This window comes from Microcaecilia unicolor, chromosome 12 (assembly GCF_901765095.1).
Source record: "Microcaecilia unicolor chromosome 12, aMicUni1.1, whole genome shotgun sequence".
In the NCBI taxonomy this organism is placed as follows: domain Eukaryota; kingdom Metazoa; phylum Chordata; class Amphibia; order Gymnophiona; family Siphonopidae; genus Microcaecilia; species Microcaecilia unicolor.
Genome location: NC_044042.1, coordinates 70,019,770 through 70,143,207, shown reverse-complemented (window position 1 = coordinate 70,143,207; position 123,438 = coordinate 70,019,770). Strand labels below are relative to the sequence as shown.

The 123,438-nt window shown below is 45.3% G+C and overlaps 7 protein-coding genes and 1 pseudogene across 9 annotated transcripts; 4 read left to right on the top strand and 4 right to left on the bottom strand.

Annotated features, from left to right (window-relative positions):
• Nucleotides 1-7,929: 7,929 nt before the first annotated feature.
• Nucleotides 7,930-16,122, top strand: PGAP3 (post-GPI attachment to proteins 3). Its single transcript, XM_030221330.1, has 8 exons — nt 7,930-8,295; nt 9,529-9,626; nt 12,591-12,743; nt 13,249-13,311; nt 14,186-14,247; nt 14,378-14,514; nt 15,083-15,287; nt 15,838-16,122. The coding sequence occupies exons 1-8, from the start codon at nt 8,133-8,135 to the stop codon at nt 15,899-15,901; spliced, it is 945 nt and encodes a 314-aa protein (XP_030077190.1). The 5' UTR covers nt 7,930-8,132; the 3' UTR covers nt 15,902-16,122.
• A 2,648-nt stretch (nt 16,123-18,770) lies between these two features.
• On the bottom strand, nt 18,771-24,081 carry PNMT (phenylethanolamine N-methyltransferase). Its single transcript, XM_030221331.1, has 3 exons — nt 23,892-24,081; nt 21,814-22,021; nt 18,771-19,435 (listed from the first exon to the last, which is right to left on the bottom strand). Exons 1-3 carry the CDS (start codon nt 24,043-24,045, stop codon nt 19,000-19,002), a joined length of 798 nt encoding a protein of 265 aa, XP_030077191.1. The 5' UTR covers nt 24,046-24,081; the 3' UTR covers nt 18,771-18,999.
• Nucleotides 24,082-40,438: 16,357 nt separating this feature from the next.
• LOC115481383 (telethonin-like) lies at nt 40,439-41,449 on the top strand. Its single transcript, XM_030220472.1, is given in 3 exon segments — nt 40,439-40,476; nt 41,032-41,087; nt 41,090-41,449. Coding segments are annotated over 3 exon segments (453 nt in total). The 3' UTR covers nt 41,449.
• Nucleotides 41,450-54,631: 13,182 nt separating this feature from the next.
• Nucleotides 54,632-57,576, bottom strand: TCAP (titin-cap). The gene is made up of 2 exons (XM_030221783.1): nt 57,284-57,576; nt 54,632-56,631 (listed from the first exon to the last, which is right to left on the bottom strand). Exons 1-2 carry the CDS (start codon nt 57,436-57,438, stop codon nt 56,214-56,216), a joined length of 573 nt encoding a protein of 190 aa, XP_030077643.1. The 5' UTR covers nt 57,439-57,576; the 3' UTR covers nt 54,632-56,213.
• Nucleotides 57,577-59,399: 1,823 nt separating this feature from the next.
• On the bottom strand, nt 59,400-70,259 carry LOC115481510 (annotated as a pseudogene).
• A 5,451-nt stretch (nt 70,260-75,710) lies between these two features.
• STARD3 (StAR related lipid transfer domain containing 3) lies at nt 75,711-92,964 on the bottom strand. The gene is made up of 14 exons (XM_030221700.1): nt 92,659-92,964; nt 89,057-89,134; nt 88,886-88,963; nt 88,583-88,636; nt 88,137-88,254; nt 85,781-85,879; nt 85,635-85,690; nt 85,078-85,170; nt 84,843-84,905; nt 84,135-84,230; nt 79,467-79,546; nt 79,100-79,204; nt 78,085-78,178; nt 75,711-77,448 (listed from the first exon to the last, which is right to left on the bottom strand). The coding sequence occupies exons 1-14, from the start codon at nt 92,860-92,862 to the stop codon at nt 77,338-77,340; spliced, it is 1,329 nt and encodes a 442-aa protein (XP_030077560.1). The 5' UTR covers nt 92,863-92,964; the 3' UTR covers nt 75,711-77,337.
• Nucleotides 92,965-93,070: 106 nt separating this feature from the next.
• On the top strand, nt 93,071-108,270 carry LOC115481382 (LIM domain-containing protein ajuba-like). Its single transcript, XM_030220470.1, is given in 10 exon segments — nt 93,071-93,089; nt 93,247-93,348; nt 95,738-95,826; nt 95,911-95,973; nt 97,932-97,995; nt 97,998-98,049; nt 98,151-98,202; nt 98,698-98,766; nt 99,863-99,991; nt 108,202-108,270. Coding segments are annotated over 9 exon segments (636 nt in total). The 3' UTR covers nt 99,989-99,991; nt 108,202-108,270.
• On the top strand, nt 106,017-118,326 carry LOC115482131 (HAUS augmin-like complex subunit 4). 3 transcript variants are annotated; one of them, XM_030221702.1, is made up of 11 exons: nt 106,017-106,149; nt 108,202-108,270; nt 112,391-112,459; nt 114,245-114,384; nt 114,494-114,625; nt 115,359-115,502; nt 115,650-115,746; nt 115,829-115,974; nt 116,179-116,309; nt 116,430-116,498; nt 117,674-118,326. In XM_030221702.1, exons 3-11 carry the CDS (start codon nt 112,402-112,404, stop codon nt 117,855-117,857), a joined length of 1,101 nt encoding a protein of 366 aa, XP_030077562.1. In that variant the 5' UTR covers nt 106,017-106,149; nt 108,202-108,270; nt 112,391-112,401; the 3' UTR covers nt 117,858-118,326. The 3 variants fall into 3 exon arrangements, with proteins under 3 accessions (XP_030077562.1, XP_030077563.1, XP_030077561.1); XM_030221701.1 differs by lacking the exon at nt 106,017-106,149 and adding an exon at nt 109,046-109,113 and having other exon boundaries at nt 108,249-108,270; XM_030221703.1 differs by lacking the exon at nt 108,202-108,270.
• Nucleotides 118,327-123,438: the final 5,112 nt, after the last annotated feature.

The following is a 123,438-nucleotide window of genomic DNA, read 5'->3' as shown; positions in this document are numbered from 1 at the left end:
GCGCAGTCCAACGCTTCAGGGTGCTGCTAGTGGGAGCAGCAGGTTTCAGTCGGGTCCAATGTATCCACACTGGGCTTCCTGCAATTTTAACAGCGGTTGAGGTCGTTAGGAGAACAAGGGAGGGCCCCTTCCATTTGGGCTTTAGGCAGTCAGATTCATCCCACTCTTTTACCCAGACCTCATCTCCTACCCTGAACCGATGTGTGGGACTGGTGAGAACCAAGGGAGCTACTCTTTCAGTGTATTGCTGGATGTCTTGCACTACCTCATGTAGTGCTTTCATCTGTTTCACTAAGGAACTCTCGCCCTGTATCTGCAAGGAGTCGGGAAAAGAGGGTAGTGGTGGTGGCCTAGCATACATCATCTCGTAAGGAGTAAGGCCGGTAGCCTTGGGGGTACACCTAAGATGCAGCAAGGCTAGTGGGAGCAGGTCGGGCCATTTGGCTTTTGCTTCTTGGCATAGCTTGGCTAGCTGGTTCTTCAGGGATCGGTTAGCCCTCTCCACTACTCCACTGCTTTGGGGTCTCCAGGCACAATGCAACTTCCAATCGAGGCCCAGTCTGGTACTGAGCTGTTGTGTTACTTCGCTGGCGAAGGCGGGACCGTTGTCAGAGTTTATTTGCTTGGGGAGACCGTATCTGGGTAGGATTTGATGAAGCAGTAGGGAGGTGACTTCTTTAGCCATTTCCGTTCTAGTGGGCTGGGCTTCAATCCATCCGGTGTAGGTACACACGGCGACGAGGATAGCTTTGTAGCCTCGTGCCGGGGGCATGTGTGTGAAGTCAATCTGGCATACGTGGAAAGGGCTGGTGCCTCGGAGAACATGTCCTGGCACAGGACCGGGCCCCGTTCGAGGGTTGTTCCGGGCACAAGTTGCGCATCGGCTGGAAGCGTTTTTGGTCCACAGGGATAGTTTGTTGATGTAGTAGGTCTTCTCAAGTAAGCGCCCCAGGGCGTCCCTGCCCAGGTGGGTGCGGTCGTGAGCCTCCTTGGCCACCGTCCAGGCCAAGGCTTCGGGTATCCATATGCGCCCATCCTGTAGTATCCACCAGCCATTGCGTGACTCCAGACCCTCTTGTTGGGCCCACTCCGTTTCTTGGGGGGTGTAGATAGGGGTCTCCGTAGGGAGCTGGACGACGAGTACGGGGTCAGAAGGGTGAGAGGAGTGGGGGAGCTGACTTGCCCTTTTTGCAGCGTCGTCTGCCCGCTGATTTCCCCGGGCGATAGGGTCCGTTCTCCCGGTGTGGGCCCTACAGTGCATCACAGCCACCTTCTTCGGTTTCCATACTGACTCGAGTAACTGGCAGATCTCAGCGGCATTTGCAAGTCCTTTCCCCTCAGCTGTCAGAAATCCCCTCTCCTTGTACAAGGCTCCGTGCACTTGGAGGGTGAGGAAAGCGTATTTGGAGTCGGTGTAAATGTTAACAACTTTTCCTTCAGCCCACAGGAGGGCTTTGGTGAGGGCGATCAGCTCCGCTTTCTGGGCTGACGTTCCGGGCGGCAGGGCCATAGCCTCGATCACATGGTCCTCAGACACGACAGCATAGCCAGCTCTTCGGATTCCCTCTATCACCTGGCTGCTTCCATCGGTAAAAAGGGTGATGCCCCCTTGCCAGGGTTGGTCCTTCAGGTCAGGTCTGCTCGAGTGCACAGTGGCCATTACCTCCTCACAGTCGTGGAGTGGTGATTCAGGGGCCGGAAGGAGGGTAGCAGGATTAAGGTTGGTTGTGTCCAGGATCCGCACCTCCGGATTTTCGCACAGGAGGGCTTGGTATTTGACCAATCGGGAGTTGGTCATCCATCTGGGTCCGTGGCTCTCGAGTAGGCCGCGGATGGTGTGGGGTGTGGTCACAAAGAGTGTCTGGCCAAACGTGAGTTTATTGGCCTCGTGTATCAGCAGGCAGGCCGCCGCAATGCTTCGGAGGCAGCCCGGCCATCCTCGTGCCACATTGTCCATCCCCTTGGAGAGGTATGCTACAGGGCGTTGCCAGGTGCCGACCAGTTGGGTGAGGACTCCAAGTGCCAATCCCTTCTTTTCGTCGATGAACAAGTGGAACGGCTTAGTCACATCTGGTAGTCCGAGCGCTGGTGGGGCCGCAAGGGCATCCTTGAGGTCCTGAAGGGCTTTCAGTTCGTGTTTCTCCCACTGGAGATTTTGGCCCTCGAGTTCAGGCCCTTTCAGTTTGGCGTACAAACTGTGGGTCAGGATGGCAAAGTTGATGATCCAAATGCGGCAATATCCAGCGGCTCCGAGGAGTGCCCGTAGTTCCTTCTTATTTGCAGGAGTGGGTTGGTTGTGGATAGCTTGGGTTCGGGGGGTACCGAGCCTTCGGGTTCCTTCTCGGAGGCGGAAACCCAGGTATTCGACTTCGATCTCGCATATCTGGGCCTTTTTGCGGCTGGCCCGGTACCCCTGGGCTTCCAGGGTTTTCAAGAGGTAAAGGGTAGCTTCTGCACAGTCCGTGTACGTTTCACGGGCCACCAACAGGTCATCCACGTATTGGACGACCGGCCCGTACTCGTCTTGGTACGTTTTCAGGTCCTGGGCAAGCTGGTCACCAAAGAGGGTGGGGGAGTTCTTGAACCCCTGAGGAAGCCGGGTCCATGTATATTGCTGCTTGGTTCCCGTCTGTAAGTCTTCCCACGTGAAGGCAAACAACTTCTGGCTGTCGGCAGCAAGGGGGATGGAGAAGAAGGCGTCCTTCAGATCAATGACACTATACCACTTGGTCTGGGATGGCACTTGGGCTAAGATGGAGTAGGGGTTTGGTACGAGGGCGACTATGTCGGCTACCTGGTTGTTGACTTTCCTCAAGTCCTGGACGGGTCTGTATTCGGATGTTCCTGGCTTCTTAACGGGCAACAATGGGGTATTCCATGCGGATCTGATTGGTTTAAGAACCCCCTGTTGAAGAAGTTTCTGTAGATGAGTGTGCATACTATGCCGGGCTGCATAGGGGACGTGGTATTGTCCTTGGTTGACAACTTGAGCATTCGGTTTGAGCTCAATCCAGATGGGGATAGCGTTAACGGCCAGTCCTCCAGGGTTCACTTCTGCCCATACATCAGGCACTTCATCCATTATGGCTCGCCTCTGCTGGGCAAAAGGGGTATTCTGGTCGTAACGGCAGTCGCCAGGTCCTACAGTTGAGGGAGCGTGTAGTCTCCATTCTTCTCTTACTGGACAGATAAGTGTTACTGGCCGATCTTCAAAGCGAGCTTCCACTTCACCCGTGGTCTTGAACTTCAAGGTGGCCTGGAGCTTACAGAGCAGGTCTCGACCAATCAAGGGGACTGGGCATCCAGGGATGTGTATGAACTGATGAGACACCATCGTCCCTCCGATCTGGACTTGGCGCTCCTTGAGGAGGGGGGCCGCAAGGGATTTCCCGGAGGCTCCCACAATTGGTATAGTTTCTTTCGTGGCTGGGGCTATGGCGGTGGTGATAACAGATCGCTGGGCCCCCGTGTCTAGTAAGGCCTTCATAGACTCTGTCCCCACCCGAATTTCCACCAGAGGGTCAGTGGGGACTCTGCCCTCCCGGTTTCTTCATGCTGTGCTGTCTCAGGTAGCGTCCACTGCCATCTGCCATTCCCTCCGGTCATCCCGTCCTCTATCTCTTCGGCCCCTTCCCCGGCCTCGTCTGGGGGCCCCTGTACGGTCGCCCGTCTCCTCCTCTCTCTGCCGGTCCCATGGTTCCTCTTCTCTCGGGCTGTCCCGTATCTCCTCTGGACAATCAGCCCACCAGTGTCCTTCTTGTCGACAATTTGCACACTGGTTACGTCCTATGGGGGACCGCGTTCCTCTTGTTCTTCTGCCCCTCCCCTTTGGTCTAGACCTCATCCGTTCTTCCAGCACCGTGGCCAACACATCTGCCTTCTCCCGCATCCGCCTGGTCGATTCCTTTCGGGCCTCCGTCTTCTCTTCCTGGTCGCGATATCCGAATACGCGATCCGCTATAGCTTTCAGTTGGCTGAGGCTCATCCCTTCGAACCCCTCCGTTCTCTGTAGCTTTCTTCGTATATCCGGTGCTGACTGGCTAACAAAACTCATAACCACGGTTGGGAGGTTCTTAGGGTCTTCGGGATTTATCGGGCTGTGCCTTCTGAATGCCTCCATAAGTCGTTCAAGGAAGTCCCCTGGACTCTCGTCCTTTTGTTGGACTACACTGTGGATTTTCCCCATGTTGGTAACCTTCTGCTTCCCTTTCTTTAAGGCGGCCAGGTACGCCTGCTGGTATCGGCGGATAAGGGTTTGGCCTTCAGCGGTTCGGTAGTCCCACGCAGGGGCAGCGATGGGCGCCTCCGTCTCTATTAGGTTCTGTAAGTTGGCATGGGTAGGGTTCGCATCCCGGACGGCTTGCTCCATATTTTGTTGTAAAAGGCGGCGTTCTTCAGTGGTCAGGATGTGGGCGCTCAACTGCCTAAGGTCTCCCCAAGTCGGATTATAACTGTATATAATGCCTTCCACCAGCTCTACCAACTGCTCGGGTTTCTGGTCGTAGGACGGCCCATGCAATTTCCAGTTATACAAGTCGGCACTTGAGAAGGGAACGTGGCTATAAACTGTTGATTCAATGGGCTGGCCCCCCCCTTCCACCGGGTTAGGGGTATAGGTGGTAGATTGTCGAACTGGAAATAAGTGGGTGTCTCCCCCTTTCCTGCTCGAAGGGAGGGCATTGCGCGGACTCGATTGAGGGAATCGAGTAATGTTCTTCACAACCCGTTTACTCTTCCGTATGGTTGCGGGGCCAGGTGACTCAGGTGAGTCTGGACGGGACATCTCTCCGGCATCCGACTCTGACCCGGAAGCCTCAGCGTTATCCGGGCCCTCCTCCAGGCTCGCGATGTCGGGGTATATCGGGGCATATGGCGGTGGCGCGATGTCATCTTCGTATGCTTCCGCCGTAGCAAGTATCGGGGCTTTTGGAGGCTTCTTTTCGGGCAAACCCTGAACTTTCCCTGGGGTTTTCTTTGGGGGTTTCATTCTAGAAAGTGTGTTGGTCGTACTGGGCGTAGCTCCTGCCTTACCAATGGTAGCAGGGGGCGTGGTCTCAGTGGCTTCAGCGCTAGGGGCGGTAGGCCGTATGGGGGCGGTCCCTGCGGCCTTCGGGACGGCAGCGGTTGCCGAGCTTTGGAGAGCGAAGGCATGGGTCGGCAGGGTTTTAAGTTTAGTTTTCCGGCCTTTTCTCTGCTTTACCAACATGAGGGCGGCCTTTTCTACCTTTCGTTGGGCCCAAGCCGGCGGATCCCGGACTACATCCAACCACGCTTCTATGTATGGAATGTCCTCGGGACAGCCTGGGTTCCCCTCGACTATAACAATATTCATGACCGCCGCCACTTTTTCATACTCGAATGACCCTCCCGGGGGCCATCCAGCAATTCCTAGCCCTGGCCACATAAATTGACATCTCTGTATCATCCCGGCCCTGCTACATTTATCTAGGTCGAACACTTCGCTAAAGTGTTCCGTCATTAAATCTAACGGTGAAGACCCACCCCCGCCCATCCTAACCTGAGTGCCAAAGGACAGGTGACGGACAAAGGGGAAAAGGGGCGGTGGAGGAGTAAGGGGTCTCGTTCCACCAGACACAGAAGGGTCAACACTCGGCCTGACCAGGACGCGGTCGCCCGGCCTGGAACTGCAAGCCCATTCACACACTTTCATACGCCACAAGAAACCCTCCCGTTCGCCGCTCGGTTTCGTCGTCGGAGCCTAGTGAGTTTCGGGACCTAGTCGTATACCAATAGTCCGTATTAGTCACTGGCTAAAAGAGGGTGATCACGCCTCTTCTTCGGTCCTTACTGGGCCGGTCACTACGTAGAGTATACTCGCCTGTCCGCCGGGGTCGCAGGCCGCGCCGTCGTACGCTTCTCTCTGAAAAGGAAAAAGGTGCCTTGTCGGAACCACACAGCCCCCTCTACAGTCAGGCGGAGTTGATCGGCCCTCCTCCGGGAGATGGACGCTGAAATCAGCGGTGGCCACTCACCACCTTCTCGGGTGGGGGTCGATGACCCGATCCGACCGCAGTGGGGGAGGGGAAGAATATAATCCGATTCCCCTTTCTACTTCTGTCCCATCTGGGTCGCCAATGAAACAGGTGGGGAATCAGGAGACGAAAGGCAAATTTTGGTTCCAAACAAGGCAACTTTATTGCTAGCAAGTGAACAGCACCGAGTAGTCTCGGGACACTGTGTGTCATAAATCATCTGACACTTACATTTATACTCCCCTACTGGGCCTGCGCATTTGGCCCCTTACACGTCACAACCGACATGCGCAGTAAACATTTGTAGTTCTTACAGTACAAAATTGTAGTCCCAGTACGTACACACGTCATAACACTGAAATGATACTGGCAAGAAAAACGAAACTTAGCAGCTTATTCTTCACACACACAATGCTCCTTTCTAGCACAGGAGATAAGGTTCGTTCGGCTCAGGAATGCAGGGCGGGGTGTCAGCACCCACCAAGGTCGTCTATTCAGATGGCGTTGCTACATGCAAGCTGGTCTTGTATAGGCCTTGCAAACTACTGTTACAAGCTATATGTCTAATAGCCCTGCATTCTGTCTTTACATTAGTAAACAGCAAACTTCTCTCGTTAGTAAACAGTAAAACTGGATAAGGCACAAATGTCCAGTGCAGTGATAAGGTGTGGCTAAACAGCCAAAAGCAGAGGTAGAGTGCATAAGTATAAGTCCATCAGTAGGCACAGAAAAACATGAGGTTGTCCTGTTGCTCAGTAGTATTCATAGTATTCGAGCAGTATCCGGCGTTCCACTCCTTCATACCCACGCGTGAGCCCTACCGTTGGCTAAGTAAAAGGGCCCCAGTATGCAGCAACCGATAATTTTGAGGCCACATTTATGTATAAAATTATTTATAGACCACCAAATGCATTGCACATACAGACTGTTTGTTTAATTTGTAGGGACATGGTAGACCTTCAGCTCAACCAAGACTAAAAGGTCCCACCCTTCCTTTCCATCTTAGCTTCCACTACCACTGATGAAAAGCGTGAGAGGAGGAGGCCTTAGGATATGAGATGGAGAAAGGTGCTGGTAGTGTGCATTAGGCAGGACTAGGCAGTTGCCTAAGCAAGGTGCAGCTTCTAGGGGCACCAGGTCCAAAGAAGCACACCTGAAGACAAAGTAAAACACAGATCCTGACAACCACACAAACTCAAAGAAACAACAGGAGGTACTTTTGCCAGCAGAGAGGGTGGGCAGTTTTCAAATAGCCTATTCATCCAGATTATTATGGGAGGGGTGGTAATGGAGTGATCATGATTGTTGGGGGAGGGGTGGACAATGGGTGCAAAAGTTAATTTAGGGGTGAGATATAATACTGAAGGGTTGCTTAAATCAACTAATACCAATGCACTAGCCTTGTCTTTTGGAGGACCACACTCGGCATTGGGGTTGCCAATTACAAGGTTGATCTAGTCCTGGGTTTACCCCATTGCACACAGGGAATCGTTCTGTTGTCCCTAAGAAAAGCAAGACTACAAATCCCTGCATTCAAGGGGATAACCAGCAACCATCTTGGCATCATTCTGGGAAGGGTTATATTCAAAAGTATTTGTCAGTGCTCCAGAGCTTACTTTGTTATTTTTTTTGCAATGCTGTATTGTGGATTTCAGTACTGCGCTACTCCCCCCCGCCCCCCCCCCCCCCCCCAACAGAGAGAATGCAAAACCTAGGAGGGAGGTTTGATATACCTCATAACATTGTTATTGTTTTCAATAGCGATAGCAATTGTTTTGTTCCGACCAATATGGCCACCATATTGCTTCAGTCCGGATAATGAGCGAGATAGGCTCATGCCGTCTCCTGTCATTAACCTTCTTGGGCGTGACATTGTTAGTGACGGAAAGAGGGGAAAGGTGTGAGTGTGACACTGGAAGTGCCGGAACTCGACGGCGCGGCTGTGGGAGGTGGACGGAGAGCTGTGGATGTGACACCCGAAGTTCAGACCTCCTTCTGTTGCCGATGTGAACCAAGGAGGATGGTTTATTTTTGTATATTTGTTTGTAATAAATTTTGTGTAACAAAACATTGAGCTCGGGTGTCTTGTCCCCTCTCGTTTCCGGTCGGTGCTCTGCTCATTCCTGTCCCCGGTTCCGGATGGTGTTGCTGCTGCTGTTGCTCATGGGGGAGGCGGCTGCCTCCCAGGGGGATCGGGAGCCCGTGTACCGGGGCTGCCTTACCCGCTGTGAGCAGCACAACTGCACTGGGGCTCGGCTCTGGACCTTCCGAGCCCAGCAGCCCGCATACATGCGCCTGACAGGTGAGAGATGCTTAAGGGCTGGAGGCTAAAGCTGAGAGCATAGGAGGACCACTTTACAGGACTAGAATATGCGAGGGGCACGGAGGTTACCTCGGGAGCCAGGCTGGGACATTTCATACAGAGCTGGGTATGGCTCAGAAGTTCTGTCGGTATCTGGTGGGGGACAAAGAGAAGGGAAATATAGCCAAGAAGTAGTGTGGGTATCTAGAGAGGTGTATGGTGAGATCTATTCAGGGAGCAAAAAGAAGGGACTTAGAACGATCTATCCCGGGACAAACTTTAGTGGTGCTTAGATGGTAACTCCAGTAATGGTTAAATAAGGCCAATGCTGCACAGCCTTTTATGGTCTGGGCCCCGATGGGCTGCACTGGGCTTCGATGGCAACACCAGTAGTTGTGGAGTATGTCCAGTGCTGGGCAGACAACTATGGTCTGTACCCTGAAAATGGCAAGGACAGATCAAGATTAAGAATACGTATATTATATTGCATCATATACTGTTGAGTTTATCTTATTGGGCAGACTGAATGGACTGCGAAGGTCTTTATCTGCCGTTGTTTACTGTGTTACCCCCCATTTACCAAGACACACTAGCGGCTGCTGGCACAGTTGGCATTGCCGCATGGCTTAGCAAACGGGTTAGTATGTTACTGTGCAGATGAAGTAGTGCGGGTATTGGTAAGAGATATGAGATCAACTCGGAATAAAAAGAAGAGATATATAGTGATCTATCCCAGTTTACTTGCAATATTTAGGTTACAGTATTGCTTCATAGAGAATTCAAATATGTTCAGGGGCCAATGTCATAAGGGGATTATGCTGTTGGTTGCAAAGTTTTATGTGTGATGCTGTGTCTTATTAGAAAGGACCTTTATATTAAGAATGGTGCTGTCTCTCAGTCCTTTCACATGTACACTGTCGTACCGGGAGTTTGAAGGAATGTGTTGAACTTTCTGCAATACTGTCTAGTTGCTTTTCAGCACAGACACATACCGCATACCTGCAAAAAGCAAAGCGATAACTTTTTTTTATTGGAGTAAATGTATTGTTAGTCCACTACCACCTTATTTTCCTTTTGTTTTGTTTTATTTCTCTGTATTACCGTTAAGTATTACCGTTAAAGTAGGCTAACACTACAACTTTGCAAGAGTCAGGCTTTCTGGTAACATAGCACAGTTGTGCTGTTTTATTCATTTGAAGTTTGCTTCTGAATAATTCTGTCTTTCCTCGCCAGGTTGGACTTGTAAAGATGATTGCAGCTATGAGTGCATGTGGTACACAGTAGCACTGTATGTCAAAGAAGGTCATAAAGTTCCTCAGTTCCATGGCAAGGTGAGTGACTGTCAAAAAGAATAAAGACACCGATGGACAAGTTCATAAATGTATAAAATGTTTCTCGAATAACATCCAAACACATGCACTGTATTGTGTATCTCAGGAGGGTCATCTTATTAGCATGGGCAAACTTTTTATGCTATTAGTTTTGCTAGAAACATGTTAACATGAAATTCTACAGCCCATAAGTAGTAAATCTAAGACTTGCTATAGTGGGTCAGGTCAAAGGTCCTTAAAGCCCAGTGTCCTGTTTCTGCAAATCCAGATTACAAGTACCTGGCATGGAAAAGAAAATAAGATGATACCTTTTTTATTGGATATAACTTAATACATTTCTTGATTAGCTTTCGAAGGTTGCCCTTCTTCCTCAGATCGGAAATAAGCAAATGTGCTAGCTGACAGTGTATATAAGTGAAAACATTCAAGCATTACTATGACAGTCTGACAGGATGGGGGTGGGTCGGAGGTATGCATGGGGACATCAAAGCATATCATTGATATTCTAACAGGATGGGTGTGGATAATTGAGGGGTGGGGTGATCAACAGAGAAATACAGCTTTATGGTTTATAATGGGCTAGGAACCCCAGATCCTTGTTAAGTCCTTTCTGTTGGGTGTTAAAATATTCAATCATTCTGACTTCAAAGGTCTTACGTTCTTGTATGGTTTTAAAGTTACCTTTCAGGATTCTCACTGTGAAGTCACTGGGATCTGGGGTTCCTAGCCCATTATAAACCATAAAGCTGTATGTCTCTGTTGATCACCCCACCCCTCACCTATCCACACTCATCCTGTTAGAATATCAATGATATGCTTTGATGTCCCCATGCATACCTCCTACCCACCCCCACCCTGTCAGACTGTCATAGTAATGCTTGAATGTTTTCACTTATATACACTGTCAGCTAGCACATTTGCTTATTTCCGATCTGAGGAAGAAGGGCAACCTTCGAAAGCTAATCAAGAAATGTATTAAGTTATGTCCAATAAAAAAAGGTATCATCTTATTTTCTTTTCCATGTTTTATTTTGTTTGATTTCTATTGATAACCTTAAGAGTGGACTAACATGGCTACCACACTCCTCTACTTAAGTACCTGGCAGAATCCCAAACACTAGCGAGATTCTGTGCTGCTTACCCCCAGGGATAAGCACTGGCTTTCCCCAGGTCTCCCTTAGACTTCTAGGAATTTGTCCAACCCTTTTTAAAGCACAGCTAAATTAACTGCTTTTCTCACATTATGCAGTAATGAAGTATGGCTTGAGTAAAAGAATATTTTCTCCTATTTGTTTAATGTGCTACTATGTAACCTCATGGTGTGTCCCCTAGAGTTAGCACTTTTTGAAAGAGTAAACAATCAGGTTGTGTTTGCCAACTGCTTTGTGTCCTGTTGAATTTGTTATGCCTATCATTTCAAACAGAAGAAGAAACCTCTGAGATGCAGAGGGTGCTATCCCTTCTTCTCTGCCAAATAGGCAAATGAATCTGCTTACAGCAAATGTGTACCAAGCTGTCTGATCACTGTTCATTGTAGGATCTCCTGCATGAGACGTTTGAAATTGCTGTTGAAGGACAGTTTCCTGCTTATCCCTTATTTTAAGCCAGTGAAGGGGTCATGAAAGTTTGAAGGATGACTGTTTATCCTTGGAGTGGAGGAGTAGCCTAGTGGTTTGTGCAGTGGACTTTGATCCTGAGGAACTGGGTTCGATTCCCACTGCAGCTCCTTGTGACTGTGGGCTAGTCACTTAACTCTCCATTGCCCCAGGTACAAATAAGCACCTGTATATATGTAAACTGCTTTGAATGTAGTTGCAAAAACCACGGAAAGGTGGTATATCAAAACTGCATGCTAATCGCGATTAACCTGTAAATCACAATTGGAAAATGTAATCGCGATTAATGGTTAACTGCCCTCCCTCCCCTGCCCGTTTCCTGTTTTCAGAAGGGGGTGGGACAGATCAGAAGGAAAGGCCCGATGCAGGCCGAGGTAGTGTTTGATACCATACCTCTGCAGGGTGAAGATTTACTGGAGGGAAAAAAAAAGATGTGGGGGGAGGATAGAGAGCGAGAACCACTGGCGGTTGGGGAGGGAGAGATGCCAGACCGATTGCGTACAGGCAGGGGAGGGCATCGAGAGAGAACCACTGGAAGGGACAGGAATGTGTGAAGGCACGAGGGGGGGGCACATGAGACAGAGCATGGTTGATGACATGGGGAGGCACATGAGAGAGAGAATGGGCCAAGGCATAAGGGGGCACGAGAGAGAGAGAGAGATTATGGGTGAAGGCACAAGGGACTAAGAGAGAATGGGTGAATGCACGGGGGGGGGGGGGGGTACAAAGAGAATGGGTGAATGCACAGGGGGCACGAGAGAGAGAAGGGTGAAGGCACAAGAGAGAGAGAGAATGGTTGAAGGCACAGGGGGGCACATGAGAGAGAATGGGTGAAGGCACAGGAGGGGTACAAAGAGAATGGGTGAAGGCACAGGGGGGCTGCCTCAGGAGTGAGGAAGTCGGCAGAGTGCCTCCAGTTGCCGATGCTCGCACTCCCTGAGCATGGTCAGTTCACGTGCAAACCGAGCATGCTTGGGCAGTGCAAGTGTTGGTGGCTGGAGGTACTCCGCTGACTTCCTCGCTCCTGAGACAGCACAAGGAGGAAGAGGGCTGCTTTGGCAGTTGATTTCTTCAACTGGTGGGACTTCGGCAACCCCACCAGCAAAGATATGATATCTAAGGTGGGGAGGGAGGGGAAATGTTTGCCCCCCCCCCCCCCCCCCCCCCCCCATGGACTGCTGGCTATGTTCTGCCTTTAGTCGCGATTAATTGCATGATTGAAATTTTGTATTGTGCAATTAATTACAATTTTAATTGAAATGCAGTCCTAATTGGGACCAGAGATTAGTGTGTTGAATGTTATATCTCCTAATAACTAACTCTTTCTTTTTCTTTTCTTTCCCTTTAGTGGCCCTTCTCCCGCTTTCTTTTCTTCCAGGAGCCCGCATCTGCTTTTGCCTCGCTTCTTAATGGACTGGCCAACTTCATCATGCTGAATCGGTACCGGACTAGTGTGCCCCCTTCCTCGCCCATGTACCACACCTGTGTTGCTTTTGCCTGTGTAGGTGGCTTCAGAATTCCTGCTGAATGTGATATGTGCGGGCAGAACCTGATGCTCCCCTGAAGTGGTGGAGGCTAGTGAGGTTGCTGCACTTTTTGAGGGCTGATGTGATTTCCTAGTTTGGGCACATCAGATGCCTGTTCGGTGCGTGATCTGCACAGTGGAGATAACCTTCCCTCTCCCCAGTTCAGCTATAATCTGAGAATAGAATGGAGTGAAACCCACTCTGCGGTCTCTGTAATTTTGCTTCTCCTCTCCAAGAAATAACAGGAGGGGAAAGGGCACCACCTTCATTTCCCTTCCATGGTTTGGGACAAGGCAGACAGAAAAGAACAGAGACAACGAGTCGCACATATCATGTGCTCAGGTCTGCAGAATAGGTCATATCCCCAACTTGACTGAGCCTCTCAGCCTTTTCTGCTCTCTTCCCTTCTCGTTCCATGCTATGAAAGACTATGCTGTTAGTGTGAGTTGTCTTACTCATTTCTCTTTCTTCCTCTTGTAGGTTTCTTTAAATGCTTGGGTTTGGTCAACTGTCTTCCACACCAGAGACACAGATGTGACTGAGGTAACGGGGAGGGCTTTCTCCATGCACAAGCAGGATATAATCAGGCACACTGCAGACTGGATCCTCTCTCCCAGAGCCCCAGCGAGACCATGAAATCTCTCTGGACATGCATGACAGCACCCCTTCCCCTGCTCTTTCATCCACCTGGCAAGGCAGCAATGGATTTTTCTTTCTCTCAAAACTTCCTCAGTTAGAATGGACCTGGAGTCCCGCAGTTAGGGGGGGATGGGCCAGGCTGGGACCTGCAGTCCTGCAGCATTAGACTGGACCAATCAGATAGTGGTTAATTTTATGACAGGGTGCCTATAACAAATTTTTAAGAATGTGCCTAAATGATGCCTGTTCTATGAACATAATCATGTATTTTCCCTTTATAAAATGGGCTTCTAGAATAATCCCCAGTAGTGTATAAATGCTCTGAGACAGCAGCAACTTCCTGTGTGTATTCTGGTCAGGGATATGCAACTCCAACGCCCGCAATCGGTACACATGAAAGTGTACATATGCATATATGTTGGCAAACTTTTATAACAGCCATTTTCCTCCTGAAAAAAATATTCTTTATATACAAAAATGCATTATACAGTAAGACCTCCACAGTGGTTTGGGTGGTGGCCCCTCAAATTGATTTAACTGTAGGAAGCCGCAGTATATCATATTTTCTTATTGGAGTGTTGCAGTGTATTGGGATATTCTCTTAGGTGTAATGGAGCCAGTGGAGTAAGGCATCTTCACTGTGTATGTCCCAATAGGTAGGAAAATGATTTCTAGAAATCATATACGAGGGGTGTGTACTTTCCAGGTACCCACAGCATCACTTCCTCATGTCGTGTTGCAGAATTCCCACTAATGTCTCAAATCTTGCTTCCCACAGAAACTGGACTACTTTTGTGCCTCAGCTGTTATCTTGCACTCCATCTACTTGTGTGGTGTGAGGTGAGCCTTCCCCCTATTGCTGAGCATCTTGGATCTTTCAGTGTGCACAGTGAAGCCCTCTTTTTATCCATTAGAGGCTTCCGGACCGTGTTTCAGGCCTGGCTCAATTGTTCCATATTGTTTTCTGCAGGACTCTTGGCTTGAAGCGTCCTGCCTTTGCATTGTTCTTTGCCTCCTTCCTGATCCTGCTCTTTGCCTGCCACGTCTCTTACCTGTCACTGGGTCGCTTCGACTATGGCTACAACATGGCAGCGAATGTGGCCTTTGGTAAGGAGGAGGGCACCTGTGTCACCCATGCCTAACACCTCAGGACTCTCCTTTAACTTTTGAGAAGCTTCTTGGATGTTATTGGCGGGTTTTGGGTTGTGGTATTGTCTCTGGAGTTTTGTTCTTCCCTGTTAGAATGGACAGTAATTGGCCCTTAGGCCACAGCCTTGGCCCCACCCTTCACCAGGAAAATAAAGCCACAGAAAGAATGAAGAGCTGGTGAAGGCTGTTTGTTTAGACTTCTATCTTCACTCTGCAACTTGGCTGTCTGCCATGGGGGAGGGGTCAGAAAAAGAGCATTGCCTTTTTCTGTGGCTTTTGCTGCTGGGCAGTGTGTCAAAAGGCAGCACTTTGGTTGGTTGCCCAACAGTGCTGCAGTTGGCTCAGTGCTTAGACACCCATGTGCCACTGTTGCTTGAGAAATTACTTTTGATCCTAATTATGTAATGTGGGATATGCAAATCAGAAACTTGTGGCAAAGGTTTTGTGACTATCACAGGGAGTTGGATCTGAACCCTTCATGCTTGTCGTTATGGATCAGGCTAAGCTCCTAGTTCTTGGTTTGCAGGTCTGGTTAATCTGCTGTGGTGGCTGGGCTGGTGCCTGCGGAACCAAGCGTACCTGCCGTATGTCTGGAAGTGTGAGGTGGTTGTACTGCTTCTGCAGGCCCTGGCACTGCTGGAGCTCCTGGACTTCCCCCCTCTTTTGTGGGTCTTTGATGCCCATGCTCTCTGGCACCTGAGCACTGTCCCTGTGCACGTCCTCTTTTACAGGTGAGCTTCGTGATGGTGAGGATAAGAATTGTTTCAGTATTTGTGTCAGTACCTTGACTTGTGATTGTCAGAAATGCCCTGCTCCTCTTTTCTCTCTATCGCTGTCTGTACTGGTGAGGATTTTATTTTTATGGGGTTTGCTGAGAGGGATTTTGGGGGTGTGGGGTGTGCTGGGGGGCTGGAAGGGACTCTGGGAGTTTGGGGTTTGCTGGGGGGGGGGGGGGGGGAGGTGGCGGCTGGAAGGGATTCTGGTGGTGTGGGATTTTGCAGTAGGGCTGGAAGAGATCCTGCGTGTATGAGGGTAGAAGAGATTCTGGGGGTGTGGGGCTGTAGAAGGAATTCTAGGGGTGTAGGATTTTGCTGGGGCGGGGGGTGAGGGGGCTGTGAAGGATTCTGAGAGGAGTGTGGGGCTGGGAAGGATTCTGGGGGTGTGAAGTTGTAGAGGGGAGCTGGGAAGGATTCTGAGGGTGTGGGGTTTGCTGGTGACGGAGGGATTCTGTGTGATGCTGCCTGAATTCCTATACCTGTTCCCTTTTGTTTCCTGCTGTAGTTTCCTGGTGGATGACAGTCATCACCTCCTGAAGGAGAATCCCTCAGATGTAAAGATAGACTGAATGGAACACATGTTCAGTCAAGTGCATTACCTGAGCCAGGAACATGTCCTTGGAATCTGAACATGGAGCCTGGGACAGTGGAGCCAGTTGTTGTGCAGCTTGGGCTCCCCCTACGTGGCATGTAGCCCCTCCATTACCTACTAGGGATGCTGTGCATTTACATGTATGATTTGATCTTTTTTTTTTCTGCCTTTGGAGTATAAAAAATTATTTGATCTTCATAGAGACAGAATCCCTCTTCTCCTGCCTCTTTCCTGATTGCTGAAAATTCAGCAGCAGTCAGCACTGCATATAACCAGCACAGGCATGGCTATAAAAGTGCACACACATTTCTGGGGGTATAAGGTGCCTTCCCCCACCCCCACACCCGGATGTGCCTTGTGTCACATTAATTGACATGTTTAGGATTTATTAGGTAACTAGAAATCGTATTTGACTAGTAGAGTTTCCTTTCCCATCTTTAGTGGGCTGTTAAACACTTTGAGAAGGGGACTTGGGGGGAGAAAACAAAAATGCATTGAACCGGGGACAGTTAAGAGGAAGGTGCAGTAATATCTTGGCGTCTGGACTCTGCAGCTGAGGTGGTCTCGAGTTGGGAAATGTGAAATGTTTGGGCTAAAACTTGTGGCACAGAGGAAGAGTAAGGCAGTGTCAGTACCAGAAGGGGTGGTAGGAGAAGATCTATAGCCAGAAGCATGATCTGAATCAGCATTTGAAGCTGTGTATAACCTGGGAGCAGATGTCTCAAGGCCCTGCTTGTAGGATGGTTAGGGTACTGCCAGGTGGCGCTCTTAGCTAACATGTACATGGATGCTCCAAAGCTGAGACTGTGTCTGTCAGAGTGCAAGAGTCAGATCACTGTAGGTCTGGTGTATAAATCAGATCCTCACTTTCTGTCCATTCTCTTTTTAAAAGCTTCCTGAGAGTTCTTGTAGGTGCTGTTACTGACAATGATGGGACTATCTTCCATAGAGAGGGAAGGAGGATGCAGAGGATTGTCAGAGCTGGTACCAGAAGTTGGCAGTTAGATACCTTGACCTGTGCAGGAGTTTCCACAACTCTGCTTATCAGGGACTCTTTACAGTTGAAGGCTGGACAGCTCAGTTGAGCTCTTCTGGGGTGTGGGCAGTACTTATTATTCTTATTTGTGACATTTATATCTCACATTATCCCAAACAAGTTTGAGTTCAGTGTGGCTTATAATAAAAATCAGATTAATGGCTGGTTTGGCCAAGGATGGAAGGAACTTCTGCCTGCCTGTCTTGCCAAATTTCATGTTTTAATGTTTTGACTGAAAATATTCAGGGCTGTGACTCTTCTTTGTGGTGAATAAGTTCTCTGTTCTATCTGTGTTATTTTACTTTCCTGTTTACTGGTTATGAGTGGCACTTACACCACCAAGCTGTAACGTTAAAACTGTTTTTATTTAAAAAGTGTATTGTCTCTATTTGTTTTTGATGTCTCGGTGGTGGTTTCTCTGTGTCAGTCCAGTCTGGACATTGCTTCAGCCTAGGAGCATCCAAAGCTGTGATAAACAGCCTCAAGTAGCACTGGAGACCTGCTTGTGTACACACAGTCACTCCATGCTGCGTCTTTTCCATCCTTCACCTGGTGGATCAGTTCAACCCTTATGATCTTATTGGAAAAAAATCTATTTCAACAGATTCCACCCAGCAGGATTCTAGAAATGACTTTAAATTATGTTTGGAATTAAATCTTTTTAGCTTGTTAATATACTATATATTTAAATTCAGACTTAAACCTCAAGGGGTCGATTTTCAGCTGGCGGCGCTCAGCGTTTTGCTTGGAAGTTCAGTTTTGGGCCACATCAATTTCTGAGTTTCAGGAGCTGGCTGAACTATAGCCAGTAAGTGCGATATTCAGCACTAAACCCGCTCTGGGGCACCACATAAAGATAGGACTAACTTTGATGCGGTCCTTCATATGGGGTGAGATTGGCGGGTTAAGTGCTGACTCCACCCCTGGAATGCCCCCAACATCGCCGGTTTGCTTTAGGTGTTAACCAGTTAAGTGCCACTGAAAATGACTGGTTAGCCCTGAGCAAGTGATTTTAATTGTCCAGGAGCCATTTCTGGCTGGTTATATCGCTTTGAATATTGACTCTCTCATGTGCAGTGGTGTCTGCCCATTTTCACTTTTATTCACTGTTATTCCTGGAAAAATCCACAGTTCCGGGAATAACATGTATAGAATGTTTGTACATTTGGGAAGCTTGCCAGGTGTCCTTGGCCTGGATTGGCCGCTGTCGTGGACAGGATGCTGGGCTCGATGGACCCTTGGTCTTTTCCCAGTGTGGCATTACTTATGTACTTTCTGCTGTAGTAGTTGGGAAGGAACAGGTTGCTCACTGATGTCTGGTATGCATTTTCTGGACTGTTTAAGCACATAAGCGTTGCCATACTAGGACAGACCAAAGGTCCATCAAGCCCAGCATCCTGTTTCCAACAGTGGACAATCCAGGTCACAAGTCTTTGGCAAGATCCCAAAACACTACAATACATTTTATGTTGCTTATTTTATGCGGTGGATTTTCCCCAAGTCTATCTTAATAATAGCTTGTGGACTTTTCTTTTTGGAAGTTATACAAACCTTTTTTTTTAAACCCCGCTAAGCTAACTGCTTTTACCACATTCTCTGGCATCAAATTCCAGAATTTAATTACACGTGTGAAGAAATATTTTCTCTTATTTGTTTTATATTTACTACTTAGTGCGTGCCCCTAGTATTTTTGAAAAGACTAAGCAAGCTTATGATGTGACATTCTTGCAAGAGAGCACTGTAGTTTTTAAAAGCGCTTAATCCATATCCCCTTCCCCCATTCCTGCCAATCACCTTGATTTAGAAACACAGACTGCAGGGTGAAATACCCTTTAATTTTATTTCAAACAGAAATGAATTGGGAATGGTTCTGAGCAAAGAGGAAAACATCAAGGCAGTGAGAGAGCAAAGTTGTGTTTCAGTCTGCAGACTAATATTAGCTCTAGACAGGTTAGCAGTTATGTCAATGGCTGGGCTGTTCCAGTGGGGACTGGGCTACAGTGATTGCCTAGTCTAGTATGGTGTGATGTTGACTGTGCTCATGCTTGCGTTTTCTTCTGTGCATGCACAAAAAATATACCTCTCACATCATCCACACCGATCTTCAGACTGGAAGGCATGACATAAGTGCGGAAATCACAAATTTTGTAGCCACACCTAGTGAATGCTTCTTTCACATCCTCTTCTGTCACCGGCACCACCAAGAGTTTGGCTTCTCCAGCAAGGTAGAAGGACTCTTCCAAGGCTCCGATCATCAGGAAGTGGCCCCCAGGCTTCAATAGGGTGGTGACGTTCTCCAGTGCTTTCTGGAAGCTCTCATAGTTGGGGCTGGCAGCCTCGAGGCAGAAGGTGGATACCAGAGCATCAGCAGGTTCTGTCAGGGCAGAGCCTAGTGGCTTCAGCTGGTGGATGTCTATTGGGAGGACATGCTTCACCTTGTCCCTCAACTTCCTCTCCTTATCCTTCCAGTGTTCACTGAGGAGAAAGCCAGACAGGAATGAGTGGTGGGATATGTCCCATGTGTTGTATCTCCTGTGCGAAGGAGGAGAGAAACATGCTTGGTCTCAGAAGGAGATGCCAATCTGAACCATTGGGTTGGGGGGGGGGGATAGTTGGGAGATCATGCTTCAAAAAACAGAAGGCCTGATATTTAAAATGATTTAAACTTCCAGAAAAGGCTCCTGGCTGTTTAAATCACTTCTCTGGGGCTAACGGGCATATTCAGCAGCACTTAACCAGATAGCGCCACTGAAAATGTCTGGTTAGCGCCAAGCTGAAACTGGTTATGTTGTGGGCATTCCAGGAGTGGAGTTAGTACTTGGTCAGTTAAGTGTTAATATTCAGCCCTTAACCAGCTAGAATAACTACATAAATGGGATTGACTTTATGCAGTTCACAATATCTGGTTACTTGCTGAATATCGTACTTAACTGGCTATGTTTTGCCACCCCAATATACCTGGAAATTCAGTGCCAGAGCCCAGACACGGTCCAGCATTGAATTTCTGGGGATAACGCTGCCGCAATCAGCAAAATGCTGCTCACTGCCAGGTGAATATCAGGCCCAGACAATTTAGTGGGAGGAATCGTAAAACCGTTTATACACTGTCCCCCCAGTTGCTGGCTCAGATCATCAAAAAAAGCAGATAGTGCAGTGACATTGCCAGGGCTGCCTAGCCGTTTCTATGAAGGGTGAAAGAAAGGGCTAGCAAGAAGCTTCAGCGCCTTAAAGTATGTGACTTGCCAGTTTCATGAGCTGAAAGTAAAAATCATTACAATTTCAGTTCTGTGGGAAAGCTCAGCTTGGGTTTTTTTTTTCCACCAGACATAATGCTATTCTGATGCCAGCTCCTGCAATAATCCTTGGGGTGGCATGAAGCAATGTGCGTGTGGACTTGGGTGGGAGTTTGGATCGTGCTGGATGGGACACATTCTCCTGTGTGTGTGACATAGCTTTTTCAGATAATACAGTACAGTCTCGATTTATCCAACGTAAACGGGACTGAGCCTTTTTTTGGATAAGTGAAAAGTCGGATAATACAGAAAACAATGGTAATCCCTTTAAAAAAAATGTACAGAAAACATACTTTATATATAAAGAACAGGCATTGGGTAGCTATTTAAAATACAGTATTGTTTAACACGACCAGCAACAAAAAAAAAGAAAATTGTATAGGGCATGATTGTACTGCTTGGACAGCAGGCTATTTGAGCACAAATACAGAGCTATGTATTTTACAGCAAGCAAAAACCAGAGGAAGGATCTAAGAGTGCTGGGCCAATTTATTGATACAAATACCAATGTGAGCACATTTTGCCCTACGACTGTGTCAGGGGTTAGAAATTGATAAACATAAAATATACAATTAGTTAAAATGATAAAATCAGCAAACATTAATAAAAATTAGCCAAATTAAAAAATGTAAGCAAGTTAAAACAATTAAAATATATTAATTGATTTACAATAAAAGCATCAATAACATTGAATAAAAAACCTAACTAGAAATATCTCCAAATTAAAACAATTATAAAATGAGAAACAATAAGAACAATACCCAATTAAATATATATGATTTTATCATTTTAACTAATTGAATATTTTATCTGTTTATCAGTTTCTATCCCTGGATGCGGCCGTAGGGTGAAACGTGGCCACGTCGGTATTTGTATCAATAAGTTTCCCCAGCACTCCTATAGCCTTGGTCTGCTTTTTGCTTGGTATCACATTGGTGTGCAGATCATCGCCTCTCTTATTGGTTGGTGTTTCACAATACAGTACAGTACTGTACAAAACAGCAATTATGAACACAAATACAGGGAAGCATATGCTATGTAGTATGTTCAGCCTCACTTGAGTTTTCTTCTACATCAGGCAATGAGAACATAAATACAGAACTGAGCAGAGCATGATGGGAGCCCCATTTCTCAAGCTCACTGCTTTGTCTTCTCCAGTCAATAACAGTACTGTATGAAGCAGACATCAAGACAGCAGAACTGAAAGTGGAAACTCTCCACACTCCAAATTTCACGGCGATGAGGGAAGTATGAAGGAGTACCAGCAACTGCAAAGCATGGTTCCTTTGGAAGCACAGTCTCAGATCAAACATGGCTTCCTTGCAGTGCGTGGAGCCGGAAAACAAGAACAGACCCTGCAAACAATGTAATGATGTCAAGGGGGGGGGGGGGGGGGGGGGGTGGGGGAGGGATGTCGGCTATGCTGGATTAGCAAAGGTTGGATAATCAAGACTGTACTGTACTGATTTTCTCAGTATAATAAGGCACAATAAACATTCAGACTATTCAGAGAAGGAAATTGTAATGCCAAAATACCTATTTTCTACCAGTTCTACTCACCCTTTGCCCTCTAGGATGCAGGCATGTTTGATGTATGGGCTCCAGTCAAAGCTACCGGGCTCAGCCTGCAGCCACCTCCTCAGCACCTCCCGGTTCACTTCCAGGAAATCTGTCATTATGATCTCCTCAAAGTGGTCAGGGCTGCTCAAAATCTGATAGATGGTGGGTCCAGAGCCAATGTCTATTACAGTGTGACCATGAATCTCACCTGGCAAAACACAGAAACAGACAGATAAGACCTCCAGGCCCATTCAGTCTGCCCTTGATGGACACTGAATTACTCAGGATGCTTTGGGGTTTATTGCTCCCCCACATCTGAGGATTCCAGGCTTTATGCCTCACAGCTTACAATCCTCTGCTTATTCCAGGCTTTACCCCTCTCAAGCATCCTCTGGGTATATCCCAGGCTTTACTCATCATTTTGGACCATCTAAGGATCCTCTGTGCTTATCTTGGGCTTTACCTCTCGCTCCCCTACAGCTGACAAGCCTCCCTGTTTATCCCAGGTTTACCCCTTGTAACTAAGTATTCTCTGGATATATCCCAGGATTTCTCTCTCTTACTCCCTTGCACATCCCAGCTTTTTGAAATTCTGTTACACTTTTTGCATTCATCACCCTCACTGGGATACTGTTTCATGCATTTATTTTTGTGTGTGTATAGAAATATTTCCTTCTGTTATTCATGAGTTCTCCTCCCACCCCCATTCAGCCTCATAGTTTGACTCTTTATTTCAGAACTTTTCGAGATAGCTGAAACCTGGTTTTTCTTAGGAAATCCAATGGGGAAATCAGAACCACAAGTCCCTGCATGCAAGTGGGTAAGGCCAGGACTGGATCAACCCTGTTGACTGAATCTGGATCTAGTTGGCAACCCTAACAAGTCTATTTTCAGGCCTTTTTGGTGCAGTCCAATTTTTAGCTATCCTCAGGTTCCCCTGTTTATCTTGTTGGGCAGACTAGATGGACCGTACAGCTCTTTATCTGCCATCATCTACTATGTTACCCTATAGGTAAATGAATTGGGTGGGATGAAGAGAACAGGAAACCTTCCTGCAGTCATTACATTAGGTACTGAGACCTGCTCAGGCCGGGATCATGCAGTCACCTTTCTGAATGTGTCCTTTTGTCTCCTAATGGGGGGCTTCCCTTTCTGTTTCAGGTTAACATTTTAAGAATGCTTTTGGGCCTTGAGCCCCTCAACAAATCTGTTTTTTTTTTTTTTTTTAGATTATCCAGTAAATATTAATGATAGATTTACTTACATTTGGTCACATTGCACATTTTGGTATCCCTGAAAACAGAACTGGCATGAAGTGCCAAACATGGTTTGGGAAGTGCTCATCTCTCTTACTCAAGGTACTGTGGCAGCACAGAGCACACCATAGATCTGTTGGCCAGGAATGCGTTTGGATAGCAGTCTAGCACAAGAGACTGATTAAAACAAACACATCTACACACACCCTACCCATGTACCTGCATCCTGGCTCTCTCTCTCTATGTAATGGCGCTGTGAGATTCAGCCATGTACTTGCACCCTGACATACCACCACACACAGACTCATAATGATACCCTGGCTTAGGAGCGAGGTTCATTCCTGTCATAGTATGCACAAAACTAACCGATTTGAATTGCCCTGGGAGGTACCATGAAGGCTGACACATCCTGATGTATATATACCTGCATCCTCCTCTCTTCCTCCCCCCCCCCCCCACCATTTCCCCCCTCCCCATACACACTCTGTTCCCAGAATAGTTAGAGTAGTAGGGTGAGAACCAGGGAAGCCAGGGTTCATATCCCACTGCTGATCCTTATGATTTTGGGTAAGATACAACCCCCACCACCTCAGATACAAACTTTGAGTGCAAACCTTAGGGAACAAAGCAATACCTACTATACCTCAATGTAACACCTCAAACTACAGAGGTGGGCATGAAATTAATCCAAATCCCTTTATAATGCACATCTATACATTCTGATACATGCACGCTGTTACCCTATAACAGCACCTTTACACACACTGTACTTGCCCCACACTCACCCTCACAAGTCTGCAGCCTGACATATACACCACTCACCTGTCCCAAAAGCCTCCGCCAAACAACGTAGCTTCCAAGGCACCACAAAGTCATCAGAGCTAAAGTCTGCCCGCGGAGGCATATAATTATTCTGTAGGTAGGCTCGAGGGTTAAATTTCTGGTAGTTCTCCCCCACTGCAGCTATACTACTCATGTTGGGAGGGAGCTGTGTGCAGTCTTGCAGGGCACAGTGCTCCTGCCCCGCTATATAAAGGCTGCTTATCATGCTCTGGGCATTTCTCTTCACTAATTGTTCAATTCAGTTAGTGCTTCTGTGGCTGGCCCCTCCACTTAACTCCGGAAAATCAGATAGAACGTCCAACTACCTGCAGGGAGTAGGCAAATTAATGCCATTTCTCTGCCCTCCGCCCTCGAAACACACGCTTACACACTACCTCCCCTTCCACTGGTTTTGCAGAAGTTTTTGAGTAATTGGAACATAGCTTTTTCAAAGAAGGAAGGGGATTGGTGGTGACCTTTAGCCATGCTCAGAAAAGGCTTTAACTACAACTCCTCAGTTATCAGAAAGTGTTTAAAAGGAAATGTAGTAATGGCCGCACATACATCTGCTCTCTACCTGCCACATCTCATCAGAAGAAAAGATGCAGAGCCACTCCTGAGCAGGGAATCTAGCTGAAAGTGCGGCCTGTGAACTTTGAGATGCCACCATGGAAGAGAAGACTGACAACCTGGCTGTACACTACAGACAGGGCCGGTCTTAGGCAGGGGCCACAGTGGCGGTCGCACAGGGTCTCATGCTCCTAGGAGCCCCGTATCCCTGGCACACCTCCCTGCTCCGTACCTTAATGTGCATCCACATTTCAGTAGAGAGCATCAGGCAGCGGCAGCGATTTTCATATCCTGTTAGCTGCCGAGCCCAGAGCCACCTCGCTGCTGTATCCCGCCCCCTTTTGATGTAAATTCCTGCTTCTACAAGGGCGAGATGCAGCAGAATGTATGCATATCAAGGTATGGGGTGAGGTGGGGTTCCCAGAGTTCTAAACCTCCTTTTAAACTGATCAATTATGGCTTATGGTGGCGGGTGCAGGGGGGAGCGGGCAGGGGATTGGGTTGGCGCAGGCAGGTGGGGCACTGAACTGGTCTGCACAGGGCCCCGCAATTGCTAAGACCAGCCCTGACTACAGAGAAGGGATGCATGATGATATCCTTCTGTTTACACTGGGCAGAACATTGTATAAATGCTGCAAAATAGTGGGACAGCCAGTGTCAAGAGGCATAGGAAGACAGGAATTTTGGTGGCTTCAGATTGTGACTAATAGCTCTTGTTGACTCTTCCTAAAATACACATTACTGAAGCCAGGCGTTGTGGCCACATTTGAGAAATGTGCTTTGAGTGCACAGGAAGAGGGACAACCTGTAGAAATAAGTCTAGAATTATGAGTAACGTAGAAGAGCCAGTTTTATGGGTGCTGCAGGAAGAGAGGGTTTCATGTGACATGGCCACATCATTCCAGATTTATTTGCTTCTTCCTCTTCCCCGACCAGTCTTCCGTCTCATCCCTTCCCCACTCGTGCTTTTCTGCTCCCTCTTTTCCCATCACTGATCAGACGAAAGACGGAGTTGGAAGCAACCTTCAGTGTATTGGGCTTCATAATCCTTTGTTGCTTGGGGCCCAGTTGGTTCTTCCAACCATGTAGGGACACCATACTGCCAAATCAGGGCCTAGGAGGCAGAAGTGATAACATGGTAACCACGCCTTTAAAACTGACCTGAGGAAGTACCGTATTTTCATACATATAGCATGCATTATATGCGTTTTTACAAACTGCGCCATCCTGTAGATACTAGGGGGTGGTGTGATTCTTGGTGTGACAAATGAGAGGAAGCCCATTCAATTCCTATGGGCTTTCTCTCATTTGCCACGTGGGAGTGGCTAATGCGGTTTGTAAAAAAGCCCCATATGCAGGATATAATACCGGTATATTTTTACTAAGACATGTTAATTGCAAAATTAGCACGTTTGTTTATAAGGCTTTTCCTTTTATTTATTTATTTTAGTACCTTTATACCCCGTATTTTCCCACAAAAGCGGGCACAATGCGGCTTACAAAATTACAAAAGTTACATATCAAGAAGGGAAATAACTGTTTGAAACAGGTTCAGTCAAGAGGAAGAAGGTGTGGGCTGAGTGATGTAGTGGGAATATGCCTTCTCAAACAAGAATGTTTTTAAGGATTTTTTGAAAATTTGATGATCGTATATCTCCTTTAAGGACTTTGGTAGACTGTTCCAAAACTTAGGACTGACATAGGTGAAGGATGAGGAAAGGAGCAATTTATATCGAACAGATTTATAGCTTGGAAAGCGTAAGTTGAGGTACGATCGAGCGGTCAAGGAAGCATTTCTGGATGGCAGATCAATCAAGTCTTCCATGCAGGCAGGGGCCTCCCCATAGATGATCTTGTGAGTTAACGTGCAGATTTTGAAGGTGAGACGAGCTGAAATGGGGAGCCAATGTAGGTTAAAATGAAGAGGTTCTGCATGTTCATATCATGGTTTGCCAAAAATAAGTCTAGCAGCTGTGTTTTGGGCAGTCTGCAATTTTGTCAGGAGACATTTTCGACTAACAGCATAAATACCACTGCAGTAATCTATATGGGAGAGGACTAACCAATGAGTAAGAGTACGGAAGAGGTCTCTCGAGAGGAATTTCCGGATATGTCGCAATCTCCACATTGAATAGAACATTCGTTTCGTTTTTAAGTTTTTTTTTGCAGGTTTTATGCAATAATAATGCCTGCAGGAACCTAAAAAGAAATGCCTTTAAAATAAAATGTGTTAGCATGTCTTAGAAAAATAAACTGGTATAGAAAGCTTTGAGATGCCCTTATACAAAGGCACACGAAAAGGTGACCTGCGATAGTGTGGGCGCTTGTAATGGATGCACGCTTGACCATTTCTCCAGCGCATCTGGAAAAAAGGGGTTTATTGGGCCGGGAAATGGACGTGTGGCAAAACAAAAACCAGCGTGCATCTATTTATGGCCTCGGCCCTTAATGCCACCCATTCACTTAGCAGTAAGGGCTCCCATGTTACCTGCACGATAACCATCCAGCATGTGCCATCTGCTGATTACTGCCAGGAACGCCCCTGCGGTAGAAAATTCTTTTCTACCATGTGTTTCTGGTGCATGCCAAGCTCGGAATTATCGCCAGGTGCCCACGCTAGCCAGGTGGTAATGCTGATTTGACGTACGCTGCACACGCATAGGCCTTACATGCCTTTGTAAAAAGACCTCTATATGCATGGACACGTTATACCAGTTTTATTTTCACATAGACTCACAATTTGCTTGTGTTATATGTGTGGGTGCGTCATGTGCATAAAAATATGGTATTTGTACACTCAGTGTACAATTTGTGGTATTTGTTGCCGGAGGATGTGATGGAAGCAGGTGGCACAGCTGGGTTTTAAAAGAGATAAGTTCCTGGAGGAAAATCCATAAACCATTATTAGCCAGGCACACTTGGGATAGCTACTGCTTATTCCTAGGTATAAGCAAGAAGCGGATCTTTGGAATTTGTGGGGCACTTGTAATCTGGATTGGCCATTGTTGGAAACAGGATGCTAGGCTTGTTGGACCTTTGATCTGACCTGGAATGGCAGTTCCTATGTTCTTATGGGGACATGTCTGTTCTCCAATGGTGTGCTACAGGGACTGGTTCTTTTTAACATTTTTGGCGGAAGGGCTGTCTGGTAAGGCTTCATTTTAATTTTATTTATGTTCTGTACCGCCTTTACTGACTGGCAGACCAAGGTGGTGTACAATGTAAAACTACAATAAGAATAGAGAATGGAAAGGCATTTACCTCTTTGCAGATGATACCAAAATCAGCCATAGGGTAGACACCCTGGAAGGTGCCTCACCTTTATTAAGTTGCGCTGGCTCCCCATCAAATCTAGGGTCACCTTCAAGCTCTGTGTTTTCATCTTCCAAATTTTACATAGCTTGACCCCATTGCGCAACGCTTTCCTTGGCACCAGGGGTTACCTAAGACTCCGCTTTCCAAACTGTAAAAATGTTGCCTACAAATCAGTTCTTTCAGCAGACTTCACTTTTCAGGGCACTAAATGTTGGAACTCTCTCCCAAAATCTACTAAAAATCAACATAATTACATACAGTTTTGTAAGATGTTAAAACTCCCATTTCTTTTCACAGTTTCTTATCAATGGTTTATGAATTCCAGGATTAACTATCATGTTATCTTGCATATCACTTATGAACTTATCCGAATACTGCACGCTAAATCTTCTCTTATTTGTTAATGGTACAGTGCTTGTAGTCCGCCGACTCCCAACCATAGATTCAAACCTCCAGTGGGCATGGGGCCTGCCACCCTAAGTTCAGTGGCTCTGCACCGCCTGTACCATGGGAGAATCTGATCAGATAAAGCTTGTATCTGCCCTCCCCCTAAATATTCTCCCTCCTCTCCACTAAAAAAAAAAAAAAAAAGACTCAGGCTTCAATGTTGGCTTTGCTTTATCCAGTATATCTGTCATATCTCCACATCATGTCTCAGCATCTCCAGCTTCTAATCCAAAGTCAACATGGGCTTTGCTTCCCACCCTGCTTGTGCACCCAGGGCCTTTTAATTCTATTACTCTCAGCCTAATGCATTTATAACCCCCTCCCTGGGACTGGGGGCCTGGTATACTTCGGAAGTGGCATGAGCAGCAGGCAAGGCTGGATATCTGGCAAATGGGGCAGCAGAACGGTGGGGGTGGGGGGCAGCAGTGTTGATAGCAGGGATTAATGTGCACACCAGTAGACGTTTATCTCCCTCAGATGCTTTCAGCTCCCTCTCCTAATGATAAATTATGTCAGTGAAATATCATTAAGTATGAAAAATCTACAGATGCTGGGCGTGTGCGTGTTTTTGCTTGCATCTGTATGTCTGTATATCAGCTTCCCTCTGCAAATCCTTGTATGTTTGTTTGTTTGCTGCTTTCACTCTGTGAATCTCTGTATGTGTATGTATGTGTATCTGTATGCATGTCTTGCTTTGTGTTTTGATGGGAGCAGCAGTAGAAAACAGTGGGGTTTTGGACTCCACAGTGCTTGCTTCCACTTTCAGCGATGGGGAATGAGCCCCAGAATCTCGTCCTGCTTTTTACTGGAGTTTCTGAAGGTGAGCTTTAGATGCAGACATCCAATGACCTGGGGTGGACTGACAGTGATCTAGGCCCCCAGGCACTAAGGGTGATGAGCCCATAACCATCTATCACAATGATTAGCTGTGGGCCTTTGGGCATTGCCCTGTTGTCCCGATAATCCGCCCTTGCACTGACCCTCAGGACCCCCAAAGCTGTACCGTGACTGGGTTCATGGTACTTTAAAGCCAGGTTTGTACCTTTCCTTCTTCCTTCAGATGTCTGCATAGAAGTAATAATTAGTCTGATTCCATACAGTGCTGGTAATGCAAACACTGCAGTGCTTTTCATACAAACTGTACTTAAGAGCAGTTTACAGGCATAGAAAGCTAAAAAATACAACCACCACATGGGTGGAAATGAGGGCACAATTTATATGTTAGTGAATTGCTAGATGAAAAGGAAGAAAAAAAGAAAGCAGATGAGAATTTATATGACCTATTAAGGTTCTAGAGTGAGCGATGATGGTGGGACTAGAACCCAGGTCTCTGGGCATCATTGGTCAATGATACCTGGTGTTGTGTGGGTGCATTTAGGTTTCCAGAACGTTCCTCCTTCCATGAGAGAGATGGATTTAGGAGAAGGCGGGATGGATGGGATGCTGTCAGTCTGTGAGTTATGCTCCAATCAGATCTTGCCTTAATCTGGTTAGAACTGATGGTTCTCGTAAACTTTCCAATCCAATTTGGATTGAAAGAGCCCAACAGCACAGAGCGGCCATAAGGCAGGGAGAGAAATAGAGAGAGCAAGCAAGCAACAGTTGTGCACTGAAATACTGAGCAGTCTGACAAGTATCTGTGCTGTGTGAAGCCGTCTGTGTACACTGCACTGTCTGAGACAATCAGGTTAGCTGGGGTGAAAGGTTTTTTTTTTTTTCATTATTCTAAGCAGCTCAGGCGTGGGGTGGGCTCCAGCAAAACAGGATTCTGCCACTTTTTCATACTCCTGAAAAAAAGGTAACATCTAGTGAAAGCAGAAGGAAGTGCCCTGACTTTAAAATACCTTCTGAGTTAACATTCATCTGCACCATTAATCCTTCTGCATTTGTGAAATAACTTTCTTACAATCAATACACCACCCAGCTGGAGTACATGAGATAGAAAGATAGCAGCCAACTCAAGGATGACTGCAGGAGGAGACATCACAATTTCACTCAGAATTTGGAGATATAGATAAGATATAGAGTTATTTATATCCTTCAAAGGCTCTGCCCTAGGAGCACAGTGTGGCATGTGTGGAGAGAGAAGCCAGGTGACCAGTCCGCTAGCAGTTGTGATGTGTTGGAAGTAGGAGACTACTGAGGAATTGTGGGTCTACTCACTGTGAGAAAGACTTGGGCTTCTGGTTTGAAAAATTACAGCAGTAAATCCAGTGAGTGCTGTCTGGTGAATTAAAGAGTCCCTGCAGCACACACAGAAAAGAGGAGAGGCAATGTCAGATTCTTGTGGACAACCGAGCATACAGTGACTGTCCCATCAGGTCAATGCTTGAGAAGGCCTTACACCTTAGAATCTACTGCAGAGCCTGTGGCTTGCACTGGCCACCTCACTGCAAATAAACCCCATGTCACACCCTCAAGTAAAACACCTTAAAGCTATCCCCAAGACTCACATCTGCAAAGGTGCGTCTACGCTGGGAACCACCCGCCAACTGGGCAAATGACCCACCCCACAACCTGTTCCCTAGTGGCTTCTAGAAATACAGAAGCCCCGATGCTCAAAAGTAAACACAGGCGCTAGAGGCCGTAAGCTCCATACTAGCACCTGCATTTACCTGTGCAGAATGTTCAGATGCCCAGAGCACGGGAACGAACAAGCACGCAGATGAACAATGCAAATAGCATGCTAATGTAGTCAAGCTCATGTTAATAAGGTCATTTTGTATTCCTCCCCAATGCTAGGAAAACAGCGCCCGAAACAAAACTGTTTTACCGCTGCAAAAAATAACGCCAGGTCAGAGCAGGCGTTAGGGTGTTGGAAGAGAGGATTTCTCATGGTTCTCATGCTTCTCTCCTGATTCTGCAAAATCTGCTGATTGCTTTTGGAAGCAGAAGGAAACCTGTCCCTTAAGCACTGGTCATGAGAAACAGCAGACCCAAGCAAAAGCACTCGGCGTCTGTTCCATGCGTCTAAATTTAAAACGTCCGTGCTAAAAGAAATGTAAAACACCCAAAGTGAAAACACACATTGGCATCTGGTTCCTTCATCTAAATATAAGCGTCCAAGCTAAAAAATAAAAACACATATTTAGACCGCAGAAAACAGACGCCAATGTGTGTTTCGCATTCAGGTTTTACCAGGTGCGTGTGCACAGGGGCCGAACTTACCATTGAACTGTTCTATGCAGGTGCCAAGCACAATCCTCCCGCTGGACTCCCTAATGCTTAGTGCTACAAGCGCGCCTATATTTGCATCTCATTATGGCATTCTGCGCTGTTCCAGCAGTATTTTTACGGCACTATTCAGAACAGCACTGGAGTTTTGAGTATCGGGGTCGGAGATTCCATAAAACTCAGGAGTCATGTAGTTCCTAAATATTCAACTACAGACCAAATACAAAACGTTGTTCTGGATCAGTAACTGGGACTAGTAAACAGTAAAGTATATTGCGGGATGTAAAGAACAAATCATAAACTCCAAACTGCTCAAAACACAGCAGCCAGGCTCATCTTTGGAAAAACGAGATTCAAAAGTGCAAAACTCCTACGAGAAAAACTACATTGGCTCCCAATCAAAAAACGTATTGCATTCAAAATCTGCACCCTGGTTCATAAAATCATCTACGGAGAAGCCCCGGGATACATGAGAGACCTCATAGACCTACCAACCAGAAACACATCAAGATCAACACGAACATACCTAAATCTCCATCACCCAAGCTGCAAAGGACTCAAATACAAATCAACCTATGCATCCAGCTTCTCCTATATAAGCACACAATTATGGAATGCACTACCAAGCGCCGTGAAAACAACATATGACCACCTAAATCTCCGGAAACTACTAAAAACTAACCTCTTCAAAAAGGCATACCCTAACGATCCAACCTAAATGCCTTAACCCAGCAACTCAACAAAACCAAAGCTTGTCTGGACATAACTCTTCCTCCTTATGATTCCCCAATGTGTCTGTCACACATGAACTTTACTCTACCATAACCTCACCCTGTATTTGTTCATACCAGTATTGGCAATCGCCTCTACGGGACTATGTAAGCCACATTGAGCCTGCAAATAGGTGGGAAAATGTGGGATACAAATGTAACAAATAAACAAACAAACAAACAGTTGGAAACAGTGAGCAGGACAAATAAGTTTTAAGTTTTGCAAACAACCAGTAGCAGAGATGTCAAGTCTCACTCATTAGGAGTGTGTCACACTCATTTGAAGCTTTCTCACTCTCACACTTTTTGATCCCTATTTCTCACTCATCAGAGCTTCAGTACCAGTCAGCAGCGTACCGGGGGCGGGGCAGTGGGGGCGGTCCACCCCGGGTGCATGCTGCAGGGGGGGGGGGGGTGCAGGGAGCAGCCATGCGGCTGTCGGCTCCGCCGGTTCCCTGCTCCCTTTGCTGTTACTTCCTGTTCAGGGGCAGAGGGAGCAGGGAACCAGCAGAGTCGACAGCTGTGCGGCTGCTCCCAGCACTCCAGCAGGTAAGAAGAATGCACCTGTGGGGGGAGGTTTGGAGGTGATGTGCTGGGGGGGGGGGGATGATGTTGCAACCAGGGGGTGTCATGCTGCACCTGGGGGGGGGGGGGTGTGCAGTGGCGGTCCACCCCAGATGGCAGCCGACCAAGGAACACCACTGGTACCAGTGCATTGATCTTTCATGAGAGGGAAACCTTACAGAAGTAAACCAAGTAGTCCAACCAGTAAGAAATCTGAGCACATCTTCCTGCCTGCTGCTTCCCTTTGCCCTGTCCTTTTTCCCTTTACTTCAAGTACATGTGCTCTGAATCCGATGTACATACTTTTAACTACTAGGTCAAAAACAATTTTTAGCTCAAATAATTTCCCAAATCGCTCCCCACTTTGTATTCTTTCAGAGGCTCCAAAGAAAAGCCAGTATCATTTAATGCTGCCTTGATTCATTTGCAAAGCAATACTACACTTAAATCATTCTAGATGTACCATCTGAAAAATCTCTCTCTTTGGCCTAGTTCAATCTCACCCCTTGGCGTGGTAAATCTCACTCTTTGGGATGGTTCATCCTTGGCATCTTTGCAGTAGGTACTATGCCAGTTCTTGGGGAGGTTCAGGATAGGCCTGCCCTCAGTAGGATATGTCAAACCGGGATAGATTTTCAACTCAAGATTGTGAGATAACGTCTGGACTAGTTGCAGGTACAGTACAACCAATGATAGCCCAGGACATTGGCTTCTGACTAATGGCATTACAGAATATTACAACATCACACCTCCTTTTACAGACTGGGGGCATAGGCAGCCCAAACCTGAGTGGGGTCAAGCAGCAGGTTGCAAAGTTTAAGTCCAAGGACTACAAGGAAAGGGAGGTCTCATTGGGAATGCAAAAGGTCTTAGGGCAAAACGAGGGCTCACAGTGCACAAAAAAACCCTCTCTTTCACCACATATCCCACTGCAGTCCACCCCATTTCACAGCAATACACCTTACCTTGCACTGCAGTAGTGTACATTCAACTGTGAAGCATCTCATCTCAACCTTGCATTCCAGTGTATCCCACCTCATACTGGAGCAGTGTACATTCAGTCTCACACTGCAAAGCACCCCATTTCCACCTTGTACTTCAATGCATCCCATCTCACACTGCAATACACTCACCTAACAGCAACACATCTCACTTCACACACAGCAATACTAACATGCAACCTCACACTACAATGTATCCCACTCCTACCTTACATTGCAAAGCATCCCACCTCACACTGCAATACACCTTACCCCATACTGCAATACAGATAGCTCATAAGCACATAAGTGTTGCCATACTGAGACAGACCTAAGGTCCATCAAGCCTAGTATCCTGTTTCCAACAATGGTCAATTCAGGTCACAAGTACCTGGCAAGATCCCAGAACAGTAAAACAGATTTTATGCTGCTTATCCTAGAAATAAGCAGTGGATTTTCCCAAGTTCATCAGAATAATGGCTTATGAACTTTTCTTTTAGGAAAGTATCCAAACCCTTTTTATACCTTGCTAAGCTAATTGCTCTTATCACATTCTCTGGCAATGAATTCCAGAGTTTAATTACTCGTTGAGTGAAGAAATATTTTCTTCAGTTTATTTTAAATTTACTACTTAGTAGCTTCATGCATGCCTCCTAGTCCTAGTGTTTTTGCAAAAAGTAAACACGTGATTCACATCTACCCATTCCATTCCACTCAGTATTTTATAGACCTCTGTCCTATCTTCCCTCTGCTGTCTCTTCTCCAAGCCTTTCCTCATAGGGAAGTCAACCCATCTCCTTTATCATTTTCATTGCCCTTCTCTGTACCATTTTTGAGATACGGTGACCAGAATGGAATACAGTATTTGAAGTGCGGTCACACCATGGAGTGATACAAAGGTTTTATTCTTTAGTTTCCATTTCCTTCTTAATTCCTACTTGCTTTCTTAGTTGCTGCTGCACACTGATCAGAGGTTTTCAATGTATTATCAATGATGACACCTAGATCCTTTTCCTGGGTGGTGACATCTAATGTGGAACCTTGCATCAAGTAGCTGTGGTTTGGATTCCTCTTTCCCACAAGCATCACTTTGCACTTGCTCACGTTAAACATCACCTGCCATTTGGATGCCGAGTCTTCCAGTCTCATAAGGCCCTCTTGCAATTGTTCACAATCCTCTCACGATTTAACAACTTTGAATAACTTTGTGTCATCAGCATACTAGTTATTCCCATCTCTAGATCATTCATAAATAAGTTTAAAAAAGCAGCGGTCCCAGCACAGACCCCTGGGGAACCCCACTAACTACCCTTCTCCATTGAGAATACTGACCATTTAACCCTACTTTCTGTTTTCTATCTTTTAACCATTTTTTAATCCACAATGGGACATTACCTCCTATCCCATGACTTTCTAATTTCCTCAGGAATCTTTCATGAGGTAGTTTGGTTTGTCAGATGCCTTTTGAAAATCCAGATCCACAGTATCGACCAACAATACTTATACTGCAATACTGTACGTCAGCCTCACACTGCAATGTATCCTATTCACATCTTGCACAGGAATGCATCCCACCTCACAATTAATATGCACATCTCACATTGCAATACTGTACATCCAATTTAACACTGCAAAATATCCCATTCCCATCTTGCACTGCAATTCACCCCTGCAATGTGTGAGGTGAGATGTATTGCTGTGAGGATGGAGGGTTGGTGGTCTAGGGGTTGAAGAAAGTTTATGGAAGGGGGGGCTGGGCAGGAAATAGAAAAACTGATGACGAGGTGGGGCACTGGACAGAGGAAAGTAGAGTTGAGTAAGGACAGGGTGAGTACGGACTGGAAATGGAAGAGACTAGTGAAATGGTGAGCGAGAATAAGCAATTGTGGACGGAGTGGAAAGGTGGTAGGTAAGTAAGTCACAAGTGAGATGTGAAAGAGAGACAAAACTGAAGGTAAAGAGACTCACAAGAGAGATGTGAAGAAGACTGAAGAGTAAAGAAAGATGAGAATCAAGACATAGAAAAATCAGTATCACTGATGTAGGGAAGGAAGTGAAGACTGGAGGAATCAAGAAATGATACCCTGCAGAAGAAGGTAGAAAATAGAGGACAGCAGGACCAACCTTGTGTTTTGGTAATGGTCTCCCATGATTTTGTAAACTAATTCTGTTTTCTTTCAATAGTCTTTTATTGAATTTGAAAAAATGTATAAATAATAATTAAAACATGTTCAGACAAGAAGAATAGATACAAAGCCTTTTTTTTTGTTTGATTTTTCTGGTTGTAAATGGAATATGTCATCTTTGGGAATGCGCTTCTCTCATAGGCGGTCGGTGGCCCAACTGTTTGGGGAGGCTAAAGGGAGCGGGGTTAGGGGTGGGGCCAGGGGGTGGAGCTTAAATCCATAATTGTCTGATAACACACAAAAAATAAATAAAAATAAAAATTTAGATATTAGATATGTTTCATATGTCAAAGAATAAAGTGGTTGCTGTTGCATTCTTGAGGGCCTTGGCATTCTGTCAGGTCCTCGAGGCAGGACTGGAGTTCGTGAGCCCTTGGGCCACTGCCGAGGAGTGGAAGCGGCAGGCAAGACCACCTGGGGACTGGAAACACAGAAGAGCAGTACTGGAACTCTGGACTGGAGTAGTACAAGGCAGGCAACTAGAACAGATGAGACAGGAACAGCTTCACCTGCGCCTAGCCACCGTTCCTCCGGAGTTGAGCTCCGAAGTGCAGGCGGCCGGCAGGACTTGCAGGATAAGGCAGGAACTGAAGATCCAGAGGACCCACCCTGGGTCTGGGATACACGAGGGCGACAGGGCATGGAACTAGACTCAGAGAGTGTGCTGCTGCACAGCCACTAGCAAGACCCAGAAGACAGACCAAGGAACACAAGGCGTACAGAAGCTAGCAGGAGCAAGGACTAGGGCAACAACACACTAGGCAGAACAGGGATCCGGGAATACCCACAGGTAAACCCTCTAGCTAGGTGGAGACAGGAGACAGGATACAGGAATAATCACCCAGGAAAACACACTAGCCAGACAGATACAGGATACAGGATATACCCTCAGGATATACAAGCAGGGTAGGCACACAGGCTAGGCAAGGCAGGGTTCAGGGTAAAGAGAGCAAACCAGGAATAACAGGCCAAGGGTCTTGGGCAGGCAGCACAGCAAACAGAGTAACCAGGAAGAACAGACCAAGGGTCTGAAGCCACAGCCGTTCTACACACTGACTGGGGAACTCACAAAGGCTGAGGCTTCGCATACAGACAGAGAACAAACCCGGACAAAGGCCTCACCCCAACCCAGGGTAAGCCAGGAACAGAGGCTTCACCCCAACACAGGGTAAGCCAGGAAGGACCCGCAGTCCACAGACAGACAGTGGCAGGGAAGACCCCCACAGAAGGACAACAGAGACACAGACACAGAAAGAAACTGGGCTGGAACCCAGAGAGAGGCTAAGCAGTAGTGCAGCAGACACTTACTAACCTGACCTGGCCTAAGAGCATAACAATTATGCAAAAGGCCCTGACTGCAAGCACAGCCCTTCCTTATGAAGGCTCTCACTGATGAGTCACCAGCAGCAGGACAGAAGCAGGAAGTACACTGACCCCAAAGAGAGGCTTGACACACATAGGAAGTGAGCCCACAGGAAAGACAGGCAGGAGCCATCTTGGAAGCTGGCACAGACCCGGTGGCAGCCATCTTAGATGCTGGCTCCCCAGAGAGGCATAGCACACACAGGTGAGGTCTAGTGAAGTAATCAGCACACAGAGCCAGAGACAAGACTAACACAAAGACAGACAGAAGCCAGCAGAGCTGCTGGCCCCCAGAAATGAGGTAAGTCTGAGGGTGGTCACGGCCACAGACATGACAGTTGCTCAAAGCACTCAAACACACTCAGAACCTTACTGTACCATAAATATTACACTGGGCAGAACCTAATATACCAATATACCACCCATACGGAAAATGCAGACCGTCAACAATATGAAACAGGGATCATAATATCACAATTCTCATGTAGAGCCACAAAACACCCTAATTCATGTTTAATATGGATAAAATGCCATAAATAAGTAAATAAATATAAACTTTAATGTTGAGCACCTGATTCTCAAAGTGGACATATTCCACACTATAATGAAAATAAAATGATCTTTTCTACCTTTGTTGTCTGGTGACTTTGTTTTTCTGATCATGCTGGCCCAGTATCTGATTCTGCTGCTATCTGTCCTCTTAACTCTGTTTCCAGGACTTCCTTTCCATTTATTTCTTTACTTTCCGCCTTTCTTCTTCATTTCTTGACCTACATCCGTAAGTAAAAGCTGGGTCCTCCGCAGACTTGACTGTCCAGTGGATCCAGCTTCTGCCTATTTTCTTCATCCATGTTGCAGTTTTTTCTACTCTCTTCCTTGTCCTTCATCTCATCTCCGTCCTCCTTCCTTCCTCCCCCTCCCACTTCCATCTCCAGCAGTTCTTCTCTCGCCCTTCCCTCTCTTCCATTCATGCCAGCAACCCTCCTCTCCATCCACCCACCCATGTCCAGCAACCCTTCTCTCCCCCCTGGCCCGCACCCTCCATCCACCACCCATGTCCAACAACCCTCTCCTCCCCACCTGCCCTCCCCTCCACCCATGTCCAGCAACCCTCCTCTCCCCCTGGTCCTCCCCTCCATCCACCCATGTCCAACAACCCTGCTCTCCCCTCCATCCAACCATGTCCAGCAGCCCTCCTCTTCCCCTGCCCTCCCTGCCACCAGCGACTCTTCTCTCCCCTGCACCCCTGCAGCCATCCGAGATTTCGCTTCCCCCCCAGCCATCCATAGCTTTTGCTTTCTCTCCCCCCCCCCCCCCGGTCCTGTCTCTTCCGCCCCGCTCTCACCCATCCGCGTGGTCGCTGTTTTTTTAAAGCCGGAGGCGTTCTCCCTCCGACGCTGCGCGATCACATAGCCAGCCTTAATCTGCCTGCGTCGGAGCCCTCTCCATCAGATGCGTCCCTGCCTCCTCTAATGCAACTTCCTATCTTACGCAGAGGTGGACGCGTCTCAGGGAGAGGCTCTGACACAGCAGATAAGGTGGCTATGGGAATTGCGGCGTCGGAGGGAGAACGCCTCAGGCCGGAGTGACCACGCGGCTGGGTGAGGGCAGGGGGAGGTGCAAGACTCGTGCGGGAGGGGGGAGGAGGCAGAGACCGTCACTGCAGCATTTGGCGCTTAGGTGCCATCTTCTCAAGATCGGTTTGGCAGCGCGACCGTTCCCCATGCGCCCCACCTAGCTACGCTTCTGCCCCTTTGGCCAGCAGCCAAGGGAAGTCCACGATTGGGCTGGGAAGCTTAGCCTCCCCAAGCCTCTTATACGGGACGCCTATGGCTTCTCTCATATTTTGCACAGTACAGGAGGAATACATTTCTGTTTCTATTTGTCCAGTGTTCTACTACATAGAAGGTTTGTCTTTTGATAATCTATGTTCTGTGTGTGGCCGAGGTGCTGTATTCAACTAACATGTAGTTTTGGTAGCAAAGCAGCTTATTCTATTTTCCCCATATGAGGAGGTTTATTGGTGTTCTAGAGCTCGTGTGACAATTGACGTGTGGCGCCTTCATAGACAGAGGTTGCTGTTTGAGCTCTTTCCAGTGCTGTAATAGCATGACAAGTTTGATTTATAAGTGTGTGTTTTGCCAGGATTTTTGGGCAAGTTGGATGAGAGAAAGAGAGAGGGGGCGAGGGGGGGCAGACTGTGGGCAAGTGGGGATGTATGTGAGAGAGAGGCAGACTGGCTGCAGGCCTGGCATTATCTACAAACACTTTTTTCAATGCACTTTAATTGCTGTCCAAGACACATACATATATACACTGAAGTTTCACTGTTTAATGTTCTTGCCACTTTATTCTTTGACATATGATACACATTTAATATCTAAATTAATAAAAGGTACTACTTTCAACTATGGAGGAGTAGCCTAGTGGTTTAGTGCAGTGGGCTTAGGTCCTGGGGAACTGAGTTCAATTCCCACTGCCGCTCCTTGTGAATCTAGGCAAGTCACTTCACCCTCCATTGCCCCAGGTAGGAAATACGTCCCTGTATACAATATGTAAACTGCTTTGAGTGTACCCACTGAAAGGCAGTAGTCAAGTCCCATCCACTTACTTTGTTTCTTTTTCCTGCATGGATATAGGCCCCTCACCCTGACCCCACTTCCTTTAGTCTCCCCAAAGAGCTGGGCCACTGACTACCAATGCCTGCACTATCCCCTCTGATCCCTCAAGGACAAAACAGCCCTAAGCTTCCAACCCAGAGCCTTAGCGTGCAAGGAATACAACTTACTGGTGATGTCATAAATGTCATTGGTCACAAACTTCCCAGCACAGTGTTATATGATGTACAGGAACCCTGGCACACAGAGAGCACATACTGAAACAGCTTTCTAAATAGAAGCAGCATGGGTCTGTATAAATAACCCCCATAGGGGAAAGAGAGAGCTCAGAGCACCAGGCAGGAGAAAGAGAATTAGGTGGAGGGAGACGAGAAGGTGAGATTCAGAGCAGGAGAAGGCAGTGGACAGAGACCTCAGAGGGAGAGGAGACGAGACAGCTCAGAGCAAGAAGGGAGACATACATACCCTGGGTAATGAAGAATAAGGGACTGTGAGTGAACCCGAGTTCAGTTGTCATGGAAGGAGGACAATTAACCAGGAAGGGAGCATTTCTCGAGCAGAATGGAAGGATTACCCCTCTCCTCCAGACCTGAGCAAGGGTGAGTACATCAAGAGCTAAACTACAAATCAGTTTAGTTTTCCTTGACGCTGTCCATACAGATCTATCATTTCCCCTCCGTCACACTGCTGTATTGGTCTTCCTGGACTAAGGTATTGGTACTGGTTCTATCTGGGCACACAGCTCTCCAGAGAGATCATACGTTCTTCCCTTTGCATCTCTGCTGCTGGTAGAGGACTGCAGAAAGGGGGTTCATTGGGCCAGAAATAAAGCTATCAACTGGCTTCTGATTTGCTAGAAAGGGGTTGAGCAATCCCTCAGCTTACCTCATTGCATGGGTTTCTCTAATAAAACAGGACTACAAGACCCTGCATTCATTGGGTTAAAGCCAAATTGAATTAACTGTTGGACAAACCTGGAATCAGTTAGCCAGCTTATATGGAGTGGACTCCCACATTGCAATGCCTAGTGCTGGTTGTTAAACGTTTCCCTGCAGGCTCGATGGGTTGGAAGATGGGTTTGATGTTGAGCATCTGCTGCCTTTTCCAACCTCTGCCAGATTCTCTAATGCTTACTGCTCTGTGATCTCCCACAGCTGCTCTCTCAGGGAAGCCAATGATCGCCAGCATGAGACATTCAGCCAGCAGCGCCAACCCAGTTCATGGTACAGAGAACCCCCTGGAACATCATGAGGATGGGCCCGTCTGGGAGCAGAACAACTGAGTACCAGCTGCCCTACCAGAGATCTCTGCCTGTGCCCATCTTCAAACCTGTGGACCTCAGCACCAAGGTCGAGTGGGTGGCTCCTCCACCAGAGCTGCCTAGCAGAATAGAGTTTAACAGGGCGCTGAGCAACTTGAGTGTTAATGGACTGTGCCAAGACAAGAAGATGATCTCTGAAATCAAGAGGGAGCTGCCCCTAGTCATTCAGCCAGTCCGAATGGAGTTAGGAAAAACAGGACTAGTGAGGTCCTTCTCCAGATCTATGTCTCAGGAGATACAGAGAGGCTGAGCTGGGACAGGTTTTGGGGATGCCTCAGCCTTAATAGGGACCTTACTAGAGATTTTGGGATTTATGTTAATTACATCTATGCATGTAACTAGAGCTGTTCAAAGTTCTGATCCTGCTGCTCTCTGGCTACCAGGGAGGGTGTGGCTTTAAGATTCATACAACCAGGATTGTACCATCTCTCTCAGGGCTTACTGAGCCCAGAGTGAGAATTTTATGATTCCTGACAGAAGAGACTAGGGGGCATGCAATGAAGCTACTAAGTAGTACATTTAAAACAACTGGAGAAAATATTTCTTCACTCACATGTAATTAACTCTGGAATTAATTGCCCGAAGTGTGGGTAAAAGCATTAGCTTAGCAGGGTTTTAAAAAGGTACTAAGCCATTATTGAAGATGGACATGGGAAAATCCACTGCTTATTTCTACAATAAGCAGCATAGATCTGTTTGCTCTTTTGGGATTTTGCCAGGTTCTTGTGACCTGGATTGGCCACTGTTGGAAACAGGATACTGGGCTTGAGGGACCTTCGGTCTGTCCCATTATGGCAATGCTTATGTTCTTATGTCTGTTAGAACTTAGAAAAGAAATCTTCACATTGTACAACAGGGAAATACCTGGTTTGGCATTAAGGTCTTTGAGATAGATGGAGCAATGCCTGTAAAGTTATGCTAAAAAATTAAAGATGTTTTTATTCATTAAAATAACATGAATCTCATGAGCTGCTGGAGTCTATGAGTAAGAAAGAAAAACTTTGACTCATATATAGGAACTACAAATCCCAGAATATTTAGAGAGTAAATTGAAAGATCAGGATTGGCTCCACAGCCTGTGAACTGGTACTTGGTCATCCTCATTCTTGCATTTGGTCAGCCTGTGACTCAGACAAAAAGGTGGGATTTCATTATTTAAACATTATGTTTCTAATTTTAACTCTGTGGGAAGTTGAAACACTAATGTCTGATCTCCATTAAAAACAAATAAAAGTCAGCAGTTCTTGTGCTTAGTGTCTGGTTGTCCATTCAGACTCAGATGTGGGCTTTGGTTAGGTTGATCTCAGGATTGCTGCCAATGACTACAACAACAACAACAAAACATCCTGGTGTGTCATAGTGGAGCTGTTAGCAAAGGGATTACCACTGAGAATCATCCTTCTGCCAGGACACAAATCCCTGGGGGCCCCCAAATCTTCCAAGTATTCCTGCCCTGAGCTGTCTGTCTTTCCAAGGTTGTCAGGGTATGAGCAGTCTCAGTATGCCCTTGTAATATCCTTGTGTGAGCGCACACGCACACACATATAGATACACACGCTTATACAGACACACATGCATGCAGAGACACACACATGCACACAGAGACACATACACACATGTGCACACACACACGCAGATACACATGTCCATACACACATGCACATACACACACAGATACACATGTGCACATACCCTACAGACACACACATACACATGCACATACACACAGAGACACATGTGTGCACACACATGCAGACACACACAGAGATACACACATGCACGCAGAGACACATACACACATGTGCACACACATCAGAGACACACACACAGCACATGGCCCCTCTCAGGCTAACTTACAAATACCAAAGGAAGGAGACTCAGGTTTCATGCATGTAAGCTTTTTAATAATAAAACTGGCAGGACTGGCATTAGACACACTGGGGCCCAGGGAGGGAAGTCAGGAAGAGGATCCAGCCAGCGTCCAGTGCCCTGAAGCAGTAAAGAAACAAGCAGGAAAGATAACCAGTGTACTGTACACCATACCACTCCCAGCATGACACACTTCTCCTTAATTAGCCAGTATATTTTTCCTATAACATGTCCCTGGATCTTACATTGGGAAAAAGGGATGCTGAGGGTCACCCCACTGATGCCTGGGTTCTGCAATTACTGAGAGGCGCCACTGTTTAACGCTCCTGCCCTCCATATCAGCTGTAAGCTCCCTGCTGAAGCTCATTTGTATTTCTTCTAAAAGGTGATTGGATCTTGCTAATCTTTCGCCTTTTCCCCAACCTTCTTCCATATGTCCAGCCTCAGTCCAAGAGTAGGTTACCATATTTGTGGAGACAACAAACAGAACACACACAAAAAAAATAGTTGCTATCTTTGCTAAAGAAATATTTAATCATAGCAATGTGTAAATGGCTTTGAGTTAATAGACACTCATCAAAAAGTGACTGACTCACAGTACAATAATCTACTTTTCAAAAACTTCCAGATTTGAATTTGACTGAGTCCATGTGTACTTATCAGAAGAGCGGATATCCTTTCAAACAACTTTGGCTTCCGAGATATGTGTGAAAATCATATGCGTAAAGGTGTGCCTGCATAAACAAAATTTCTTTGACAGATTCAACCAGCAGGGAAACAGAGACGAGATCAGCAATGCCTTTCTCTCTCTTTAGCAGCCTCATGTGTCCAGACTCACTAATAGGCCAGAGATGGTTTCTCTGGTTCTAGGTCAGTTCCCACCTAGGACAATTGCACTGAACCAATTCCCACCCATAACCCCTAAAATACAAAACACACTAGGACCAGTAATCTCCCTCCCTTTCTCTTCCAGGTCATTTAGGGGGCCAGTACCCCCTCACACCCCCTCCAACATTATCTATTACACATCCCTTTCCCCTTCCACCATGCAGTTTGTAAATGGAGGGACAATGCCCCCCAACTAGGTTTCAACCTAATTCATGTTTAATTCAGGATCTAAATGTCATAAATAAGTAAATAAAACATTTATTTATTACATTTGTATCCCACATTTTCCCACCTATTTGCAGGCTCATGTGCTTACATGTTACCGTACAGGCGATCGCCAATATCGGTATGAACAAATACAGAGTGATGTTGTGGCAGAGTAGAGTTCATGTGTGACAGACACATGGGTAATCGTAAGGAGGAAGAGTTAATGCACGAGCTTTGGTTATGTTATATTGCAGAGTTAGGACATTTAAGTTGAATTGTTAGGGTATGCCTTTTTGAACAGGTTAGTTTTTAGTAGTTTCCGGAAGTTTAGGGTGGTCAAATGTTGCTTTCACGGCGTTTGGTAGTGCATTCCATAGTTGTGTGCTTATATAGGAGAAGCTGGATGCATAGGTTGATTTGTATTTGAGTCCTTTGCAGCTTGGGTAGTGGAGATTTAGATTTGTTCGTTTTGATCTTGATGTGTTTCTGGTTGGTAGGTCTATGAGGTCTGTCATGTATCCCGGGGCTTCGCCATAGTTGATTTTATGAACCAGGGTGCGATTTTGGAATGCAATACGTTCTTTGATTGGGAGCCAGTGCAGTTTTTCTCAAACGGGTTTGGCGCTTTTGAATCTCGCTTTTCAATATAAGCCTGGCTGCTGTGTTTGAGCAGTTTGGAGTTTTTTTTATAACTTGTTCTTTGCATCCCGCAAAGATTCCGTTGCAGTAGTCTAGGTGACTTAGTACCATGGATTGCACCAAGTTGTGAAATATTTCCCTGGGGAGAAAAGGTTTCAAATCGTTTGAGCTTCCACATTGAATGGAACATTTTCTTTGTTGTAGCTTTCACTTGGCTCTCTAGCGGAGGTTTCGTCGATTATGACTCCGAGTATTTTCAGGCTGTCTGAGATCGGGAGGGTGTAGTCTGGGGTGATTATGTTGGTGGGTTTATTTGTGTTGTATTGAGATGAGAGGATGAGACAATGTGTTTTTTCTGAGTTAAGTTTTAGTTGGAAAGCATTCGTCCATGATTCTTGATGTTCAAGCTGAGTTTGATGTCATTGATGATTCTGTTGGATCATGTTTGTAGGGGATGCATATTGTGATGTTGTCTGCGTAAATGAAAGGGTTAAGGCCTTGATTGGGTAAGGACTTGGCTAGTGGGGTCATCATTAGGTTGAAAAGGAGTGGTGATAGTGGTGATCCTTGAGGTACTCCACACTCTGCTTTCCATGGTGATGATATGTTCGAGTTTGATTTCACTTGATAAGTACTAGTAGTTAGGAAACCCTTGATCCAGCTAAGTACACTTCCACCAATCCCGAAGTATTCTAGGATGTTTAGTAGAATCTTATGGTTGACCATGTCGAACGCGCTAGACATGTCGAATTGGAGGAGAAGTACACTTTTGCCTGTTGCAATTTCTTGTTTGAATTTGACTAAGAGAGTAATTAGTACTGTAATTTGACTAAGAGAGTAATTAGTACTGTTTCGGTGCTATGGTTGGAGTGAAATCCTGATTGAGATTCATGTAATATTGAGAATTTGTTAATGTAGTCAGTGAGTTGCTTGGTTACCATACTTTCCATCAGTTTGACTAGCAGTGGGATGGATGCTACTGGGCGGTAGTTGGTGATATCGTTTGTTTTTTTTTCTTGGTATCTTTTGGTATTGGGGTGAGTAGGATGTTACCATTTTCCTTAGGGAAGAGACCATGTTGGAGCATGTAGTTTAAGTGGGATGTGAGGTCTGTATGAAGCGGTGGGGGGCGGATTTTAGTAGGTAACGTGGGGCAAGTGTCCATTTACATTGAGTCCTTGGAGAACCTGTTGATCGCTTGTTTGACTGTTTCAGTGGTGAGGAGAGCGAAGCTTGTCCAGAATCTGCCACTGGTTATTCACCAAGGGTTGGGTCCATACACTCGATGAAGTTTTCGATGTCGGTGATGTTCTGAGTAGTGTGTTGCGTAGGTTTATATTTTTTCATTGAAGTATGTGGCAAGTTTGTCTGCAGATGGGATGTCTGTGTTGGTTGTGGTGACCAAGGTGGTATCTAGTAGTTTTTTCACAGCGTTGGTATAGTTTTTCATGTCTTTGTAGTCAGGCCCGATTTTGGTTTGTAGTATAATCTTTTGGCTTGTCTTATTGCGTATTTGTATTTCCTTTGCGTTAGTTTCCATGCATTGAGTGTTTGCATATCTTTTATTTTATTCCAAGCTCGTTCGAGTTTCCTGGTTTGTGTTTTTAGTTTTTTCAGTTCTTCGTTGTACCAAGGTATCGAGTTATGCCTTTGTGAGGTTCTTGTTTGTAATGGTGCTATTTCGTCTAATATGTTTTTAACATCTTTTGTCCCAGTCTGAGAGGTAGTGTGTAGAGTCGGATTGTGCTGTCCATTCATCTGTGTACATCCGTTGCCAGAATGTTTCGAGTCTATTTGGCCTCTTGTGCTGTAGGTTTTGTGTTCTTGTGTGCGGTGTGAACCCCTTTCCCGCCAGAGTAGGGATAGGTTTAGCTTGTAATGGTCTGACCATGGTGTGGGTGTCCATTTAATATCTGATATTGTTAGGTTCTGCTCTGTGGGCAGTTTGTATGAGATAAGATCGAGTGTGTGCCCTTTGTCATGGGTTGCTTGAGTGTGTGTCCATTTAAGGTCCTATAAATGGAGAAATTCATTGCATTCACGTGCGTTGGTAGAGTTTGGATCTTCTAGGTGAAGATTGATATCTCCAATATGAGTACATTGGGGTTAGTTACACAGGTGTTAGATCTGAAGTCCATGAAGTGTGATTGGCATTCGTTCCAGTTGCCTGGTGGTCTATAAAACAGGACACAATTTAGGTGATCAAGCAGGGTTGGTGGTGGATTCTGATTGAGGGCGATTTCAATTTGGGATGTTATGGACTCGGCAGTGGTTACGGTAGTGAAGTGGGATCGATGGATCAGTGCTATACCTCCGCCTCTCTTTTCCTTTCTGGTCCATTGAGTGATTTTGTATCCTGGGGGGCATAGGTCTAGGATTATGGGGTCCTTTTGATCGTGGACCCAGGTTTCATTGATGAAAAGCAGGTTCAGGTTTTCTGACGTGATCCAGTCTGTTATTATTGCTGCTTTAGAAAAATACAAACTGGCAGTTCATGGGGGGGGGGGGGGGGGGGGGGGGGGGGGGGGGGGGGGGGGGGGGTGGCTATACCCCCCTGCCCACCCCCCTCAACTAGGTTTCAACCTAATTCAGCCCCTCAAAATGACACATTGATTATGATTTATAACAAATTACTACTCTACCTATGAAAAGTTATTCTGTTATATATGTCCTCTGTGTACATCCATATGCTGCTCTAACCTCCTTGTCCCAGACGCCATAAAAAAAGCACCGCCAAGACTTCTGAGACCTACAAGTTATGGTTGGTAAAAAAGGCTAGGGAGGGTGGGTAAATGACTGAGGGGTGGGGGTGGGGGGGTGGGGAAGTCCTTGATGGGAATTGTCCCGAGGGGAATTGTCCTAGGTAGGAATTGTCTTGGGGGGGGGGGGGGCAGTGGCATAGCCAAGGGTGGGCTCAGGTGGCTCAGGCCCACCCAGTAGCAGCACATCTATGCTGTGGCTGGCAGGGATTCCCAAGCCCCACCAGCCAAAAACTCCCAACAACTGTCCCTCCTGCATACATTGTAAATACCAGATCTTCGCTCTGCAGTGAGCAGCGACTGATACATACTGCTTGCACCAGCCCCACAGCCTTCCCTCTGATGTATTCCAGCCTATGCGGAAACAGGAAGTTACATCAGAGGGAAGGCTGTGGGGCCAACATAGTAACATAGTAACATAGTAGATGACGGCAGAAAAGACCTGCACGGTCCATCCAATCTGCCCAACAAGATAAACTCATATGTGCTACTTTTTGTGTATAACTGACCTTGATTTGTTTCTGCCATTCTCAGGTCACAGACCGTAGAAGTTTGCCCAGCACTAGCCCCACCTCCCACCACCGCTCTGCAACCCAATCTCGGCTAAGCTTCCCCTACAGTGTTAGTATAACATGAAGAAAGAAATCCCTAAAACCTTCAAAGTAATGAATCCATACAATTCAACATACTATAAACCATTGTAAAGCAATAATCGGTCAATAGAACCATCCAGTTCAACATGGACCATAGATCATGAAAATGTGTGCTGGAACCAAGCAGAAACAGGTCGCCGCAACTTCTCAATTTCATCAGCTTACCACGTTTTGAGCAGTCAGCTAACACAAATAATAAGCTTCCGCAAAGGGCATTTCTTACTTGGGAAGAGGTAGGAAACACCTTTGTACACTAACATTTAGCCACCTCACGGCAGAGGACCACAATACAAGGCAATAGCAATTTAAACAATCTCTGGTGGCACTGATGTGTGTGGCAAATGCAAAAGAAAAAGACTAGGATTAGCCATTATGGAACACACATTACATAGTAACATAGTAGATGACGGCAGAAAACGACCTGCACGGTCCATCCATCTGCCCAACAAATAAACTCATATATGCTACTTTTGCGTATAACTGAACTTGATTTGTTTCTGCCATTTTCCAGGGCACAGACCATAGAAGTCTGCCCAGCACCAGCCCTGCCTCATTAGAAAACATTCTCACCCACTCCTTCCAAAAGTGGTAAACAAAAGCATATTCCCACCACATATGCACGTAGGTGCCCTTCTGCCACAGTCTCTCCATCACTGACTCCTCCGAGATGGGAAAATTCGAGCCAATCGTGATGGGGACATATATCACCCATAAAGAGATTTATCCCATTCTCCACCAAGCTCACAGAGATGAAGAGTCGAAAAGTATTCTGGGAGATATGTGGACCAGTCCTGATTATAAAGTGAAAGGCCCAAATCTCTACCCCATATCTCTACAAATTTGGGTATACAAGGCCCCGAGTTCTTCATTAAAGTATACAGATAGGATATTATTTACCATGAGCAGTGTGTATTAGTTGCTGCTCGCTGTCGGTGAAAATCTGCTATTTAAAAGGTATGCAGTGGAGGGGGTGATGTTTGAGAGACCATATGGCATGCAGGTGAGAAAGGGAGAAACCAAATCACTTGCGGAGTACTTCTGCCCACCCATCTTGGGCCCAGGCCCACCCAAAATTGGGTGTCTGGCTACACTCCTGGGGGGGGGGGGGATTGGTGGGTGGGAACTTGCCTGATACTGGCTTCTCTCATTATGTGGGAAGGAATGTTGGTCATAGGCACATAAAAGAAAAAGAGGATATTTTCCTAAAAAAAATTTAAAAACCTGGAGGACATGTCGGATGAACTCCAAAAGAAGGACATGTCCTTTTAAAAGAGGACATATGGTTACCCTAAAGAGCAGCAAAGGAATGAGACTTGTCCATGCCAGGCCAAAGCTTGAAGGAGCTTTGATTTCTACAGCAAATGTCTGGCAGCGAAGAAGAGAGATTTCCTGGAACAGTTCAGCCCCCCAGGGTTACTGGGATGGGCTGCAGAAAGGTAATCCTGTTTTGCTGAAATGACACGTGATGGCTGGGAGGGGGCTGTCTCTGGATTTACTGTTACTCTGCCTGATTCCCTGGCGTGTTTAATTCTCCAATTTAGAATGACCAAACTCTGCAATGGAATATGTGAACATGGCATTCGGGAGGGGAGAAGGGCAAGCAAGGGCAAAGGCGAGGGAAGGGGAAACAGCAGCCTGGTACTGCAGTCACGTTGTGACTTTATTCAGTAGGTGAAAAGCCCTGCCACATACCACTAGATAGCCTAGGATTAGGTGGTCCAGTTCCCTGTGTATTGTTTTAACAGCAGCTGAATACCTTCCTCAATATTCCTTTCATCTCAGTCCTGCTGCCTGACAGCATAATCAAGACAGAGCTGGGGGATAAATACACAGCTGTTACCTCTATATTAGCAGGAGTGAGGTGCATTGACAGTGCTTGGTGTGTGTGTGTGTGTGTGTGTGTGTGTGTGTGTGTGTGTGTGTGTGTGTGTGTGTGTGTGTGTGTGTGTTGGGGGGGGGATCAATCATGGAATAGCAGGGGTGCCACAGGGCATGCAAGGGTTCATTGGCAGTAGTGTTATGTGTAGAGGGGGGGGTTTGGTTGCATCTCAGTAGTGAAAAACAGGGGGTGCTGAAGGGGAAGAATTTAGAATATTGCTCTTCTGCAGTAGTAGGTCAAGACAAGATACATTCAGGTACAGTACATATTTTCCTGTGCTGAAAGGGCTTACAAGTTTGTACCTGAGGCAGCGGAGCAGAGGGTTAGGTGGGACGTGAACCCTGGCTTTGCCTGGTCTCAGCCCATTGCTCTAACCCAGTGATGGCAAACCTTTCAGAGACCGAGTGCCCAAACATCAACCCCAAATCTAATTATTTATCGCGAAGTGCTGGTACTCATTATGGGTGGGGTCACCACATATGACTCCACCCCTATGATAGCCACACCCCCTTACACCAGCCATGGCGGCATATAAACAGACATCATTGAAATATTATACTAGTATAGGAGAAAAAAAATAACATGATTTTCTTTCATTATAAATCATTTCTGTAAGTTATTACAGCTCCAGTATACCCAGTGCAAAATAAGACAGCAGATGTAAATTCTCAAATTGGACATATTCCAAACACTAAAATGAAAATAAAATGATTTTTCTACCTTTGTTGTCTGGTGATTTTGTTTTCTATCCATATTGGTCCTAGTCGCTGATTCTGCTGCTCTCTATCTGTTCTCTTAACTCCATTTCCAGGGCTTCCTTTCCATTTATTTCTTTACTTTCCTCCTTTTTTTCATTTCTGCCCTCTATCCATGTCCAGCAACCATCCTCTCCCCTCCTGCCACAAATGTCCAGCCACCCATGTCCAGCCACCCTCCTCTCCCCTCCAGCCACAAATGTCCAGCCACCCTCCTCTCCCCTCCAGCCACCCTCCTCTCCAGCCACCCATGTCCAGCCACTCTCCTCTCCCCCTTGCCCAGCCCGCCCCTCCCTCCCACCCAGCACCCAGCATTAGGCCGCCAGCCTTCCACCCAGCACTAGGCCTCCCCCCCACCCAGCACCAGGCCTCCCCCCTCCCACCCACTCAGCACCCAGCATCAGGCCTCCCTCTCAACCACCCAGCACCCAGCAGCACCCAGCATCAAGCCTCCCTCCCTCCCACCCAGCGGCACCCAACACCAGACCTCCCTCCCAGCACTAAGCATTAGGCCTCCCACCACGCAGCAGCACCCATCGTCAGGCCTACCGCCCTCCCACCCAGCATCAGGCCTCCCTCCCTCCCACCACGCAGCAGCACCCAGCATCAGGCCTCCCTCGCACCCAGCGTCAGGCCTACCTCCCTCCCACCCAGCACCAGGCCGACCTCCCTCCCTTCCACCAAGCACCACGCCGCTTGCCCTCGCTCCCTCCCTCTTCCAAACAAGCATCAGTCCGCCCGTCCTTCCACCCTCCCTCCCTCCCAGCACCACGGCCCCCTCCTCCTCTGCAATTGAAAAAACGTACCGGGTTAAGGCAGCGTCAGCAGCGGCAACGAAAAGCGTAGTCTTCACTGGCGCGCTTCCCTTCTGTCTCGCTCTCAAGATGACGGCGGGACCAGAGCTTGAGAGCGAGACAGAAGGGAAGTGCGCCAGTGAAGACTACGCTTTTCGTTGCCGCTGCTGACGCTGCCTTAACCCGTACGTTTTTTCAATTTCAGAGGAGGAGGAGGAGGGGGGTGGTGCTGGGAGCGAGGGAGGACGGGCGGGTTGAAGCTTGTCTGGAAGAGGGAAGGAGCGAGGGCAAGCAGCGTGGTGTTTGGTGGGAGGGAGGGAGGCAGGTCTGGTACTCGGAGGGAGGGAGGGAGAGTGGCGGAGCGGACCAGCGACTGGCGCGCGTGCCAAGGGAGAGGGCTCTGCGTGCCCTCTCTGGCACGCGTGCCATAGGTTCGCCATCACTGCTCTAACCAATAGGCTACTCTTTCACTCGTAACTGAAGGGCAGCAGTGAGGTGCACTGATAGAGCTACAGGCAGGCCTCAGTGTTCCAACAGCAGGATTTGTTGCCAGGCAGGAATGAGGTACATTAGCATAGCTGTGTGTGAGGATCTCAGTACTGGGTGCTGCAGGGCAGGAGTGATGTGCACTAATAGAACCATGTGTGTGTTTGCTGGAATAACAGGAGGCACTACAGGGCAGGAGTGAGGTGCATTAGCAGAAACTTTTGTATGGGAGTCTCAGTACTGGAATAGCAGGCAGTGCTGCTGAGCAGGAGTGAGGTGCATGGGCAGAGCTGGGCAGAAGGGCCTTAATGCTCAAACCTCAATATAAAAGGTATGAATTGAGGCACAGATGTTTTGAAATAATTTGAGTCCATGACACATACAGTCATTATTGAAATCCTGCACTGTAAATTTAGACATATTGTAATGTGTGAAACATCCATGCAAGATGCCTCTGAGATCTGGTATGTGTTGACATGGCCAGTCCCTGCTGTTTGTTTTTATTCACTCCCCAGGGTGCTTGAAATCTAATCTTCTGCTGTGATCTATATTAAGTCCTAGTTATGGCTGTATTTTCCCCTCTAACATGGGAATTTCAAAGGCAGATTTTGGGGGAGTACCAGCAAAGGAAGAAGGTAAAGACTCCCCTAAAAGGACCAGTCTCCTAATGGGGAGGACTCCCCTCACCCTCCATTAAGTCTCTGTCAGATACATTCTTAGTACGGTTACCTGAATTTTGGTTTTGCTAATCTGGGACAGTTGGGTGGGGCCCCTGTTGGGCAACTTTAAACTTAAAAATTATAGTTTACTAAAAATATTCAGTTCATAAACAGAGAAAATGGCGGCATATAAAGCCACACAGAGTTCCTTAACCATCCTATCACCCCTTGCCCAAATTCAGTTGTACCTCCTCTCTCCTCCATCCTGTCACTCAGCAGTGGTTTTGTCACTCTGTGTCCTCAGTTCCAATGTCCAGTCCTTAATTCAAATACCAATTCTTTATTCTCTCTCAGATTTATCTGCCTATCCCCCAATCTCCTGTCCCCTTCCTTAGTTCAACTACCCCTCCCTCTCTCCTTCCATTGCCCCTTCCATTCAGTCTCTCACTCTCCCCTCCTTCAGAGCCAGGTAAAATGGCACTCAGACTTCACACAGTCAACACTGTCCACCACCCATTGTGGTTCAAATCCTTGCAGATTTCTTCTTACTTAGCCTGACAATGTTGCTCCTCTCTGCCATAGACCACCTCCCCTCCTGCAGACGTTCTCTTGGACTGCTGCTTCCCTCCCAGTTGCTCTCCATCTCCCAGTTGCATGCCGGCCCCAAAGTGTTGCACTGTTGGCTGTGCCTTACCACAGAGGGGCAGCATAGCATTTCATCTTTGTCTCCTCAACACTGCAGATCCATACTGTGGCTCCAGGCAGGAATTTTTGGCCTAATGCTTGTGGATTGTTGAAGGGCTGGGTCAATTTTTGCATTATCAGCAATGACCCCTTTTACCAGGTTGTAATTGTCATGCTCTCCTCTCATCTCACCACCTCCTCACATTTTACCAAAGGGTGAAGGATGTGTAAACCTTTTTAGGCTGAGACCAAAGCCAGGCCAGAACTGGTGGGTGCTCTGCCACAACCTTTTGACTCCACTCATACCCGCACAGGGCCTGGCCACACCACACCAACCTGACATAGCACAGTTCTTCCTAGTCAAGTTCACTCCCCTTTTTCTCCTCTGGCTGTGGCAGGCGGCAGCATATAGATTTTGTGCCGGAGAGCCTTCTCCTGCTGCTGCAGAGAGAGAAGGAAGAGAAGGTGCATGCACAGGGTGAATTTTTTCCAATTGGGGACAATGGCTTACTGAAGAAAGACCAATCAAGGACTAGTATGTAAATTGGGGAAAATCCCCTAAAACTGGGGACATCTGGAAACTTTATTAGTCCACTATCACCTACCATTTCTTTTTGTCCCTTGTTTCCAGGTAGACTAATATGGCAACCAGAAATATTTACTCAGGCCTTATAGTAAACTGAGAGAGCTCATTTGCCAGGAAATGTGAAACCTTTTAGAAAAGAATGAAGTGAGGCCCAGAAGGTAGCCATCTTGGTTGTTAGGACCCCGGGTTCCCAGGATGTGCCTGAAGTGAGATGTCACAGTGCACAGAAGCAGCACTCTCTTCTACTCCCTCCTGCTGAAGTCCAGTTCAACTTTGTAGAGATGCCAAGTTACCCAGTTCCAGGCTGGAGACTTTTTGGCCAGTCCTGGTTTTGAACTTACATCCCAAAGCAGCATGGAATTTGTGGTGTCCGATCCTGCCTATTGAAATCAGTGCTGCAAGTCCCATAACACACCAGAATGGTGTCGTCAAAAATCCAAGACTATCCTAAAATCTCCAGCCTGAAACTGGGTAACTTGGCATCTCTGATTTTCAAAGCCTTTGTAGCAGGAGTTTCAAGCCCCAACTTGTCCCCAGCCAGCCTCCAGCTCCTCAGCACTAAGTACCAGCCATACTCTGAGTCTTTTAATATTTTATTATCATACAAATATAAAGATGACTTTTTATTTGTGCAAAATAAAAAAAAACCCAAAACTTTCTTTCTAGCCATAAGTGCAGTCCCTGGTCAGTGCACACTGGACAGCTTCAACGCACAATAATCCAGAGAGTGGAAGAGCTGGAGTGGGGGGGAGGGGGGCACTGCCGGTCTCTCCCTTGAAGCGGCACATTTGGAAAGTCCTTCTTGCTCATCTTCATGCATAACATTCCCAATCTGATCTGGGTGGGGTGAGGGTCTTTCTAAGGGCAGCTCCCCTTTCTCCAGCATAAGATGAGGGAGGAAGACGTTCAGGTCAGCACTTTACTGCGGCAAAGCTGCCAAATAATCCAGTTCCAGGAGGGACAATTGGCCAGTCCTGATTTTTAGAACCAGCATCCCACTATACTGTAGTATGTATAAATCCTGCACTGCTTCTGCTATGTGAAATAAGCAGGACAGGCACCAGAATATAGAGTCTAAACAAATCCAGCACTTCCAGCCACGTCAGCATCCACATACCCCAGCAACTATGGAGGAAGACCTCTCCCTCCCCTCATTCCCAGTTCCACTTCATCCTACAGTCGCTCACTTTCTCGTAACTCTCTTGCACGCTTCCCAAAGGGCTCCTTGCTTGCCATCCCAGAAATCACACAATCCTCTGCAACTTTCCTGTAAGAAACACCTGGAACAAGGACCCTTGCTCCTGCTTAGTATCTTTCTGTGAGTCCAAGTTGGGTGTTATCTACACATTGTCTATTCCTTAGATCCAACCCAAAGGTTCCACCTGCTAACTAACCTCCCTCAGGTGTGCTGTTAGAGGACAGGCTTTTGCTTATCTGACAACAATAATAACAAAAAAAACCTTCCTCAAAAGGAAATGTGTCAGCTGCCCCACTGAACTAGGTTTCATTTGAGCACCCCCACGTTTCCAGGGGAGAGAAGGGAATTTGACATTTTAACCTGCCTTTCCATGAAATGCTCAAGGCAACAATTTCAGATGATACAGTTCCTTCCTCAGAGAGTTTACAATCTAAGTGGTTTCTTGAGGCACCATGGAACAAGGTCACATGTAGTATCATCGGGGGGAGGGGGAGAGGATGTATTTGAACCCTAGTTTCCCTAGCTCTCACTACTTTTCAGCTCACACTGAAAGGTGCACACATATCCGACACCCTTTGGTAACAATTTGGGTGGGACCTTTATAAATTAATATATCCCCACTTTACAGGTCTCCTTCTCTCAGTGATAGGAAGGGGCCACACTGTGCCACATGGCACTTAGGGGGGAGATAGAGTTCTCTCTTTCAGACACATGCATAATCTTAGCTCCTCTACCATGCAGCATTTTGATGGCCAAAAGCTCCCTACCTGACAGGCATTCACAGCTACCAGTCCACTGATTGCCATAACTGGCCACATAAGAGGCCAGTCCTAACACATTACATACACAAAGACCTTACTGTCAAAGATAGCTGGATGTTTAGGCAGACTAGCTGCAGCAGTGCATTATTTACTAACTGGAAAAGAATGTGCAAAGGCATCAGAAGATGCTTAGCTTCCTCAGCCTCTCTGGGCTTCCTGAGACATTGACCTGGAAAAAGACCTCGGAAGTCCTGGCTTCTCAAACTCTATTCGGATTGGCTGCAAGACTGGGGGTAGCTCCTTCTTGATCTCAGAGATCATCTTCTTGTCCTGGCACAACCCGTTGGTCTCTGGATTGCTCAGGGCCCTCTCAAATGCTATCATATCATGCACCTCTGGTGGGGTGGCTACCCTCTCCACCTTGGTGCTGAGGTCCACAGGTTTGAAGATGGGCACAGGCAGGGATCGCTGGTAGGGCAGGTGGTACTCGGTTGTTCTGTCTCCCAGGCGGCCCATTCTCATGATATTCAGGGGGGATCTCTGCACTATGAACTGGATCTGGCCCTGCTGGCTGTATGTCTCATGATGGAGTTCATTAACTTCTCTGAGAAAGCAGCTGTAGGGAGATCATAGAGCAGTGAGCATTAGATAATCTGGCAGAGGTTGAAAAAGGCAGCAGAAGATACAATCTTAAATCCATCTTCCAACTTCACTGTACCTATATATAATATCTAAACCACTTTGGCTTTACCACAGGAAGGCAGTATATCAAATGCATGACCCATACCAATATCTATGCCCCTTGTCAAGCCTGCAGGAAAACGTTTAACAGCCAGCACGAGGACAAGGCAATGAGGGAACAAGGCACATACAGACACCGTACTTTGCTTTGTATATTTACATACTGAAGACAGTTCTGGAAAGCTTTTGAAAATTACCCATTCTGATGGTTCTTTGCCTTTGTGTGGTTGTCAGTCAGGATCTATTATTTTGCCTTGAATGCAGCTGTTTTTGTGCCCCCCCCCCCCCCCCCCCACAGAAGCTGCTGCACTAGGTGGATGTCTAGATCACCTAAAGTTTACGCTGGCCCTGATTCTACCTGATCATCCAGCCAGCCGCAGTGAATGCAAATGAAAGATCACCAAAAGTGCTTTGCACTCGGAGCCATTACCAGTAGCTTAGATTCAAGGAGTCAGATACAGGGGAATGGGAGGAAGAATTGATAGGCAAACAACTGGTTTTTATTTGAGTCTAAGCTTTGCACTCACCCTTGCTCAGGTCTGGTGGAGAGGGACAGATCTTCCCATTCTGCTGAGAAATGCTCTCTCCTGGCCATGTTATCCTCCCTCCATTGACAGCTCAGCTCTGCTGCACTCAGGATCCCGGCTGTCTTCAATACCACAGTTTTCCCATAAGTCTCCATCACTGTCGTCTATGCTGTAATCTCTCCTTGGTTCTCACAGGTTGCTTGGAACTCTGAGGCTTTACCACTGTGAACTCTCTGCTGCCTAGTTGACGGGTTGTAGTTTTGTCTCTATCTTATCCTGGGCTTACTGCCCAGTTGCATGGGATTTATATGAGGTATCTGTTGCTATTTTGGTGCCGTGTTGTAAGGAGCTATATCTGGTCTGGTTGGAGATTCATGCCCACTCCTAGAGGAGACATGTGGTCAGGATGTGTCTCTGGAGCAGTGACTTTAGACTTCCAGTGTTCTAAACTAAGCTCATCACACATAACATCCCACATACTACAAGACAGAACGATCTTCCAGTGACCCTGAAGGGCTCTGCAACCCATCCCCTCTGTTAAAGGAAATATTTACTGTTGGGTGAACACCTTGCATTACCCAATTGTTGTTCAGAAGCTTTAAGCAACTACCTTGATGTCCCAGATGCACCAACTGCAGCCTTGAAAATGCCCCCAACCCTCTGATCAAACATTCACAGGAGACTGTGTGTGCCATTCATGGTATCACTAAAACAATGGCTGCCTTCATGTTAGCTGGAATGTAAAAATACAGAATTACAAATGGAAAATCCATCTTTCACGTGCTTGCATGGGTGTGCCTCCAGTGTTTTCCAAAACTGTCACCATTACAGTGAGGCCACATAACAAATTCCTGTTTAATGCCCCTTACACTGAAAAAAAAAAGCAGTAATTCACCAGCCCTCTGTAAACTTTCCTAAACAAAAAGCAACACTGTCATTAATCCTCTCTTGTGTGGTGGGGGGGGGGGGGGGGGGGGGGGGGGGGGGGGCAGGAGAATGATGACTTTAGGTTTCTGCCATGTATGTAAAAAAAGAGGAATAGAACAAACATAACCAGCAAAATGTACTAGATCTAATAATATGAGAGGAGCACCCTCGGAGATTAAAACACTCGCGTGGTAGTCACTCAAGACCACTAATGGGTGCAACATTGCACGTCATTCATTGGGTCACTCACTTACTCTTGTGATATTTTATGTGCAATTATGTGCCCAGTAACTACTAATCAAACAAATGCACTGCAGTTGACCAACTCAGCCAACATAAATGACAAATCAAATAAAGCTAAAAAAAATTATCATGAATCACTTATCTTATGAGCCCTGCGTCGGCAAAACCAGACGCTAAGGGCTCCGATGACTGAATGGCTCAATAGTCATGAAGAAAAGACTGCTCTCCCCTGAAATGAAACAGTGTGCCCAACGCACTTTCTGTAAAGAAAGAGGAGCAGGCCCTGCAAGTCTGCCTGTACAAAGCCTACTCTCTCACTGTGACTGGGAAGCCCTGAGATGTTGGTTATCTGCACTGTATCTGGGATAGTTTTTCTTACTCTAAAGAGTGTAGCTGTGGCTGGAGTGTGTCTAAAGCCATGTAGTTCATTCCATTGTTACAGAAACTGGTCCTATAAATCCCTATAGATTTGCTGGGGTAAAACCGAGACTGCTTCAGCTGGTTCTGTTACCCTTTCAGGAACACCAGTGCTTCCAACAGGTACTGAGCAATTGAGTGTGATGTGAGAGCACATCTCAGGCACCCAAACCAACCACAGCATTTCTTACAAGCTAAGTTTTGAGAAGCGAATGTATCTGCATCCCCATATCACACTACACATAGAGCTACGTTACTAGAGAAGGAGAGGACTCAGAGCTGGCCTTAGGCAGTGATACGGAGACTCAGCTCTTGAGGCGAGAATGGTGAAGGAGTCACATGTGTTCTAGTTCTGCAGTGAGACAGATTTATTGATTAAAAAATCCTTTTTTTTAAATTAAATATAAAAATGAGTTATCTGCATGTGATGAATTCTACTGGAAGAGGCATTTTTTCCTTTTACCAGAGCTGACCTCCGGTGTGGGAATGGAGGTGCTAAAGAAGGCAATGGGTAGGGAACTCTAGATCTTCAGAAGTTTTCCTCTTCCAATTCTAGGGATTCCTCCTTGTCCCCTTCTTCTCCACCAGTTGGTTCCTCACCAGATGTGTGCGTGATGAGGACAGGGATAGCTTCTGCAGTGAGGACAGGGGGTTTCCCCTCGGTCTGCTCATTGTTCTCTGGTGGATAGCATTGCCTAGCCCGGGACACAAATCTTCTCCCACATCCAACACGATCAGTCAATCCTAGGAAGGACACAGACAGTTCACAATCTACCACTGCAACCTAGGCCGCAACCCTCCTGGTCCAAAGTCAGAGAGCAGTGCCCCAGCCTCAGCACCTCTCCAAAGGAGCACATAGAGAAACAAGCTGCAAGGTGTCCAGGATAGCTGAGCTTTTACAATACCCAGAAGAAATATTCATCAGATAAATTTGCATAAGTTTGGTCTGAGAACTAGATTACTTTGCATACATTGGTTGTGACCTTTAAAGGATCCTAGAAGAACAACTCCTTGTTCTAGGTTTGGGGCCCTTGAAGGACTATCTAGAAACCTCTCTTCTAGGTTTGTGACTGTTGAAGGACAGTCTAGAACATTTCTCTATTCTATTTTTTTTATTTATTTTTTATTACATTTGTACCCCGTGCTTTCCCACTCATGGCAGGCTCAATGCAGCTTACATGGGGCAATGGGGGGTTAAGTGACTTGCCCAGAGTCACAAGGAGCTGCCTGTGCCTGAAGTGGGAATTGAACTCACTTCCTCAGGACCAAAGTCCACCACCCTAACCACTAGGCCACTCCTCCACTCCACTCCACTCCACTTCTAGGGGTTCATCCAATCAACCAGTAGTCCTCAGGACCACCTGAGTAGTCAGGTTTTCCAGCTGTCCCTAATGGATGTACAGGAAACATGTTTGCATACACTGTAGGCAATTAATGTGAATGTATCTCATGCATATTCATTGTGGATATCCTGGCCAGGTGGGCCCTGAGGACCAGTTTGAAAAGCAGCACTTTAGGTTAAACAAATCATCTCCTTCCACCTCTTCGCCAACGTCAGTCTTCTTAGTATCAGTCATCCAGAGCTTCTAACACACCTGCTACTCTAGATGCCCACCAAGGATATTTTTGAACTACAAACCAATTTAAGATAATGAATAAACGTGTGTGTGTTGCACACTGCTAACAACAATGACACAAGGTCCCGGCTCTGGTTCTACTTAACCAGGAAGTATAAGGTAGCAGCAGGAGGAAATCTGCCAGGCCAACAAAAGAAGAACAAATCCTCCGTACAGAAATCTATGTCTATAGCATGTGCAGGCAGTAGTTTTGTAATTCAGGCTCACAGAACTGAAGCAGCACAGAAATCCTTACACATGGATTTGCACCTGCTCCAAAGAGATGTAAATGTACATAAGTACATAAGTAATGCCATACTGGGAAAAGACCAAGGGTCCATCGAGCCCAGCATCCTGTCCACGACAGCGGCTAATCCAGGCCAAGGGCACCTGGCAAGCTTCTCAAACGTACAAACATTCTATACATGTTATTCCTGGAATTTTGGATTTTTCCAAGTCCGTTTAGTAGCGGTTTATGGACTTGTCCTTTAGGAAACCGTCCAACCCCTTTTTAAACTCTGCTAAGCTAACCGCCTTCACCACTTTCTCCATGTATGCATGCATTTACACATGTATTTTATAAAATAAGCCCAAAACCTGCAACTCCACTCCCAGGAATGCCTACGAACAGATCACCTCAAGCTAGTGCACCTGCTTTTTGTGCAGGTATAGTTCCTGCAATTTTCTAAAAGTACTTTCACATGTGTAAAACAGGATTTTATAAAATTATCCACATCCTATACATACATCACTCACAGAGCACCTCTGTGCAACATGGATATCGCATACATACTGCAGGGGGTGCTCTGAGTGGGGAGAACTGAGCACTGTAGCATCAGGTGTAGAAAGAGGCTGGGGAGAGGGTCAAAGATAGCAGGGACAAACCAGCACGAAGAAGAGGTATCTTTCAGGGGGGCTGCTCAAAGATACCTGTCTCTTCTGCTGGTGCCTGCAGCAGCCGCCAGGCCTCCGATGCATTCTTCAGGCTTTCGTAAGTCATGCTTGAAGTCTCGCTTAGCAGGGCATCTGCTTCCCTGCTGAACCCTGTGTAGTAAGCAAGAAGCATCAGCAGGGTGAAAGGGGGCAGAGATATTTCTTTACTGAAAGGGTTGTGGATGCACGGAATGGCCTCCTGGTGGAGGTGGAGATGAGGTCTGTATCAGAAAACATAGGTCAAGCACTGAGGATAAAACCCCCCAAAAACAATCTGATCAACATATAACTGGATGGGAGAAACAAGCCTATGCATAAATTAACATTGAAGTATCTCTGTATATTAGGCTCAACGTTTCTTTCATTGGTCATAAAAAACACCCAGAGTCATTTTGATATAATCTTTCAAGTGCTCTAATTCCTGCACTTATTATTAAATCCAGTCCCAAACTGAAGAAGCCTGAGGGTTTTGGGTGAAACGGTGGCCTCACTGGGCACCTGGTATTGATCTTTTAATTAGAAAAGTTTTGATCTGGAAACAGATTTTAAAGTCAGCACAGCTCATATGTTTATACGATTAGAAAAGTTGGGAACTGGAATCAGAAGTTTAGAACTGGAATTAAGATTTAAAGTACACTTCTTATTAACACAAGGTCAGGAATTAGAGCGCTTGAAAGATTATATAAAAACGGCTTTGGGAATTTTTTTTTTTATGACCAATGAAAGAAACATTCAGCTTAATCTGCTGAGGTATTTCAATCTTAATCTCTGCAAAGGCTGCTGACGTCTTTTTCTCCCATCCAGCTATATGTTGATCACAATGCGACTGTAACTCCAGACTGAAAAACAATCAAACCCCAAGAAACAATCTGACTGCCTTCTGGTTTTCAACAGCTCAAGAACTGAGGCTCTCAGAGGGAGAAGAAGGGGCTGTAGATACTGGTTTGTTGGTTTGGATGGACAGGTTAAATAGGCCATATGGTCATTTTCTGTTCCTAAATTTCTTTGTAAGATTCCCAGACATAATCCAGGTGACTCTGCTGAAAAGGAGGTGGCAGAGCAGTGAGATGGGGAAAATGGTACTTAATGATTGCTCTCCATAAGTGCTGTCCTTTGAGACCAATGGATGACTATCAAACCTCTGCTCTTGGCTAGAAACATGGCAGAGTGCTACTTACAGTATGGCTAGTGTCCGGCTGTTAACATGCTTTTCTGGATGGGAAAGGAAAGGGGAGGGGAAGAGATTGTGTGTGTATTTTTGTATGTATGTAGGTATGTTGTGTGTTTTTGTGCATATATGTTTATGTTTGTGTGTGTGTTTTTGTGCATATGTGTATGTTTGTTTGTGTGTGTTTATGTTTGTTTGTGTGTGTGTCTCAAGGTCAGAGGTTAGAACACAGAACTAGAAAACTCTAGGTATCCATATCACTCTCTGTCTGGAAGCTGGCTGTTTTGAATTCCCTGGCAATCAGCAGGAATGTTGTATTCTAAATCTATCCTGTTATGTCAGTCCTGTTTGTTTGGGCACAGTGAACAGTAGCTATGGTGCCATCCTGTCCTAGTTTTGATGTGTTATTTAACTTTAAGAGACTGGGAATATCATAGGCAGCACTGGATTATGGCAATGACCTTGTTGTCCCCTTTTTGTCCTATCCCTGCCCTGGTGGGAAGGGGGCTCCTTCCAGTCTCCCCCTTACTGCTGCCCATTTCAATCCACATGTTCCCCTTTCCTTTGCATTCCTCAACTAAAGCCTCTAGGATCATCTTCCAGCGGTCCTTCATGTCTCTGCACACCTGCTGAAGTGAACTAATGTCAAACCTCCGCCTCCAGAATTCCTGCATCTCTGCACAAGACACAAGAGTCAGAGCGAGGTGCACCAACATCAAAGCTCAACCTCCCGTAACCATGCAGAGAACAAGACACCATACACAAGAGTGAGAGGAAGGCATGGGCGTAGACTGGGGGGGGGGGGGCGAGGGGGGGCATTGCCCCCCCAAACGACGACGACTGGAACGGCAACTTTTACCCGAAGTCGCAGCAACGAACGGGCAGCCAGCGCTGCGATAGTAAAAGCAACAAGGAGGCAGGTTCAACTCCTTCCTTCACTTCCCTCCCTGCCCTCTGCGTCCCGCCTTCCTCTGATGTCATTTCCTTTCGGGCGGGCGGGACGCTGAGAGGGCAGGGAGGGAAGTGAAGGAAGGAGTTGAACCTGCCTCCTTGTTGCTTTTACTACCGCAGCGCTGCCTGCCCGTTCATCGCTGCGACGTCACTTCGGGTAAAAGTTAGACAGCAAACACTAAAACTGTACTCTGCTTCCTGCTCCTAAGAGAACCACAAATAAGGACCAAAGAAAATCAATGAAAAAGCACAGACAGCTCTCCCGTGTGACACTTATACTTTCGAGTGATCATTTGGACTTCCGCCACTCAGAGTACAGATGGCCCCAAATTCACACATTTTCAGAAATGCCTAGCTGTTTAATTTGGTTTGGGCTGTCGAGGGACCTTGGAGAGCTGAGAGTTTATAAATTTCTTATTGTCTTAGTTCTTGTAAGGGTTGTCAGAGTATAATTGTACATGTAGTTTCTTTCTTATACTTGATAGCAAGATCGCTTCTTTCAGTATGATACACAATTCCCCAACCTGTTTTCTTCCACTAGCTGTGGGATTAGCATCTTCAGGTACTTAAGTTAGCTTGTCAACTTTATGAAACCTATAGCTAAATCATGATTTTGATTTAAAATCTATATGAAATATTGAAAATGTTCTTTCCAAAATACAGCTGAAGTTGTATACTAACAAGGCCAGATATTTTGCTCCTAAAACACTTTAAATGTGTTTCTAATAGGCAAGAATACACTGGTTTACTTCTTTCTGTTCTTAAATGTCTCCAACTCATTGTCCACTGTGGTTAGGATGATGCTCATAATTTTGATCCTGCATCTCCACTCTTAACTGCTGAACACTGGCTTCCTGTATCTACATATATTCTATTTAAAATTCTCATCTTAGTCCATATAAGTCTTGTTCCTTCCTCTCTTATCTTTCTAACCTATTGATTCCTTAAAACCCTCCATGAACCCTTTGCTCCTCTCAGCAGACCTGCTTATGCCTTCCTTCCTTCTCCATCTCATCTATGTTTAGACATCACATGAAATTCTGCTTTCAGCTATTTTGGATCACATTTATGGAACTTCCTACTGTTAGACATCAGACTCGATTTTTCATTCCCTAAAATAAAGAAGCTTAAGATCTGGTTATTCTAGAATACCTACCAAGAGACCAAGTGATGTTCTCCCTTCTTCTGCCCTTCCTTGATCAAACAGTCCTTGTATGACCTGAACTTTTCTTTCCCTCTAGTTCTCTACACTTTTTCTATTTTTAATGAACTAATTGTAAACTGCTTAGCATTATCTCATGTGTATTGGTAACGTATTGAGCCTCTGTAAATAAATATGTCAACTGGGACTAGCAATTAAGTCTTTAATAAGTTCTTCAACAAGTAATAGATGACTAAAGAATTCAACATTTTGATTGAATAATTATTCTGTTGAAAGGTTAACATCTAAAAAATATATACATTTTCCCCTAAGGAAGAAAAAGGTGGAGACTGTAGTTTATGATTGAGAAGACTATCTCTAGAATTCCACTTAAATCTCTATAATTCCACTTAAGAGTCTCATATGGGAAATATCTCAAAATGGGTTGTTTTGTACATAGTAATGAACCTTACTCCTAAGCCAGGATATGTGGACTATGATCTCTCTCAAATTTACTGCGAATGCTCACCATAGTACTTGCACGGTATCAAAAAATCTGGCATACATAAAATGTAACATTTATAAGCAAACCCATTAAAAGGGTGCTTAAAAATTCCTTTTTCTGGTATTGCTGCATGCTCAGTCTGACTTCTTGAGTTAACTTTCCAGTTCAGTATTTTGCCTTCATATTTTTTTTATTTCTAGTTCCTTGTGTCATGTCTGTTGTGTCATGTGTTTTTCATGTGTGATCAAGGTGCAGTATTCTGCTAGCGTGTAGTATTTGTAGCCCTGTTTGTTTTCCTTTTTTTTCACGAGGTAGGGTATTGGTGTTTTAGAGCTGGGTAAGGAGGAAAGAAGGAAGGGAGAAAGAGCTGGCTTGATATCTCATACATATTCATTATGGTTATTCCCCAAAAAAGCCAGCTCTTTTTCCCTTCCTTCCTCCATATTAGTGTATTCATTTGAATATATGCAAATGAATATGCTAATATGCTCCGCCCCATCCTTTGCCCCCCCAAATGAAACAGTCAAACTACACCCATGGAGGAAGGTGAACCAATATCAAAGCTCAGCCTCCAGTAACCATGCAGAGAACAAGACACAAGAGTCAGAGCGAGGTACACCAATATCAAAGATCAGCCTCCGGTAACCATGCAGAGAACAAGACACCATACACAAGAGTGAGAGGAAGGTGAACCAATATCAAAGCTCAGTCTCCGGTAACCATGCAGAGAACAAGAGACCAGTACTTCCCAAACCTAATCCTGGAGGCACCTCAGCCAGTCAGGTTTTCAGGATATCCACAATGAATATTCATGAGTGATTTGCATGCACTACCTCAACTGCATGCAAATCTCTCTCTTGAATATTCATTGTGGACATCCTGAAAACCTGACTGGCTGGGGTGCCTCCAGGACTAGGTTTGAGAACCACTGCAAGACACCATACCCAAGAGCCAGAGCAAGGTGCACCAATGTGAAAGCTCAGCCCCCAGTAACTCTGCAAAGAACAAGACACCATACACAAGAGCCAGAGCGAGGTGCACTTGCACTGTGGCGCTGAAGGCACACAAACTCTACTTTTCTCATTCCAAGTTCCAACCCTAGCACACTCCACTCTCTGTGTGACCCTTGGACTGCCCTGTGCCTCAGTTCTAATCCACAGATATGCCACCAGCTGTCAACATGCAAGTCCAGACAGGTCACTTTTGTCTCTATATACCTCAGCTTACTTAAGTCTGATTTGAGTTGGATTAACAGAAATATTTTTTTTCCATTCATGAGAAGCCTCCATAGTACAGATGAGACAATTCACACCAGGTGTTAGGACATATGTTGTCAAAGCTTCATGAACACCATCAGGGACAGATTGATTATTACCTATAAGGGAATTTTCTTTGGGGTAGGCAGAGAGCCAGGCTTTATCTGGGCAGCTTTAGAAGTAAGCTTTTAATACCGTGTTGAGATCACAATGCTAAAAGCAAGTGTTGTATATGAAATCAGCCTGGCAAGCCATGGTGAGGGGCTCTGAGCAGTGGAACAGGTGATGTCTCTGCGTCATCCTGCTGAGGAGGGACAAGTGGTGCAGGCTTGCCATAAATACTGAATTATATATGTCTTGGTGACCTGCCACTGCTCCCCACACATGCCCCACTCGCTGCCAGCAAACCAGTTCATGTAGAGACATTCCTCAGCCCCCTCTGTTCAATGGAGGCCAGCAGGGGAAGTAGATGGGTGTTACACAACCTCACAAATGGTGACTAAGCCACTGACTTCCCTATGAGTCTTGGGAGGTACTGGATGCTGCTGATCTGAGGAATTCTCACGGCTCTCTCCTTTCAATTCAGGATGATTTTCACCTTCTATAAATGGATTTTTAGTAGCAGATCATAGGCTAAGAAACGCAGACCATGCTGTACAAATGAACTATTTCCATTGAGTGGATACTTTCCATCCACAAGATACACAAAGCATACAACACACACACACACGACAGTGACGACATCTCTATGGTGGAACATGGTAATGGTTTTCTGGCACACAACAGCATGGGTGAATAAAATTAAAACCCAAGCCCCATCTTTTGAGAAAAGTTAGCACTGAAGGACTTGGGATCATACAAAATGTCAGCAAGGAGAAGGCGACTGACCTGAGAGCCCCAGCGGGTCCTGGATCTTCTCTGAAGAAGGTTGTACAGTTTCCTGTCATCATCCCACTCTGTGCGAGGCACATCCTGAGGCTCATTCCAGAGGTTTGCCTCTTCTGTCCACTTCCGCTTCACCTCTCGGTTGATGTACAGCTGTGTGTCACTGAAAAACGAAGATCACAGGGGTCACAAACTGAAAGACCTCCCACAGAGCCCCAGCGCAGGACTTCAGAAGCAAGGCCTATCTGGGCTGAACACACTCAATGTCCATCCATTGCTGAAAATCTCAGATCAAGGTGTGGATTTAGGGAATGTTTGAGACGTTTGCACAGGGATTCAAACTGACACCACCACCAGCACATAAAATACCCCACCTTGTCCAGAATAAACCAACAGTCAGTGCCTCATGCTTTCAGATAGGGAAGCCTGGCCTCAAATGATTGTACTTTCTTCCTACTTTTTAAGGTTTGCTGGTTACTCTCCTGATGGGTCTTGGAGAGTAACCTCAGCTCCAAGACCCAGTAACAGTGTTGCAAGACTCTCTGGGCCCAATATTCAAAGCGATTTAAGTGGGCAGGAAAGGCTGGTGGTGTTGGAAAGGAGATGACAGTTATGCAGGTGTTGGCAATATTTAGTGCCAGCACCTGCATAGCTAAGTGGGCAAATTTAGGACAACTCAAAAGCTGTTCTAATTCGGCCTGCTTAACTATTCAGATGCTGGCACTGAATATTGGCCAGCACTCACATAATTTTTACAAAAATTTCATAGGGCCCCTGATTCCCCCCCCCCCCCCCCCCACCAATGAAACAGCCCCCTTTCTGATCCCCCTCCTCCCTGATACAGCCCCCTTCTGATCTCCAAATTGATCCCTCCCTCCTGGCCTCCCTGGGCCTACCTCACATCCCTGGTGGTCCGGGAGGGAGGGGGGCATTGGGGGCAAGAATGAACCCCACTCGCTCCTACTCCTAGTGGTAGCTTCTACATAATGGCTACCATGACCTCTTGCGGCAGCCTCATGGTACTGCATTAGTATCCATTGGACCAACAGGGATGCAAGGTGGGCTGGGAGAGGAGTAAAATCAGGTTTTAAGAAGTTATGCAGGCCCCAGCTGAATATCAGCCGGGACCTGGAAAGCTCTGGCAGCTATATAGATGCTGGACAATTAGCCCTGGATATTCTGTGCCAGTGCCCACACATGGCCTGGTACTGAATATCTGGGGCTAATTTAGCATATAGTGGAAGCACTGCATGCAAATTTATCTCATGAATATTCATTGTGGATATCCTGAAAACCAGACTGGCTTGGTGTGTCCTGAGGACTGGGTTTGTAACTTTCAGTTCAATATTCAGTCACTGCAGCCAGCATTTTTTTTTTAAATACCAGCTGTGCTCATTAAAATATATTGGGATATTTAGTGTCACTACCAAATAGTGGCCACTGCTGAATATCCACATAACGTGGTCAGTGCCAGAACTTATCTGGACAAGTGGTGATATTTAGTCTGTTATGCAAATGACTTATCTAGATAACTTAGGACAACCTTTTTGCTGTTCTAAGTTATTTGGATATCTTATCCAGAGGATTGAAATAACCTTGCTAATCAGTTTAAGTTCCTGGACTGCCTTAACCACAATCAAGTGCCCAGACTCTGCAGAAATATTCAGAGGCACTATACAGATACTTTCACATAAAGTGAGAGGCAAACAGGTTAAAAAAAATTCATTTCCAATCAAGTTTGCAATGCAGAGGTCTAATAGCCAGACAGGCCAGAGAATGTGATAAAGGCGGTTAGCTTAGCGGAGTTTAAAAAAGGTTTGGCCGGCTTCCTAAAGGAAAAGTCCATAGACCGTTATTAAATGGACTTGGGGAAAATCCACTATTTCTGGGATAAGCAGTATAAAATGTTTTGTACTTTTGGGGATCTTGCCAGGTATTTGTGATCTGGATTGGCCACTGTTGGAAACAGGATGCTGGGCTCGATGGACCATTGGTCTTTCCCAGTATGGCAATACGTATGTGACACCTAGACATAAGGACATAAGATACTGGGTCAAACTAGATGCTGGGTCCATCAAGCCCAGCAACCTGTCTCTGACACTAGGAAATACCCAGCAGATCTCAGCGAATAGATCCATTCCTTGCACCTGATAGCTTTCCATATCTGCTGACTACAAATTATTTGTGGACCCTTCTCTAGGAAATTTGTCCAAACCCCTTTTAAGCCCAGTATTGCAGATGCCTTGACCATATCTTTCGGCAAATATATTCTACAGCTTGTTCATTGAGAAAAAAAAAATGCATCACCCAATTTGTTTTAAATCTGCTACTTGTTAGTTTTGTATTGTTCCTCCTTTTCCTGGTATGGTTTGGAAAGCATAAATAGCCATTCTCTATTAACCTGCTCCATCACTCTTGTGGTTAGAGCAGCAGGCTGAGACCCAAGGAAGCCAGGGTTCAAATCCCATTGCTACTCCTCCCCATGTTGGGCAAATCACTTAACCTCCAGTGCCTCAGGTACACACTTAGATTGTAAGCCCTCGAGGGAGAGGAAAACACCTACTGTACCTGAATGTAACACACCTTGAACTACAAGAAATTCAATTCCCTCTGTCCTATCTATAAGTGTTGCCATATTGGGACAGACCGAAGGTCCATCAAGCTCAGCATCCTGTTACTAACAGTGGCCAATCCAGGTCACAAGTACCTGGCAAGATCAGTCATCTCCAAACTAAAGACCCCTAACACATTCAGCCTTTTTCATAAGAAGGTGTCCCTTTGGGTAGCTCTATCATCACTCGGAGATAGAGCAATCCTTGAATCTTCTCTAGTCAGTTGCTACCTTATCAGGGGATCCTTCTCCACTTCCTCATCACCATCACTGCAGGAGCAGCAGTGGTAAAACGCACGATAGAATGCATTCCTTCGTCCCATCTTCTTCTGCAGGCCATGGACTAGGGTCAAAAAGGGACAAATCCCAGGTTAAGAAGGGCAGAAAACAAAATACCAGTGGAATTGAGAAGGTGAAGAAAGCACAGGCGTTGTATGCCAGAGTCAAACATTCCTACACACACACACCCATGTACATGTAAGCAATGAATGGCTAAAACAGCTCTCTGATCCCTGGCACATCAGGGGGAATCATGTGAACTTGCAGCCTATTCCATCTTATTCACCCTCCAGCTAAAGGGCTGTGGCAGGAATAATCCTATTCTTTTCCACCTTCTCTCCACCTCCAATTCAGGGCTCAGCCTCCCAGGAGCTGACTAGACAATGATTTCCCATTGCCCCTTCCAATTTCAGCAGTTTTTTTTTTTTCAAGGTTAAAAACCACCATTTCCCTAGTCCACCTCCACTTCTGCTTCCAATGTTACTTCCTATCCGAGACAGAGACTGCATTTTAATTCAGTGTTTGAATCCTCACTTCTGCATTCTTCCCACTATCTACAGGGGAAAAGGGATGGGATTTGATTGACCGCCTTTTTGTGGTTACAATCAATTTGGCTAAATTATTTGATAATTTGTTTATTGTTAAACTTCACTAATACCTATCCCCCTTTTTTTTTTCTTCAGCCTAATTTAGGTTTTGAGGTCTAAGTAAGCCAGACTGTATTGGATTGTAAGATTGAAATGATTTATGCTTGTTTAATTATTAAGGCTGTGTTTAACTTGACAGTTATTATACTTGTTAAAGTTTTGCAAATAATAATAAAAATTATTAATAATACAATCAAAGTGGTTTACATATTATATACAGGTACCTATTTTGTATATGGGCCAAGGGAGAGTTAAGTGAGTTGCCCAGAGTCACAACAGCTGCAATGGGAATTGAACCCAGTTCCCCTAGTACTCCCACTGTGGCTCCTTGTGATCCTGGGCAAATCACTTAACCCTCTATCAGCCTAGGTACAAAACTTTGATTGCGAGCCCACCAGGTTCAGAGAAACTACAGTACCTGCATATAATAAATGTAAGTGACTTTGGTTGTACCACAGAAAAGCAGTATATTTAAATCCAAGACCTTTCAACCAATTGTGAGGGCTGCTTTCTTTTTTATGTGAAAAAAAAAGATACTCTTTTAGTTTAATGGGATAAAAATACGTATCTTTTCTGATCATCCGTGCTGTATGCCTGCTTTACAGTTATCACTGTTAACTCCTGCGTGAGGTTTTGATGAGGATTTGCTGTTCAGGTTCCCTTCACATGTATTAAGGCAATGCCAAGGAAGGAAGAACGTGATGAGAATCAATCCGGCAGCATCATAAATCCTGATGTTCACGATTATAGGAAATGAGAAGTTGTCAAAATATCTTTAAACATTAGCATTGCATAAAGGAGGCATCATACAATTTAAATTTTTATTGAAATAAATAAAATAGCTCCAGGGCAGCTACCACATTTTGATCAGGAAAATATGTAAGTAACTATGCATGCCACTTACGTCAAGATTAGATTACTGCAACACATGACTGCTGGGCTTAATGAAGAGAGAGCAAGAGATTAACTGGCACAGGCTCCAGGATCTAAACAGAGGGAGCACATTTCTTCAGTGTTATGTGAAATCCATTCCAGGTTCTCCAGGAAAAGTATGCTTTAGCCATTATGCTTACAAACTACAGCCATCTCTGTGAACCTGTGGTGGGGAGGAGGAGGAGAAGGAAGTGTGACGCTAGTTTCTTCCTGTAAACAATGATTTTCTGTTGGAAGTCCTACACTTGGAAATCTCTTCCATGTGACATTAGGGTCCACATAGCCTGCAAACCAGGGTTCAAAACCCACCACTGTCAATCATTGTGACCTTCAGCAAGGTCGTATTCCTCTCTACTACCTTTAGGTTCAACAGATTGCAAGTGGTCTGGGGCCAGAAGAAGAAGAAAAAAAGCTACTGCACTCCACTGTGACATACCTTAAGCTACCTCAGAAAAGAAGGTGCTCAGTCTAAAGAGATTTTTTTAAAAATGTTTTAAGTCTAGCCACACAGCTGGTGAATATGCACATTTGAACCAACTTTCTTACAGTTATTTTCAGATCAGCTCAAAGAATAAGACATACAAGTGAAATCAGAATAATATGAACGAAGTCTATGCCGTACGCAAATAAGTTTTTGTTTTGTAAGAATAGCTAATGATGGGAACCCAAAACAGTAAGTGGTAGACCCAGGATTATTAACTTTTACAGTAGACTGAAACTAAGATTAATGCACATATAATAAAGATTTCAGAGCAAAGTTATTTTATGGACTCCTCTGTCATTTCATGATTCTGTATTGTAAAACAATTTCAGTACTTTGGTAGAGAAAGTGAACAGAACTAAATCAAACCTTGTGCATAAAACAAGTAGGGGGGAGGGAAGCAGCAGCTGCCCACGAAACTGGAGGAGGCAGACTCATGATTAACATGGAAAAATACTGAACAACTTCTCCCAGAGGAGGAGATCAAAAGACTGGGAATCCAAATGGCAGATGATGTTTAATGTGAGCACTGTAAAGTGATGCATGTGGGAAAGAGGAACCCAAATTATAACTACGTGATGCAAGGTTCTACATTAGGAGTCACAGACCAGGAAAAGGACCTAAGTGTCATCGTTGATGATATGTTGAAACCCTCTGCTCAGTGTGCGGTGGCGGCTAAGAAAGCAAATAGAATGTTAGGTATTATTAGGAAAGGAATGGAAACCAAAAATGAGGACGTTATAATGCCTTTGTATTGCTTCATGGTGCGACCGCACCTCAAATATTGTGTTCAATTCTGGTCGCCACATCTCAAAAAAGATATAGTGGAGTTAGAAAAGGTAAAGAGAAGGGCGACAAAAATGATAAAGGGGATGAGATGACTTCCCTATGAGGAAAAGCTAAAACAGCTAGGGCTCTTCAACTTGTAGAAAAGAGAGCTGAGAGGAGCTATGATAGAGGTCTATAAAATAATGAATGGAGTGGAATGGGTAGATATGAATTCCTTGTTTACTCTTTCCAAAAATATTAGGAGGCACGCAATGAAGCTTCTAAGTAGTAAATTGAAAACAAATCGGAGAAAATATTTCTTCATTTAATGTGTAATTAAACTCTGGAATTCGTCGCCAGAGAATGTGGTAAAAGCAGTTAGCCTAGAGGGTTTAAAGAAGGTTTGGATAGCGTCCTAAAAGACAAGTCCATAAGCCATTATTAAGATGGACTTGGGGAAAATCCACAGGATAAGCAGCATAAAATGTATTGTACTGTTTTGGGATCTTGCCAGGTACTTGTAACCTGGATTGGCCACTGTTGGAAACAGGATGCTGGGCTTGATGGACCTTCTGTCTGTCCCAGTATGGCAACGTTAACAGGATTCAAAACAGCACAGAATAGAAGAGATCCTTAGCTAGGGGAAGAGTGAGGAGTAAATCTTAGAATAAGCACAGAGGATCCTTAGCTAAAGGGGGAGTGTAACAAAACTGGGGTTTAAGCCTTTAAACTGTATTATTTCTTGAAGTGTATTTCTCTAGTTTGGCCAGCAGGTGGTGCATGTTTATGTTTAAAGCTGTTACAGAGAAATGATTGTTCCCTCTTTAGTTAACTCAGATAAGAGGTAACCTGCAGCGATGTGGCCAGCTATTTTTACAACTTGTTGTTCTGGGCTCCGATTGGCCCAGGAGCTCAAATTCATCTAGGAAACACTGAATTTTTCTCCAGTCCAAAGATGCCAGATGGGTGGTTTTCCCGCCCAATTGGGCGGCTTTCCGCGACCCGCTGCAGGAAATGTTTGCCCGCTGCAGGTCACGGTTTTTTGGGCAGCTTTCTTTTCCGTTGGACGGGTTTTTTTTCCTCACCGGCTGCGGTTTTTCGCCCCGCGGGGGCGTGGTTAATGACGTCAGGAGTGGAGGATGTCAGGGGCGGAGCTGATGACGGCGGGGACGGGGTGTGCAGTTTTTGGGCAGGTTTAGAGGCTGGTTTGGGTCGGAAAAATTATTTAAATTTGGCAACCCTGCTCCAGTCTCAGTTTGGGAGGGAAAAGAGAAGGCTCTCTTCATTGAGACCCTAGGAACAGTTTATTGCCTCTGCTTGTCTGGACTGACTAAGAATTCTGGTGGTTTGTATGCTGGGTCTGTGAGTTCTTTCTGGGAACTGTGAGACCACTGGGCGTGTGGCCCCCCAAGTAACCTAGAAATCACTGGGGATAATTTGAGAACGGTAGACTCGCCCAGAGGCAGTTGGGATCCAGTCAGTGGGAGAAGGGTATTAATGGCAGGTGAAGGCGGACCTGAGCTATGCTGATAGACCAAGTGGCTGTGGGGTAAACTCTAGGTGTTTTGTGACAAGGAGTGTGGGATAAAGCCTCAGCTAGGGGGAGGGAGAGATGGAGTGAGAGAGAGCGAGAGAGAGAGAGAGAGGGGGGGGGGGTAAAACCTGGGATAAGCACAGAGGACCCTTAGCTGTGTTGGTGGGGGAGAAGCACAGAAGATCCTTGAAGGGTGGAGGGAGTGAGGGGTGAAACCTGGGAGGAAGCACAGAGGATCCAGGGGCAGTGAGTGGTAAAACCAGGGATAAGGATCCTTAGGTGTGGAGGAAGTGAAGGGTAAAACACTGTAACATAGCAGATGACATCAGATAAAGACCTGTACGCTCCATCCAGTTTGCCCAACAAGTTAAACTCATAGCATAAGGTATGATGTGATACTTCATATACATACTTGATCTTGATTTGTCCTTGCCATTTTCAGGGTACAGACTGTAGAAGTCTGCCTGGAGCAGGCCTTGTTCTCCAACTTCTTAAGTTGTCATCGAAGCTCCACTCTAGCCCATCCAAATCACTCCAGCCATGAGTCTAGCTCAAAATGTCTTAGTTTTAGTCCTGGACATTTTGTTCCATTATGGCAGAAAAAGCATTCATGTGTTAGGAATGCCCGAATCCTGCCCTTAACACGCCCTCTTGTGATCTGAACACACTGTGAACAAATAGCAGAGAAAAACATTTAGAAAATGGGTTTCCAAAGCGGTTTGAACGTTTTGGTAAGCAAAATGTCCAAATGCCTATTTATGCCATTTTTTAAACGTTTTTCTCTTTCAAAAATGAGCCCCTTTGTGATGCAGACCCCATGCCATTTTTGTTGCTTTTCTCTGAATCGCTTCAAGTGTTTATGTCCTTAGCAAAATACGGCCTCCAAAAGCCAGGGTTAAGCAGCATACAGCAGTAGTGAAAAAAATGCATCTTTATCAGATCAATGTGCAGTAACAGGATCTAAGCTACAAACCACCATGGCCACAGCAAGCCCACAATTTTCTGTATTTCTTGCAAGACATCAACAATGATACCAAACTTTCAGCCCAGAGACCGGACACTGCATAGGGTGTGTACAGGGGCACACAAGAGGGAGAACCAGAACTGTTTGAACAGCCACACAAATCTTTTTGTTTAGATTATTTTCCATTTATTAGCATTTGACATGATTACAAAGTTTGAAGACCATGAAGATTTGGGGGCTTTTATTAAAATGACTGGTGGCATTAGTAACGTTTGAAAGGGCCTAAAACCACAGAATGGTGTGAAATGGCAACTGAGCAAACGCTAACCAGAGACTCAATAAAAACCCAACCCTGCAATATGCGAGGTCAGCCTACTTCCAGAAAACAAACCCACTGACTTCAGGCCAGCCACCTCTACAGCTGGTGAACTACACAATAAATATTAGACAAGGAAGGGGCCTGTGGTTAGTAATCCTCACCCTCTGACAGCAGTGCTCAGATTAGAATGTGACAGGGCAGATGGGGCAGTGTAAGGAAACTCCAGCCCCAGGAAGGCACTTGAACCGCCGGGAGGCAGCACAGCCCCACAATTAGCCTGGTCTGCTCACTATTCCTTGGAATGAGTTCACGTCACAGTTTACATACCAGACATGACAGGCTGTCAGAAAAGCCATGTGTTTGGAATGTTCCGTCAGCTTCCATCATGAAAACAGAAGAGGGTCAGAGGTCAAGGCTTTTAGGACAGCAACATCCAATGCCCTTATTTAAGGAACCCCTCCAATCCCAAATCTGACATTAAGCCCTAAAACTCTAGATGTAATTGTTGGTTGCACTCTATGTGCAGAACTTATTTACAGACAGTTTTCACTTGGTCTCCCATCACGGTGCTCAGCGCATGTACCAGAGGGGGAGAAAAACCAGCACCCATTCAGAACTGGAAGGTCTCACACAAACATCTAGAAACCTTCGTTCCAAGTAATCATGCTCATCCCACAGCACCTGAGGAAGTCCTGCTGAGATTACTACCCCTCATCCTGACTGAAGGCCCGGGAACAATGCTTCCACTTCCTCCCCCCACCCTGACAACATACAGGTTCGGGGCAGATTCCTTCCCCCAAACGCCTCTTGCTGTGCCAAGATAACTCAGTCACAAAACCTGCTATAACTGCAAAGACTTACAAAACTGGTAGTTCTTAAACCTAACAGCAAAGCAGTCAAAACACAGAGCAATAAGCTGCCAGCAGCTACTGCAAAGGATGACAGAGGTCTGCAGTAAGGTTCCAGCCAACCTCTGTGCAGAAGCCTCATAGATAGATGGTTAAGTGCACCTTCTGAGTCACCAAAACCTAGAGGCCAAGATTTAAGTTCCAGCTACTTTCCTGCTCTTTATAAATACAGATTTGATGCTGTGTATCTCAAGACAAAACAAACAGGTCACAACACTGAAAAAGGTACAGTAAGGAATGGTAACGAGAGGCACAATTAATAAACATTAGTTACTGTAAAAGACTCCAACACTGCAGCAGCTGCAAAAGGCTTGCGATGCCTCTAACACCTGTCCCAGACGCTGGAGCCCAGTGAGGGTTCAACATGTGGTGGGGATGGGGAACAGTTTGTGACGCTCAGGCTTTACTGGCAGTCAGTCTTCACAGATAGTCCCTGCTTATACACTTCCAGGATCCCGGTACGACTCTGCCCAGGTTCCTCAGTAGAGAGACATCACTTCCCGGTTGAGTGGCAGAAGTCCAGGCACTGCTGCATGAGGTGGGATGAGGGGCACATGGCACATCTGTGCTAAGGGTGGCTGCTGCAGAAAATCTCATTGACCCGCTGTCGGAGGTGAAACACAAATTCAAACATGGTGGCAGCTAGGCTTTGGTGGATGAGATAACGAGGCAGCCGACCCTGGGGGAAGAGAGAAAAACAAAATTTAAAAAAAGACCACCAAAGCCCCTCTATTTCCCTCCCAAAGAGATACCACCATTCCCGAAGCATTTCACCCACAGTGAACACATCTTCTGGTGCCCTTAATGTTACCAGTTACCATTACTGTCAGCAGGATCTGCACTGTGACGGCAAGAAAAGAAAAGCAGACCCATGGAATGAAGTAAAACAAAATTTGACGGAGATAATTTAAAAACAGCACTTTGAAGCACCCTGTGCGAAAGGCTGAAGCTGTTTGGAGAAAAACATTTCTGCTGTTTGAGAGTAGTTGGTTTTTTTTTAAACATGCTGCTCTGTATCAACCAGACAGGGAATACTTTGATTTGCTCCCGCTGGTTTGTTAAGCCTCTGACGCAGCCCTCGAGAGGGTGAAACAAGGCCATGTTGGGCAGACAGACGCAACTTGTATGCTGTTTTTAAATGCTCTATGTTGAATAAATTTTGTTTTAATTCATTCTGTGGATCTGCTCTTTTGTTCTGCATCTTGCTTGTGTGCTTTTTGTGATCTACTGTTTTGTAGGGTAACAGGTTTCACTAGACAAACTGACAGGGCTGCATAAGAGCAGCTGAAAGTAAGATCTTGGTAATGGAGCTTACCTTTAAGTCTGTGTTCAGTATCCACAGAAATGTGCAGACTGTGGGATTCCGAGCACACTTCAGGACAACAAAACCTCCAGGGCCATTCTCCCCCCTGAGGAAAGGAAGAAAATGTCTGCTCAATGAACAGCATAAGCAGGCACACACACAGCCTACAGCCCCTGATGTGGCAGACAGCAGCACATACCTTCCCTGAATTCTGGAGAGTGAATGAGTGGTAGTTTAAAAAAACGGTCCATCAAGCCCGGTATCCTGTTTTATCACAAGTACCTGGCAGAAACCCAAATCCTGCCAACACTCCATGCTACCAATCCCAGGGCAAGCAGTAGCTTCCTAATGTCTGTCTCAATGGCAGACTATGGACTTTTCCTCCAGGAACTTGCCCAAACCTTTTTTACACTCAGATATGTTAACCACTGTTACTACATCCTCTGGTAAAGAGTTCCAGAGCTTAACTATTCGTGGAGTGAAAAAATATTTCTCCTATTTGTTTTAAAGGTATTTCTAGCTAACTTCATTTAGTGTCCCCCGATCTTCGTTCTTTTTGAAAGAGTAAAAAAATAGATTCACTTCTACTCGTTCTATACCACTCAGGATTTTGTAGGCCTCAATCATATCTCCCCTCATCAGTCTCTTTTCCAAGCTGAAGAGTCCTAACCACTTTAGCCTTTCCTCATTTGAGAGAAGTTCCATCTCCTTTATCATTCTGGCTGCTCTTCTTTGAACCTTACCTAATTCCGATATATCGTTTTTTAGATAGGGCGACCAAAACTGACTAAACAAAACACTCAAGGTGAAGTTGCACCATGGAGCAATACAGAAGCATTATAGTATTTTTGGTCTTATTTACATCCCTTTCCTAAACAATGGAACCAGTCCTTTCAGGTCTCAATTAAAAACTGGGCTCAATATAAATATTCAGCAGCAGTGATAAACAAGAATAACTTCATCAGTCAGTCCATAGGGTGCAACCCACCCCCCCTTTACTACTCTCACATGAAAGCAACAGTCTTACCGGATATATCGGTGCAAGGGAGGTTTGCAATGGTGTGTGGTGGCCATTCCTGAGGAGATATAGCGATCCTTTCGCCGTTCAATACGACGCACATTCACAAAATCCCTGTAACACAAGAACAGTCACTGAATCACTATTAACCTCACTTCTTGCTCAAAGAAAATTAAGGCCCCAATCTTTCAGTCTGGGCAGCTGTCTAGAGCTATCATAATTTACCACATGCATAACATTCCATAAGGATAAATAGAATGTAAAGTAAGATGAACCCAGAAGCACACCTGCAGCCTAGGTTCTATGTGCCCGAGTGCAGGATAGATACCTAGGCAGGCTTCTGAAGGACTAGTGATGTATGGTTTCAGCAGCTCACCTAGGTGACACAACTCCCCCAGCGGCTCCTGCAGCCACATCATATGAAATTAACGTGTTGTCTTCCACCCGTTGCAAGATCTGGAAGAAAAAGGAAGAGGCTGGGTTAACAGATAGAGTGCAGGGACCTTGCTAGACACCAGGGCTAGAGGTGTGATTACTGAATCACGATGTGGCACGCTTCAAAGTTTAGCTTAGTTTAGTCTGAGAACTACTTATACCGTCTTAAATCCTTGTGACAGACTAAAAAAAAATAGCAGTTTACAATCTTTATCAGGAAAGAGAAATAAAATGTTACAATACATCAAAACAGAAGAGAAAAAAAAAAAAAAAAAAAAAAAAAAAAAGAGAGAGCAATAAAAATAGGGAAAGACAGGAGAAAGGAGAATGAGTGAACACATTCTGTGCCACTAGCATCAGGTGCCTCACACTTCCCTGAAGGCCACATTGAACAAATAGGTCCTTTAAAGCAGCTCTAAAAAAAAAAAAAATACGTGCATTTGGCTTCACTATGGAATGTGTGAGGACGTGCGTTCCACTCCACTGGGCCAAAACAGGAAATGGCTGAGCATCTTATATCGAGGTGTTGAGTTGAAGGAAGTGGGAGCATTAAACTGATTAACATTTTGGGAACAGGCAGGGAAGTTGGAGTGATAGGGAAATGAAAACATCAGTTAGGTAAGAGAGAATTCCTGAAAATAGGGACTTATGAGCAGTATCTTATAATGAATCCTTGATGAAACTGGGAGCAGAAGAGCTGTTTTAGGGAAGGCGATATGATCAAACTTGCCCATACTTAGCTTTTGAAGGGAGAGATGGTTTAAACTGCAGAATAAGGAATTGCAGTAGTTGATACGATTTAAAACTAAACACAAAAGCAATTATCTCCAAGTGGTCTGGGACAAAGAATGGCTTCACCGAGTGCAATCACCCAACGACTAGATAGGAGGATTTGATAAATGAAGCAAATATGTGAATTTAAAGATAAAGGAATGAATCAAATGCTCAAAATTGTGATACAATTTGAGTAGGGAATTGGGATGCTGTTGATCTGAATGAGGGTGGATTTCATGAAGAGAACAGCAGTGAGAGATCCACATTGATCTGAATGGGTGAAGATGAGTGGGCTAGGAAAAAGTTAAAGAGAGTCGTGCACGAACTGATCTTGCTGGCAAATTGTTGGTCCCAACTGAAGCATTACATTGAGAAAAATTTTAGTTTAACTAGCCAAATTCTTGTGACGCCAATCTAAAACATGTTCATCATACAGGACATATAGGACATTTTTAAACCTTAGACACGAAGGGAAGAATTTTGCAACTATTATATTCCTACTGTAGGAGAGAGACAGTATCCTGGAAATGCAAGAGAAAATATCCCAACAGGATTTTCAGCTGAGGAGATTGAATTCAAACCTAGCATTATGTAAACATCAAATGAATTCAAAACTAGCATTAAGTAAACATCAAATGAAATTTTGGAAGAAGATTTGCACAGTGGATACCGCCTATAAATCTAAAAAGCAAACTTCTAACAGAGCCTTAAATGGCAATCAGGATTCCTAGTTATTAGATTGTAAGCTCTTTGAGCAGGGACTGTCTTTCTTCTATGTTTGTGCAGCGCTGCGTATGCTTTGTAGCGCTATAGAAATGCTAAATAGTAGTAGTAGTAGTAGTAGTTAAACAGGGAGAAATCGGAGCAGAATATCCAGACCCACCACAGCAAGTCAGCCAAATTATCTGCAAAACCAAAATTTTCTGGGTTGCCACAATAGCTCTGTTGGTGGTACTTCATTTCCTTATCAGAGAGCATGAAGTTAAGACATCAATTTGCCTCTACCACAATTCTTATGTAACCAGATATATTAAAGTTCATTTGTGATATGATGGAGATAGTCTGCCACCTGGTGGTCATGGCCCTGCACAACCTCACATCAGACCCATGAGAACTGGTGTACCAGGTTGACTAGCTGAAGGGTATTGCTCAAAAAACTGATAAATAACAAAAATCAATTTTTGACAAAAGCGATTCTTGTATTTAGGTTTTTTCCCGAGAAAGCCATCATTCAAATATTATATTATTGTTCTTCGGAGCACAGGAGTAGACTAGTGGTTAGTGCAGCAGACTTTGATCCTGGGGAACTGGGTTCGATTCCCACTGCAGCTCCCTGTGACACTGGGCAAGTCACTTAACCATTGCCCCAGGTACAAAAAGTGCCTGTATATGCTATGTAAACCGCTTTGAATGTAGTTGCAAAAACCATACAAAGGCAGTATATCCAGTCCCATTCCCCTTCTTAATTTTATTAAGTTATCAAAGCAATGTCAGAATAACATAAAATAATGAAGACTACTCTCTAAAGCTTATCATATTTGTCTACAATATTAATGTACAATAATGCAATAGTTGTGCTAACAAACAGAAGAACAGTTTTTATCCTAAATTCACAGTTCTCTTCCATTTCATCTGCTGAACTATCTGCTGTACTGTTTTTATCTGCAATCTGATGGTAGAAGATTCTGTGAACTTCAGGAACATATTTCAACTGGACATCTTTCACCTTTGCCACCTTTAGGTCCAGAGTATGTAGAGTTGCTGGGTTTGATGGATGTTTTCCTTTCTTCAAAGAATGAAACATGATTTTGAAAGCTCCTGTCCTTGATATTCTAGCTCGTTATGTTAATTGCACATCACAAAAGTAGTACTTCACAACTCATTTGTGCAAGAACCTGTTAAATCCACTCACCTTAAACAGATTCTGGGCAGCACGATCTCTGATTTTGTTGATAGTTGAAAGGATTTCTGGCTTACTTTGGTCATTCAAACCATTCATACAGTGGAGTTTGCAACCACAACCAGGGCCAGTAGACTGCTACCTTTTCAATTCACAAATTCCTTTCCCTTTGCTTCTAGTTTCTGTCATTATGCTTTTGTTTTTTTACTCTTTTGGCAGGTTAATTTGACATTTCACTTATGGTTACCATGCTCAAAAACAAAAAGGCCGATATTCAAAGTGATTTAAGTGGGTAGGAGACTCTCCTTCCCGCTTAAATAGGTTCATAGCACCTAACTGGGGATATTCAGCGGCAGTTAACCAGACAGTGCTGCTGAATAGCCTCTGAGACCACCCAAACCAAAAAATGGGCAGGTCAGGGGCGGAGCTGGGAGGAGCCCCAGGTTATGCAGATGCACACATAGCTGGACAGCTCCAGAGCTGTCCTAAATAAGGCCACTTAGCTATGCGGGTGATGGCTCTGAATATCAGGTGGCACCTGCACAACTTTTTTTTTTTTTTTTTAAATATCTTTTTCTTTACTAAAGCCCCTGAGCCCCCTCAACCCTCCCCCCTCGCCAATGTTGCCTTCTTTCCCTCCCCCCTCCCAGGATTTTGCACAAAAGTCAAAGACACAATAAAATTCTGCAATGGTAAAATGGACGACATGTTTTTCAGCAAAAATAGGCAAGCAGATAATGAACAGCCCTATGAAAGAATACGTTAGTAAGAAAATCTCAGTTTGTTCCTAAAGTGAACTTATTAGGCTTTTGTGCAACATCCTTCACTTAAGTTTGAAGTTTTCAAGTTTCAGGTTTATTAAAAGCTTGATATACTGCCTATATAAGTGGGATTTTCTAAGCAGTGTACAATATTAAAAACCATAAATGAAAAAAGAAAAGAAAAGAAATGAACTCCATTACAACATAGGAAAGAGAAAACACAGGGAGAGAAAAATAAATCACACCTTAAATAACAGCTAAAAGTCAGTAACCAAAGCAGGAATTGCCATCAGCCAGTCTATTCTGGGAAAGTTAATTTAGGAGGAAAAGGCATTTGTATAAAGTTTTTAAATCAGCTCTGAAATGTGTTAATAAAGTGGGACCAGCGACATTGAAAATCCTAGTACAGACAAAATCATAAAAGTTGTCAAAACAAAGACAGCTAGTAAGTTTGCTTGGGAGGAATGGAGGGCTCTGGAGAAACTGTATGGAATAAACGCTCGAAAAGGTATAGTGGGGGTTCCAAAGTGATGACTTCATGCACTGTTATCAGTATGTTATGAGTTACTTGTGGTCACATAACAGAGACCTCAATGGAATGAGGGACAGGTTTTAAAAAATTTATTTATGACATTTATATCCCGCATTAGCCTGAGTAGAACTCAGGTTCAATATGGCTCACATAACAATTAGAAAAGCATGAACATGTTCAAAATATATTAACAGAAAGTAAAATACATCATATAATGTTAGATGTAATGAAATACTTAAGGGCCTTGTTTACTAAGGTGCGTTAGCATTTTTAGCATGTGCCCAAAATTAGCGCAAGCTGTGTAGGCGCCCATAGGAATATTGCTTTTAGCAAGCACTAAAAACGCTAATGCGTCTCTAGCGCGGCTTAGTAAACAGGGTCCTTAGTGATTTAGGCTAAATAACTGAAATATGGAGGAAAAAGGTAAAGGGCTAAGATTAACTGGGATAGACAGCAGTAGTGGGAGGTGGGATGAGGTACCATGAGTTTATTTGAGAAGAGTGCGTATTTCCTTAAAGGCCAGACTGAAGAAGTGAGTTTTCAACAGACTTCGGAATAACAAATAATCATTGGTACCTTGATGGTTTTAGGTAAGGAGTTACAAATTTTAGTGCCTTGATATGAAAAAAAGTTACCCTGTACCTGGCATGCTGTGATCGTGCTGTTCCACAGCACCATCTTCTCAGGCTGAAGAATGACCTCCTGATACACGAGCTCTGCAGGACACTGTATATGAGCCTGTGAGTGGGGGGGAAAAAAAACAAGGTTAGCAATGAGAAAGGCAACCTCTCTATCAAGGTAATGATTCAGTCACAGCAACACCAAATACTTTCCGCTATTCACAGGTTACTAGGGACTCCAGAGAAGGAGCCATTAAGAGTAGCACTATTGAGCTGTTCAAGAATCACTCTCAGAGATCGACAGAGTTTTGGCCACCCGATTGACTCAACCATTTGCAAAACTGTGCTCCCTGCCTCCTAGTTAAGAAATTAGAGGTGTACCTCAATAAAGATAATAGTCCCTCATTTAAAAAAAAAAAAATTGCAAGCCATACAAATCAGAAACACATACAAAGGATTTCTCAGGTCATTGCTGAATATATTGCACTCACTAACGTAAACAAGAGCAAGCTCCGTCAGCCAAAGACGTCTGTGGACAAACCCCGCCTGTGCTGAAAGAGCAGCGCTTAATGCAACAGGCGTGTCTTGGCCGCTAACGCTGGCTCTCCTGCGCATGCTCAGTTCTGAGCAGGCACGGGAGAACTCGTATTAGAAGCCAAAGCAATAACACCCTCCTCCTCCCCCCTCCCCCAACATGTATCATCTTCACGAGGGCTCTCTCACTTCTTACCTTTAAGATAAATGTCTTGCCATGAAAAGGTACTTCAATGGTGTAAACCTTATCTCCAGCATCCTAAGCCAAAAAAAATACAAAAATATTAACTTTTGTCTCTTTATCTCCCCATAAATTAGATTAGCTTAGTGTTGCTGTTTTCTTAAGAATTGTTTGGTTAAAATTTTGTACTTTTTTTTTTTAATTAATAAAACAAAAAAAAAAAAAGAAAGAAAGAAAAAGAAATCCTTACATTGCTCTTCTCGAATTCCCAGTTTGCTTCTTGGGCTAGGATCTGATCTACCAAATCCATGGCTTCCTTCCCCTGATGGATGTATTCCCTCTCCTGAAATGAACCATAATTCCTTACTCTTGTGTTCTTGCATGCAGAAGTGGGAAAGCCCAGTGTTACCACTTTATATTTGCTTCGACTCTCTTACATTTTTTAGAGGTCTTTATTAACTTTTGCACTTAGTAAAAAGGCTTCAGATACAAAACCAGCCATACAAAAAAAAAAAAAAAAAAAGGTGAGGAGCAGATAATACACAACCCCCCCCCCCCCCCCCCACACACACACAAATATGTCCCCACCACGCACATGAAATTTTCCAATTACCAGGTCACAGCAAGGCATAACATACCCAACAATTTAACAAAAAATAAAATTTATTTTAGTGTATTAACCCTAACCACCCACATTTGTTCTAACTTTACCATTGTTGCTTACCAGGGACTGACCACATCTACACATCACAGACAGAATATTTTAGGGGGTAAGGTTAGAGTTAAGATACATCATTCCAAGTTTACCTGAGCACTGAGCATTTTCCTTCCTATCCCCTCATCATCAGATTCATTATCCGAGCCTAAAACCATGCCAAGAGTCAGAATGTTACAGGCCAGATAAATGGAAAATTTTAATCAAGGTAAAGTATACAACAGAGAATGTGACTCACCTGCAAAGGATTCTGGAGGTGAGTAGAACTGTCCATCAGAGAGTACACTGGGATACAGGAGGGGTGGGCGGATGGCCGCAGCCTGTGCGGCCAGATACCCTACAAAGAAAAGGGTGTAAGTAACAGCATGGTAGCTTTCCAACTATATCATCTAAAACAGGTCTTCCTACAGAAAGGCTGTAATACACCAGCACACTTCAGGAAATTTCATGTCAGACAGGAGAAGACAGGGCAACCAGGCCTACTGCTGTTAAATGTATTTCAAACTTAAAATGAATCAGCAAGGGATAGCTCACTGGCTATGCTGTTGCTGTGTGGAGGACCAGGGTTTGATTTTCAAATCAGATAGATATAAAAGCATAAGTATTGCCATACTGGGACAGACCAAAGGTCCATCAAGCCCAGCATGTTGTTTCCAACAGTGGCCAATCCAGATTACAAGTACCTAGCAAATAGTTCAATGCATTTTATGCTGCTTATCCTAGAAATAAGCAGTGAATTTTCCCCAAGTCCATTTCAACAATGGCTTATGGATTTTTCTTTTAGGAAGCTATCCAAACCATTTAAAAACCCCGCTAAGCTAACTGCTTTTACCACATTCTCTGGTAACGAATTCCAGTTTAATTACACGTTAAGTGAAGAAATATTTTCTCAGATTTGTTTTAAATTTACAACTTTGTAGCTTCATTGCATGCCTCACAGCCCTAGTATTTTTGAAAAGACTAAACAAGCAATTCATGTCTACCCGTTCCACTCCACTCATTATCTTATAGACCTCTACCATATCTCCCCCTTAGCCATCTTTTCTCAAAGCTGAAGAGCCCCAGCCGCTTTAGCCTTTCCTCATAGGGAAGTCATCCCATCCCCTTTATCATTTTCGTCACCCTTCCCTGTACCCTAATTCCACTATATCTTTTTTGAGATGCGATGAACAGAATTGCACACAATATTCGAGGTGCAGTCGCACCATGGAGCGATACAAAGGCATTATAATGTCCTCATTTTTGTTTTCCATTCCTAATAATACCTAACATTCTATTTGCTTTCTTAGCCACCATCACACACTGAGCAGAGGGTTTCAATGTATCATCAACGAGGACACCTAGACCTCTTTCCTGGTTGGTGACTCCTAATGTCGAGTTCCTCTTTCCCACATGCATCTGCACTTGCTCACATTAAACGTCACATTTGGATGCCCAGTCTCCCAAGGGCCTCTTGCAATTTTTCACAATGTTCTTGCGATTTAACAACTTTGAATAACTTTGTGTCGTCAGCAAATTTAATAACCTCATTAGTTACTCCCATCTCTACATCATTTATAAATATGTTAAAAAGCAGCGGTCCCGGAACAGACTCCCTATCTACCTTTCTCCTTTGAGAATACTGACCATTTCACCCTAATCTCTATTTTCTTCTTTTAATCAGTTTTTAATCCACAAAAGAACACTACATCCTATACCATGACTTTCCAATTTCCTCTGGAATCTTTCATGAGGTACTTTGTCAAATAACTTTTGAAAATCCAACTACACAATATGGACTGGCTCACTTTTATCCACGCTTGTTCACCCCTTCGAAGAACTATAACAGATTGGTGAGGAAAGATTTCCCTTCACTAAATCCATGTTGGCTTTGTCTCATTAATCCATGCTTTTGAATATGCTCTGTAATTTTGTTCTTTATAATAGTCTCTACAATTTTGCCCACACCGATGTCAGGCTCATAGATCTATAATTTTCCGGATCACCTCTGGAACCTATTTTTAAAAAAATAAATCGGCGTTACATTGGCCACCCTCCAATCTTCCAGTACCAAGTCTGATTTTAAAGATAAAATAGTTCTGCAAGTTCATTTTTCAATTCTATTAGTACTCTGGGATGAATACCATCCAGTCCAGGTGATTTGCTACTCTTCAATTTGTAAAACTGCACCATTATATCTTCCACACGTGCACAGGGATTGCTTAAGGATGACATTAACTGACTAAATTTAGGGCCTAGAATTGTAAGATCCCAGAAACAGCCCCGATCTACAGATCCTCCTCCCATCCCAAAGCTAAGAACGACTGCTGCGGTTAATGAAAGCTCCTCCTGATTGAGCTGGATACCCAAAAGAGCAGAAGGAAATAGCCAAGCAAAAAATAATATCCATCAGTTCTCTGTGGCATCTTGTGATGATCATTACTGACAGAGTGTCTAGATAAAATTCTGCAGTAGATTACAAGCTCAGGATCCATTTCATGCAGGTCAGAATGTACACTGCAACTCATGCCCTGTGCATCACAAGAAAGCAAAACACTGGGGGGACACTGAAAGTGCCACACATGTACAGTAATCCCTCCCACACCATCACTCACATCTCTCCTCCTCAGCCTCCTGTGTTAAGACCTTAAAATCCAGGAACCACGTTTCCAGCCAAGCAAGGACGAAGGACACAATGGGAAGGAGGTAGCCAAATGCTCCTTTGGATAGAAGCTGGAGAAATAAATACATAGAATGTCCTTAAACATTTACTGGGGTCACAGTCAGCCACAATCCTTACATCACAGGCCATAATTCAATTTCCTGCTAGAGTATGACTGCACTTCTAAAGTTTCTGGAAATGGGCACTGTGCCAAAGAATATGCCTCTTCAGCAATCTTGCTCTAAAAAAAAGATTTTTTTTAAAAGGCTGTATTTTGAGAGCCCTCATTTCCATAATATTTGAAACATATCAAATTCAGAGGCAAACCCATCTTCCCTCCAAAATCCATTCAGCCTAAAAGCTTACAAACCATTTCAGCAGACAATAGAAAACACTCACCTCAGACATGATCACTTTCACAATGAGGAAGACACTGCTCACCAGAGTTGTGATCTGTAAAACAGAAATGGCCAATGAGGTACAAGCCAGAACTCCTCAGTGCTACCTCTTCACATTACTGAGTACTATGACTCAGCATACCTTCCACCAAGGGGTTGTGTGAGGTGAGAGGGATCATCAAGACTGAGCTCATCTTGCTGACAAAAATGTATGGGGAAGGTCCAAGATTAAAAAAAAAAAAAAAAAAAAAGTTAACAAGTCTAAGCTGACCCTGCTGTGGAAGTGAACAGAAAAGGTACTTACTGCTATAACCCACCAATGACGCAGTCGTAAAAGTGCATATCCCAGTAGCAGGACAAAAAAGCGGAAAAATGCCAGGAGCTTTGTACCATGCAAGGAAAAAGAAAGAGATTAACCACCAAAATACAAAATTTCACAATATGAAGCCTTTGCCCAGAGACCTGCAATACTTACAAATATATCAAAAAATGAAGCAGTAAACTTGTATTCAATGACTTCATTCTTCAGGTTCTTCTCAATGCCGTCATTGGTCTGTGGAGACATAAAAACAGAAAGTGTAAGGCAGACAGAACTCTGCAGAACTGCTTTAAAATTATGCATTGTCTGAAAAGATTGTCTCAGGTTGTCTTTGGTAAAATAATTTCTCTTAGGACAAGTAGGATGCATCTTCCACAAGTGGCGACGTCCCCTGACGGCTCTCATTGGACAGATACTCTCCAACAGCCAGCTCAGAGAGGTTTTTTTTTTTTGACTCTCTGAGCATGCCTGTGGGCTGTCCTTGGGGGGGTGGGGGGGGGGGGGGGGGGGAGAAAGCTCAGGCATTCCCACTTCCACCCTCAATGTGTCCCTGGATTGGACAGAAGGGTGGGTGGGTGGGTTGTCCTGCTGTCCACAGAGAACCCTTGTTACAGGTAACTAACTACCCTTACTCCTAGGACAAGCAGGATGTGTCTGCCACATGTTGGTGACTCCGTAATCAAGGGACGCCCAGGCCTCAAACCTTTGTTAACAACATAATAGCCATACTGGGTCAGACCAATGGTCCATCTAGCACAGTATTCTGTTTCCAACAGTGGCCAATTCAGGTCACCAGTAGTGGGTAGAAACCCAAATACAGTAAATTCCGGATAATTGGGCACCGGTTAATTGGGACGGCTGTTTATTTGGTCCAAAACATGAAAAACAAAAACAACGCTCATTTATAAGCGGGAAAAGTTTTGCTTATCTCGGACACCATGCCATTTAATTGGGGCAGTAGTGTCCACAGAACGTCACTTTCCCATTAAGTATAAATGGGCAGCTGCGTTTGCGTACACATGTGCTTCTGTGGAGTGTGTCACGTTCCACCTGTGGTATGTGCATTACAAATGCCTACGAAAGACCTAACACTCGCAGATAAAACTGGCTTGCATGAACAATTAGAAAAAACAACTGCCAGACACCAGTCAGTGCCAACTGGCAGAGGTTACTGGAGTGCCAAAATCTACAACAGCACGCGTTGTACACAAGAGAAATTGAGAAATGAAAGGACACTACATGAGAGACAAGGAGTTTCCCAGAAACAGAAGCATTAAGATAAAGATACTGATGTTGAAGAAGCCCTGAATCAATGGCTCTCGATTGTAACAGGACGAGGTGTTCGTGTGAGTGGACCAATGTTAAAAAGCAAGTCAGAGGAGTTAGCAAGAAAACTCGGTCACAACTATTTTAAAGCAACAGATGATTGTCACAGTGGAAGGTTCAGGATAAAGTTTAAGAGCGCACACAGTGAGAAAGACAGTGCTGATGGTATAAATGCAGAACAATGGAAAGCTACAAAACTTCCATGTTGCTTTGTAAGTTTTGCGTGGATGACATCTACAATGCCAAAGCAACAAGGTTATTCTAGAAACACACAACACTGATGGGCTGAAAGAAAGTGATGGATTGTGTCACAGTGCTATGCTGTTTCGACATTATTGGGAACTGATAAACGTAAGCTACTGGTTACTGGAAAAAGTACAAAGCCTCGGTGTTTTAAAGGGATCAGTATGGAAAGTTTACCCGCCCTGTATCATGCTAATAAAAATACATATGTTTGTGCAGCGCTGCGTATGCCTTGTAGCGCTATAGAAATGCTAAATAGTAGTAGTAGTAGTAGTAGTAATCTGAAATTTTTAGGAACTGGTTAATGAGTTCGGACATAGAATTACAAAGGAAGTCTTGGAGGATTGTGATATCCTTGACAATTGTGCTTTGCAACTTTTGTTTTTCAGAGTGAATGAAAACGTTTTACTTTAATTTGGTGCTTGTACTGTACTCTTTTTTCATGGTACCCTGACAACTTCATTTATCCAGGCAACCACTTAATTGGGACAAAGGTACTGAAGTCCCGATGTGTCCCAATTAACCAGAATCTACTGTACTAGCAACATTCCATGCTACCAATCCCAGGTCAAGCAGTAGCTTCCCCATGTCTGTCTCAACAGTAGACTATGGCCTTTCCTTCAGAAACTTGCCCAAACCTTTTTAAAACCCAAATACACTAACCACTGTTACCACATCCTCTTGCAACGAGTTCCAGAGTTTAACTATTCGTTGAGTGAAAAAATATTCCCTTCTATTTGTTTTAAAAGTATTTCCATGTAATTTCATTGAGTGTCCCCTAGTCTTTGTACTTTTTGAAAGAGAAAAACAAAAAAACCCAAATCGATTCACTTCTATTCGTTCTACACTAGAGATTTTATAGACTTCAATCATATCCCCACTCAGCCATCTTTTTTCCAAGCTGAAGAGCCCTAACCTCTTTAGCCTTTCCTCATACGAGAGGAGTTCCAACCCCTTTATCATTTTGGTTGCTCTTCTCTGAAACCTTTTTTTAGTTCCACTATATCTTTTCTGAGATACAGTGACCAGAGATAAACGCAATACAGCAGCTGCGTGAGGAAGCAGGTAACAAGAACTGGCTTTTATTGAACTGGAAACAGGGGATTTTTTTTTAAACTGGAAAAACCCCCCAAGTGCAACTTATCATAAACCCCAGTGCAACTTATCATGAACTTATCTGTCAAGCAGGGTACACATGATGTCCATGTACAACATGGCAACCTTATTTTCAACAAGCAGAAACTAAGCAGTTTACTGTGGTCTATTGCAGTCAGCTGTGGTCTTGCGACCCCTGACCCCCTTCTCTTGTGTTGGATAAGGACTCAGCACCTGGAGATTGATCCTATGCCCCACAGTATTCAGGTATTGGCTTGGTCCTGACCTGCTCCTGGCGCTGGTGGACAGCTGAGAATACCAACAATTGGGAAGGGCAGAAACAGTTTTCTGGAGGAGGAAGTGGGAATGCACAGGCTTTCCCCCACAGGGTCAGCCCACATGCATGCCCGAGTCAAAAAAAGACAAAGAAAACCGCTCACCGACCTATTGGAGAGCATCTCCGTTCAATGGGAGCCGTCAGTGGACTCACCAAATGTGGATGGACTTATCCTGCTGTCCACGGAAAGCCCTCGCTATAGGTAACTAAGCTTTATCCAACAAAGGAGTGCACATGATAAGTGTGCTACACCAAGGTATACATTCGGTGCTCCCTGCCTCCTACTCGGGAGGGGGCGTCACAGTCCCGTTTAACTAAGAATCAAAAACGATGCATGGAATGAGGCCATAGGCTTAGGAGTGAACTTCATTCCTGTCATGTTATGCGCAAAAGTAACCCACATGGAAAAAATGCCCCTCCCTCCCAGATGAACCTCTTTTACATCCAAAAGCCTGCAGACCTCTCATATATTCAGAGCAAACAATCAGGTCCCATAACAAAGTGTGCGGGAGCAGGGCACGGCCATAACAACCCCCAACATCCACCCGGCAAAATAAACTGTCGGGCCAGTCCTCAGCCATATACCAAACCCACAGCAACAGAAGCCCTGGGCACTAAAGGGTGATCCAGAACCACACGAGAGCAAACAACAAGCAACAGGTCCACCCATTTTGGTTAAACCGAATGGGAATACAAAACAGCAGACTAGCAGGAGCCTCTGCGGGCTGCGCTTGAAGAGTCCCCTTCCCAGACTCACGTTCAGCTCAATGATCCAGAGCAGGGACACAAAGAGCAGGTCGAAGGTGACGAAGAGGCAGAAGGTGCGGCGCACATCCGAAATGAGCTTCCTCCGGGGAGCCGGGAGATAATGGGGCGAAAAGACCTGGCTGTGAGAAAGTGAGGCGATGGTCGGGAGGCTGCGCTCGAAGTCAACCTGCAAATCCCCCGGGGGTTTACTCATTCTGCCCCCCGGTTTCGACGTTCCTTTGAGCGCAGCCCCACTCTCTTCTCCACTTCTCTTCTTCGCCGCTACTTCCTACTTCCGGGTACAGGACCCGGTCCCGGAAACAAAAGTCGACTCCGCCCACCGCTGAAGCCACTGTCTCGTGACATCAGGATTCACGAAGAAGCAGGGTCACTCACAGAACCAGGGATTAGAACGGAGGCACATGGAGTGCCTCCCTGAAGGTCATACAGAGTCTCATTGATAGGGTGAGGATTAGGACTGAAGTATGGAAGTCAAACAGAGCTGGTGACAGAACCAGGATTAGAACCTAGGAGCGCTACAGAATCCAATGTGCTGAAGCCTATCAATAACTGAATATTTTTCTTTTTTCTCTGTCAGGGACTTGTATGAAGTGCAACAAAGGAATTTACGGCCACAGCAACGCCTGCAGAGCTCTGGACAGCATCTTCCATACTCAATGCTTCGTCTGCTGCTCCTGTGGTGAGTTACCCTGGTGAGCACAGCTGGATGTGTGTGTGTGTGTGTATGTAAAGCCCTCACTGCTGCTACACATGCAAGACCTGTTCTGCGTTGGGGCAGTGTGTGTTATATAGGAAGTGTGCGATGCCACTGTCCCTGTTCTGTGTGTGTGTGTGTGTGTGCGCGGGTCAGTGTGCACGTGTGTGTTTTGATCAGTGTAAAATGTGAAGCCTGAAAACTGCTAGTACATTTCTCTGTCTCTTGTTGGCAGTCTGGAGCTTACAGGTGCAGCTCTAAAGCTCAGGCAGTTGGTAAGTTGCTAGGGGTACTTCTGAAAGGCAGGAATGTGAAAGGGGAGGGAGAGGAGCTTTATTTCAGTCTCTCCTTCTGACTGCAGCGAGGAGGCTGCCTCAAGGAGCGCTGGGCTCCTGACATCAGAGGCCAAGAATGCTGAGAATTCCCTTTCAGTGCCGCTCTACCTCCTGTTCACTTTCCTCCTAGGCTTAATTAGAAGATGTAAAATCTGGATCTAGAAAGCATCTTTTATGGAATCCTGAATCCCAAAGCACTTTAAAAAGGTATTCCACCACCCCTCTAGAGCAAAGTATCACTTCCAGTTTTTGGTACCAGATTTCAGAGAAAGAAAACAGATTATCACCCACCTAAGGTCAGGGGATTGGAACCCAAGCACAGGGAGATAAAATGACCCCCCCCCCCCCCCAGTCAGTGACAGAGCTGGGAATTAGAACTCAAGCACAGGGAGATCCGCCCCTTTCTTTCAGAGCACTCTACCAAAACCCTCATCCACCTCTCGTTTAGACTACTGCAATCTGCTTCTTGCTGGCCTCCCACTTAGTCACCTCTCCCCTCTCCAATCGGTTCAAAACTCTGCTGCCCGTCTCGTCTTCCGCCCCTCTCCTCAAGTCGCTTCACTGGCTCCCTATCCGTTTTCGCATCCTGTTCAAACTTCTACTAACCTATAAATGTACTCACTCTGCTGCTCCCCAGTATCTCTCCACACTCGTCCTCCCCTACACCCCTTCCCGTGCACTCCGTTACACGGATAAATCCTTCTTATCTGTTCCCTTCTCCACTACTGCCAACTCCAGACTTCGCTCCTTCTGTCTCGCTGCACCCTACGCCTGGAATAGACTTCCTAAGCCCCTACGTCTTGCCCCATCCTTGACCATCTTTAAATCTAGATTGAAAGCCCACCTCTTTAACATTGCTTTTGACTTGTAACCACTCGCCCCACCTACCCTCCTCTTTCCTTCACACATTGATTTGCTTGCTTTATTTTTGTCTATTAGATTGTAAGCTCTTTGAGCAGGGACTGTCTTTCTTCTATGTTTGTGCAGCGCTATGTACACTTTGTAGCGCTGTAGAAATGCTAAATAGTAGTAGTAGATAAAGTGACTCCCCTAGGTTCATATGCAGAATCAGAGTCGGGATTGGAGCTAGGGAATGGGGAAGAATGAACTGACTCCCTCAGAGTCACACATGGAGCATCAGTGACAGAGACGGGGCTCAGAACTCAGGCACAAAGAGATAAAGAGATTTCCCCAGAGTCACATAGAGAGAGTAAGTGGCAGAGTTGGGGATTAGAACTCAGGAACAGAGAGATAGAGACTCCCCCAGAGTCACATAGACAGAGTAAGTTACAGAGATGAGGATCAGATCTCAGGCACAGACAGTTAAAATTACCCCCCACCCCGAGTCAGTGACAGAGCTGGGAATCAGAACTCAAGCACAGGGAGATAAAGTGACTCCCCTAGGTTCATATGCAGAATCAGGTGATAAGAGCCAGGGATTCAAGCTATGGTATGGAGAAATGAAGTGTTTGTTCAGTTTTAATAAGAGTTTGTTTTGTATTTGTGGTTTATGTTTAAAATTATGATTGTATTTTATCTGCTCAGAATTGTAGCTGATGCAGACTAGAAAAATTTAAATAAATAGTGACTCCTTCAGAGTCACACACAGAGCATCAGTGACAGACCCAGGGCCCGAGGCACAAGAACACAAAGTAACTCCTCCAAAGATCCACACAGACGGCGGCGGCCGGTAATAGTGCCCAGACTCAGAGAAGGAAATAAAAGGCCTTCCCCAGGGTGGCACAAAGAGAGTGAAAGAACTGGGATTCTGAACTCTTAACTCCTGCTCCACCCAATAAACAAGCCTTTCCTAGATCTAGCAAACCCTGTGTTCCTTGGGTGTCCCTGACTCTCCTCTTTCGCACTTGAGTATAACAGGTGCTTCGGGCTCCCTGAAGCATTGTCAGGTTCCTGAGGAGGCCCAGATGCTTGCATCTGAAGCCTCTCATAAAGCTGAGAGGATCCACTGGCTCTCACCTTGCTGGCTTTCTGTGGCCCAGGCTAGTGTTGCTGACTCAATCTGTGATTCTTTCTCTCAGGACGGACTTTGCGTGGCAAGGCATTCTACAATGTGAACAGATCAGTGTACTGCCAGGAAGATTACATGACGAGCATTCGTCAAAGCTCTGTCCTGATCCATCTCCTTCTGCAGCTTGGGTCACTGTTCTTGTTTTCTTCTCATCCCACCACCCCCCCCTCCCTCAATTCACAGTTTTCGGGGTTCCAAGAAGCAGCAGAAAAATGCTGTGTATGCGGTCACCTGATCCTAGAAAAGGTAGCAGCAACTGTGCAAACACCACTATCTGTTTAATTAGTGCAGGGCTAAAAGGAGAGAGCATTGCAGGAGTGTATCAACAGAACTGTGTGTGGGGTCTTCGAACTGAAACAGCACCGTAAGTTCCACAGCAAGAGTGAGGGGAACTGGCAGAGCTCTGGGTCTCTCAGTAAGGAAATAGCGATGGGGGGGGGGGGGGGGGGGGGGGGGGGAACGCAGGTGCTGCAGAGTAGGAGAATGTGGTGAAGGCGAACTCTTTCCCCCAATAACTGGCACCAATCAGCAGTTATACGCAACTGACCTTAATCATATTCTTTGTACAAAATCCATAGTGCGCAGAGGCCTAGGGTTAGGGAGTGCTCAGTACTTGCACACAGGTTACAGAATTCATGCAGGTAGCGTCAGTGCTCGCACTTAAAAGTTAGATGTGTGGACTTACAAGTGTTCGGTGAGTAACTTTAGGCGAATTTACGCCTTTGTGTGAGATGAGTTTCAAGACTCAAACGACAGAGGTGTTGTGGGGCAGGAGCGAGGTGCACTGGAAGAGCTGTGGGGTCTCTGAGAGGGTTTCAAGGTGTATTGGGCCGATGCTCAAAATGCCAGCGCTAAAAGGGGGTTATAGCACTGGGTTTGTGTGCAGGTTATTATGTGCCGAATGCTCTAATGGTTTCAGCGCAGGTATTGAAATCATTAGCGCAGACTGAATTAAAATATAAGTACATAAGTACATAAGTACATAAGTAGTGCCATACTGGGAAAGACCAAAGGTCCATCTAGCCCAGCATCCTGTCACCGACAGTGGCCAATCCAGGTCAAGGGCACCTGGCACGCTCCCCAAACGTAAAAACATTCCAGACAAGTTATACCTAAAAATGCGGAATTTTTCCAAGTCCATTTAATAGCGGTCTATGGACTTGTCCTTTAGGAATCTATCTAACCCCTTTTTAAACTCCGTCAAGCTAACCGCCCGTACCACGTTCTCCGGCAAAAATGTATTTAAATGCATGCTAATGTGGTTATTATACACCCCACAGCCATGTAAAAAAAAAAAAAAGTTTAAGTGCATTTAGTGTGAGAAATTTTCTGCCAGGTCCAGGGCAGTGTTAGAAGGGTTGGTTGAGAGGTGGTGTTCTATAAATAAAATTTAAAAAAAAAAAAAAAAAGAGGTGGTGTTTAGCGACACCCCTTCTCTCTTCCAACCTGACCACTCTGCTGCACCAGCCCCCCCCCCCCCCCAAATACTCTAGTAGTCTAATGCCCCCTTCCCCAATATTAAGAAGAAATATATGCCCGGAAGTTCCAGTGGCCCCCACCCTCTAGTCAAACAATACCCGTGTGGGCCAGGCCCAGCCCCCAAGTCATTTGGCCTGGTAGTCTAGTGTAGTGTTTCCCATGTCAGTCAGGTTTTCAGGATATCCACAATGAATATGCATGAAAGATATCTGCCTACAATGGAAGCAGTGTATGCAAATCAGTCTCATGCATATTCATTGTGGATATCCTGAAAACCTGACTGGGAAGGGGGTACTCCAGGACTGACTTAGGAAACACTGGTCTAGTGGAAGCCCTCCCTCCCCCAGGAGCCCCATACCTTCTAGGAAGCAGGATGCACCACATGGGGCGTGGCGCCACCATTTTGAAAATGGTGCCTGGAGAAACAGTAGCGAGTGGGCATTGCTCCTGCTTCTTACGAGGTCTAGATGGGGTGGGCACTGGACCACCAGGGCATTTATTTTTTTTTAAGGGGGTTGGGTTGGGGTGGTTGCTGCTCAGGTACAGACAGAAAAGTTAACATTTTGCAGTGAACAGCAAATTACTTTGAGCATGCTATGGCAAATTTTCTGCACTGGTGTCACTCTACCGCAAATCTTTGAGCATCAACCCCTATGTGTGCCGGTCTCAGTCATGAGAGAGTGAGGAGTGAACTCTTCTGTATCCTGTGCTCTTTCTTTTCGCAGATTCTTCAAGCTCTAGGGAAGATGTATCACCCAGGCTGTTTTCGCTGTGTGGTGTGTAACAAGAGCTGGTCACAGTGGATTTTACGCACCAGGTCTACTGTGTCACGGATTACCACAAGTAAGGGCACCCTCATACCCCAGGGGACTCACCTTGCTGCTACACCCCTTTCTTTGTATTATCCTCACCAGTCTCCTAAATGCTTTTCTTTCCTTTTCCAGAATTTTTGGTCCAAAGTGCACTGCTTGTGGACAACCTATTCTGCCCTCAGAGGTGAGTTCAGGTCACAACTCATACAGCAAGGCTACAAAATCCTTGTGCTTTAGAGTACTCAGCTTGCACGGAATGACTGTGGAACCCAGAGCTTGTCTAGCAATGGTGCACTGGGGTGAGTCCCTTGGCCACCATGCTTCGACAACACAGCCAGCAGTTCTCCCTCTAACCTGCACACTGCTCCGTCTTGTGGTTTGAACCACTTGCAGGATCCACCGGATCTGGGTAATTCAAACCACAGACAGCGGCCAGCATGATGAACTGACGAGAAGCACAGGATGGTTTGACCCAGGTCCTGTATCCTCCTAGAGCCAGTTCTGGTGGCATCCAGGATGCTCTAGTACTAGGAGAGGACTCAGATTGGGGGCAGTGAGCGAGGTGGCCGGGAAGCTGAAGTATTGGAGATGGTTCTTCTCGGTGGCAGCAAGCCTAGGATCTAGGAGGTTGTAATATCAGGCAACACATGGCTGTTTAACTCTCGCTCTTTTGTGGCAGGGCTCGGAGAATATTGTGCGGGTGATATCCATGGACAACGAATACCACTTTGAGTGTTATCACTGTGAGGTGAGTGGCACTCGGGGGGCCTCATCTATTCCCACAGCGATCCTTACTGAGGAAAAGCCAGTGTTAAACATGCCTTAGTTCTGACCTGCTGCTTATATAGCTCTTTAGTGGTTGACTATGAACAAGCTGGGAACTGGTAACCCTGCCAGTAGATGCTGGGAGCTGTAGTCTGTCCATATTAAATTGCAGAAGTAGTTTCCCAGTAGCAGCAAAGGATTCTGGGAAGTGTAACTGAATCATGCAATTTCTTCCTACCAAACCCATACAAGTGATGATAAACTCTATAGTTATCCCTTCTGCACTGTTTACTGCACATTTGAAGGATGCGAAGGGAACAGACCTTGTGTATGTATAGTCTCAGTCAGTTGATTAACCACAGTGGGGAGGCAGCAACCTAAGATTTACCCCCCCCCCCCCAATTCTTTCTACACCTAAGGTTCTTAACCCAGTCCTCAGGACACATCCAGTCAGGTTTTCAGGATGGATATCCTGAAAACCCGCATGGCTGGGTGTGTCCCGAGGACCGGGTTGAGAACCCCTTGGTGTATATTCTCTGTGCCAGTGGTTCTGAACCCAGTCCTCAGGACACATACTACTACTACTTAACATTTCTAAAGCGCTACTATCCAGCCATGCGGCTTTTCAGGATATCCACAATATGCTTGAGATAAAAACGTAAGAGTAGCCATACTGGGTCAGACCAATGGTCCATTTAGCCCAGTATCCTGTTTTCCAAACAGCGGTCAAGCCAGGTCGTGGCAACACTCATAGTACAAATCCCAGGGCAAGCAGTTGCTTCCCATGTCTCTCTCAATAGCAGACTATGGACTTTTCCTCCAGAATTTGTCCAAACCTTTTTAAAACCCAGATCTTCATGCTCTGCCTCCTTGGTATGTAAATCTATGTCATGCATATTCATTGCGGATATCCTGAAAACCCGTCTGACTGGGTGTATCCCGAGGACTGGGTAGAGAACCCCTGCTCTGTGCATACACCAGGTCATACCTAGTGCATATTAAAGATGGTACAATGAGCGAAGAGGTGTATTGCCTATGAACAGGATCAGCCCTCTGATACTCCTCTCTCTTCCCCTCAGGATTGTGGCCTGCAGCTCAGTGATAAGGAGGGTTTCTGCTGCTTCCCCTTGGACGGACACCTCCTGTGCTACTCCTGCCACATTCAGCGACAAGCCTCATCCAAGTCCGCTTTAAGTTATAAATAAGAGGTACTGTGTCTTTATCACTGTGTGACACTGTTTCCATGAAGGAGATGGATTCAGTGAAATAACTATGGTTCCCCTTTCCTGGTTTGCTGTCTGCTAGGATGGACGAATGTCTATGGAACAAATGCTCCACCTCGTGAACACTGAGCAAATCGCAGGGTTATATTTGCCAAGGACCAATTTGTCTTTTTTCTTAAACCTTACCCTTCCCTTTCAGTGCATAAGTGGACAACACAGTGCCTGAGCAGGGGCCTATCTCTGGCCTGCTGCTCACATCTAAAAGCTCCAAGACTATTTTAAAATTCCAGGATAACTTCTGGACAATGCAGATGTTGCACATCTCTTGGTTTCCTCCATTGTGCATTCCTTAGGCCAGTGTTTCCCAACCAATGAGCCTTCTGACATGCTCAGGTGAGTCACAGAAGAGTCAGCAGTGCCTGATGTTCAGGCCCAAAGAAGCACCTAGGCCAGGCTCTCGGCACCTTCCAGTAACAGCTCTTAAATCTGACAGTACACGTAGAGGCTAATTTTCAAAGCACACAGAATTACAAAGTTCCAGAGGTTACTAAGGGGCTCATTTTCAAAGCACTTAGACTTATAAAGTTCCATAGATTACTATGAGGCATATTTTCAAAGCACTTTGGGAGGCTAAGTTCCATAGGTTTCTATGGAACTTTGGGAGGCTAAGTGCTTTGAAAATGAGCCTCCATGTAACTTTGTAAGTCCATGTGCTTTGAAAATTTATTTATTTGTAGCATTTGTATCCCACATTTTCCCACCACGTGTATCTGCTCCTAATTACAGCATCAGTTCCAGATGCTGGGCAACATGCAGGACACAGATAGCCAGCCCTTTTATGTGCAGCACACACATTGCGCACAGAAATTCATTTCACCGACCTCCCATTTTGATTCTTTCCAGTCTTACTCTCAGCCTTTAGCCATCTGTGTCTTGTCCTTGTTCACACCACCTGCTAGTTATCATACAATACTTTTGTTAACGTAGATGTGTCTTGGGCTTGAAAAGGTTGGAAAGCACAACCTTTGGCTATGAGTCCTCTGCATGTCCACACTGCCTGTTCTGCAATGGTCAGGGCCAGTGCAACCATTGGGCAAGAGTAGGCTGTCACCTTGAGCAGCAGTTTCTTAGGGGCCAGCAAACCCCCCCCCCAGTAAATCCTGAGTTACACAAACTTGAAGAGCTATCAGCACATACTTTAACCTGCATTTGTATATGATTTATTTTTATTATTATCAAAATGGAGGGGGGGGGTGCCTTTAAGTTCATGTGTAACACAATGTAAAAAGTTGGAAAACACCGTCTTATACTTATTGCTTTCAAATCTGGTCCTTAAAGACGCCATCCTCCTGTTTTCCACAACTTCACCCCCAAACAAGTCTGGGTTTTTAGGCTAACAGATGAACCTAGTTCAATGTAAAAAAACCCAAAAACTGTATGCAAATAAACCGGATGAATAAACAATGAATATTCATTGTGGGTAGCCCAGATAGTGACACTCGCCATCCCAGCCCCCACAAGCTCCCACCATGCAGTCTTCACACTGAATAGCCAGGACTACCGCCATCTTCTCTCTCTTTAGTCCAATGGCCAGGTTCATTCGCACTTTCTGATGACCCTGAAAACGACCTGTCTGCATGAAGCACACTCGAGGCAGATTTCAATCAGTCCCCAAAGGGGTTTCCTTTCTACTAGTGCAGAGTTTTTACATGTTGAAACCTATTTTTAATTATTTTTTTGTTGTTGTAATTTGTTGCTTTAATTATTAAACTGTTGTTGGAGTTAGCAGCAGACTGATGGATTTCCAATTTATTTTCTGGTAGGGGAGGGGGTGACGAGAGTTCATTCTGGGGTGCACCAAGTTGCACCCTGCAACTATGGCTAGATCAGGGGCTCTCAACCAAGTTCTTGGGACACACCCAGCTAATCCAGGTTTTCAGGATCTCCACAATGAATATGCACGAGAGAGATTTGCATACCAAGGAGGCAGTGCATGCAAATTTATTCCATGCATATTCTGAATGTCCTGTAAATCTGACTGGCTGGGAGTGGCCCGAGTTGAGGATCACTGCTGTATACGAAACAGATTGGGAATATGTACCTATTATGGTTGAACTATGCAGTGTGAATGCATCTTTGTGTTTTTCTGCCATACAAACACTTTACTAGCGTTTGTGTCAAGTAAAGTCAAACCCACAAAGTCGAGGTGTTCACTGGGGACATAATCTGGTCCACATCCTCACCTACTTTACATCCATCCCCTCCCTTCCCCGCGGTATTAATTTTTTAATTTATTTTTGTTACATTTGTACCCCGCGCTTTCCCACTCATGGCAGGCTCAATGCGGCAGGCAATGGAGGGTTAAGTGACTTGCCCAGAGTCACAAGGAGCTGCCTGTGCCGGGAATCGAACTCAGTTCCTCAGGACCAAAGTCCACCATCCTAACCACTAGGCCACTCCTCCACATGGCTTTTTTGTCACCCAACACCATGAATTCCCATGGTCTCCATCCCTGTGCTCATCTCTAATTTGTAGTCCCTGATTCTACCCTTTGAAATCAGTGCTGCAGAGCCCGTAATACATCAGGACAGGGTTATTAGAAATCCAGGGGTGGCCTCCATTCTGGACCTGGGTAAGTTGGCAACTTTGATGAACTGTATTTCATAGGATAGAACAAGCATTTGTAAAGAAAAAAAAAAACAAAGCTTTGGAAATCTGATCCTACTGTAACCACGGTGTGAAATGGCACTGAATATTAGGAGAAGGTTCAGGTACAATGTGGCAAAGCGGTTTGTGTCAATTCCGTGGCAATGTTGGATGCAGAAGTACTGTGGCAGGAGCAGGCATCCCCTCACCATGTGGCCACACTGCAATGTTTATGATTATTAAAAGGTTTATTATGCTGAGGGAACAGCTAAAGAAGGGTGCATAGTGCACAGGGGGCTACATGTGCTCTGCCGCAATGGAAACTCCCCAGATCAACAAACAGTAGTCAGCACTACAAGGAGTTCAGGTCCAAAATCAACTTTTTTTTTTTTGCTACTGGGTGAAACGGTTCTCAAGGGTCCCGCAGCCAGGGAGGGGCGACAAGGTATAGAACAACCTTCTGACCCCACACCCAGAGATGCAGGATGGGTTCTTAGAGGGAGAGTGGTGGGCTGGGCCGGGCCCAGCTTTCTGGAAACATCCCCTGGGGCAGCTAGAAAAGAACTGTGCTTTAACACCCATGAGGGCAGAGGAGCTGCAGCAAACTATCCTGCGCTGATGAAATTTTCCCAATCTCGAAGCCATAACTTGCCAGGCTCAGGACCAGCCATTGCCTTCAGCCAGTCCTCTGGCAGCTGCTGATCATCACCATACCCACATACTTCACAAAGTCTTCCTCAAAAAGAAGGCATCCCGAAGGGAAATTTACTGAGCTGCACCTCAAGAGGCTGCATTCCCTGCTCAATTACAGAGTCACAGACACCTCTGGGTTATTATCACCAATGCAACCAACCTGATGAACCCCATTCCCACAATGGCCGAGGCCCTACAGGAACCCTCGCTGGCTAATCCATAAATCTACAGCATATGGGCTGACACGAGAGACAGAAGACCGAGTACTCGGCTCAAACCCCCAGGAGCAAAAGCCCTACAGGCCATCCACATGGACACTTGGCACATCACTAAAGCTAAGGTTACCATATGGCTCCAGGGAAAGGAGGACACATTGATCCAGTCCAGTTAAGAGTGCCTCTCTCATCAAGAAGGGAGGGACATTCTTTACATATTCAGATAACTTTATCGGCCTAAAACTGGTTGCCAAATTAATACGTATGGGAAGTAATTTTAAAGTTTCTTAGATCCTTGATATACTGCCCAGGACGCAGGCCTTCGGGGTGCTGTACTACATAACAATAATAAATGAGTAAAGATCTCACAGAAACCAGGCTTAACAAAAAAAAGAAAAAGAGGGACAGGGAGAAGCAGAAACTCCATTAACACATGACAGGTGAATACTCCAGGCTGGCAAAGTGAAGCAAAAGAGGACAGAGCAAAGGAAGAATTAGCAATATATACAAACCCCTGCCATGCCACTGAAAACATGGCATGACAGACAGTACAAAAAGCCCTTAACCTAGTTCCACAAGTAGGCCAACTTTATATATATATAAAAGAACAAGTTATACGTTTAACTGCCTTTATCCAAGAGGCTCCTACAACAGTGCACAGTTACTCTCATACAAAGTTACACCTAATTCAAGGAAAGTGCAACTATGAGTATTTATTTTATAAAATAAATACTCAGGTATATAACAGCTCTACCCAAATGCAAACCTCAGGAGCACCTACAGGCAGACCTCTTACAAATACACATGCTTCTATTGTGTGGATGTATATGCAATGTGTTACTATCTTAACTAGAACGTACCTCCACTGAATGAAAAAAATAATAATAAAGCATATATCCAACAATACAATCGCTGTATATTCTTTTTTAAGGAAAAAAAGGCCTTACAGAGCTCTTAGTTGAAATACATCAAACAGAGCTAAAAAGGGTCTTAAACAGATCCTCTGTTCATCATTGGCCAAAAACCTTATATCTTATGTGATAACTTCATTCCGTGGAGGTACATTCTATTTAAGATTATCTTATGATTCCATATCTCCACACCCAATTTTGATTATCATTTATGCATGTGTTAATACATGTGCCAAGTTATAAAAAGCTATTTCCACATGCAGAATACATCTCATACATAGAAAATGCTCTAGGACATTAGGTAATAAATAAAAACAAAACATAGAAGATAAAATATGATGATAGTTTGAGACAAGTACATAGGATCTCTAAGGGAGTGACAGGGAGAGTAATGACATGGAAGAGCAGACAGACCCATAAAGACCATATCTGCTTTATTTTCTCTGGGGTTTTTTTTTTCCTCTATTGGACTAATAATACATTTTTTATTAGTTTTTGAAGGCGATATCTTCTGATCTGGCTAATTGCATTTCACGTGGTATTTAAGTAGAGGAGTGTGGTAGCCGTGTTAGTCCACTCTTAAGGTTATCAATAGAAATAAAACATGGAAAAGAAAATAAGATGATACCTTTTTTTATTGGACATAACTTAATACATTTCTTGATTAGCTTTCGAAGGTTGCCCTTCTTCGTCAGATCGGAAATGATCTTGGTATTTATAAACCGCAAATACCTCACAAGCATGGCTCACTGTGGTTTACATAAAGCAAGAGACGGGACGGTCACCTAGAATTCCATCATTAAAATGATTTTAAAAAATCACAATGTAAGGCACAAGCTACATTTGAGTTATTTTGCACATATTCTAGAATAATAATAGCATGTATTAAGTTATTCCAAGAAACCCACCTTTTCACTGCTGCTTTTTAGCTCCCATTACTTCCCTCACCCGTAACTGCCTTGTCTGTCTGTATTATTTAGATGGTAAGCTCTTCTGAGCACGGACTGTCTCTTTGCATCAGGTGGAATAGCACGGCTACCTCAACCACGTAATATTCAAAGTGGTTAAAAGGATTTTTGTTTTCTCCGTCAAATCGCAATTACAGTCAAATAAAGCTATACAGGGCATTGAAAGGTGTCGAATGCACACATTCTAAGCAGTAAGCGTGGGAAGGTGCACACAGTGCACGTGCAAGTCCACGAATGCGCGCCTAAACGCGAGTCTCTCGTGCGGCAGACAGGAGTAGACGCGGCTTCGCAGGCTCGTGCTGCTCCCGCACGCGCAAGGGCCTATGGCAAATAGAACGGGACTTCTCTAGTCCTGTGAGGGGGTGGATTAGCTAAGGCCCCCACATTCCCCGGACAAAACCCAATAACACATGAGCTGCTGCTTACTCCACACTCTCAAAAAAAATTCCCGCCTCCGCTACCTTCAAACTTGTGTTAGCAGCCGCCACCCACCCACACGCTTTTCTTCACCGCCCCTCTCTGACGTCTTCTCTTCACCCCCCTTCTCAGGCGCGCGCACCTTGCCCTTCTCTGACGTAACTTCCTGTTTCTGACAGGAAGTTGAACGGAGTGGACTAGAGCAAGGACTCGAGAAGATGCGTTAGAGAGAGGGCAGGGCGCTGGTGTAGGAAAACTGTGTGGGGCTGGTGGCTTTGCACACGAATTTGAAGGTAGGATGGGGGGAGGAGTTGGAGATTGAGGGGGCCCCAGATCCCGGACCGCGCACGGGGGAGGAAAGAGCCGGGGAGACAGGCTGGACTGCGGAGAGAGGGAGAGAAGGAGGGAGGAGGAGGGGTCTGCGCATGCGTGTGAAGAGGGTTGCTACAGCTCGGCGCGTGAGGGGAGGGGCTGTCAATTGCACGTCACTTGATGTCTCTCGTCCACAGCCCCCCCCCCTCCTCCCCCTCTCCTTTGGGGCCAATGCAGAAAGCAAGGGCCAGCTTAGCCAGGCAGTTACTGCAAGGTTTATGCGCAGATCACATAGTAACATAGTAGATGATGGCAGAAAAAGACTAGCACGGTCCATCCAGTCTGCCCAACAAGATAAACTCATATGTGCTACTTTTTCTGTATACCCTACCTTGATTTGTACCTGTCCTTTTCAGGGCACAGACCGTATAAGTCTGCCCAGCAATATCCCCGCCTCCCAACCACCGGCTCTGGCACAGGCCGTATAAGTCTGCACAGCACTATCCCTGCCTCCCAACCTCCAGTCCCGCCTCCCACCACCGGCTCTGGCACAGATCGTATAAGTCTGCCCAGCACTATCCCCATTTCCCAACCACCAGCACTGGGTGTGCACATGAAGGCCACACGTACTATTAAACCTGCGTGCGTGTATCTACTGTGAATGTTAATACTGCATTCTGCAATTTGATAAAAACAATGGTACTAAGCCATGTAGACTATTGCAATGGACTTTATGCGGGATGCAAAGAACAACTCATAAAGAAACTTCAAACCGCCCAAAACACAGCAGCCAGGCTAATATATGGGAAAACGCGGTTCGAAAGCACCAAACCCCTCCGAGAAAAACTGCACTGGCTACCAAAGAACGTATTGCTTTCAAAATCTGCACCATGGTCCATAAAATCATCTACAGTGAAGCCCCGGGCTACATGACAGACCTCATTGACCTACCAACAAGAAACACAATCAGATCAGCACGAACATATCTTAACCTCCACTACCCAAGCTGCAAAGGACCCAAGTACAAATTAACATATGCATCCAGCTTCTCCTACATCAGCACACAACTGTGGAATGCACTACCAAAAGCCGTGAAAGCGACGTACAGCCACCTAAATTTCTGGAAATCACTAAAACCTCACCTGTTCAAAAAGGCATACCCCGTCGACCCAACTTAGATGCCTAAACCCTGCAACACAACGAAAACAAAGCCTGAAACAGACATTGCATAACTCTTCCTTTCTACGAATCCCAGTATGTCTATAACAAACTCCAACTCTTTGTACATGTTTTCTCTGCCGGAGATGGCGAACGCCTCTACGGTATTATGTAAGCCACATTGAACCTGCAAATAGGTGGGAAAATGTGGGATACAAATGCAACAAATAAAAATAAAATACATTTACAGTAGATGCCGCACACACACACAGACATCTGTGCACTGCTCTACCACATGCCTTTTTGCATCTGCTCCTCAGTCTGGTGAAAACTTTCGTGCTTACTGCTTGATTCTGTTAGCCAGCCAGTGAACACACCTAAGCTTGGGGAAGGTTTCAAAGCAGAGGAAGCAAATGATGTTAAAGGCGGGTGTCGATGACATCATGTTCTGTGTATCTGTATCTATCTATATGTTTGTATGGTGTTCATACAGATGGACTGCATGTTTATCTTATACGGTCAGAAATGTATTTTAGCAGACTACAAAGCGAAGACATTATTTAAGAGATTTCTGTGTGTTTGTTCTTTTGATTCTAGATAATTTTTTTATAATCCACTTTAGATCATTTTGGTAACCTGGACTATGAGTTGAGGTATTTGTGTTTATGATTGCTGTATGTTTCGTATATGTATGATGTGTGCAAGTGGATTTCATATTTATTGTATATATTGATGTTGTAATCTCCCAAGAGAAGGACTTGTTTCCTGGTCACAAATTTGCATGAAATAAGTAAAACTTGAAAGAAGAAAAAAATCAGTTCTAATGTAGTTTTATTAAAGAATTGTTTTGTTCACTTGAATTCCCATTTGTGTAGCTGGAGGCTAGATGGCAGGGACGTCACTGGTGTCCGCTTCTTCTGAGTACTCAGACACCCTCCTTCAAGGTATGGCAAGGTTTATGCAAAGGATTTCCTATTTGCCTCTAGGAATAGTGTATAGACAGGTATTGGATGGACAGTGATATTTACAAAACAAGCAGTTCAATCATTGCATGTTTTAATGTTAACTATTTTCTATAGTCTTTATAACCTTGCTAGCTGAAACATAGTCTGTTGGGAAAGCACAGCTGCTTCTTTAAAATGTCCATGTAACTGTCCCTTGAAAGAGAAGCCGCCATTTTGTCCAAGATGTGCCTCAATTTTCACAGGTTGGCCAGTTGGCCCATTTTTGTATCGCTACTTGATGTTTGCTGTACATAAAACGCTTTTGAAGACAGTCTGGTCAGCAAAGCTTGCAATCTATTCAGGACAAATAAGGGGATTCGGGATTTATTGTGGCAATGATTAAAACAAACAGAAATGACTTGTGTATCCCTCCCGACAGTCCTAGCTCCCTCCCTAAAAATATTAACCACTTATTTGTATATTGCTACTCGATGTACGCAGGGCTGTACATAAAACACTTTTGAGATAGTCCTGGCTTAACAGAGCTTGCAATCTGTTCAAGACAGACAGGACAAACAAGGGGTTGGGGATTTATTGGGAGAAATTTTATTTATTTGTTACATTTGTATCCCACATTTTCCCACCTAAGGTAGCTCTCATATTTTTGAGTTTTACATTCTTGTTTTTATTGCTTCTCCAGTTTGAGTTTGGTCGCTCGGTGCAGAGTTTATTTATTTCTGACCAATGCTGCATTATCATTTCCTCCTCTTTATAGATGGTTTGCTGTCTTGTAAGTAATAGAAGTAAAACAAGACGCAGTTCAGCCACATAAGGTCTCCAAAGGTAAATAATATTTCCAAAGCTGAGCTTGTTGGCTGCTTGTTTATGTTTCTAGAGAGAAGATAAGTCTTCAGGTTATCGGATTTTGAACTCTTGTTTTCTAAATCTGTTCAGCGGTTTCTTTTTGTAGTAATTATGTGTGGACTTTCACACACTAATTCTGTTAAGACTGGTAGCAAAACATTATGTGTAGTTATTCTGTAGAAAATCTCACAACAAGTATTAATTGTACCTCATTCAGTTGTAGTTAGCGTTTTTGTGAAATAGAATTTGCAAAGGCTTTTTTGTGTAGTTGGTCCACAACAATTCATTAATTATTTTTATTTTTGTTACATTTGTACCCCGCGTTTTCCCACTCATTATTAGATTGTAAGCTCTTTGAGCAGGGACTTTCTTCTATGTTTGTGCAGCGCTGCGTACACTTTGTAGCGCTATATAAATGCTAAATAGTAGTAGTAGTAGTAATGTGGCTTACATAGGGGCGTTGGCCCAGTCCAGTAAAGAACAAATACAAAGTGGTGTGTATTAGAATAAGTTTCATGTGACACATTTGGGAATCGTAGGATAAGGTTCATGTGTTACAGATACATTTGGGAATTGTAGAGAGTTAGAGTTATGTCCATCTCCCCACCCCCCCAATTAAAAAAAATGTTTTTTAATGTTTCTACTGGGCCACCTGCCCCCTATACCTGAAAAGGCAAGAGTGATACTCACTTGCTGTGGCCTCCGGTGCAATACATCCACATAAGGGAAAAAGTCTGGTGGAAGCTAGTCATGGGAGAAGAGCTACTTCACAGCCATGGGAAATTTTTCTTTTTAAAATTGGGGAGGGGGGGAAGATTGGAACCCATGCAGACTGCTAGCACCTTTTTTTCCTATTAAAATGCTTCCCTGCCATAGTCCCCACCCCCCCCCCCCGCAACAACCCCACATACCTGGGCCAGTGGGGGTCTCCCAATCCCGCCAGAAGCCTTCCTGTACAGATATTCAGTGCCCTGCTTTCCTGCCCTGGTGTGCATTCGCGGTTTTAGTGAAATTGAGCATGTGCACGAAGGAGGGGGAAGCAGAGTAGGCAGCATGGTGGTGAATATTGTCACAGCTTCTGCTGGTGGGGCTTGGGGATAGCTGCTAGCCAACTCAGCAGACATTGGGGAGGTAAATCCAAATTGCGGAGCGCCCCCCCCCCCCCCCCCCATCACTGGCATGCTGTAAAGCTTTTGAGTGCAGAACCTAACCTGAAGACATGTCTCCAAAACTGATATTAACGGAACATCAAACATAAGAACTACCCTGATGGCAGCCTCCTCCCTGGCCTGCACCTGTAATCTGTGGTGCTTAGCAAAGGATGATAAGGAGAATACAGTGGCTACCTTACAAATACTTTCTGGAGAACGGTTCTCTCTGAACCAAAGGAAGTCTGCATCTTCATTAAATGAATCACAGGGCCTCGTGAACTTAACAAATAGATTGAGATTGGCTCGGTGAAAGGCATATAGAAGGATAATATGGCAGCTGACTCTCCCTTATTAACAAGAGGAAAAGTATACTAGTCTTCCTGCACAAATTAGTTTTCCTTGAAATAAACTATGTTTCCTTTGATATCCTACCCTCCCTGTGCAGCCCTGCACTCCCAATCCCTCCCCTCCCTAATTCCCTGTAGTAAGTATAGTAAGACTATATGTGCAAGTACAGTATACTGTACCTGACTGCTGCTCTGGCTCTTCCTCCTGCTGTCTACCTGGGCTCCCATCCAGGTGCTTCTGAGTCAGGTCCACTGAGCCCCACCTATATAGCTGCCAGCAGAGCCGGTAGTGAGAGGCGGGGCTGGAGGTTGGGAGGCGGGGATAGTGCGGGGCAGACTTATACGGTCTATGCCAGAGCCAGTTGTGGGAGGCGGGACTGGAGGTTGGGAGGCAGGGATAGCGCTGGGCAGACTTATACGGTCTGTGCCGGAGCAGGTGGTGGGAGGCGGGGATAGTGCTGGGCAGACTTATACGGTCTGTGCCCTGAAGAGCACAGGTACAAATCAAAGTAGGGTATACACAAAAGTAGCACACATGAGTTGTCTTGTTGGGCAGACTGGATGGACCGTGCAGGTCTTTTTCTGCCGTCATCTACTATGTTACTATGAGGCATATTTTCAAAGCACTTTGGGAGGCTAAGTTCCATAGGTTTCTATGGAACTTTGGGAGGCTAAGTGCTTTGAAAATGAGCCTCTATGTATGTTACATCAACCCATTGTGCTGTGGCTGCCTTTTCTTGGTGACCATATATGGGAATTTGGGTGTGCTTTCAGGTTATCAAAGGGTTGACATCAATCTCTTTGTACACCTAAGTTCATGCATGTGTAACCCATAAGGGGTTCAAATAATCTTGACTGGGCTCCTCCAGAGGGAAAAACTAAAGGTTCTAAAGTGACATCATCAATCTGGGAGAACAGCTGAGCAAGCTGAGACCTGGTTGCCTTGGCAACAGCTTGCTGGTCAGCTGGGAGCTGGACAGACATGTGTTTTGAGTCTGGGAGCAGCAGTGGCAGAAAAATCCCTTTTAAAAGTGTTTTAAGAGTTGTATGAGTGAGAACAGTGTGATTGAATCCCCAGCTGCAAAGGAATGAAATGCAAACAGGCTTATGCTACGACCTTTGCATACAAAAGCACACAGTTCTGGAATGCGTTACCCAAGGCCCTGAAATCCATGAACAATCTAACCAGCTTCCGCAAAGCTCTGAAAACACACCTCTTTAACAAAGCTTACAAAAGTCACCCTCAATGATACAGATCATCCCCCAAACCACTCAAGCACACCTAAAACACTTCTCACACAACCTACCCAACATCCGCCCATCCAAATCCTCCTTTACCTCAGCTTATGATCAACTGTATTTAAATCATCATAACCCTACTCTGTAAGCCACATTGAGCCTGCAAAAAGGTGGGATAATGTGGGGTACAAATGCAATAAATAATAAATAATAATAATTGTCCCTAAACAGCCTGCCGCGGTTTCAAAGGCTTTAAGAGAGTTGTCTGATGTTTTTGCTGAACACTAAGAATAAAGTGTATTAAGATTTCAGACTAGAATAGCAAATGCTATATTAAGCTGCCTGTAGGAGCAGCTGAGGAATAATTCCTCTTAAGATTTCGAATAAAGTGCTGTCTGGGAGGCACATTCAATGTACTTTAGGTATATAAGCTTCCTGAATAGTATTGAAGGGAAAAATCAGTTCTGATGTAGTTTTATTAAAGAATTGTTTTGTTCACTTGAATTCCCATTTGTGTAGCTGGAGGCTAGATGGCAGGGACGTCGCTGGTGTCCGCTTCTTCGGAGTACTCAGACACCCTCCTTCAAGGTATGGCAAGGTTTATGCAAAGGATTTCCTATTTGCCTCTAGGAATAGTGTATAGACAGGTATTGGATGGACAGTGATATTTACAAAACAAGCAGTTCAATCATTGCATGTTTTAATGGTCTTTATAACCTTGCTAACTGAAACATAGTCTGTTGGGAAAGCACAACTGCTTCTTTAAAATGTCCATGTAACTGTCCCTTGAAAGAGAGGCCGCTATTTTGTCCAAAATGTGCATCAATTTTCACAGGTTGCCCAGTTGGCCCATTTTGGCCATAGGGATGTCAGTGCACTCAAGAAAAATGTTTGTTTGTATGTGCATTTGGGGCATAAGTTAGAGGGAGAGAGTTGTTGCTGCTTGTTTTTCTTTTTTTCTAGCACATACGTTGTGTGTTCTGTTTTAGTTCTGACTATTTTTATAATGTATGTTTTCCTGCTAACGTTTTAGATCAGCTTTGGGCAGATGTGTGGTTAGAATTTCACTTAAATAAATTCAGCGTGGGAGAAAATGTGGTGAGAAAATGTGCTGCCCGTCTCATCTTCTGCCAGGGTCGCTTTACTCATACTACCCCTCTCCTCAAGTCGCTTCACTGGCTCCCTATCCATTTTCGCATCCTGTTCAAACTTCTTCTACTAACCTATAAATGTACTCACTCTGCTGCTCCCCAGTATCTCTCCACACTCGTCCTTCCCTACACCCCTTCCCGTGCACTCCGCTCCATGGATAAATCCTTCTTATCTGTTCCCTTCTCCACCTCTGCCAACTCTAGACTTCGCGCCTTCTGTCTCGCTGCACCCTACGCCTGGAATAAACTTCCTGAGCCCCTACGTCTTGCCCCATCCTTGGCCACCTTTAAATCTAGACTGAAAGCCCACCTCTTTAACATTGCTTTTGACTTGTAACCACTCGCCTCCACCTACCCTCCTCTCCTCCTTCCTGTACACATTAATTGATTTGATTTGCTTACTTAATTTTTGTCTATTAGGTTGTAAGCTCTTTGAGCAGGGACTGTCTTTCTTCTATGTTTGTGCAGCGCTGCGTACGCCTTGTAGCGCTATGGAAATGCTAAATAGTAGTAGTAGTAGTAGTGAGAGAGGAATTATGGGACACATTTGGTGGACCTGGCTCAAGGTGCATGCTTATTGGAAGACGGTGTAGTACAAGCTGCAATCTTGGCTGGGTCTTGAGATACCATGGGACCCGGGGAATCTGCTTGCTTAATAGACCGGTTCCAGGAGCACGCATAAGACAGCAACGTCTTATCCAGTGTTGTCTTAATGCAGCACGTCTCACTCTGGCTACTGCCTGGAAATCAGAGACTGTTCTACCTGCCTATAAATGGATTATAAAACTGTGGTTTATAGCTGATGTGGAAAAGATCAATGTATAACGTAACAAGACCCCTGGCTAAACATGTGGGAACCCTTTCTTACTCATTGCTCATAAAATTTATGGACATTCATTGCTCATTTGTTTTATTGCATAGTGTGGTGGAGGAGAGAGAGGGAGTGGGGAGGGTTGAGGAACAAGTGAGGGTTTTTATATATCTCTAAAAATTAGAGGTTCCTGTTTGGGTCTTTATGTTTGAGAAGTGATTTGTTTTACATAGTGTATATTTTGCTTCTTATGTTTGATGTATATTTCCTTTTCTTTGTAATGTTGACTTGAGCTTCTAATAAAAAGACCTCTACAAATTAAAAAAATAAATAAAAATAAATTCAGCATGAAACATTCCATGTGTGGTGGCTTATAACAATAGAGGTTTTGTCTTTTCTTCTTCCTTGCAGTATGCAGCCAGCTGCCCCCTTGCCAGCTGACAGAGGAGGACCTATCCCAAAATCCTCAATTCACCAAACTACTTCTTGAGGTCTCCCAGCATATGGATGAGAGTGGGCTGAGTGTCTCGCTGAGGAAAGAGCTGGATGAGGTGATCGGGCCCTGTCATGGAAGGGAGAGGGTTGAGACGGTGGGGTGCCAAATGTGAAGATGCAGCCATTGTTGTCTTTCACCCCCTTTGTTTGTCCTTCCCATCTCAGGCAGAGGAGAAGCTGAGACTGCAGAAAAAGGCCTGGCTAAGGTCAGAGGTTGTAGATCGCCTCATCCATGAGATGTTACTGGAGTACCGGGTCAAGCTGCGAGAGCCTGGACTCACCTCTGAGGACCAAAAAGTAATGCTTGGAAGATGAGGAGGAAAAGCAGCTCCTCAAAGTTTAAAATCATTTTATGCCAAGCTTTTCTGTGCGACTCATTTGGGAACAAGTGTGTAAATCACAATTCCACCTACACTGTGCCCAGACTCTGCCCCAGATCACACCTACGTGTGGGTCATGTAAAAGTATACACCACATTGTCACTACGCTTAACACCTTGAATAGTGTTATAAAAACCCTTATATATGTATTAATTAGCGTTTTGTGTATTAAGTTTATAATTCCAAATTACTTAAGATCTGCCAGGTCAAAAAATCAACTGAAGTTGCATTTTCGTGATGTAAAAACTAAACGGTTAAAAAAAAACATTTTGGAAAACTCCTTTGCATATCAGGCAGCTGTACAGTGGAATTTACTGCCTGTAGATTTATAAGTCCGTCTGTAAAATGTTTGGTAGATGTCTAATATATTTGTAAAAGTGTTTCACCTGCTACGTTGTTCAGGTGTTCACACCAATACTCAGAAATTGATCCGGAATCTGGTCCCATAGTTCGTTCACAAAATCAGGCCAGTTAGCTCTTAGCAAAAGTTGCTATTAAACAGGAGTCTTATTATTTCTTCTGGTTTGGTGACTATGAAGAGTTTGTCCAGATTGGGATGGGGGTATTACCTGTTAAAAGAGTCATTCTTTGCTCTGAAGCTTCCCTTACTTTACCCCCTCTGTGTATGTGTTTTTCTCTCTCTTGGCTAGTTCTATGAGTCACTAGAGCAGTGTTCACTGGTGTCAGAGTGTTCTCGGATGCTGGATCCCACTGGTCCCGTCACAGGCGAGGACCGACCCCCACTGCTGGGACTGAAGACGCGAGATCTGCAGGGATACTTGCCTGGAAAGCAGGTACCCAGGGAGGAGGGTGAGGCAGAGCCAAGGCACATCTAAGGTGCTTTTATGGCCCTCTTTTATGTTTCAAGGAAAGCAGCAGCTCCAGAAAAAGTTAAAAATCATAAAATTTTCTCCAGCTCCCCATCTCTCTCCATTGTACAGGATTTACTGCAGATGAGGGACCGCCTGCACCGAGAGATTGAAGAGCAGCTGAAACGCAAGTGTTTCTCTCTCCTCTGCTTCCACCAGCCTGAGGCCAGTGAGTTATGAGCTGGCAAACCCGGTGAAATACAGCTCATGCGGCTCTCCGCCACCTTTGTAACACCCCTTTCTCACTGCAGATGGCGACAGCGAGGTACTGAAGGCGGCCAAGGCCTCACGGCTGGCAGCAACACTGGAGGATGAGAAGCGACGGCTATGCAGTGAGAAAGAAAAGCATACAGAGATGATGGGACTTCTGGAGAAGCAGAGGAGCACATATCCACAGGTACTTATAGGGCACAGGGCCCCCTCCCCCTCTTTACATAGGACCCGTAGTACAGGCCCTGAGGTGTGCAAAAACCTATATCTCGGATCTGCTGCACTGTCGGTTCTATCAGAACTCACTGTGCTATCATTCCTACATTCTTTGTCTCTCAGCTCTTCCTGTGCTTTAAGTCATTTTTGCTTGCTCTGTTTGTCTCTTTTTCAGGTCCTCCTGCGCTGTCTCGATCTCCTGCGGACCCTTGCAGTGCAATTCCGGCTGCAGTCTCAATCGGAGACAGACAGGAGCAGTGCTCAGTACCTGGAAACTAAATGCACTGCACTCTTCCTGAAGACTAGGTATGAGGGCAGTGCTGGGTCAGGAGCAGCAAGGCAGGGGAAGACGTCTTTCTCTGTTCCTACAAGACAGTTGATTTTTAAAAGGAGTTCATCTTTCTGTGTTATTTTTCCCCGTTTTAGGATGGAAGAGCTGCAGGTCCTCACCGGCACATACACCAGTGAGAAGGTGGAGGTTCATGGTATGATCAGGTGAGAACTGTTACAGTTAAAAAGTTGGGTTAGGTAGAAAGATACCCAAGGAGTCCTACCACCTTCTTGTGAATGGTAATCTGTGGGAGTGTGAAAAAGACAGTGTTTAGTGAAGAAAAGTCCCATCCCAGAGATGGTGATGGGGCAGTAAATTCAGGATAAGCCTTTTATACCCACCGATGTCTCTTCTCTATGTTGTAATCATAACGTTTTTCTGCTGGTCATGTTCAAAAAGTCTGACTACAGAAAACACCAAACAGTGGAGCCTTAAAGAGAGTAAAACATTCTTGGAACATAAAACATAATTTGGATTTGAATTACCTGCTGTTCCAAACCCAGATTCTGCAAATGGGGTAGTTTTCCACAATTTTAGCATGGTTTCATTTCAGCCCGGGTTTTACACGAGGGATTAAGGAAGCCGTTCTCCTTAATCAACATGTAGTTTTATGTCCTTCTCTGAAACAAAACCACATTAAAATTGCAGCACTTCACATGTAGGTTTTGACCTGGAACAGGTGCATGTGGAAGTCGTGCAATCCTGACTTCATGTGTGTCGATACCTCCATATGGAAGCGGCCCGATCTACGGCATTCATTTTTGTGCTGGCACAGACATGCGCATTTCCCGCGGGGTCCTTAAAATACCATCAGAACTGAGCACGTCCCAACCTGGTGGTCTCAGCTCTGTGTTCTGTGTAAAATGGAGCTCCGCATGTATGAATTTGTTCATGTTCAACCAAGGAAAATTTAGCTACTCTTGAGCTATAGTTAACGTTCACCCATCAAGAATGTAAATGTGGGTTTTGGAATGCCAGTGAGCTCATTACCTTACCTTGCATACAGATGTGCTCATTTGCATTTAAGAAAGAAATTCCGCATTAGGGCAGTATTAACAAAAAGCCAGCTATGAATTAGCACTAATACAGATAGGCAAAGAGGTCTGACTTCCTCTGCTTTTCTTGGGTTCCTGCCGCCAATAGAAATCAGTCCAGGCATGTTGTGCATGGCCTTCCTTCCTGAACTTTACTGCACCTGTGCTTCTGTTGCTCACCTTCTATTGATGTCTTTCTTTTTCATCTGTCTTTCTTTTCATCACTATTTCTGGTTTTCTTTTTCTGTGTCTGGCATGCTCTCTTTCTGTCTGATGTACCGTTTTTGACATCTTTGATCTCACAGGGATGACCTGCAGCGAGACATCCAGGTACTGGAGCAAGATGTGCAGAGCTGTCGGCAGATCCTGAATACTTACGAGATCCTCGGGCCAGAGTTTGAGGAGCTGGTGAAAGAGTACACCCATTTGAAGCAGGAGCTTCAGTACAACAAGTGGGCCCTGAAAGAATTGGGCAAGTCTTCCTTCTGACCAAGAGCTTGAGGACTCTATTTCATCACTAACCCTCTCTGCTAAATTGGAGCCTCGGACACCCTACTTTGAGAGAAAATTTACAACAGGGTTTTCTGAAGAGGAAGTGGCGTGCTGAAGTTTTTGTACCAGATTCAGTCAGAGGAGTTGCTGTTATGGAGTCCCTGTTGCAGGAACATTTTGGAAGTGTGTCAGAGGAACACACAGAAACAGTGACTGGCATCAGAACAAGGAGTTTGCGTATTAAACTGATGTTGGGCCCACGGGCAAAGAAATAGCCTAGAAAATAATGTGTAATTCTTTGTACAATTGTCTTGGGTCAGGTGAGGCTCTTTGCATTTGTTAATTAGGGTTTTGGGCAAATGTTTCAAACTTATCTGAAAACTAGCATAGCTATAAGGAAAATAGCAAGTTCTTTGTGGCTTGGCTAAGCTACCTATTGCTGAAATAAAGTCGTGGAACAGATGAAGACATTCATTTGGTGTTTTTTTTTTTTGCTGAATTAGTACTTAAAATATGATAGTTGGCCTGCCCATCTACAAATCATGATGCAGTTTAAAATATTCCTTTAAGCAGTACATTAAGGGCCGTATTCAGTGAATGGCACCCAAAGTTAGGCCCCATTAAGATCTCTGCTAAGCGTCACTTCTATAAAGGTTGGTGAGCAGATCCTCACTCAACTTTGAACATGAGAACTTACATCTGCTCCAACCTGGTGGAAATCCCATAATTATATAACATGGCCCCTAAAGTCGGGTAAGACCCCTTGACCCACCCATGCCCCTTCCATGGTCACACCTAGGGTTATCATATTTTATCCCCCAAAAAGGAGGACACATGCCCTGCCCCCACCACACACCCTGCCCCTTTTCACACCCTCGCTGTGCCCCCTGTCACATTTTCCCCTCCCTCCCCGTCATCTTACTACTGCCCTGATGGTCTAGTGACCTCTTCGGGGCAGAAAAGAGCCCCCTCTTTCCTGCCCGGAGCACTGCCCTGCATGCATCCTTCTTGTTGGTGATCTCGGTGCCGATTCAAAATGGCCGCCGAGAGTTGAAGTCTCGCAAGGTCACTTCAACTCTCGGCGGCCATTTTGAAAGCGCCGAGGATCACCAACAGGAAGGATGCATGCAGGGCAGCGCTCCGGGCAGGAAAGAGGGGGCTCTTTTCTGCCCCGAAGGTGGAAGAGGTCAGTAGACCACCAGGGCACTAGTAAGTAAGGGGAGGGGAGGCTAGCAATCTGCCCGTTTGTCCGGATTTCTGGACAAACGGGCAGGCTGGCGGATCCGCCCACCAGCCTGCCCGTTTGTCCAGAAATCCGGACAAATGGGCAGATTGGCAAAACCTGCCCGGTTGCCCGGACATGCCCTCAAAAAGAGGACAGGTCCTGGTAAATCCGGACATATGGTAATCCTAGCCACACCCCCTTTTTAGTTGTACCCTTGGAAAGTTACGCACCCATGAAGGGTGTACAACAGATACACACACAACTCAAGAGTGGAGGAGTTGCCTCAAGTACAAAATTAGATTGTGAAATCTCTAGGGACAAGAAATTTCCTCCTATTTGTTTTAAAAGTGTTTCCATGTAACTTCATCTTGTGTCCCCTGGTCTTTATACTTTGATTGGCTCCCCCAGCCAGCGATCAATAACTGCATCTGAAGGTAGGTCAGCACCAACCTCAATCGCTGAATCATATCCCGCCTCATTTGTCTCTTTTCCAAGAAAGCCCTAATCTCTTTAGCCTTTCCTCATATGAGAGGAGTTCTATCTCTTCATCATTTTGGTTACCCTTTGAGTCTTTTCTAATTCTGCTACATCTTTTTTTGAGATATGGTGACCAGAATTGAATGCCCTACTCAAGGTGCAGTCTGGCATGATGTTGTTCTGATTTCCAGATCATTTATAAATATGTCATACAGATTCCCGCTGCATTCCATGCAGGCAACACAAAACATTGGCTGAACACCTCTGCAGAATACAAAAATAATTTTAAAGGAAAAAAAAGTTCAAGCCATCGAGCCAACCAGGAGTCAAACCTAGAATCTTCTGATCCGTAGTCAGACACATTATCCATTGTGCCACTGGCCCTTTGTCTGTTCAGTTGTTTCTCAGCAGTCCCTATAAAACAGGCAGCTTCTTGGCCTATACCGTTGGTGTTTCGAAGATAGGAGTGGTTATCTATGCTTTCATTGGCTAACAGAAGGCAACGGGGAGGAAACCGACCAGGTCACCACCCTAGCGCTGCCATCTTGGACAGCCCTGCTCAGAGTTTCATAGCTCTTTTGTGTTCCAAACTTGCCAGGCTCTCTTGCTGCATGCCCTCCTTATCCACAGTACCTGCCACAACTGGACTAGGAGCCTCTGTTCTACAAGGCTGTTTTTTTAGCTTTTTCAGTTTTATCTCAAATATCTTGGAGGCACACCTATAAACGTCAGACTCAGGACCCCTGAGGAAGGCCTGCTGGCCGAAACACGGACTGTGTAGGGTCCTATTAAACTTTTCTGGCGCTCTAACTCCCTTGTTTTTGGTCTGTTTTGGGTTGTCTTCCGCCTTTTTTGTGTTTTGTTTAAACAAAAAACTAAACAGAAGATAAAAATGCCACTGAAATGTAGATGGAAAGGGATGACCACAAATGCTCGCAGTCTAAGCAATAAAGTTCATGACCTGCAAGCCCTGATGTTAGAGGCAGACTTAGATGTTGCTGCAGTCATGGAGACATGGCTCAATGGTTCCCATGAATGGGATGCAAACATACTAGGCTATGATCTATTTAGGAAGGATAGAGATGGTCTTAAAGGTGGAGGAGTAGCTCTGTATGTGAGAAATGATATCGCAGCGACTGAAATGACAGGGGCCTGGGGAAAGGAAGAAGCGATATGGATCACCTTAAAAAGAGATGATAGAACCTCTGTCCATATGGGTGTTGTCTACAGACTTCCAACACAATCGGGGGAACTAGATAAAGATCTGATCACAGATATTCAAAAGTTGGGAAAGAAGAGAGAGGTGCTGTTGCTGGAAGAATTCAATCTGCCTGATGTAGATTGGAAGGTTCCGTCTGCGGAATCGGAAAGAAGTAGAGAGATTGTGGATGCTTTTCAAAGTGCTATGCTCAGACAAATAGCGGCGCTGGATCTGGTGCTGACAAATGGGGATAGTGTGTTAAATGTCCGAGTGGGCAGCAGTGACCATCAAACAGTTTGTTTGTTATAACAGCTGAAGTAGAGGGTGGCCACTCAAAACTCAAAGTCCGGGAATACCTGAGGAAGGAGCTGATGGGCTGGGAGGACATACGAGAAGTGGAAGGACAGTGGTCCAGGCTGAAAGAAGCTATAACTATGGCCACAAACCTTTATGTAAGGAGAGTAAATAAAAGCAAGAGAAAAAGGAAACCGATATGGTTCTCCAAGCAAATGGGTGAGAAAATAAAGGCTAAAGAGTTGGCGTTCATGAAATACAGAAAAACACAAGAAGAGGAACATGGAGAGGAATACTGGATGAAACTGAAAGAAGCCAAGAGAGAGATACATCTGGCGAAAGCGCAAGCGGAAGAACAAATGGCTAGAAATGTAAGGAGGGGGCGACAAAAATTTCTTCAGGTATATTAGTGAAAGGAGGAAGACTAAAAAGGGAATTGTGAGACTGAAATATGCTGCGAACCGCTATGTAGATAACGATGAAGAAAAAGCAAATTTGCTAAACAGATACTTTTGTTCTGTTTTCACAGAAGAAAATCCTGGAGAAGGACCCCGATTGACTGGCAAAAGTACATATGAGAATGGAGTGGATATAGCACCGTTCACAGAAGAGGGTGTGTAAGAACAACTTGAAAATCTAAAAGTGGACAAAGCCATCGGACCGGACGGGATCCACCCCAGGATATTGAGGGAGCTCAGAGAGGTTCTGGCGGGTCCTCTTAAAGATTTGTTTAATAAATCCTTGGAGACAGGAGAGGTTCCATGGGATTGGAGAAGAGCAGATGTGGTCCCTCTTCACAAAAATGGTGATAGGGAAGAAGCTGGAAACTACAGGCCGGTAAGCCTCACTTCGGTTATTGGAAAAGTAATGGAAACGATGCTGAAGGAAAGGATAGTGAATTTCCTGGAAGCCAATAAGTTTCAAGATCCGAGACAACATGGTTTTACCAAAGGTAAATCGTGCCAAACGAATCTCATTGAATTCTTTGATTGGGTGACCGGAGAATTGAATCATGGATGTGCTATACACGTAATCTATTTAGATTTCAGCAAAGCTTTTGACACGGTTCCCCACAGGAGGCTCTTGAACAAACTTGACAGGCTGAAGATAGGACCCGACATGGTGATCTGGATTAGGAACTGGTTGACGGACAGATGCCAGAGGGTGGTGGTTAATAGAATTCGCTTGGATGAGGGAAAGGTGAGTGGTGGAGTGCCTCAGGGATCGGTGCTGGGGCCGATTCTATTCAATATATTTGTGAGTGACATTGCCGGGGGAGAGGAATCTTGGGGTGATAGTATCTGAGGATCTGAAGGCGACGAAACAGTGTGACAAGGCGGTGGCCGTAGCCAGAAGATTGCTAGGCTGTATAGAGCCTATACAGATCTATAGGCTGTATAGAGCTGTACAGAGAGAGGTGTGACCAGCAGAAGAAAGGAGGTGTTGATGCCCCTGTACAAGTCGTTGGTGAAGCCCCACCTGGAGTATTGTGTTCAGTTTTGGAGGCCGTATCTTGCTAACAATGTAAAAAGAATTGAAGCAGTGCAAAGAAAAGCTACAAAAATGGTATGGGATTTGCGTTACAAGACGTATAAGGAGAGACTTGCTGACCTGAACATGTATACCCTGGAGGAAAGGAGAAACAGGGGTGATATGATACAGATGTTCAAATATTTGAAAGGTATTAATCCGCAAACAAACCTTTTCCGGAGAGGGGAAGGTGGTAGAACTAGAGGACATGAAATGAGATTGAAGGGGGGCAGACTCAAAAAAAAATGTCAGGAAGTATTTTTTCACAGAGAGAGTGGTGGATACTTGGAATGCCCTCCCACGGGAGGTGGTGGAGATGAAAACGGTAACGGAATTCAAAAATGCGTGGGATAAATAGGTGGGAAAATGTGGGATACAAATGCAATAAATAAATAAATAAATAAACATAAAGGAATCCTGCTCAGAAGGAAGGGATCCCCAGAAGCTTAGTGGAGATTGGGTGGCAGAGTCGGTGGTGGGAGGCGGGGCTAGTGCTGGGCAGACTTCTACGGTCTGTGCCCTGAAAATGGTAGATACAAATCAAGGTCAGGTATACACATAAAGTAGCACATATGAGTTTATCTTGTTGGGCAGACTGGATGGACCGTACAGGTCTTTCTCTGCCATCATCTACTATGTTACTATGTTAATATGATGATCGACAATGTCAAAGGTGCTTGACATGTCAAATTGGAGGAGCAGGATTTTCTTGCCTTTGCTGATTTCCCTTTAGAAGTTGACTAGTAGTGTTATGAGTACTGCTTTCGTGCTGTATTGTGGCCTAAATTCCGATTGAGAGTCATGAAGTATAGAGAATTTGAGGTAGTCCATGAGCTGTTTGGCTACCAGTC

Excerpts from the sequence above, each read along its gene's own strand:
- PNMT (XM_030221331.1), bottom strand. The coding sequence starts at position 24,045 with ATGAGTAGTATAGCTGCAGTGGGGGAGAACTACCAGAAATTTAACCCT. Across the intron at positions 22,022-23,891 it reads GGCGGAGGCTTTTGGGACAG|GTGAGATTCATGGTCACACT; the intron begins GTGAGTGGTGTA and ends GTGTTTTGCCAG. Across the intron at positions 19,436-21,813 it reads TGCATCCTAGAGGGCAAAGG|TGAACACTGGAAGGATAAGG; the intron begins GTGAGTAGAACT and ends CTTTCTCCTCAG.
- LOC115482131 (XM_030221703.1), top strand. The coding sequence starts at position 112,402 with ATGGCAGGGACGTCGCTGGTGTCCGCTTCTTCGGAGTACTCAGACACC. Across the intron at positions 114,626-115,358 it reads TCACCTCTGAGGACCAAAAA|TTCTATGAGTCACTAGAGCA; the intron begins GTAATGCTTGGA and ends TCTCTTGGCTAG. Across the intron at positions 116,310-116,429 it reads GCACTCTTCCTGAAGACTAG|GATGGAAGAGCTGCAGGTCC; the intron begins GTATGAGGGCAG and ends TCCCCGTTTTAG.
- TCAP (XM_030221783.1), bottom strand. The coding sequence starts at position 57,438 with ATGGAGACTTATGGGAAAACTGTGGTATTGAAGACAGCCGGGATCCTG. Across the intron at positions 56,632-57,283 it reads TCCACCAGACCTGAGCAAGG|CTGCTTTCTCAGAGAAGTTA; the intron begins GTGAGTGCAAAG and ends ATCTCCCTACAG.
- STARD3 (XM_030221700.1), bottom strand. The coding sequence starts at position 92,862 with ATGAGTAAACCCCCGGGGGATTTGCAGGTTGACTTCGAGCGCAGCCTC. Across the intron at positions 89,135-92,658 it reads TCTGGATCATTGAGCTGAAC|ACCAATGACGGCATTGAGAA; the intron begins GTGAGTCTGGGA and ends ATGTCTCCACAG. Across the intron at positions 84,231-84,842 it reads GCAAGACATTTATCTTAAAG|GCTCATATACAGTGTCCTGC; the intron begins GTAAGAAGTGAG and ends CCCCACTCACAG.
- PGAP3 (XM_030221330.1), top strand. The coding sequence starts at position 8,133 with ATGGTGTTGCTGCTGCTGTTGCTCATGGGGGAGGCGGCTGCCTCCCAG. Across the intron at positions 14,248-14,377 it reads ATCTACTTGTGTGGTGTGAG|GACTCTTGGCTTGAAGCGTC; the intron begins GTGAGCCTTCCC and ends TGTTTTCTGCAG. Across the intron at positions 14,515-15,082 it reads GGCAGCGAATGTGGCCTTTG|GTCTGGTTAATCTGCTGTGG; the intron begins GTAAGGAGGAGG and ends CTTGGTTTGCAG.